Genomic DNA, 144179 nt, shown 5'->3' with positions numbered 1-144179 from the left:
TGTGCAGGGACCGGACAAAAAAAAGCGTATTACACGGGATAGCGTAATAAGCGGGCGTGTCTTATTGAGGTTTTACTGTATATGTTAACACGTAAATTTTTGTTTTAATGTACAAATCGAATCATTATTTTGCTCGTTTCATTTCCCTTTATCTTTTATGTTTGTTAATTCCGGATCCCAGTGGTCAACCTCACTTGAGGACAGATGATTTGAAATAAATGTTAGTAGTTTAAGCTAGTATTGGCTGATAATCAGGCAGTGAAAGTTAACTGTGTTCTAGAATTCCTCTACTGTGTACAATAAAAGGCGGTGTTGGTCGTGCCCTGTGGAACTACTGTGCCTTGGTAGTTATTCCTAAGACAGTGTCACTCACCGTTGTTTGCTGTTTACTTGCTTTCTAGTGCAGTTGATAAGTAATTCACATCATGGACTAGAGACCACAGAATTTCGCATTAATTAAAAAAAAAGTTATAAATATATTTCGCGTTTTATCGCTAATTAGTTGTAAGAAAATCGCAATAATTTCGTATAAATTGGAAAGGAAATTTTACGAGAAAAAATAACCCTATATTACGTATTAAGAGTCAAAATAATGATAAAGGTTTCATACAACAATTTATTCTACATATTAAAATCAAACAAAACTTTATAATGCTGAGAAATAGAACGTTATTTGTATTATATAACATGTGCTGTTCCTATTTGTGGAACGAAAGCATAGCAGAAGCCACAATAATATTTTCTTTTATTCTGTATCTATGGTCAATAACAAAATATAGGCTTACTTTGAGAATAGTACATTATGCAACGAGCCTATAATGGTAGTAATTAAGACGCGAGTATGTTTATGAAACGAGCGCAAGCGACTTTCATGCGCGACTATATTTCTAACTTGAAATTATTCATAAGTATTCATGTTATTCTTATCTGACTGGGGAGCGGAACTGACCTTGTGCAATATCTCGTAAATTGTGAGATGTGCGCAGACGCGAAAGTATTGATTTTTTTCCGAGAAACAAATGTCATTGACCTTGATATAATCTAGAGAGTAAAATAAACATTAATCTTGATATAACCTTGAAATTGATTTAGGCATTGAAAACGAGATGACAAATTGAATTTATTTGAATATTATTTACAATTAACGCTAATTATTATAGTAACAGAACATAACCTTCTGCGACAGTATTGGATTTCCAGCCTCCGTGACATTTCGCTAGTTGTCTTTGGATTGCATATCCGAGAATAATCGATACTTGCGCTTTCATATTGCTACAATGGTGTTTTCTGATTGGTGGAACACCTGAACTTTAATGAGGTCCATTAAAGGGCTGCTACCAGGTGTATAATTACTACATTTCGGCATGGTCGAGCATAAATACTTTTCTACACAGTAGGTGTAAATTCAGGGTAATTCAACATGAGAGCTCGTAATGTTTCTATCACGTCAACTTTAACATTGAAAGTGTTGGATGATTGTTTCAAAACTCTTTCTTTCAAAGTAACAAATGCTACACTGCAATCAGTACTTTTCATATCCTTGAAGTAGACTAAATTAACATTTTAACCCTGTCTGTGAGATTATTAACATTTATCTGTACAATATTTGCTTGGCTGAATAATTCATTTAAATATTTATCCATGACCATAACGAAAAACATGCCTTTACTAAATACTTTTGCGTTTGTAAAGTAGGCTTTTATTCAACATTACTTTATTCCACTAGTGAGATAAAGACTTTACCTCACAGTTCATTAGTATTTTCCTAGTACCCGGGCACACATGTATACTTTTCCATTCAACTATTACTCAAGAAATTAATATATTAGTTACTAGATGTCACTACCTCTACTTCTTTATTACCATTTCTTAAATATACATACACTCAATCTCCTTCTCTTTTCTCTATCTACTACGTCGTAATTTGTGCATTGCATTCATATCTAATATGTATTTTTTTTTTTAAATTTGTAATAATTTACCTTTTGGGAGGCGAGGAGACTTGAACCTACGAAGTTGCGTTTATAGGACGCGTTAGTCAACTGAGCTAAACAGACACGATGATTAATTAATTACGTTTTAATATTCCTCAAGTTTACAGAAGTAAAATGTGAAATTATTTTAATCACATTAGTCCCGTGAACACTTCTAAATAATCCCTGAAACTTCAAAAAGACAAAGACACACGTTTAAAATGAAAAAAATATATATTAAAATTATATAATTAATTATAATTTATTTTTATCCAACGTTTTAGATATCATTCTTCACTAATCATGGCCTCCTACATCATAACCTACGTAGTACACGTATAAATTCTAAAATCCATGCCATGATATGTGATTATATGAGGACTTATTTTCAACATTTTTCTTTTATAAAACATAATTTTACGTTATGGTCACGGATAAAATTGCGTATGGTACTTGTGAGTGTGATCTTTATTGCGCTAGTGTAATTTAAGCTTAAATCTTTCCACTCGTGCAATAAAGATGCACTTACCTCACAAGTATAGTCGGAGGCACCGATTTTGGCAGATGACCTCGATGACATTTCCAGTAGGCGAGCCAATATTGTTTCTGTAAGCTGCGAGAATGAGATGCGATAACATTCTGAGTCGTTCATATTTTCATAACAGCAGCTCATATCAATTATCCTTATTATGAAACACACCACGGTACAGTCCTACTCAAAGAATACCTTTAATAAATGTAAATGACTTCCGTTCGCAATGATTTTACAATACGTCTCCTACATTTTCTAAATTAAATTAATTCTTAATTAAAAGGAAAATTCTATCCTTACCAGATCAATATACAAGATTTGTCCAGTAATAATTTAGCGATCGTCTACTGGTGGTGCGACAATTCAAGTTAATAAAATTACGATTCTTCTTCTTAATAATCAAAATATAATTTGGTTAATTGGGTAAAATTGCATGCTGCGGAAGTTAGATTTATATAAGAGTATAATAAATAGGATTGTAATGGATATTACAAGGGCAATAATTTCTTCACACGCACATTGTGAATAGAACAGAGAAGAACGCATTTTAAAATATTCGAAATCGTACAAAATATCGGAGAAACCAATTTTCCCTGCACAAATTGCACCAATTGAAAAATATAATTACCATTCACAATAAATACTGTATTTTATAGATTCTAAAAAGTTGTTTATTAATCTAGAGGTATTGGCTGATGACTATATTAAATTCCAGCACAGCATTCATTCAGAATATGTAGAAATTACACTTTGGATTTTACTAAATGTATAGGCCTACTATCAAAATGTGTTACATACCCCCTTAAATACTGTACATGTGTTACCTGTGCGATATCCGATGTTTAATTTTTTTAAATATAATTCATAGTACTGAAACTGCCATGTTGAATTCGCATCTGAAATATTTACCATGACAAAACGGTCATTACAGCAGATCGGATTAAGTCTAAATGAATCTAAAACTCAAACCATCGTTATCGAGAAAGGAAAATTAAGTAGTACGACATTGAATCTTGGAGGATCAATTGTTAATAGTATTGATGGAGATGAACGAATCAAATACCTTGGGATTAATTTTTCTGATGAAATTAAGTTTGACATTGCCAAAGTAATCAATAATTTAAATAATAAGATCCAAGCTTTAACATCTACTTATCTTCTGAAACCAGAACAAAAACTCAATGTTTTAAATATGTATATTTGGCCTATACTTGTTTATCCTCTTCAAAATGCTCCCCTTCACCAGCTTTCTGACCGGTTTCTCGAAGATGTGGATAAGTTAATTAAAAGTTCGGTGAAGGAAATTTTATGTTTGCCAGGAGACACGCCCGACGCGATGTTGTACACCGAACGTAAATATAAGGGTCTCAGCCTTTTCAAAGCTCACTGGGAAGCATATTTACAGCATCTCAATATTTGCAACACATTATTGAGAACCTCGAATCCTCTTGTCGTTTCTACAAGGAACATAGCAGCAGAAAAGAAAGTATGTTCCAGGAAGTTAAAAATTCCACCTGAAGATCTGGATATAAGTAACATCAATGTCCATAAACTACGACAAAATCTTAGGAAACAAGAGTACGACAAATGGTGTGCGCTTCCACATAAAGGAAAAGGTGTTATTTTATTTCAAGAATATACTCCCGGAAATAAATGGATTTTTTCTAAGGAGGGTCTATCTTCCTCTGAATGGCGGGACGCAATTAAGATGAATGCTAACGTAGCACCAGTGAGAAGTCTTCATGGGAGATCCTTGGACGGTTTCCGTTGCAGATACTGCAACGAGATTGAAACCTTAGCACACGTCCTAGGATCCTGTCAGCATGGAGAACTCCTGAGAAATTCACGCCATCATAACATCCGAAAACTAATAGCACAAGCCCTTAGAAACAAATCCTTCGAGGTCCATGAAGAGGTGCACTGCGTTGCGTCTGAAGGCGGCGGAATTAGAAGAGCGGACATCGTGGCTCTAGACAAGACTAATAGTAAAGGCTTTATACTGGACCCAACTGTTAGATTTGAGATGAGCCAGACCCAACCATCCGAGGTCAACAAAGAAAAACAACAAATTTATGAGCCTACTATTCCGTATTTTCGAGAAAAATATCAGATGGAAGGCACCTGGGAAGTACATGGTTTAATGATCGGAGCGAGGGGCACCATCCCACGATCAACTGTAAACATTATCAAAACATTTGGAATCCATGACATCATTCCAAAAATAATTACTTCAACCATTAAAGGGTCTGTGGCAATTCTGAAAAATCATTTATACGGAATATCATAATACCCCCCCCCCTTTCTATTCGTTAGTGTGTGATTGTTACAAATATATGTACAAATTTATTATTTCTTAAACTTAATCTCCTAGTTCACATTTAAATTTGGCTCATCTATCTTACTGTAATCATTACTATTCTTATATGTGTGTTATTCTGTGTTTTTGGCAACCCAGGATGCCTGGGCAGACTATTTCTTGAAATAAATTATATATCGTAATTTTCGTCTCGAAAACCCCTAAGATATCTAATTTAATTTTTCACCCATTTTTGTCCCACTCCACCACTTTAGGGACAAAGTCGGACTAAATAATACCTTATTCGTATTCTGTGATCGCAAAGATCCCCAGATATCGACTTTCATCGAGATCGGATGACATGAGATTTCTCACTCCCTTCTGCCTTTTCATCAGTACCTTAGGATATGGTATTTAAAAAATCTAAGAATGTTTAACCAATATTGTAGAGAGTAACCTTCACTTTAAATTTTACGTCTCTAGTTAAACATAGTTTAGTGAATTTTTAAAATCGTCGACTTCTTTCTCTCTCCTCTCTGCTCGGAAGTAAAAAAATAGTTTCAAGAGAGTAGCCTACATGAAATTGAATTTTTTTACTTTTCTTATACATTTTAGAAACAATTCTGAGAGATGAGATGAATAGTCTAACCCAATTTTATGAGTGAATCTTTGTATTAAATTTAAAGGCTGCACGTCTGGTTAAACAAAATAAATCGGTATAATTATTTTGATCATTACTGCCTCCCATTTTCCATCCCTTAATGTTCATATTTCGTAAAACTCAGTCTTATCTATTGACTAAGGATTAACATATTTCCATATATATAAAAGATTATATTTCCATTTCGTACAATATTCTGGTCACGAGACATAATCATATACTTTGTCTTTTCGGGATTTACCACCAAACCTATCGCTTTATTTGCTTCAAGTAAAATTTCCGTGTTTTCCATAATCGTTTGTGGAGTTTTTCCTAACATATTCACGTCATCCGCATAGACAAAAAGCTAATGTAACCCGTTCAATTCCAAACCCTCTCTGTTATCCTGAACTTTCCTAATGGCATATTCTAGAGCGAAGTTAAAAAGTAAAGGTGATAGTGTATCTCCTTGCTTTAGCCCGCAGTGAATTGGAAAAGCATCAGATAAAAACTGGCCTATACGGACTCTGCTGTAAATTTCATTGAGACACATTTTAATTAATCGAACAAGTTTCTTGGGAATACCAAAGACACATATAGACTACTATAATATTTGTTTAGTGTTTGGAGGTGTCTGTCCAGAGTGCACAAGTACTCGGGCGTGCATGTTTACTCTAATGTCCTACCCATTCCACTGCAACAGAGATAACAACCGATCTTGTAGCGGTGAGAACTCTCTCTCCAGATCGCATTAAGAAAATCCATCTGCCAAAATCCCTGGCGCGACCTATACCATAAATAACTATTGCTTGGCTGAATAATTCATTTAAATTGACAAACAATGAATATAAATCATGTAATTCGTATTTTTCAATTTTCTAAATCATTAATTTACTGACATGCTTCAATTATTATTTTATTTTAGTCTTTAAGTCTAAACTGAAATGATTAATTTGCCTACTGACTCCCCTTCATTACCAGAAATCCATATTCGTTCTACACTTCAGGCCATTATACAGAAATCTGTGGTCTCTGCCTATCCCTCTCCAGCGCTGACCATGACTATTCACGCGCAAGTAAACAAACCCGTACCAATAGTAAATGAACAGTAAACCTGTTTCATTGGGCAACAAGTTTCGTTGCCTGCTGATAACATTGCTGACAGAAGTGAAGAGACAGGCTATGGAGTAATGGTTAGCATGTCTGTAAAACCAGTGAGGCCAGGTCCAAATCCTGGTTGAAGTTTTTTCTGGGGTTTTCCCCTCAACCCATTAAGAGCAAACACTGGGTAACTTTCGGCGCCAGACCCTGGACACACTTCACTGGCATTATCACCTTCATATCATTCAGACACTAGATAACCATAGCAGTTTATAAAGAGTCGTATTCATTAAAAAAAAAATAGACTGGACTCAAACGTGAACAGAACGATCATTATAAATCAGTAGGCAAGAAATATGTTAGGAGAAAATCCACGAACGATTAGGGAAAACGCGGAAATTCTAGTTGAAGCAAGTAAAGCGATAGGGTTGGAAGTAAATTCCAAAAAGACTAAGTATATGATTATGTCTCGTGACCAGAATATTGTACGAAATGGGACTATAAAAATTGGATTTATCCTTCGAAGAGGTGGAAAAATTAAAATACCTGGGAGCAACAGTAACAAATATAAATGACACTAGGGAGGAAATTAAACACAGAATAAATATGGGAAATGCCTGTTATTATTCGGTTGAGAAGCTTTAGTCATCTAGTCTGCTGTCAAAAAATCTCAAAGTTAGAATTTATAAAACAGTTATATTACCGGTTGTTCTTTATGGTTGTGAAACTTGGACTCTCACTTTGAGAGAAGAACATAGGTTAAGGGTGTTTGAGAATAAGGTGCTTAGGAACATATTTGGGGCTAAGAGGGATGAAGTTACACGAGAATGGAGAAAGTTCACAACACAGAACTACACGCATTGTATACTTCACCTGACATAATTAGGAACATAAAATCCGGACGTTTGAGATGGGCAGGGCATGTAGCACGTATGGGCGAATCCAGAAATGCACATAGAGTGTTAGTTGGGAGGCCGGAGGGAAAAAGACCTTTGGGGAGGCCAAGACGTAGATGGGAAGATAATATTAAAATGGATTTGAGGGAGGTGGGATATGATGATAGAGAATGGATTAATCTTGCTCAGGATAGGGACCGATGGCGGGCTTATGTGAGGGCGGCAATGAACCTCCAGGTTCCTTAAAAGCCAGTAAGTAAGGCAAGAAATATCAAGATAATTAAAAAAAAAAAATGGTCAGAAGATAATAATAGTCTGAATGGCCATGCACCTTTAGACTATAGATTATGAAAAAAGAACCAGCAGCAAATTTTATAGTACAGTACACACTTTTCCTCTTGATTCCAGAACATTTCGGTCACTATTCTTTGTCCCAGAGACCTGCACAACGGCCCAGCCCATGGACTGCAACCGCACTGCACTGCACTGGGCTACACAGTGCCGCACAGTAAAGGTTTACAATTGATCAATTGAATGGCTGCCTAGAATAACGTTGTAAGTCTGTTTTCGGCTGAAAAATGTTGTATCGCACATCTCGCATCATGTGCTGTAGTATTTTGTGTTGCTGAGCTGAATAACGTAACGCAAATAAAATGGCGGACAATCATACTTGTAGCGTGACACATGGTCTCATAAAAAACGTAAATAGAAAGAGAAAACTTAAGATTCATATCATGCAATGGAAGGACAATGTACGTAACATACTAAAGGATCAGGGGAAAGAATGTACTTCGAAGAAAGGTGACATTAAACCAGCTGTGAAACGACCTGAACTGGTGAGTAGAATAAGGTTGTAAGTCAATGTAGGCCTATAGAGTGCTAAAGGGGAATAGTTAAAGGTAATAAGGTCATGGTTACTCTGAGTTCTGCCATGGCCTAATAAGAGACGTAGGCCTATGTAATACTTAAAAACAACTTGGGAAGTTTATAACAGACTAGATCACTGGTATCCTTAATTTCTTATGCAGGCCTGTTATTGTCACAACAGTCCTACCACACATTCCTATACCGATCAAACAAAAGGCAAAATAAAATAATAGTTTAGGTGAAACTTCGACAGGAAAACGAAGTAACTAGAAGTAAAATAATAGGCCTATATTGCGACACAAATGTGATATGTGCATTATTACAGATTCGAGGAAGAGTTAAAAAAGGAAAATAACTAAAAAAAAAGGGGGGGGAAATACGAAGTAGTGTTTCTTTCTATTTTCGAGATTCTGTATTTGGATGATCGTTCTTTAAATTATTTAAAATATTCAAATTAATAAAAATATTACAGAGAAGAGAAAAAAATGATTTTTGTCTGTGTAATATTGACATTGTATGCCTAAACATATGCTCCAAGTTGTGTAATTTGTTTCAAGTACTTATGATATAAATTTGTCTATTATTATTATTATTTTTGTTTTTCCTCGCTGTTATTTATACTCACTTTAACATCTTTGGTCATATCGCGAGTTAATCTTTTGGGTGAAATCCGAAGGCGTGTGTACTATTGTTGAGACTGGTTCTATTGTTGTGAACTAGATGGCGACTGTGTATATATTACTGATTTGTTGTTGTCTAGTGCCTTGCATCTGGCAATGAAGCCATTAGCAGTCGTGCTTTCCAATACTTTTGAACTGTAGTTTCTTCTGATCTTAATGCTTCACAGGTCTTCATTCATTTCTGCTGGATCGTTACACAGGACACATATGGGTGAAGCTGAGATACCTATTCTGTAGAGATGACTTGCTAGACAGTCATGATTTGTCAATAGTCTGAAGGCTGCAACTGCTCTTTTCCTTGGTCTCTGTGGGATTATATCTGGGTTGGAAAGTAGGGTAATCCATTTTTTGTCTTTAGCATTTGATTCTATTTCTTGTTCTGATTTGTTATGAATATGATTTCGATGATGAATGAGGCCGGTGATTTTCAGGAATGTTGTGGCCAGAATTTCCTGGCATTTGCATTACGATTGAGGAAAACCCTGAAAAACTTCAACCAGAAAATTCAACCCGACCGGGAATTGAACCCGGGCCCTCTACGTAAGAGACCAGCATGTTGACCCCTACACCACAGAGGTGGTCTATTATTATTATTATTATTATTATTATTATTATTATTATTATTATTAATGTATACTCAATGTAACAACTGTAAAGTATCTACCAGGAAATATGGACAGTATTTAAGTTTATTTCCTTCACAACGTTGTTCTTCTGGATTGACATACAACGTTTTTCTACTGTAAATGTTCAAAAAGTTGTGTTATTTGGAAGATGAAGACAATACATATATATATAAATGGTGCGAATACTTACTGAAGTAGTAATATAGACCTCACACTGTCATATTTTGTAATATTTAACACTTAGTATGGAATAAACATATTTTTAATTTCCTGACAAACTGCTGTTGTTTTCTAATGCCAGGTGTTTGACAATAAAATCATTTGACCTCTTGCAGTCCAATATTTTTCAAAGATATTATCATGATCAGCCACTGAAGCACAGATTTTGGGGTGTTCCGAATCCATTTCTTGGTTTGAGTTGCACAATTGGCAGTTAGGGGACCGTGGTGCAGCTGTTAGTAAGCATAATTTTACAAGCTGAACTAAAGGGAGGGGCTATTCATCCATTAGCACTGGTCAGCTTGATGAGATAATGACTGAATTTGGTATAATTTTCCTCTATTCAATACCTAATTCCCTCTTTACCCTTTCCTATCCAGTCCTCTGACTGAACTCTTACTTTCTTCGACCCCGACGGCATTAGAGCATTCGAGGCCTAGGGGTTCATTTCCCTTTCCTTCCTCCTCTTTCTACTTTTCTGTTCCTAGTGCTGACCTGCTATGGCATTAAAATCGTCCTCCAGTGGCTTAAGGAGGGAAAGCTGGTGATCAACAAGATCTCCCAGCTAGGTCCAATGGACCCGTCGACCAACAGCAGGTGTGGTCCTCCAGACATTCTGGGGGTTGTGTGTGAATGAAGTAGCCACCAAAACGTTAAAATATGCTGTTCACTTAAATCGACTACAACTTGCCATTTTCACTGCAATATGAAATGAGTACCATTAAGGTAAAATTATCCGGAGGTAAAACAGTCCCCCCATTCGGATCTCCGGGCGGGGACTACTTTAATGGTACAGAATCAACTAAACATCTTACAATGGATTGCTGGTGGTATAACATCAGCTAAGAAGACTGAACTAGCCAATATACTCTCAGATACAGACGTGGACAAATTATTATCAAAATTGACAATTTTTATGATATTTTGTTTACAGAATTTGACTTTTCAATTTAGACTACAGTTGACAATTTTGGATATTTACATAATTACAGTAGACAGAAATATGCAAAAATGTCAACTGTAGTTTAAATTGAAGAATCACGTTTTGTAAAAATATATAATAAAAATCTTCAATTTTGCTAATAAGTTGTAAATTAGCAAAAATGTCAATTGCGTTGAAGAGTCAAATTTTGTAAAAATATAAAACAAAAATCTTCAGTTTTGCTAATAATTTGGAAATATCCAAAATGTCAACTGTAGTCCAAATTGAAGAATCGAATTTTGTAAAAATATACAATAAAAATCTTCAGTTTTGCTAATAATTTGTAAATATGCAAAAATATCAAATGTAGTCCAAATTGAGGAGTTAAATTTTGAAAAATATACAATACAAATCTTCAATTTTGCTAATAATTTGGAAATACACAAAAATGTAAACTGTAGTCTAAATTGAAGAATCATATTTTGTAAAAATATATAATAAAATTCTTCAATTTTGCTAATAATTTGTCCACGTCTGTAATAATGTAAATATCTTCCTTATCCAAGAAGCAAACCTTAATGCTGATCAATTAAAATATTTTGATTTTAAGTTTTGATATGAAACTGTTACCCAAAGGTAGACAGATCAGTAGTGGAATTCTCGCACGTATATCAAAGAAATTACTTACAAATTTTCAAATCATAAAAGAAATGGATAATCAAGACAAATTAGAACTAATAAGAATTGAAGTATGGAAAAATCAACAACATTTCAAAATCTACAGTGCCTAACACTCACCTAATAATCCTGACAAACTGTAAAAACTGACTTACGTTATTCTAGGCAGCCAGTCAATTATCTCAGTTCGCGATTTTGGTGCTTGGATCACTATTGCTAATCACTGTTTGTTTTCTTCGACACCAAGGGTGTTGCCATGGTTGAATGGGTGCCTGAGGGTCAGACTGTAAACCAGCATTATTATACTGAGGTTTTAACAAGGCTGAGAGAACGAGTGAAGAAGATCTTTACGTGGCTGCTACATCAGGACAATGCACCTGCACACAACGCTCTTTCTGTAAAGAAGTTTCTAGTCGATAAACACATTCCATTGTTTGAACATCCTCCATATTCGCCAGATTTATGGCCGGTTTTTCCGAGTATTGTTAGAAAATTTAACGACTGTTAAACTCTAAACAGTTTGTTAATTAATAAAATTGTATGTTTTCAACACCAGTTTGGTTTAACAGATAGTTAAATATGGCCGATGTCTCCACAGCTGTTCGAACAGAAGTTGCGAAATTAATATGTTGTGTCTCTCTGTAGGGAATGTTTAGCATATGACTGGTAATATAACATTTAAAAAATACTTTGGACTGTTTAAATACATCAGTGTTATTTTACTTCTTTCGTATTTCGTATCCATAATAGCAATGAGGAAATATAACCTTACTTTGTAATTATTATTCAGCACGTCACCTACAACTTTCATTTGTTAACTGTTTGTTTATGGAGCGTGGCCTACTATAACAGGTTGTCATTTTATGCAAGTTTCATGACTCACTCTATAATACAGAATTTAAAGATTAATTTTAGCCAATCAAAAATTGTCTTACATGTGTAGAATCATTACCAACTGCTGTTGAGTAGTTAAAATAGTGCTAACAGACGTTATAGTTAAGTGTTGGTTATCTTAAACAAAATTATGTTGAGCAAATGGAAAATACGTTAACAAAGCATTAAAAATAAACTGACTGTTAATTTAACATTCGTTAAGCAAAATTAAACGTTACTTGGACAAACTGCTATTAGCCTTTGCGGATGATATTGACGTAATAGCGAGGTCAGAAAGAGATCTAATGAAAACCTTCAGAAATCTAAAGAGATGTAGCTGGAAATATGGGATTAAAAATTAATGGAAACAAAACAAAATACATGGTAGTCAATAACAAAAATAATAATAAAACTTCTAAGTACATTGAGATTGATGATGCCAAATTTGAGACAGTCCAGAGCTTTGTATATCTTGGATCACTAGTTAATAGTAACAATGATATCTCAGAGGAAACAAGTAGAAGAATACAAAGCGCCAATAGGTGTTATTATGGGCTGCAAAAACAAGTTAAATCAAGATTGCTATCTCGTGGCACAAAATGTAGACTATATAAGACCCTAATAAAACCAGTGTTGACCTATGCATCAGAGACGTGGCCTCTTAGCGAAAGGGATAAATTTAGATTGGCCGCATTCGAAAGGAAGATATTGCGAAGGATTTTTGGACCAGTAAAGGATGGTGAAACTTGGAGAATAAGATATAACAACGAATTATACCAGCTTTATGAGTCTCCCGATATAATAACATCCATTAAGATTGCTCGTCTGAGATGGGTAGGGCATGTTAAGAGAATGGATGAATGTGAAATACCTAGGAAGGTGATGGAATATGGGATTGCTGGAGGAAGAAGAGTTGGGAATATGGGATTGCTGGAGGAAGAAGAGTTGGAAGGCCAAAGCTACGATGGATGGACTGTGTTATGGATGACATTAAGAGGCTTGGAGTGAAGAACTGGTGGACGGTGGCTAAAGATCGAGACCGATGGAGAAGAATTCTTAAGGAAGCCGAGGCCCGATCCGGGCTGTAGCGCTATGGATGATGATGATGATGATGATGATGATGGACAAACTGGTCATTAGTCCCCTGAGACTTCTTCCCCAGAGTGAAAAATATCCTGAAGGGAACCCATTTTCCATCTGTCGAAGAGAATAAGCAAAAACGGCACTACTAACAGCGCTGGGGGTGGTTGAGTTGTTGCATTGTTATGAACAATGGAAAACCCTCATGCAGTGGTATGTAGACAGAGAAGGGGACAAGAATCAAATTGTAAGTTTCTGGAAATTAAGCATCTATATATATAATTTGAACTGGTAATGGAAATTACAGGAAAATGGCTGAACGGATTTTAATAAATGACCCCTCATTTTGAAGCTTGGAACTCAAAGTTTTTCAGAAAAATAGTAGTTTTCAGTGAAATGCCAATTTTTCAACATAATTTTCCTATTTTCTAAAATCCATCTGTCGTCAGTTTTGAGAACTAGCTATTTGCATTTCAGGATAAAACAAAACACACAACACAGTAAACAATATTACAAGAAGGCCATGATCTGCAAGAATGCTGACATATTTAGAGCTCAAATTAAATTGGTTATTAAAAACTTAACTTACTAAAAATAATTTACAGATTCGATTCTGTGGTGTGTAATTTTCTGGGTACAGCTGTGTATTGGATATTAAAAACTACAAAACTTGAGGTGGTTTGATGACATTATTACCATTAGAAATGAAATATTATTGTAGTTAATGCCATGATGTGACGATTTTTCATTAATTATACATATTAATGCAATATTGATGATATGAAAGTGAAACGTTTTGGGGTTATATAAGTATATGTAGAGAATAACTTAAATTAGATTTTGATTTCTATATTTTACTGAGTGGCGGCTATATAGTATATGTTACTGAAAGCTATAGAACTTACGTAAGATAATATTATTAAAAATCAAATATTTTTATAGTTATTAATCAAGTGGGGTTGGGTCTTTTTCATATATTTAATGGAGGTGTGGTGTAGATATTTTATATGCGTGGTTCTCTTCAGTATTGAGAGAGAGTATCTTTCATTATTATGGAAGCAAATAACTTTCAGAATATCTGGTATTCTTCATTGAAAATAAATCTAAAAAAACGTTTATTTGAACGTCTAATGAACTTAGTTTGCAGCATTTGCTGCACAAGCCTCTAGTATTTTTTTAAAGCAGTCCCATTTTTAAATTGTCTGACCTCCTATGACCTTATATTAAATGGGGTGCAACATACAACTCTGTAAAAGGGTGGCATGCACGATTTCAGAGGATGATAGTGACACACTATGCATCCATATGGAAATTTCTCGAACACACTAAGAAAAATGAAAGAGAAAATTCAGTTTTTATATATTGCAGGTGCTAGCTGGGCATCGTAATGTAAAGCACCCGATCAAGAAACATTACATTTTGAATCAACTTCAAATGGAAATATTGTCAACAATTGAGGCGGTAGCCGGAAAAGGGGTCCATGGGTCTATAGGCCCTTTTTCGGGAGAATGTTTAAATCGATTCTCGGTGTTAAAATCTACTTGCTTATGTAGTTTCGTTTCATTATCTTGTACACAGAGGGCAGGGTAGCTAATTGAATGAACCCATGCACTCTTGCGTAGTTGTGGAATGCAGCAAACATGAACACAGTCAGTTTGAGGCAGGCACTGCAGGCAGTATAATTATGTTGTGAGTAGCAGTTGTGATCTGTGTGCGATCTGAATTGTTTCAAAATGGAATGAAATGAACATAAACGAAAAAAGAGGAGACAGGACATGAAAATGAACTTAAAACAGGAAGACAGAAAAATGAATAAACATTATGATATCACGTATGTAACTTCGAAAGGTGCTATTGTCGAAGGTAAGTTTTTGCACACATTACCTCCTGCTGCCAGAAGGAATGTTTCTCAAAGTTCACTGCTGATGAAGAGAAAGATCTCTTCGAAATATTTTACAGTGGGCAAACTAAGTTACTGCAGGATGCTACAGTGGCAGGCTTCTTATAAAAAAATCTACTAGTCATAATTAATGTAACTTAAAATCCAAAAGTAAGTCATAAAAATGCATGGACATATTCTCTGCGTCGAAGTGGTGTTCAGCAAGAGGTGTGTTGTCAAATGATTTTGGGAATCTTCAAAATGTTTGCCAAAAGACTGAGAGTAATACAAGGGAAAATATTTAAAGGTGAAAGATTTGAGGGGAAAAAGGAGTTCCCATGAAAACAGACCATATAAAATTAACAACAATATAATGGGATTTACTGCAGTCATACCTACAATCGATTCCACATAGCAAGATCCATTATTATCCACTAACCCAAACCTAAACATCAAGATTCTCTTTTGGTTATTCTGTGATTATTACAAAGAAGACCGGTGAAAAACTGAATGTGAATAATTAATTAATTAAATACTATTATAGTCACAATCATGCCATGGTATGAAAGAAAAATTGTTTACCAGGAAGTCGCAGGTTCGATTCCCGCTCGAGGTTGTGAAATTTTTCTTTCATACCATGGCATGATTGTGACTATAATAGTATTTAATTCATTAATTATATGTCACATCAACGGACGTATATACGTCACCCAAACATCGTAAGATGAAGATTACATGAATGTGAAGTGCAAAACATATTGAAGAGAGAGAAGTTAGATTGGGAGAAAACATCAATGTACTTAGATGATTCCCAAAGTGAGTGTGAGTCCATCAAGGATGTGCACTGAAGTGTAAACTGCAGTGAGTGTGAATCCATTCTAGATTAATATTAAATATCTTGTAATCTGTATTCTGTACCGAATACATATTCTTGATTCTTACGTATTCGGTACAATTTATGACGTAACTATGAGATATATGTGAGAAATATAATTTTACTAAAATGTTTATGAAATCGTAAACCTCTGTAATGTGCGCCGTTTAATGCTGATACCAAATTTTGCTAAAATATAATCATATTGAAAGCATTTTGATAAAATAAAAATGTTCTCTGGAAAAAGGGCCTATAAAATGCTTCAATAAAATATTCTCTTTTATTAACACTATTAAAGACGGAATATATTATTTAACAAAAACTTGTGGACAAATATTATTGTAACAGTATGAAAATTGTTACCTTGATAAAAGCGCATCCAAATCGCAATGACATACAAATTTTTCAATCATTGTTTTCTCGAAACATGACTTTTGCTTATGGGTCCTTTTTCCGGCTACCGCCTCAATTATGAGCAGTATGAGAACAATGACGGAATTGATTTCTTGTGTACAATCAGTTATAAGAGGAAACTTTACCGAGTTGAATCGAAGAAGAAGGGGAGCAGGAAAACTGACTTCTCCACAGTCGTAACCAGATGAATTACTGCAAGTTTAAAGTGTAATTCTAACAATGGGGCTACTTTTTTATTTAACAATATTACCGTAAAGTCAGAATCATCCTTGCATATTTTAATGTTGTATCTGGGTAACAACTTTTGACACTCAGTGGATGAAGTAAAGAGACACTAAATGTTGAGGGGGGGGGGGGAAGACTAACACACAATTACCAAAAATTAAATCCACTTTAAGGGGAGAGGATGGTATTTTTTGGTGAAAAATGAGTAAATTTAAAAAAAAAAAAATTGTGCCCTTATCAGATGTTGAGACATCATTTTTAAACTTCCTGCGTTATGGATTTTTAAATCACTCACCCACTTTTATTGTTGTTTCCTGTAAATTAAATTTTCAAAAAAATTTTTTTAAATACTCTTTGATATGTGTGGAATGCACTGCATAACATTTCGTGGGTATTTGTGCCCTTATCGGATGTTGAGACGCCATTTTTAAACTTCCTGCGCTATGGATTTTTAAATCACTCGCCCACTTTTATCAGTTTACGGTAACTTCATTTTTTTGCTACACTGCCAGACAAAAATGGATATAATTTCTGAACTATTAAAGATACATGCATGAGATTTAGAGCACACATTCTTTAGACTAGGAAACTTTTCTCTGTAACAGAATTTTGTTAATTGATTTCATTTTAAAACTACGTCCGTTTGTTTGCAAGAAAGGAATTCAGAAAAGTGTTATTAAATTTTAATTGTTTACTTTACAAACGTAGGGACTAATATCAAACTTCTGTTACAGAGAGTTTGTAGAACATGCTTTTGCAAGTACATTGCAAAAAACTGGATGAATCAACCTTTAAAAATGGTTTAGATATATCGGTTTAGTAAAATCCTGCATTGGGTATATTTATTTCAAATCTGGGCCCCCAAATATATTTTTTTTTCAAAATATTTATTTTTGGTTGAGTTGCTACAGCTATGAGCTCTCTACATTCAAAAAATTAGCAAAGAAGGGCAGCACTGCTACTTACAGACCTGTTACTAAATCTACGTATTACTCTGTGAAAAGATTTATTAAATCTACATACTTAGACTTCAACAAACAAAATTTGATAACACAATCTCAAGGGAAAAAATGGAACTCTCTGCATCAAAATCCATAGTTAATTCCCGATTTACCACGAAAATCGTCTGTAGCTGCATTTAGATTGGCAACAGGCCATGATTGTTTGGCCAAACACCTGCATAGAATTGGAATATATCAGTCCCCTAACTGCCCATTGTGCAACTCAAACCAAGAAATGGATTCGGAACACCTCAAAATCTGTGCTTCATTGGCTGGCCATGATAATGTCTTTGAAAAATATTGGAGTGCAAGAGGTCAAATGACTTTATTGTCAAACGCCTGGCATTAGAAAACAACAACAACATTAAAAAAAAATTAATATTTTACACCGAATAGGAAAAAAGTTAAAAAAAAAAAATACCATCCTCTCCCCTTAAGAATAGTGAACTAAAATTTCAGTGGACTGCAATTCAGGTGGACAAAGAAAAAAAGTTACCAACGTGCTATTACCTACCCAACTGTCTGTGAATGACCTTCTTTACAGCACTTTCAATCACGAATGACTGTCAATCTTTAATACAAACTGAAAATGGAACAATAAAATCTTTGTGACATACTAAAAAAATTACAGGATAATAAATTGAAAAAATTAAAAAATAATGGTACTTCTTTATAAGGGAACATATATAATACAATAATTTCCAGAAGTTAATTTTCTGAGACCAAATTAATCTGAAATAATAGCTGAATAATTAATCAACAGGCTAAGATGTCGTAAAATTCACACTTATCTGTTCAAAATCCATTGAGTTTCATTTTATTTAAAAGTTTTAATTTCTGTAAGCTTCGTTTCTTTATACAGGATGATTCATGAGGTTTTACTGTCCCTTACAGAGTTTATTTCCGAAGGCATTCTGAGCAAAAAATGTCATATAAACATTTGCCCTAATCTCAGATGTTTATAAAATACCATTATTCTTGTGTTTTAACGGTAAAAGAATATTACAGACTAGCCGTACCCATGCACTCCGCTGCACCTGTTAGAAATAAATATAAAGTAATTACATAATTAAAATAGGACGTTTGATCCAGGGAACATTCGTGTTTGTTGTGTATTTTAACACGATTCAATTGAGCATAGTTAAAATTTGAATTATAAAATAATGGATTGCTAAGCTAACGTACTATTACTGCATACTAAATCAATATACTCTCGTTGTTCGTTAATTCTCTGAGATTAAAATGAGTGTGACCATAAATATTATTTTAAGAAATACAGAAAATTAATGTACAAAATTGCCTATCAAATTTTCGGTGCATAAGAAGCTATTTTAATCTTACCTGTCCTCGATTTACTCAGAAGTTACTGTAATAACATTATAGCATTATGTCCATCTAGAGAAACTACACTTTCCAATGGTCAAATAATTAATTATACAAATCGGTTCATTTAGCTTCCGATATTGCTTCCTACAAACATAGAAACATCCTCTGTAGGCTATGTTTAATAGTTTTCGATTGTTGTTGTCCAAGGCCCCTTATAGACGAAGTCATTTGTTATTTCATTGCACCGTCTTAGATGGCGTTATTTTAATTTTAAAACTCATTTATCTCATTAAATATCAGTCCTATAAAAATTTTGTAAAGAATAAAACTTATCGGAAATCATTTTTAAAGAAACGTTTGTTATGTAACATTTTTTACAAAAATCAATAATAAGCGAGATATTTCGATTTATTTAATTCAGGCCTCCTTATAACCCTCCTTTCAAATAAAGTATTTTGAATGCCATATAGCCTAAAATCTAAGTTACAACGAACTTAATTAATATTCCAATTTTCATATAAATCGGTTCAGCCATTATCACGTGAAAAGGTAACAAACATACAGACAGACATACAAACAAAAATTTCAAAAAAGCGATTTTCGGTTTCAGGGTGGTTAATTATATACGTTAGGACCAATTATTTTTGGAAAAGTGAAAATTACCAGAAAAATTTCGGCTACAGATTTATTATTAGTATAGATAAAGAATGAACTATTCATATAGCTCAAATGATGAATGATCAGTTTGCGTTTGTAAATTTAATAATCTGACTGGCTATGTATTGTATATTTCTAGTAGAGCCATCAATGTAGCTCAGTCGGCAGACTCGCTGGGCTGCTGATCCGGAGCTGCGTTCGGGCTTGGGTTGGATCCCCCTTTGGTCTCACTGAATTGTTTCTTCTGAGCTTTTCCCCAGCCGTGGGACTGAAGCCGGATGGTCTATGGCGAGTCCTCAGCATCACTTCATTTCACCCCTTTGATTTGATTACCTGGTTGGGTTTTTCCGAGGTTTTCTCCAACCAAAAGGCAAATGCTGGGTAATCTTTTGGCGAATCTTCGGACCTCACCTCATCATTGTAGAAAATTACTAAATTGTAAAACTATAAAAATTGTAAAATATTGTAAAAATTTGTAAATATTGTAATTGTAATATTGTAAAATTTTGACTTGTTCCACGTCTTAAAGCTTCACTGCTCATGTAAGATCTATGGAATATAATAAATGACTGAATGAATTTCTTTAATTAGCTAGTATTCTGAAGCTAAAAATGTGTTGTGCATTCCATAGTTGCTTCGTACAGAATTTATTTTCGTTTTTCAAATACAAAATTACATTTTCTTACGCACTTATCACACAATTGTTACAAATCAGCCACTCTTGTAAATTCTTTAAGACTGTACATTAGGATGCATAATTAAACTGTAAAGAAAAAAGTCGTATGATTTATAACAATTTTTGTGATAAAGTGCGTAAGAATGATGTAATTTTTAGTTAAAACTGAAAAACAAAATCTATACAAAGCAATTAACAACACATTTTTAGCTTCAGAACACTAGCCAATTAAAGAAATTACATTTTTGAATAGTTCGTTCTCAATTTGTAATATTTTTTTACCCTTAAGGGGAGAGGATGGTATTTTTTAAAACTCTTTTCCTATTTGGTGTAAAATATTAATTTTTTGTATGTAGAGAGCTTATAGCTGTGGCAACTCAACCAAATAAAAATATTTTGAAAAAAAAAAAAAAATTGGGGGCCCAAATTTGAAAAAAATATACCCAATGCAGGACTGTACTAAAACCGATATATTTAAATCGTTTTTAAAGATAGATTCAAACTGTTTTTTGCAATGTATTTGCAAAAGCATGTTCTACAAACTGTCTGTAACCGAATTTTGATATTAGTCCCTATGTTTGTAAAATAAACAATTAAAATTTAATAACAATTTTCTGATTTCCTTTCTTGCAAACAAACAGACGTATTTTTAAAATGAAATCAATTAACAAAATTCGATTACAGAGAAAAGTTTCCTAATAGTCTAAATATGTGTGTTCTAAATTTCATGCATGTATCTTTAATAGTTCCGAAATTATATCCATTTTTGTCTGGCAATGTAGCAAAAAAAAAAAAATGAAGTTACTGGAAACCGATAAAAGCGGGCGTGTGATTTAAAAATCCATGACGTCTCAACATCCGATAAGGGCACAAATACCCACAAAATGTTATGCAATGCATTCCACATATATCAAAGGGTATTTTAAAGAAAAACATTTTTTTTTTAATTTAATTTACCGGAAACAACAATAAAAGTGGGCGAGTGATTTAAAAATCCATACGCAGGAAGTTTAAAAATGGCGACTCAACATCAGATAAGGGCACAAATACCCACAAAATGTTATGCAATGCATTCCACATATATCAAAGGGTATTTTAAAGAAAAACATTTTTTATTTTTAATTTAATTTACCGGAAACAACAATAAAAGTGGGCGAGTGATTTAAAAATCCATAACGCAGGAAGTTTAAAAATGGCGACTCAACATCCGATAAGGGCACAAATACCCACAAAATGTTATGCTATGTATTCCACACATATTACAGAGTATTTTAAAGAATTTTTTTTCTCATTTTTCACCAAAAAATACCATCCTCTCCCCTTAAAACTAAAGAAAAAAGGTATTTTACTAACAACTTCAAATTAGTGTAACTCTGAAAATTCTGAGATTAGAACATGTTTATATGACTTTTTTGCTCAGAATGTCTTCGGAAATAAGCTCCATAAGTGAAGGTAAATCCTCGTGAATCACTCTGTATAGACATGTCTGCATGATCTTAAGAGTATAATAAATAATTTGTCTAAATATATTTCAAAACAAAATTTTAATCACAGATAAAATAGTATGGAGTATGAAATATGCAGTATTTAAATGACAATATTCCATCATACCCAGGTGATGTTCTCAGAGTTCTTTCCACATTTCTCGACGAACCTCTCATCTCTCTTTGTTGGATCTTTTAGCCTGTTGAAATGCAATTACATAAAATGAACGGCAGAATTGTCCACAAAATGCCTAATGCTTTCCAAGTGTTAAGGCCCATTCACAATGAAAATGAAACATAACCGTAACATAAACACAGAAGTTTGCACCCAGGCTACCAAATGGGATCGTTCATGATTCACATAAGCATTGACATAAACATTACCGTAAGACGTTAACATGAAAGTCTGCAAACTCATGCTTATGCTTACGTGACTTGCAAACAGAACACAATTGTGGAGAGCTGAAGTATACGACAGGATATGAGGAAATGGCGTCGTTGTTACGTTTCCATGGTTACGAAGTATGTTTGCGGTTATGTTTATGTTTCCATCGTGAATGATGGTATGACTTCTTGATTTTACCGTAACGTTTATATTTTTAAGTTAACGCTTATGTTATGTTATTAAACATGCTTATGTGAATCATTGTGAATGATCCCATTTGGTAGCCTGGGCGCAAACTTCTGTGTTTATGTTACGGTTATGTTTAATTTTCATTGTGGGCCTTTAAAGGCTCATTCACAATGAAAATTAAACATAACGTAAACTTTAACTTAATGTTACAGTAAAATCAAGAAGTCATACCATCATTCACGATGGGAACATAAACATAACAGCAAACATACTGGGTAACCATGGAAACATAACAACGACGTCATTTCCTCATATTCTGTCGTATACTTCAGCGCTCCACGATTGTGTTCTGTTTGCAAATCACGTAAGCATAAGCATGAAAGTTTGGAGTTTGCAAACTTTCATGTTAACATCTTATGGTAATGTTTATGTCAATGCTTATGTGAATCATTGTGAATGATCCCATTTGAGGAGCCCGAGATCAAAATGGGCTATGTCATCCAAAGTAAATTTTAAGAAAAATGCAAAAATGTCCTACATCTCATACAAGAAAGATACAAATGCGGAAATGGCTCTAATTGATGAAGACGTCAGTAGTAAACATGCCTACCATGTTTATTCAAATCATAATGTCCAAATATTCGTTGTGTAAGAAAATTTAAATTTTGATATCCCATTTTGATGCATTTATTTTGAAACTCATTACTCTAATTTTACATTGCTTGATCTAATTGTGCTTTTGAACATGATTTCGTTAAAATAAAGATTTCGAAATACTTTTTATTTTATTTTTAATAGCACTATTCCCAAAACAGTCACAAGAAACTTCAAAAACTGAAAGTGGTTTACTTAATTATTAGAGTAATTGCATGGTTTTACGAAAATTATAAGAAAATCGCTCTTCAAACAAGTTCACAGGAATCTTTAACAAGGAAAATATCCGAGCATTTCGTATGGGACTCGCATTCGGGGGGCCCGTGGTTCGATTCCCAGATCAACTAACCTGAATGTTGCTTAGGCAAATGCCGGGTTGGAATTTTCATTGCAATGTTCCATTTTCTCTTCCCTCCCATGTAGAAAAAAGAATTTAGATTTTCATATCAAATCATTCATCTTTCTCATCTCATTCAATAGCCAAACGTTCTTTGGTTCTCACCCTTCCGCTATATGTTTTATTTTTATTTTAGTGCGTTATTTTACGACGCTTTATCAACATCTTAGGTTATTTAGCGTCTGAATGAGATGGTGATAATGCCAGTGAAATGAGTCCGAGGTCCAACACCGAAAATTACACAGCATTTGCTCATATTGGGTTGAGGGAAAACCCCGGATAAAACCTCAACCAAGTAATTTGCCCCGAGCGGAAATCGAACTCGGGCCACCTGGTTTCGCGGCTAGATGCGCTAACCGTTATTCCACTATATCTCTGTCAGGATTCACTCCGACACCTTGGAAGGGCCGTTGGAATGGATCCTATGCTGCTTGGTCACCTTTTCGGTGTGAGGGTAGGAGACCTCCATTGGTTGAGCAGATGAGGGGTGAGATGCGGCCGGTTGGCTGGTACACCCTCATCCTCATTCATCCCATAAATTCGGGGTGCACAATAGATCTTAGTATGACCGATGTGCAAAGAGTCATCCTAACCACCCGTAGCCACCATGACCTAACCTAACAAGGGAAAAGCATGTGCAAAGGCCATTAACATCCTCTTCTCCATCTTGTTCGTTTGTTGGCACATTCCTGATCATACGAATTTGCAAGCTTATCTGCGAATGGTCTTCTCCTTCCCAGAACAATCCAAAATGTTTCTACAACAATCCTTCTACATCCATGATGTATCGATGTATTAATAACCTACAGAAAAAATTTCCTTGTTTGTACAGTCCTTATGATAAGTATTGTTTGCTCTAAAAGCGTAAACATGCTTGTCCTTCAAATAAGATGAAGATAAAAGATGTTTAAATTCTGAGATCTTAAATAGAATGGAGCTGGTCAGTTTGACCATGTCTTTTGTAAATTTCTTTCACTTAACGAACTGGACATTCTTCATTGCCAACTTTGATTACAGTTGCATGTTTCCCAGTGATAATATGATATTCTTTTGGCAACACAATTACCTCTTATTTTTTTATTTGATTCTCTGCTTTTCCGAATATATTGTTGCAGGGTAGAAAACTGTGTCCAAGTAGAGGGAATAGAACCCCGTCATATATCAGGGATGATGGAGCTTCACTGTAGAACCATCAACAGATCGTCGATATTATAGTAGCATTTTTGTTACTCTCATCCATTTGAGACCAAAAGAATTTTCTCAATTCCATTCATATCATTACATATCAGTCTATTCCTTCAGAATTTCCTTTAGAAGTCTCAAGTTCTAGCATGTGTAAGAAAATGCACTGTCTCAATATTTTGTCTTATCTCTGCTCAACTACTGTTTCATTGTACATGTAATATTGCTTGGTTTAATATGTTGCTTGGTTAGAAGACGTGGAAATGCCAAATTTTGCTGACAATCATAGTTCAAAGTGAGAAGGTCTGAAGATATCTCATTCTTGATTTCATAAAAACCTTTCACTCTTAGCAGATGAATACGTTGAGCAGTCATAGCCTGTAATCTTCTGTCTGACGTATTACCGTAATTCATAAATTAAAGCCTGTTACATTAATTTAAATAAATATTTTTCATAGCAATACAGTCCTTGCCTTATAAATTAGAACAGAATTATAGCGGTATAATTACTGTGTAACTAAGGTCTAAACCATGTTAGTTTTCTGAAAAATCTAGCGGAAAAACTTAAACCACACAAACTTTAGCAAACATAGACCATTCTGTTTCATGTGCTCTAGAAATATAACGTAAAGATATGAAATATAGCCCATTTTGATCTGTTCAAATAACGGTTGGCATATCCCATTCTGATTCATTCATTAATAATAACATATCCCATTTTGATACATGTACTAATTTTCTCCATGCATTTTACATGTCTAAAATAAACCATTTTGAAACTGCACCTTTCACAGTGTAAAGTATTCAACCCAAACTTGCCAATGACGTCAATAACTCATTTTGTGAAAAAAAGTCACATAGCCCATTTTGATCTCGGGCGCCTCATTTGGTAGCCTGGGCGCAAACTTCTGTGTTTATGTTACGGTTATGTTTAATTTTCATTGTGAATGGGCCTTTAGGTTCTGGTATACAATGTACTTACGTAAACTGTCAAGATTATAACCTACATAACCAGCTGAAAACTTCCAAGTACCCTGCAATTGATTATTGTAGTTATCTGAATGTTGGCCAATAACAGTCTAGAATTTTGTAATAATCATTTAGATATTGTAATATGGCTCGGTATATAATTGCACTTATCTCCAGCTGTCGTATCTTTAATTGGATCTAGACTCATAGATTTCTATTTTTATTAATGAGATGTAATGGAAACGATTTTTACAGACATACACAATTATAAATTAATAGACACATTCATTTATCCTCCAAGTTGCATTCTTCTAAGGGACAAAAACGATTTCACAATTCCATATTGTGATATACAACAAAACATGAGCTAAGCTATGCCAATAGTGTCTAACCATGTAAATTACTACTGGTACAAAAATAATAGTAACAATTTCTGTTGTATTAGCTAATGTTTCATTGGATAACAACATGGAAAGAACAAGTGAAGAGTACATTGAACTTTGCAATTTGAGACTGTAACACTGAGAACAGGTGGTACTTTGACCCCTATATTGTAGCCAGGGCCGCCGAGAAGGGGGGGGGGTAAAGGGGGCAAGTGCATATGGGCCCGTGAGCAGTAAGGGCCCGTCAGATTAAGTGAGTGTGATTACTTTTTAATATCACGAATAATATTCACAGATACATACCAGTACTATAAAATTTTGTAAGAACATTTGTTACATGAATCTGACATATTAACCAACAATAGTATTATTATTACAAATTACCACTTCATTATGTAAATGTTTAAGTTTTATATAATAGAATATCGGTTTCCCACATTAACAATCATCGACACGACGCTTCGAGGGCTCCGGGATTTGCCTGAAATATGTTCCCGTTGCTTGTACCGAACATGTTCAATTGGCTTGTCCTCTTAACTACCAACCCTTGCCGGTCCACCGCAATATGCTAGTGGACTCTCCCAACTCCAAGCCAGAGGATTACGTTTTCTTTCCAGTAGGGCCTTCATAGTATGTTTCGTGACGAAACTTTCGTCTTTTCGTTGTCGTTTTTCTAGTAAATTCTGTTCATTGGTGTTATCACTGGACAATGGACAAGTATAAGGGGGATCCAGGGAATAACGACTGTTTGCGCATACCAGCCGCGCAGCTGACTCCCCTTCCTTGTTTGAAGGTCAACTGGCTTCCTTAACATGTGTTCTCATAATGTTGTGAGTACTGGTTGCAGCAAGTCGCCATTGTGCATTTTGTGTTACTTCAAAATGAACGACGTGATTGATAATCCCGCCGACTGTGAGGTGAGGAGTGTGATTCGATTTTTGAATGCCCGACATTTGAAACCTGCAGAAATTTACAGGCAATTGAAAGAAGTGTATGGTGATACTGTAATGAATGAAAGAAATGTGAGAAAATGGTGCGAAATGTTCAACAATGGGCGAACAAATGTCCACGATGAAACTCGACCCGGATGCCCATCACTCATCACAGAAGACCTGAAGACTAAAGTGAACGACAGAATCTTGCAAGACAGGCGCACATCACTCGACGAATTGCATATTGCCTTTCCTGACATTTCTCGTTCTTTGCTTGGTGAAATTGTGTCGCAACATCTTGGCTACCACAAAATCTGTGCACGATGGGTTCCACAGCAACTGAGTGACCAACACAAAACTCAGAGAATGGCCTCAGCATTGACATTCTTGATGCGATATCACACAGATGGAGACGCCTTTCTTGATCAAATTGTGACTGGTGATGAGACCTGGGTGTCTCACAACGCCCCAGAGACCAAGTGCCAATCACGTCAGTGGCATCATCCCTCATCACCCAAGAAACCGAGAAAATCCAAACAGACTCTCTCAACACAAAAAGTCATGGCTACTGTCTTTTGGGATCACAAAGGTGTTCTTTTGCTGGATTTCATGCCAAAAGGCACTACGATCAATGCAAATCGTTATTGTGAGACTTTACGAAAACTATGGCGAGCCATCCAAAACAAGAGGCGAGGAATGCTTTCGAGAGGAGTTGTGCTTCTTCACGACAACGCCTGCCCGCACACTGCTGCTTCAACTCGAGAGTTGTTGGGAAATCTTTGATCATCTGCCCTATAGTCCAGACCTTGCTCCTAGCGATTTTCACCTTTCCACTAAGCTGAAAGACTTTCTGGGTGGTACACGTTTTGGAAGTGATGAAGAGTTGAAGAACACCTGGCTTAATGAACTGGCGGCACAGGAGTATAACACGGGAATTCTAAAGCTAGTGAACAGATACGACAAATGTTTAAATGTAGGTGGTGATTATGTAGAGAAGTAAAGGAAGCTTCAGTTATGTAACAGACTTTGTTTTTTCAAATCAATTTTTTTTTTTTTCATTATTACAACAAAACGGTCGTTATTTCCTGGATCCCCCTCGTAGAAGCATAAGTCGGGAGCTGAGAAGCACAAGGAGAGACAGAAAAATTGGAAGATATTAAGAAAGGGAGTAGAACTTTGTTTGAAGTCGAGCGACCTTGGAAAACTAAAAAGTAGCAGACAAATTGTGTCACTGAATGTGTTGTTCGAAAACAAGAGCCTTTCCAAAACAGTGTTACAGTATTTTCAAAACTCAAGAATGGAGAATGTGTTCCCAGAGACTGCCTAGTGTGGAGTGAAACAAAGCAGGGAAGCTGGTGCAGCGACTGATTTGTTTCACTCCACACTATCCAGTCTCTGGTAACACATTCTTCATTCTTGAGTTTTGAAAATAATACTGGAAAGGCTTTTGTTCCGTCACTTAAAAGGTTATTAGACAGGTTGGGGGTAGTTTTTCGAACAACACATTCAATGACACAACTTGTCTGCCACTTTTTAGTTTTCCAAGGTCGCATGTTACTTGCCATGACTCAGAGTTAGGAACTGGTGTGTGTAAATTTGTTTCACTTGCACATATTAACACATCATTTTTACTATTGTTTGCTTGTTCTGATTCAATACTACTGTTGTTAGAATTTTTTTTTTCTAAACAGCCACAACCATCAATATTCACTTCTAAGCATGAACTGTCTTCATTTTTAACAACCTGAACAGACGGGCTTGAGATTGATTTATTTTCTGCACCTTCAAAAGCAACGCTCAATCTCCCACCAACTTCAAACAAAATGAAGGAAATAAAAATGTATTCAGATAAACAATGTGTCAAGAAAGACTGAGTAACCTTGGCATCCTTAGTCTGGAGAGCGATCTTGCTAGGTTTTTAAATTTTTATATAATTGATGATTTTGCATCAATGAAGTTAAGGAGAGTTGTTTGTTGATGTTGACCTGGAAGTCAGAAATTACAGCTGTTTAAGAATAGTGTTTTATGAAAACGAAACGAAACAAACGACAACGAAAAGACGAAAGTTTCGTCATGAAACATACTATGTAGGCCCTACCGAAAAAGAAGCGTGATGAATACCGTATTTGCTCGCGTAATTTGCGCACTTTTTAATTAACTTTGGCCACTGAAAAATTGGGGTGCGTAAAATATGCGGATTTTTCAAATAAGAGGTCCTGTTCTGAGTTTATCTCAATTAGTATATGTATAGGTAAGTATTTATGGTAGGGCTAATTTTCTATACCGGTAACTTGTCTCTACCAAGGACAAGCATTGTTAAAGTAGCAGGACTTTGGGGTTTCTTTCTGAAGCAGGTACTTCAGTTGCTGGTGAATGACCTACGATGGACTGTAGGGAAGGAAAATCCCTACTACACTGACAAAAATATGTACGTAATCCCAACTACACTGAAAAAAATATGTACGGAGCAAAAATAAAGTTCAAAATAATCCCTTAAAAATTAGGGTGCGCAAAATACACGGGGGCGCAAATTACGCGAGCAAATACGGTATAATATATTGTGCTAATGGTTTTGCTAAAAGTTTTCAATGTAACAAAAGTGTATATTTTTAGATTCATATCTGTGTATGGGGTTATTTTTTATTGATTTTGCAAATAATTGGTAATTTGTCATTTTTAACTTTTTTTCAACAGAGCCCGAGCACAATATTGCACAGGGGCCCATAAATCCTGTTGGCGGCCCTGATTGTAGCTGGCCAAACTGATTGTAAACAGATTATGAGAATGCTTCATTTTCAATTCTGATCAAGTACATAGCTTTTTTCAATAATCCAAAACATCTTTCAAACCTTCAAGATCACCAATCAATCAACCGACCAAAAGGTTTAGTTTTCGGTACAAAATGACACACCAAAGGGAAAACTGAGGCCTAGTTTTATACATTTTATTAGAAAATGGATACTAAAGAGTAAGGGTGTAAGACAACACAGCATTTACACAGTACATATCTTAGAACCAATTCTGTTTCTTGAATTACAAAGAAGACAAGTTCTTTTTTTTTTATATAATAAAATTTTAATAAACCATCACGGAAATTAAATACTAACGAGGACTGCAAATATTGCATTGGAACAGGTCTGAAGTTGTGAAATCATCTTACGAAAATAATGAAAATCAAACACATTCACGCAAAAAGAGGATTAAATTTATGCAGTTCAAACTTTCCAGATGAATTCTTTTATCATTATATTACATTACACTTGTTTCAAGGCTATTGAGCATAAAAAAGGAACAAAAAAATTAGAACATATACACTAGAATATCCCTGAATATCAGTTATATGGTTTCTAAAGAAAAAGAGAAACACAAAAACAAATGAAGTTGACTTCCATTGGGCCAAGGGGGTGGGGGGGTGAAAGTTTGCCGCAGGGTCAAAATTTACATCGGTGACAGCAATATTCCATTCTTACAATCTTATACATTTTGTCTCTGGAAACATCCATCTTGAAGCATATATGTAGCATTTATGAATTAGGGTTCTTTTAAAGAAGCACATTTAATTTGAAATATCTATATTCCCTATTATCCCCCAAAATTACTTACTTCCCCCTTTTGCAGATGAAATCATCTTCAGAATGAAAACAACCCTTGTAACACAGGGATGTTTATTTATTCTCTCTCCAAAGATGCTGCTAGTGCCATTGCCATTTCACTGTCAAATATATACACAATCTGTACATACTCTGGCAATTCGGAGCAGTGTAGGCCACTTGCTAGTGCAAAGCTAGTTACAGCATTGAATGTGAAAAACCTGCATCTCTCATTTTCTTCAAAACAGACAAACATATCCCTGCACAAGTCAACCTACATGGCAGTACACTTAAACAATTCACTCTCCTCTTCAAAACTCGCATGCAATATACATTCCTTTCGTATGGACTTAATGAGCTTGTAATTGTGTAATAATTTAATTGATGTAGACAAGCATGCCAGAAACAAATTGATGTCCATTCACACACCCCTCCCCCCGTAAGTTTATCGTTGAAGACAGAAGACGAACAAAAACTTCCCCTCTTCCCCCAGATACCTACCACGTACCCATCAGTGTCTATCTTCTCGTGTTTTTCAACAGTCTCCATTTCCAAAAAAGTTATTAAAAAACACAATCCAAAGGCATTTATTTGAGCTAACGTCTACACCGATACGATGTTTCCGAGAGCCTTTTTTATTCTGACGACGGGAAGGCAAAAAATGACGTCATCACAGGAGCACACATCGATATTCACACATCGACCGAGGGCTGTAGAGTTGATTTGCAGCACTCCCAACACGAGAGCAACGATAGTTAACGTCAGTCTGCAATAGGGATGTAACCTAGGTGGATCGCATTTTTCTTGGGGGAAGCAATACTTCCGTTTTGCTGAGTCAGTCCTGCCAACACACCATCACGCCGCTGCATGGAGCTCCTGTCCAGAAGAGCAGGGTTGGCCACCATTCCATCTTCCGAGGGCTCGGAGCAGTCGTATCTTTCTGGGCCATGGAAATTAGTAGTGAGCTTGGAGCGTTTCAATATCCCCTTCCCTTTCCAACAGACATTGTGACTGTTAATTTTAATATTCACGTTAAAACATTGATTAAAATTGCAATCATCTTTTTCCCCTATCAAACCCATGAGATCGGGCCCTCGTAATGGTGGTGTACTTCTTCCTACAAAAGAAATATATATTATTTAATGTACCGAAGTACATATGATATTTCCATGCAGATATTCTGCGCCATCATACGATGAAAGAGTAATGGAACGGAGAAAAATTCTCTCCGAGCTGAAAACCCGGGTTCAAATCCCGGCGCCGGAGAGAATTTTTCTCCGTTCCATTACTCTTTCATCCTACAAAAGTTAAATACGAACATTCAATAATAAATGAATACCAAACTTATCTGAGGAGAACTACACGATCTATATCTCCTCTTATGCTGGAAGTGTCTGAAGTTAGAAGCATAGACAAGACTAATGGAGTAAATGCAAGAGAAGACATGATAAGAACAAGCGAAGGACTGTAGCAACTACCAGATATTAGTGATTGTGAGGACAGAATAGTGAGAAGGATGGAATTAGCGAGGAAGAATAGTGCTAAAAAATGAGTGCAAGAAAGTTAGAATTGGCAAAAGTGATAAAATAGGAATGGAGAAGAAAGTGTTAAGTGTAAGAAGATAGTATAAGAGTGTAGTAAGATATACATAGAAAAATGAATAAAAGAAAATTAAAGTGAAAAAACATCTGAACAAATTTGAAGTGGAAGAGAGAAAAATTATAAGTGTAATTAAATAAATTAAATATTTCATGTTTTTCAATGATGTGGGTTAGGAGTAGTATCAGGGGTATTATAACTGTAGGAGTATGATAGAAATAAATATATGGAAAGAGGCAATAAAATAGGAAATTTAGGTGTGAAGTAAAGAGAAAGAGATAAATACGTAAACAAAACTAGAGAAACGGAAATGTAAACAATTAATTCAGGAGAAAATAGTTGGAAAAGAATGATTAAAAGTAGGTAGATTTGAGAGTAGATAAGAAAATGAATGAAAAATGTAAATTATTAAGAAAAGGAATATGCAATATCTATATATATAATTTGAACTGGTAATGGAAATTACGGGAAAACGGCTGAACGGATTTTACAAAATGGCCCCTCATTTTGAAGCTTGGAACCCAAAGTTTTTCGGAAAAGTAGTAGTTTTCAGTGAAATGTCAATTTTCCTATTTTCCAAAATCCATCTGTTGTCAGTTTTGAGAACTAATTTTATCGAATCACGGCCGACTTGATTGACTTTCAAAACAAAACACACTACAATATAACTACGTCTTTGACTACAATAAACAATAGGCTATTACACGAAGGCCATGACCTGCAGGATTGCCGACATATTTAGAGCTCAATTCAATTTGTTATTAAAAACTGATTCTGCAGTGTATAATAATTTTCTGAGTACAACTGTGTATTGGATATTCAAATCTACGAAATTTGAGGTGGTTTGATGACATTATCATTAGAAATTAAATATTATTAAAGTTAATATCATGATGCATCTATTTTTCATTAATTGTACATAATCTTGATGCTCTATTGATGACATGAAAGTGAAACGTTTTGAGGTTATGTAAGTAAATGTAGAGAATATCTTAATTTAGATCTTCATTTCTATAATTTACAGAGTGGCTGCTATATATAACTACAAAACTTAAGTAAAATAATAATATTGTTATTAAAAATCAAATATTTTTATACTTATTAGCCCAGTGGGGTTGGGTCTTTTTCATATACTTAATGGCGGTGTAGTGTAGATATTGATATGTGTCATTGTCTTCAGTATTGGCTCGAGAGAGCGCAAAAAATTACAGTTCCTAAGGAAAGATCAAAAGGTATTACTTACTGATAAAATAAAAGGCCTAGAAAATGTTGTAGTCTCCAGATCATTTCAGCAAGATCTCTTACTAGGATAAAATGATTTTACGCTCTACATTTCAAGTCCTACATGCAGCAGCTATACGAAAATGCTATTGTTCGAAAGCTTAGCAAACCTGACATTTTTTCTAACTTTCGCCTACAATCCACAATGACCTGAAATAGCTACTGCTATCGTCCTGACATTGATACTTGCGTTTTCGCATTGAAACTCAAACTGAAGTTGGATAGGTTCAAGCGAAAGTATTTGGCCTAAAAAAATCCATTCAGAGGGAATATGTTTCATTATTATGGAAGCAAATAACTATTAAAAAGACAAGTATTCTTCATTGAAAATAAATCTGAAAAATTTTTATTTGAACGTCTAACGAACTTAGTTTGCAGCAGCATTTGCTGCACAAGCCACTAGTTTAATAGGAAAGCGAGACATGGAAGGGGACAGTCTGGGTATGAGAGAGAATAGGGGAGGATAGATAGGGAAGGATAAATAGCAATTCAGTTAAAACAGAAGAATAGGAAGTGATCAGGAAATGCTTGGCAAATGAATATATTAATAGAAAAGCGTGATATGTATTAAGGGATGGTGGATCGAAAAGCATAAATGTGATGGTCCACCATAACTGTGAATTGTAAAGTTGGCTGACAAATAAATAATATATATATATATATATATATATCATGTCCCTTATTGTGGGTTCCTGCTTTGCAACTTACAAAATCAATTCAACTTGTTTTTGCAAGTTCAATATGTATTTAACATGCGAATGTGAACCTTACGTTTATCAAGCAATGTTAATTATGACATTACATATATGGTAACTTATTAATAGTTTTTAATACAAATACACAATAATACAAAGAAGGATATTACAATTTATTTTATATGATTCACAAGTGTTGAAAACATGACACTGTAACATTTCTTTGTGGTCAATTTTGCGACCAGCTGAACATGTTATTGTCTTTCGTTTCTCACAAGATTCCTGGTTTGATTTTATATAACAGCTTTCTCATCTGCACTTAAGGGGAGAGGATGGTAATTGTTAAAACTTTTTTTCTATTTGATGTAAAATATTAATTTTTTGTATGTAGAGAGCTCATGGCTATAGCAACTCAACAAAATATAAATATTTTGAATAAATTATTTGGAAGCCAGATTTGAAAAAAAAAATGTACCCAATGCAGGATTTTACTAAACTCGATATATCTAAGCCATTTTTAAAGATAAATTCAAACACAATGTTACAATTTATTTGTAAAAGCACGCTCTACAAACTGTCTGTAACAGAATTTTGATATTAGTTCCTACATTTGTAAAATAAACAATTAAAATTTAATAACATTTTTTTTTTATTTTCTTTCTTGCAACAGAGAGACTTATTTTTAAAATGAAATCAATTAGGGAAATTCCGTTACAGAGAAAAGTTTCCTAGTAGTCTAGAGAATGTGTATTCTAAATTTCATACATATATCTTTAATAGTTCAAAAATTATATCGATTTTTGTCTGGCTATGTAGCAAAAAAAAAAATAAAGCTCCAGAAACAGCAATCAAAGGGGGTGTGATTTAATAATCCAGAGCGCAGGAACTTTAAAAATGGCGTCTCAACATCCAATAAGGGCACAGATACTCACACAATGTTATACAATGTATTCCACACACATCACAGAGTATTTTAAAGAAAAATTTGGTTTTGAAAAAAAAAAAAAAAATGAAGTTCCGGAAACAACAAACAAAGTGCGGTGTGATTTAAAAATCCAGAGCGCAGGAAGTTTAAAAATGGCGTCTCAACAACCGATAAAGGCACAAATACCCACAAAATATTATACAATGTATTCTACACATACGAGGCCTGTCTAAAAAGTATCCGACCTTAATTTTTCCCGCGTAAAGTTGTGATTCTAAGGCGGCGCCACTGTGCATGGTGGAAGGAGGAACTGTAATGCGCATGCTTGAATTTTTTCACCGCATTCGCTTGTGCCAGTCACTGGCTGGTGGTCGCCAAGTAAGGTGCTGTTCTAGGTGTTTGTCGGATTTAGTTTTCTCGCAAGATGACTGAACGAATTGAGCAAAGATACTGCATCAAATTTTGTCAAAAGCTTGGTGATTCTCAAAGTCAAACAATTCGTAAGATTCAGCAGGTGTTTGGGGAAGATACGATGGGTGTAACACAAATTAAGGAGTGGTTCAACCGATTCAAAGATGGCCGCACATCAGCGGAGAGTGAGCAGCGATGTGGCAGGCCCCAAACTGCTCGGAGTGCAGCTGTTGTTGAGAGGTTGCGAAATTTGGTGATGGCAGATCGTCGTTTGACCGTGCGGGAGATTGCCGAAGAGGTTGGAGTGAGTAAAGATTCTGCACATGCAATTTTGTGTGATGATTTGAACATGAACCGAGTGGCTGCGAAATTCGCGCCCAAGTTGTTGTCCCCGGAACAAAAAGACCTCCGTCGTGACGTTGCACAGGACCTTCTGGACACCGCCAACACTGATCCTGGGTTTCTGAACACCGTGATAACTGGAGATGAGTCATGGGTGTACGGGTACGACCCAGGAACAAAAAGACAGTCGTCGCAATGGAAGCATCCCGAGTCTCCAAGGCCGAAGAAAGCGCGGCAGGTGCGAAGCAAAATCAAGGTGATGCTGACTGTTTTCTTTGATGTCCGTGGAATTGTGCATCACGAATACGCACCGGAAGGACAAATGGTGACAAAGGAGTACTATCACGATGTTCTCCAGCGACTCCGTGATGCAGTTCGGCGCAAAAGACCAGACATGTGGATGGCGAACAACTGGCACTTGCATCACGACAACGCCCCCGCACATTCATCCCAATTGATACACACTTTCTTGGCCAAACATGGAATTACAACCGTTCACCAACCTCCCTACTCTCCAGACCTGGCTCCTTGCGACTTCTGGTTGTTTCCAAAATTGAAGACACCACTGAAAGGATCCCATTTTAAGAGTAGAGAAGAGATAATGCGGAATGCGACGACGGAGCTGAACACCATTCCAAAAGAAGACTTCCAGAGGTGTTTCCGGCAGTGGAAGGATCGGTGGGCTAAGTGTGTGCAAGCACAAGGGGCCTACTTTGAAGGGGATTAGGGTCCCAACCCCGTCAGGTATTTGAAATATTTTTTCTGGCTAAAGGTCGGATACTTTTTAGACAGACCTCGTATCACAGAGTATTTTAAGGAAAAAAGTTGTTTTTTGAAAATTTACTCATTTTTCACCAAAAAATACCATCCTCTTCCCTTAAGACTAGTATAATGATGGATTTATAACTGCAGACAGGATGAGAATTATTTCTGATGGGGGAGGGGGGAGTAGAATCCTAGATAGAGAATACCATACATAAAATTATTATTATTCTCATTCGATACGGCTCAATGTTTGGTCACAGTTGCTTGTCTTGCATCTTGATCATAATAATAATTGGGTCATTTGCAAAAATTGTAAACAAATGGACGATTGAGAACGTCAAAATTAAAGTACTATTTAGTGCATATTCTGCAGGTATTAATATAGTGCAATGTATCTGCCATAGTAATCAACCACTGTACACTCACCTTGCTTTACAGCACTGTTTTGAATGATGTAACAGACATGACGGAGTAACAGACTTGACAAAGCAAACACGCATGTGCGAACCTAAAATGTTTTTGCTTAAAAATCTTCAAAATAGCAACTTAACTACTGGACACATGTACTATTATGTCCTCTTGATTTTGACTTTATATGTTGTTATTTGTGGAAAACACAACACAAACAGATCTGACAGAGTAAAAATGCACGCTTAGACTAAAACACAAAAGCAAGAGTTTGACAAACTCGCCAAATCAAAATGGGTGAACATAGCAGTACAATCAAACTGGATCTTTGTGCATCATCTTGGCTTGTGCTGACATCTGTGGGATTTATTTTTCAACTGTGTATCCATAGGAACAGAATAGTGTAACAGACCTGACTGACTTACTGGACTAGAGTAATTATGTAATCATATTTAAGGAAATATAAACTCAGACATAAATGAAGAAGTTCTGATAATACCAAATGTTTCTTTAATTTTTTTTCTCAATTACATTATTAAACAAACCTTTATCTGGACATAATCATGCTCCATTTTAAATACTTAACTAGTATGGACGCGGCATTTTAGCTGTTATTAATGAGAATTTTATTTTATTGTCGTGAAATATTTCACACGAAGGAAATAATTCTTGTGACGTTTACTACATTAGTATTGAAACTACTCACTGTTAGGAATTTATAACTCTATTGTTATAAATGCAATAATGGGAAGGGTAAGAATTGATGGACATCATTTGTTATACAAATTCTGCAAAAGACCCAATTATATCCATTAGCAGGCTTAAGATAAGGTATGTAATTCCTAAGTTATTGTTGTCAGTTTGCCGGTGATAATAATACATCAATATTATTCTCTTTGGTTACTTTATACTTTAGAAAGTATACTTGTATCAAAAGAATTATATTTTGTGAGGGGGATAGAAGTTATGTTAATATAAATCTACCCCATCCCCCCCCCCCCGCTAATTGGCGCCCTGACTGCAGACCTTGTCAAGACAACATGCCAATGTTTTTTTAAGGGTAGGAAGAAGTGTAACAAACATAAAAAAATCTATATATATAATTTGAACTGGTAATGGAAATTACGGGAAAACGGCTGAACGGATTTTAATGCGTGACCCCTCATTTTCATGCCTGGCATCCAAAGTTTTTCGGAAAAGTAGTAGTTTTCAGTGAAATGTCAATTTTCCTACATAATTTTTCTATTTTCCAAAATCCATCTGTTGTCAGTTTTGAGTATTATTTTATTCAATCACGGCCGACTTGATTGAATTTCAGAACAAAACACACACTACAATAAATAGGCTATTACACGAAGGCACCTGCAGGATTGCCGACATATTTAGAGCTCAATTCAATTTGTTATTAAAAACTGATTCTGCAGTGTATAATTTTCTGAGTACAGCTGTGTATTGGATATTCAAATCTACGAACTTGAGGTGGTTGAAGTGAGTCTATTCTTCATTAATTGTACATAATATTGATGACATGAAAGTGGAATGTTTTGAGGTTATGTAAGTAAATGTAGAGAATATCTTAATTTAGATCTTCATTTCTATAATTTACTGATGACTGCTATATATAAAACTACAAAACTTAAGTAAGATAATATTGTTATTAAAAATCAAATATTTTTATACTTATTAACCCAGTGGGGTTGGGTCTTTTTCATATACTTAATATATCTACTTAGTGTAGATATTGATATGTGTCATTGTCTTCAGTATTGGCTCGAGAGAGCAGAAAAATTACAGTTCATAAGGAAAGATCAAAAGGTATTACTTACTGATAAAATAAGAGGCCTAGAAAATTTTGTAGTCTCCAGATCATTTCAGCAAGATCTCTTAGTAGGATAAAATGATTTTACACTCTACATTTCAAGTTCTACATGCAGCAACTATACGAAAATGCTATTGTTCGAAAGCTTAGCAAACCTGACATTTTTTTAACTTTCGCCTACAATCCACAATGACCCAAAATAGCTACTGCTATCGTCCTGACATTGATACTTGCGTTTTCGCGTTGAAACTCAAAAACTGAAGTTGGATAGGTTCAAGAAAAAGTATTTGGCCTAAAAAAATCCATTCAGAGGGAGTATGTTTCATTATTATGGAAGCAAATAACTATCAAAAAGACAAGTATTTTTCATTGAAAATAAATCTGAAAAATTTTTATTTGAACATCTAACGAACTTAGTTTGCAGCAGTATTTGCTGCACAAGCCACTAGTGTTAATATATTTCCTGCAAGATACAAAGAATGATTTAAACATCACAGAATGAATTACTGCTACAGTGCTGTTCACTGTATAATTATATATGTTACTGTAAATGTACGAAGACCGGTAAATCTTAGAATTTACCGGTATAACCAAGCATTTACTGTTACAGTGCGGCAAAACCCCAAAATATCTTATTAGATGCATACATTTTCAACTTTTACCAAGAAATCTTGGTAAATCTCAGGATTTACCGATGCGAGCTGGTAAAAGCGAGATCGAAGAATCCAGAACGAAGAATCTCGTCTTGTTGTGCAGATTCAGACATTTTTGCAGGGGTGAAGCATTTCCGAGAGGCTGAAAAAGAAGGTCTTGAAATGCAAGCGAAGAAAATGAAAGCAGCCACTTGTAACAAAATTCCAAAAATTTTAGTCGGATAGAATGTGAGAATCAAAGTACCGGATGCAAAAATTGAAGCAAAATCAATAATAAAAGTGATCATAAATATTTAAGATGAGTTTTATCAACTTGGTACCAAAGCTGGCAATCTGAGTCATTGTACTCTAGGAACCAACTTATATTGTGTAAAGAAAATTTTATCAGCATTGAAGAATTAGAAAAAGAAGGAATTAGTGTACGGGAAGTGGTTGGTCAATTATCTTTTGTTGGAGGACAAGGGTTCAAAAAGTGTAAATGTTTAAAAAGTATTCACCAAAAAAGTGCTTCATAATGTTTGTTTTACTTTATTTGTGGACCTAGACTCTTTGAGGAGGTGTAAAGGCTTTGTTAATTTTTATATGAAATACTATAATAGACAGTGGTTAAAATTATAATATTTTTCACTATTTTTAATATAGAATATTGTTCATTATACTCACATTAGAATGTACGAATATTTAAATAACTTAAATTAAAAATAAATACAAATTATTTCAGTTATTGCTAGGGTGATTTTTATTTGTTTTTAAATAGATCCTAAAACAACAATAAAAGATGAATTGGAAATAGATGTGTAAAAGTACGAAGAATGCCAAATCTTAGTAAAGATTCTTTTTTCTTCTTTAATACGATTTTACCACAGCTGATCGGTAACTCTTGAGATTTACCGACATCTCTTGGTAAAAGTTCAAAATGTATACATCTAATAAGATATTTCGGGGTTTTACCACACTGTAATGGTAAATGTTAGGTCATACCGGTAAATTCTAAGATTTACCAGTATTCGTACATTTACAGTAACATATATATCCTATATATACAGGATGTAACAGAATAACTATTCATAATTTTCTGATATGATAAAGAACATGAAAATAAACATTTTTTTTTCTTAATAAAGTAGTTTTCAGAAATGCTTGATATAAAAGACAAAGTTCATCACTCATATGGCTGCATTTATGTTTCAGCTGTTCTTGTTACCATGGAAATAACTGAAGTTAGTTTTTTGTTATTGTAGGTCACAAAATATCGTCTGTGAGATCTGTTTATTTAAATTCATGGTATTATTTATTTTTTTAATTGGGTTATTTTACGACGCTTTATCAACATTGGTTATTTAGCGTCTGAATGAGATGAAGGTGATAATGCCGGTGAAATGAGTGCGGGGTCCAGCACCGAAAGTTAACCAGCATTTGCTCGTATTGGGTTGAGGGAAAACCCCGGAAAAAACCTCAACCAGGTAACTTGCCCCGACCGGGATTCGAACCGGGCCACCTGGTTTCGCGGCCAGACGCACTGACTGTTACTCCACAAGTGTGGACTTCATGGTATTAAAATGCATCTTTATACAAATACTGAACTTGCAGACATGCATAAGACATTTCAAGCAACTTACGGCAATGCTAATTTGGGAAATCAAATATATATGGAGCAACACCCTCAGTGCCATATTTCGAAGCTACTTGAATATGTCCCAATTCATATTCGGAGAAACATGATCTTTCAACATGACGGAGTACCTGCACATTTTGGCTTAAATTGTCGAAATTATTTAAATGTAGATTTTCCAAATAGTTAGATAGGGACAGCAGATTCAGTTGCTTGGCCGGCACATTCCCCACATATGAATCCAATTGATTTTTTTGAGGTTATATTAAGTAATTTGTTTATGAAACATTCATCGACACAGCAGAAGAATTAGTTGCTAGAATTATCCTTGCTTTTGACGATCTTTGTAACTACAAATATTTCGAAGGATTTGTTGTTCAATCATAGGCGTCAGGCTTTGTGTATCAACAATGGTAGTCGCAATTTTTAAGTTTCTATAGTTTGTCAATACCATTTTCTTAATATCTGGTATTAGATAAAAGAAAAAGTTACTGTGCAACTATTGAAAGTAAATAAAGTAACTTTGCAAGTTAAGATTCTTTCATTTTTTCCTTCATACTATGACCACTTGAAAACGAAGCATTTCCTGACATTACTTTATTAAGAAAAAATGTTTTAGTTAGTGGGGTTTAAAAAGGGCGTATCTGCTACTATGGCTAATTGCGCCCTTATCTAAACAGGTTGGGAATAGAGATAGGTTTGATTTGCAAATCCAGACGTTCCACTATGAAATTCCCCACTTAAAACTAGAGAAACAAAGTACATAGCTAGCAAGACCATGTGCTGTATGGCTGTAAAAATTGAAACTAAGCACTGGAAAGTAATTGGTGCAACAGTCGTTGGTGCAACAATATTATTCCTATGTAGCACCACTGCTGCACCAATGATTGACTGAGATTTTAATGACGTCATGTTTGATAACAACTTGAAAACATTAGTTACATATAACAAATTGCAGTATCAATGAATTTACATGAAAGATGCTGCCAAAAAAAGGACAAAGGCTTGAACAGGACTGAGAGGTCATGCCTCGGCAGACAGCGGAGAGATGCTGATCCTGTGAAGAGAGAAGTACAGTAAAACCCCGATAAGACGCTGTTCAAGGGACCGGGTATACTATTTTGACTTGTATACAGTATCTATTAGCATTTTTCTTTGTTGAAATACATGATTCATGAAAGGTAATACAGTATTACTCCATTATGTAATTACTGTACTGTACGTCAAAGACATTTACAATATTTACTGTACTTAATTCTTTCGGAAAAAAAAAAAAAAGCCATTTATAGTTGTTTGCTGTGTGCATGTTCTCAAAGTCCTCATGTTTATCACACTTCAGTTTCTGCATTTACATCCTCCTGACATCGCAGCTGAAGTGATTGAGTCGCGATTTTTTATTATCGTTCTTAATGTCGATGATGGGATTTCTAATGAATCAGAGAGTTGTTTCTGAGTAAGAGTACTGTTCTCATCGTACTTTCGTAAGATTTCCAATTTTTCCGACACAGAAAGGGCTTTTCGTTTAACACCCACTGTAATCACATTCACAGACACTTCAATACACAAAGGACAACAAACTGCCCAGCAAAAATTTCCAGAATTTTATTACGGCCGAGTGAGGAATGCTGTTTGAGAGAGAGGGTTAGCAAGAGGGTGAGGTATTGTAACTGTGTGTAGGCTTTAATCATGCAGATAAGTCGAATCAGAGAGTGTAACAAGAGGGTGGGGTATACTAAGGTATGAAGTATGAAGGTTTAAATGCGCAGGTAAAGGGTCGAATACCAATACTTTTCAGGTTAATGGCACCAGTGAGTTCAGTGACCAAGATGTTTCATTCCTGTTACAGTACATTGCTGAAAATTACGTCGAAAATATTCCACAAAACAGCGTATTATGCGGGACTTGAGCGCAACAAACGGGGTATTTTATAAAGGCGTTATATATGAAATGTGCAGGAACCGGACAAAAAAAGTGTATTATACGGGATAGCGTAATAAGCGGGCGCGTCTTATCGAGGTTTTACTGTATATGCAAAGGCGGCACAAAATATATAAAAAGAAGAAGCCAACAGCTGAACGTTCCGAGAGGGACAAAAGGCACCAACGATGGCTGTGGAGAGAAAATACTGCAACATACAAGGCAAAGAAAAAAAAAAACGTGATGGAGCACAGGTATCTCAGTCAGCTACTTCAAAGAGCTCCATTTCCTGCAATCTTGTTCTATCATCCAGAACTATTACATCCGTATGAGAAAGGGTTCACCAAAGTCTTTTGGAATTTCTGAGAGGCAGGGCATGGCCATGGAGCTCCTGATGGTATTGGTGGTACAATAAAAAGAACAGCTGACACACTGATCATGGTACAGATATTACGACAGCTAAAATATTGTATAAGGAACAAAGTGAACATACAAGCATCAAATTTTTTTTCATACCCGATCAGATCATCAACAGTGCTTCTGCCGATGTTCCAAGTCTTGCAACAATTCTACAAACAATGAAGATTCATCAAATAGTGTCCAGAAATTTGCTACTCAAGTAAAGAATTTAGTTGTTACATATGTCAGCAAACATGTTCTTGTTTTCATATGAAAGATGTTGTATTTGCTTGTCATACTAAAATACCTCACAGTTCTGAGCATGTAGAAAGTGGACTCCTCCAGCCAATTGAAGGTTTATATAATGAACCCATTGACAAGTGGCTAATTGTGCGTTCTGAGGGAAATTATTACCCTGGAAAAGTACAAGATATTGATGAATTGCACATTGCAGTTAACTGTATGCATCATTCTCGAGGTTACTTGAACGAGAACAAATTCTTTCGGCCAAAAAAAGTTCACGTTGAATCTTTCGTACACTACTTTTAACACTTGAATATAAATAATTGATTAAATGGCGATCTTACTCGTGTTAATTGCGTAAGCATTTGCGGCTTACAGCTGTTTCGGTGCTTCTTCACACCATCCTCAGAGCCTACTAGATCTTGGTGTCATCTCGAACTTCGCTGCCTGTTGTGAGGGTGCGTTCGATTGTTGAAAAGTGTTGAAAAGTGTGTGTGTTCTGAAATTGATCTGTGTGTTGAGAATTTGATCAGGGTGTGTTTTAGTGTGTCTGTATATTTCATTTTGTTCTAGTGTGTTGAGTTTTTGGGTTATATGTGTAGGATTTCCATGTCTATATTTATGTTACTGTATGTGTGGTCAGCATTAGTTATGTGTTCGGCATATGTAGATGTATTGTGTCCTCTGGTTATTGCTTTGTACAGACAGGCAGATCATTCCAAACTCGATACAAAGAACACATTAAAGCAATAACCAGAGGACACAATACATCCACATATGCCGAACACATAACTAATGCTAACCACACATACAATAACTTAAATACAGACATGGAAATCCTACACATACAACCCAAAAACTCAACACACTAGAACAATATGAAATATACAGACACACTAAAACACATCCTGATCAAATTCTCAATATGCAGATCAATTTCAGAACACACACACTATTTGACACCACATTTCAACACTTTTCAACAATCGAACGCACCCACACAAAAGGCAGCGAAGTTCGAGATGACGCCGAGATCTAATAGGTTCTTAGGATGGTGTGAAGAAGCACCGAAACAGCTGTAAGCCACACATGCTTACACAATTAACACGAGTAAGATCGCCATTTAATCAATTATTAAAAAAAAAAGTTGATCTCATGTGGTCTGACTCTAGTGATGTGGTTTCCTTAATGCCAGAAACAAACAGACTCCAATCTGATCATATAGAGATTCCTCAATCTTTGTGGCAGGCTTCACTGGCTACTGCTTCACAGTAATGTAACTTTTAAAAACCTTAAATACTTCCAATATTTTTATGTACTTTTCTCATCCAGTTTTCGACAAAATATTTTTGTTTTACTCTGGAATTTCGGTTAAACATTATGAAAACTTGTTTCTTTCTTATGTCTCTATAATTTAAGCCATGTGCGTGTGCATATATCAATATGTGATGAAATATACATTAGTAATATGGTAAAATATTATTATTTTCGTCAATGACATTGAAAGTAATTAATTCAACAATGTAAGTCACTGGTGCAACATGCAAATTTGTTTTGTAATTGAGAAGTAACTTTTTTTTTAAAATCAGCATGACCATTATTTTTTCTGCCATTTATATGTATGTAGCTTTAATTTAATACATTAAAATTGCATTTTCCAAACATTCCATACTTTTTTCTTTCTGTTACAACATTCCCATATTTTCTTATAATGACCCATAAAATAATCTCACTAACTGTCAAGTTTTAAAGAAACCTTTGTAAAAACTTCAGTAGAAATTACACTGCAAAAACTGCATTCTTCATCTGTATTGATGCAATACACGTGACACCTGGAAGTTATAAAGCAGATTTACAGGAAGCTTCACCTGAAAGACTAGATTTGCAAGATAATATCCAGTTCACTGCTATTAATAATAAACTGAAGCAAATAATCTACTTGTGCCTTAGACTTTTTTTGAGCAGTGTATATGCTCAGGTGATCTTGTCCGAAACTTAAAACACAATTACGAGTTTCTATTACAATGCAAATAAAATATTTATTTACCTAAATTTGACAATATCTTGTCCCCAATCAGTTGATTGATTTCTTCATTATAACGTATCTGGCATTCGTTGTTTTCATATACTGGTCCATGTATTCTTCTTAGAATTTTTCTCTCGAAACACCGTAGGAGATCTTCTTCTACTTTAGTTAATGTCCATGTCTCAGATCCATAAATGTTATTACCGGTCGAACAAAAGTATGATATATGTTTAGTTTGGTTGTTCTCGTAATTAGCCGACTACTGAGCAATTTAACATTTGCAAAGTATGCTCTGTTACCTGCCAGTATCCTGTCCTTAACAGTTACGCTCATATCGCAGTTGTAATCGATTATGGCGCCCAAGTATTTAAATTGTTTAACTGCTTCAAACATCATATCTCCTACTGATATGTTTTGAGGAATGTTTCTAGTTTTGGCAGTAGGCATTACCATATACTTAGTTTTCTCTTGATTAATCATTAATCCCATTGGTTGAGCTGCATTAGAAAGTTCTGTAGTTAATCGTTTAAGGGTTGCCAGGTTCCTAGTGATAATAGTAATATCATCTGCATATGCACATATTTGGCTTGACTTGAGGAATATAGTGCCTTTTTGGTCTATTTTTTCGATTGCCTGATGTATTGCCAGGTTAGATAATGTTGTGTATAATCTGTCTCCCTGTTTCACCCCAGCATTAAAAGATGCTATTACTGAATTTGTTTCCAAGACTAACTTGTGCCTCAGTATTCCATACAGATCCAGTTATTAGTAACGAGTATGACCTCTTCATGCATCGACTTGGCATGCTTAAAATCAAATGTTCAATGTCTTCTTGCAGAAGGTTATCCCAAGCCTGAATTAGAGCAGTCTAGAAGTTTCGAGTGTTCTCTATATTCTCCATACATGGTGTTACAGCCCTCTGAAGTTGACCCCATACATATTCTATGGGATTAAGATCTGGGGACTGAGCACATCTAGGCAGTACAGAAATCTCCCCTTGCTGAAACCATTCACAAACCACTCGAGCAGTATGAGCACGGGCATTGTCATGCATAAGAATGAAACTTTCTCCTAGAAAATCAGCAAATGGTTTTACAATTGGTTGCAGAACAGAATTTATGCACACATTATGATTCATTGTCCCTTCCAGGAAAACGGGCCATGTTCTTCTGTCCATCATTACTGTTGCCCACACCATGAACACACCACCTCCATAGCCATGACTTCCTGAACATGACGAAGTCTTTCTGCTGACCGAGGTTGACGTCAAATCCTGATATGCCTTCCACCGAGGTGAAAGCAGAATCTAGACTCATCAGAAAACATAACATGAGCCCATTCTTCATAACCACAATTCACATGTTCTTCTGCCCATGTTAGACTTGCTGCCTGATTGTTTCTCTGAAATGCTAGTACTCTGAGACGGCGTCAAGAGAAGAGTGATGCTTCATGGAGTCGGTTTCTTACAGTCTGGTCACTTGCAACAACTCCATGAGTGTCCTGGAGGACAGATACAACTTGCCTGGCAGTGACAGTCCACTGACGCTTAGTGTGCAGAACTAGAAATCGAATTAAATGTTAAGCACAGGAATGCCATTTCATAATTTCGGTATTTTCCTAGTACCCGCTACTCGTTACATAGACCACTCTTACACTAAACTTGGAGTAATTTAAGCTTATTAATCAAATAAATGATTCTACTTACTGTTTTTTATATGCTCACCTGTATGTAATTTCTATTTTATACATATTTCATTGTTATTTTCCATCCGAAGATCATTAAGAACGATGAATATTACTTAATATCTATCTTTCTTCAAATAGTGTTTATATGCCATGTTAAATTTCATTTGCTTTCATAAGTTAACAATGATGCACATTGGGAGCAACATATAAGAAATTATTTTCCTACACAATCCACGCTATATTCACGTTGTTTTGAAATTATTAATCGAAGATGGTTTGCTTATTGTTTATTACACACAGATTTGTTTGTAATTTCTATTCCATACTTTTTTTTTCTATCCCACGATCATTAAGAATGGTGAATATTATTCATGCTTGTTTCATGTATTTCTTAAAATAATGTTATGTGGCATGTAAGTTTTTATTTGTCGTTATTTACGTAAAAATGATGCGCCAAAAATAATAATAATTTCGTACACACTCTACATCCTATATATTCACATTTGTTTTTCAGTGATTTATTCAACTCAAATGTGATGGACCGGTTAATTATTGTAAATTAATTGCATGAAGGTTTGGGGGCGAAGTCCCCAACAAGAGTATTAGGGGGCGGAGCCCCCTAAAACAAGAAAGAACACCCAAAGGTGGTGGACCGGTTAATTACTATAAATTAATTGCACGAAGGTTTGGGGGCCAAGTCCCCAACAGGGGTTTTAGGAGGCGGAGCCCCCTAAAGCAAGAAAGAACACATCATAAAATATAACTCGTACCTTCAACCCAAAGGTAATGGACCGGTTTATTACGCTACTATAAATTAATTGTATGAGGGTTTGGGGACTAAGTCCCCAACAAGGATTTTTAGGGGGCAGAGCCCCCTAAAACAAGAAAGAACACATTATAAAATGTAACTCCTACCTTCAACTCAAATATGATGGACCGGTTAATTACTATAAATTAATTGCATGAAGGTTTGGGGGCCAAGTCCCCAAGAGGCGTTTTAGGGGGCGGAGCCCCCTAAAGCAAGAAAGAATACATCATAAAATATAAGTCGGGGTGTCGGGCACTGAAAAGTGCCTTTTGGAAAGCATGGTGATGCGCATTTGACAATCGCAGTGTACGTACTTGCTAATAATCCCTTTTTATTTGTCGTTATTTACATAAAAATGATGCGCCAAAAAATAATAATTTCGTACTCACTCCATTTCCTATATTCACATTTATTTTTCAGTGATTTATTAAATAATTTACCGGTATTTAAAAGACTAAATTAGAAACATGTTACATAAATCACCCTTGTGCCAAAAAGAATGCTCCCTGGACCAAATTGTCGTATTTTGCAGTGGTCGTCAGTATTCGCTGAAATGGATAATAATATAATATAATTATGTTGGACGTAGCAAGATCGATTATTCAATTGATAGGATATTTTATGAGGTTGTCACGACTGAGATATCTATTGTCATTTGCTTTTATTTGTCAGAAGGCCTTGACTGACGGGTATATAAAGGACTGGCGCTCTCAGAGGTGGAGGTCGGGGTTTGGGATGGCTCACAAGCAACAAGTTATACTAAATATGTTAAACATAAAAACGACCTATGTAACGAGTACCGGGTACTAGGAAATTACCATAATTTCAATTAAAAAACACGCCAAACGAATTATCTTTGCACCAAAAAACGGATGCTCCCTGGACCAAATTATCGTATTTTACGTTTTTAAATCAAGTAATGTGCTGGGAGACATCGTTAGATATAGGCCACTCTTACACTAAACCTGGAGTAATTTAAGCTTATTAATCAAATACGATTCTACTTACCGTTTTTTATATGCTCACCTGTATGTAATTTCTATTTTATACATATTTCATTGTTATTTTCCATCCAAAGATCATTAAGAACAATGAATATTATTTAATATCTCCTATCTTTCTTCAAATTCCATGTTAATTTTCATTTGTTTTCATCAGTTAACAATGATGCACATTGGGAGCAACATATAAGAAATTATTTTCCTACACAATCCACGCTATATTCACGTTGTTTTGAAATGATTAATCGAAGATGGTTTGCTTATTGTTTATTACACGCACATTTGTATGTAATTTCTATTCCATACGTTTTTTTCTATCCCAAGATCATTAGAATGGTGAATATTATTCATGCTTGTTTCCTGTATTTCTTAAAATAATGTTATGTGGCATGTTAGTTTTTAGTCGTTATTTACGTAAAAATGACGCGCTAAAAAATAAAAAAATAATAATAATTTCGTACTCACTCCACATCCTATATTCACATTTGTTTTTCAGTGATTTATTACAGAATGTACCGGTATTTAAAAGACTAATTTAGAAACATGTTACATAAATCATCCTTATACCAAAAAAAGAATGCCCCCTGGACCAAATTATCGTATTTTGAAGTGGTCATCAGTACTCGCTGAAATGGATAATAATATAATATAATTATGTTATATGTAGCAAGATCTATTATTCAATTGATAGGATATTTTATGAGGTTGTCATGACTGAGATATCTATTGTCAATTGCTTTTATTTGTCAGTAGGCCTTGACTGATGACTATATAAGGACTTGTGCTCTTAGCGGTGGAGGTCGGGGTTTGGGATGGCCCACAAGCAACAAGTTATACTAAATATGTTTAGGATTAGTGTAAAACTGGCCTATGTCTCCTATAGTGGTCAGGACATAAGTAACATTCACCCGAAATAGCGTGCCTGTGTTTAACATCGATCCTGCCGTACTGTTGTTTTCCTTCCTCGGCCTTGATGACGTTTTTTAATCTCACATGTGATTTGCTAACGTAGTCACAATCGTTAATAACACTTCGTGATATGTTCAACACTGGAGCAACATGAGCCTGCCTTTGACTACCTTCTATCATTTCAACAGCTCTCGGCATTTCAGAAGTTGTGAGATGACGATGTTTCATGATTAAATAAGATGACTTCATATGATTCCAGTAAGAAAACAACAAGATTTCTTAAACATGTTACATTGAAGAACCAAACATAAAAACCTTCAACAGGACAAACTATATAAAAATCTATAAAATAAACAATTAATTGTTCAAAATGTTGTCATGGCAACACCATGGAGCAAGTATTTCACTGATGTCATCACAGTCTAATACTTACAGTCACGCAACTCATACGTATAAAATATGCCAACATTTGACAGCTGGCGCGACAGTAGCCCTCTAGCGGCAGGCAAGTTAAAAGTGTGCACACGACATATGATAACACATCAGAAAACGGATTTTGCGTAATTTGTTTTATATTTTTATGCTATACAGTAAGTGTATATGATTCTTATTAATTTTAATTTAGAACCCTAGAAGAATTTCACACGCAGTTAATCTACAAGTTTCAGAAGCTGAGAATAAACGTAATTCTTTCTGCTCCTTACAACTGAATCATAGAACTGTTCACGTATCATGGTTTGAAATAATATAATTGTTCGTACGTGGATGGTTAATTAAATTCATTCCTGAATATATTTATGAATCATTAGAATCTATATTTCCTGTGAGAAGAGTCAAAATTAGTAGCTTCAAAATTGTAGGGTACATTGCGTGGTGAACTCCTCTCCCTATTTCCTGAGAAATTAACTATTTTCCATACCGCAAATTGGGGTAAACTCGGCCGCTGAGGTAAACTTGAAAATAAAAAGGGGTAGATTTAAACCTTAATATGGCAGACATTGATTTATGAAGTTCATTATCTTTCATTTCTTAAGAACCGGTATTTCCTTTATTATTTTGAGTGACAAATAGTGCTGATATTATGGTTTAAATGTTTATGGCAAGTTCACCGCATTTTACATTACATTTCCAGTTTTCACACATAAGCTTAATTTTAACTTATCCTACCTATATAATACGTAATTTACATGCCCTTACTGTTAATATGACGTAGGTGAGAACAAATAAATGAACACACAATTTTGTTGAAAAAATGGTGACTTCAATTAACTCAGAAAATGTAGGCCTAATTTTATTTTCAGAGCAGAAGTGGTGTAAGTCAAAATGAGTAATGAAGGTTAAAGTAAACATTCTTTAAAATACAGCGCAAAGTAGCAGTTAATATTGAATTTATTTAAACTATTAGTAGTCAGTGAATAGCACGAAGGATATATTAATTGCTACTTTGCGCTGTATTTTACAGAATATTTACTTTAAATCTCATTACCTAATTTTGACTCACACCACTTCTGCTCTGAACAGCTCAAATAATCACTGGGAATGTAAAATCAACACCAATAACAGTCATACAAATTATTACAGAAAAGATTGCTTCTTATATTAAATTTAAAAAGGCTCTTGAAAACTTAATACGTCTGCCACATGAATCTACACCAACACATCAGAAATCTATCGACACAATCTGGATTTATTAAAGAAGTGAATATTTTGCAAAAGGATTACAATACTCCATGAATTCTTGAAAAATTAACACCATGATCCCTACTTGAATGCAATATAACGTTCAACTTTTGAAAAATATATAGAAAAAAAAACACGAATACAAAAAGTATGGAATTACTTGCATTAAAAACTGTAGATACATTATCCAAAATCGGAATGGTTACACATTTACACATATGATTTCTACCAAAAAATAATATACTGTAACAGGTATTTACTTTGTTTTTATTTAAACTCTCCTTCCTGACATACAAATAGGTAACTGATAACTAATAGTTGTTTTATAGAACACAATACGTAGGCTACCTACAACGTGGATTATTGGTTATTCCTGATTCATGATTTTCTCTTGGTCTTTAGGGAATCTGAAGAACGACAAATTCGGAGATTTAAACTTGTTACTGCAATTTCCGTTATTGCACACATTGCGTTTATTCCGATGCATGATTAAAACGTTATTATAACATCTCGCATCCCTTTAAAGCATGTGCTGGCTGAACGAGACTATGGCCAGTGCCTTGCCTGCCGCTTGGGCGCTAGTGTCGCGAATGTTGGCAGAAAAAGTGTTGAAGTTTCGTGACTGTATGTCTTAGACTGTGGATGTCATTATCAGAAACGTAGCATAAAATCACAGTCTAGTACTGTTGTCACGCCAGGAGAAGGCGGCTGAAGTACTTAGACGGGGCGGAGGGGAAAGAGTCGCGCATGCGCACCGCGCTGTTCATTGCAATATTCCTGTTTCACAAACATCTACTGCACGTGTCTATGAGTCTTTGCGACTTTGTGAAAATAATAGTGGGGTTTTTACTGTAGTGTTTTATTAGTTTCAACAAGACAATTGTTTTCAGTATACCGCAAATCTTGTATTGCTTTAGTTATCCTTTGCTTTTCGTGTTAATAGTGTTGATAATAATACGGTTAATAGAATTTATGTTATTGTACACTGTTATTTAGGTTTATAGCAGTTTTTTGTTTTTGTAAATATGTCGACAAAGAGGAAACAAGGATTGACAATCTATAGCGAAGAAAGGAATGTTATTAGAAGTGCAAAATAATTCTGTGATGAAGAAAATGAACAACAGTGCCTTTGCATTCCTCTTACGAAACCTACAGCAAAGGTAGAAAAGTACTCTAATCTATCCACAAGAACAATACAGCGTATAAGGAATGAAATGAAAGACTGCACAGAAGAAAGTGCGTTGTCGACACCTGAGGGAGAAAAAAAATGTAAACGTCCAGACTTACCGAAACGCAAACGTAGATGACTTCGACGGGAGATTGACAAAAAAGATATAATTGAGAATTTTTATTTGAAAAAGAAAGAGGGCCACCGGCGTAGCTCAGGAGGTAGCGCGTTTGCCTGCTGATCTGCAGTTGTGCTCGGGAGTGAGTTCGATTCCCGTTTGCGCTGACTACCTGGTTGGGTTTTTTCCGAGGTTTTCCCAAGCGGAAGGCGAATGTCAGGTAATCTATGGCGAATCCTTGGTTTCATTTTGCCAAATACCATCTCGCCATCATCAATTCAATCGACACTGAAGAAGCTAGTACATAGTTATTACAGTGTCGTTAAATAACCAACTAAAAAAAAAAGTAGTAACAAGCTTTTACCCCTGCTACAAGAGAGAATTGATTTGAAATGAAAGACAACATTAAGACGAATACTGAAGAAAAAGGATTTCAGGTGGAAGAAGTGTGCAGCAAAAAAAAATTGAGGAAAACACTGTAAATTTGGATACGTGAAGATATCTACAGCAAATAAGAAAGCTTAGGAAAGTGGAAAAACCGATTTTGTATCTGGACGAAATGCGGATAGATAGACCTACCAATTTAACGTTTCCCAAGTTCTGGCACGATAAAAATGTTACGGGAGTTTTGACTACCGTAAATGTGTCCAGAACACTCATTGTTGTTCATCAGGATGGGGGAGGTGGGGCTAATGGCTTTGTTGAGAGATTCGAATTAATATACACGGCTGGAAAATAAACAGACGATTATCATAAGAAATTTTGAAAAAATGTGATAATGATAGTCATAGCGACAGCATCGAAGATGCGGAATCTTTGATGTCTGACTCTGTTCCCGTGTAGCCATGTAAGTGGACGAAGCTTTCAGGTCAGAGTGTAGCGTAAAGTTCCCCCGTCCCGCCTATCTACTCCCCGCGCCAACTCGTAGCACGAAGACAGTATATACAAGTCACGAAGCTTGAGTTGTGAGGGTGCTAGAAACAATAGACTGCCGGTATTATTTCGCATTGTCTGTAATGAGGTGATATTAGCGATCCTTGTGGTTAGCAACTATCTATGGATGCATATTTACTACGTATTGAGCTTCGTAACTGTATATATTAGAGTGTGATAAAATACACAAGAAATGTGGTACAAATTATAATTATATTTTCAAATATTCATATAAAAACATATGTTCAGTGCAGTTGGTTAGACACGACAGCTGGCAACTGTTTCTCATAATTGCCTATCTGTGAACCTGTGGAACTGCAGTCTGCTCTCTCACTACAAGCGATAAGAGCTGTCACCACTAAAAATTGTGCCATAACACAAACATTGATGTGTCATTAGGAGTGCCTTGTAAGTTTCATAACACTGATTCAGGAAGCAATTATATTTTCATAAACAGCTACCTCTGTTTTCGTTTCCAATCATAAACATGTTCTTCTCTAGGGAGTGTATGCTGTTTCTCAATGGTCAGGTCTCCTTATCAATCTTACCATAAATATTTCAGAAGTATTCTGTTCTTTCAAAACAGGAACTGTGTGAATATAACTACCCTAACACTCCCCCAAACTGAAAATACACTCAGGGACAAAAAAAACCGGACACTTTAATACTTGCTGGTATTTTGCAAAATATTATCTTCTCATATAATATTATGGTAGCCATCTGTTGTTATGGAGACGTGTATACATTGTTGATTATTTTTTGTTTTATAAACAAGCCATTACAACCAAATATTCCAATTTTGCTTTCGGAGTCTCAGCTATAACAATTTTGTCTCAACCATCATTGTGCTTAATTATCGTATCATTCGTTATTTCTTTATTTTTACATTTTCTGAGTTTAAGTGGGGTTGTAACATTTGTCTTAAAACAAGATGCGACCTGAAGATGTGGCTCGAGCTGTAGCCCTTTACGATGATGGACGCAGTGTACGTTACTTTGCAAATGTTATGAATATGGCTAGAAGCACAACCCATGATGCCGTAAAACGGTATAGAGAGACCCTAGAATATACCAGAAGACCAGGTTCGGGTCGTCCAAGAGCTACAAATCCAAATGAAGACAGGTATATGGTGTTGAGAGTTCTTAGGGAGCGCAACCTGCCAGCTACTAGTGTAGCCCAGCAATTTGTTAACATGCATGGACGCCCAATTTCGGCCAAAACAGTTAGAAGGAGGTTGAAAGCAAGTGGACTGATATCAAGTAGACCTGCAACTGGTCCCAGACTTCTCAGGATGCATCGAGTTGAACGACTGCGTTTTGCAAATGATCACAGGGATTGGAGAAATGTACAGTGGAGCTGTGTTCTGTTCACCGATGAGTCCCGTTTCAATCTGTGCTCACTTGATGGATGTGAAAGAATTTGGAGAAGGAGGGGAGAACGATTTCCACAGTGTTGCATTTCCGAAAATGTGCCGTATGGAGATGGTGAAGTGATGGTTTGGGCAGGAGTGTGTACGGATGCTTGTACAGAGTTGGTTTTTGTTGGAAATGGAAGACTAACAGCTGATAAGTATATAAATGAATGTTTGGCTGATCATGTTGTGCCATTTGGCCAATTTGTAGGCGATAATTTTGTTTTAATGCATGATAATGCACGGCCGCATATTGCCCATGCGGTCGGAGATTATCTCCAAGAAATGGGAATCCATGTTCTTCCATGGCCAGCAAGGAGTCCAGACATGAACCCAATTGAACACGTGTGGGACATGCTGAGACGGCGTGTTAAGAATAGACGACCGAGACCAGAATCGTTACAAGAGTTGAGGCGAGCACTTGGCGAAGAATGGGAACTTATTCCTCAAGAAGACATTGCTAACCAAATTGAGAGCATGCCAAGACGTATGGATGCAGTTATTCAAGCCAGAGGGGGTAATACCAGTTAGTAAAAAGAGTTTTTAATGTTTAAGGCGCCATAAAATGAAAAAAAAAAAACAGACCAAACGATGCCATAGTTATACGCCCTTTGTAATTTTTTGCAAATTTTCTCATCAGAGATTTTTTTTTTCAAATGTTGTCGTATCAGGTGCTAAATGAAACATTATTTTCTTTAAATGGGTTTTGTTTCATTTTGAAATAATTGGCAACAAAATACAAGCAAATATAGAAGTGTCCGGGTTTTTTTGTCCCTGAGTGTATTTTGATATAACTGAATAAATTACGGAACAGTTATTACAAATTGAGAGCATGATTTATTTCTTAGGAAGAAACAAAAGCAAGCAGTCCAAAATAAGATTTTCTTTTTGTAAAATAATCACATGTTATTCAATATGCTACTTCAGATGATATTAAATGTCATTTCAATTATACGTTTTTTTCACTTATGCCTTTTTTCTTCAGATACCCATAAAACGTAAAAATGAAGGTTTACTGTATTTACGCTTATCAATATGTAGAAAATATTATAAAACAGTGCTAATTTATTGTCATTACTTCACATCATTCAGTTTACTTTCCATTCTTAACTCCCCTTTCTGAAGTCTTTTCTTTCATCCCCTCTCTTGGTGATCTTCATGTTGATTGTTTTATGATTATTGCATAATTTCACATTATGTTAAGTAAAACGTAAAATGACCAAGTTCAAAGGATTTATATTACCGAATTTATTTAATTCTACAATTTGGTTCAAGTACGAAACTTCTTCCGCTAATGGTTGGTTGATTACCAATCATCTCCAGATATGGCCACCTGAGACAATGCTGGAATTCTGCTAGCCTGGAAAAATTGAAATAAGTACTGAAGCTTTCCTGGCAACGTGATAATTCAAAACCTTATCGGGCTTCCAGCCAGGTAATAAGTAAGGAGCGGATTTCTATGTAATTAAATATTATTTTTGCGTGTGATAAAACGCAATTAACAAAAATTCCGAACATGAAGTTTAAAACCCGAATTTTATATCACATAAAAACACATATTTTCACAAAAAAAAAAATTATGTAAATACATATTTTCAGGAAATCTATTATAAACACATAAATCTTAGAGTTTTTTTTTACTTAAATAATTTTTTTACAAGAAATTTTCATGTTTTTAAGAACTATGTGGTGTATCCGTGATCCATTTTTGTAATAGTATCGCTTCAAGTTCCGAGAACTGCTAGGCAGCATATCAATGTTATTATTAGAGAATAAATTAACATGGACAAGGAGGAGAGATCTTGCAACACATAATTAGGAATGTTTATTGTTGCTGAAGATGATTTCATTCCACGCTTTGTTTGTGGAACACAACAGATAAGAGCTCGGGTATGAACATTATTTAATTTAAACAAATCTCTCGCCTCTCGCTCATATCCATCAAGTAAGGCAATACATCTTGTTGTGATTCCCTGTTATCAGGCTTCGTCAATCGATATCCTTCAAGATATACTGAAAGATGGTTGTTTAAAAAACGATTTGGCTTTCCTATTAGCAAATCTAAGCTTTTTATGTGACACCATAAAAAAACTCGAAACATCCAAAAACCTGTTGTCTGAAACAGGGAGGTGCGTGCTGTGAAAATTAAACTAGACTCACTACCAGGTTCAGAAGTACAAGTACTAAGGGACAAATTCCACAATGTGTTTGGATAAAACAGTGGATACAAAAAAATGTGTAAAGTTGCTCAAGTACTGGAGGGTGTGCCTGTAGGTGAAACTGACGGCGTATGTGTTTGTGACATTCCTCTCTTTAAATATGCACGTCTGACGTCCTGTGATGTGGAAAGATCGTTTTCACAGTATAAGTCGTTGTTCAGAGATAATCGGCATGCATTTGTGATGGAGAATTTGGAGATGACCTTTGTTGTTCACTGCAATTCTCGGCCAACTACTAGCATTCAAGTGTGGTTGGTGAGTACCTAGTAACATTTTTTTTTCCAAGCTAAGTAAGGTATTTTTATCACATTTAAAAAAAATATATATTTTTTTTATTTTTAGCAAATATTTTCGTACTTTTTAGCACATAAAAAATAAATATATTTAAATTTTTTAGCACATAAAAATCCGCTCCCTATTAATAAGTTGGTGATCCACCGATGTTTTGAGGATGTTCATCTTCCTCGTCTTCAGGGTTAACTGGTAATTAGGGGGACATATTGCTCCTTATTTATAGTGCCCGGGGGAGTAGTCGAACTGAGGTGCAGGGCACTGATTGGCTGTCCGTGTGCTATGCATTGCATACCGCGGCGTGAACATGGCCGACATGTTGCCTTATGTTGTGCGGTGCAGCTGATTGACCACGGGTCTCTCTCTAGGCCTGGCGGACGTGTTCCCATGTGCCTTCCATTAACGGGCCACCGTCTTGGTGTTGAGAAATGATATAGCCGGTGTCCATGCAGCGCTGAGTTGGAGACCAGAGTCCCAATTCAGGTTACCGCTTTCTGCCGCTATGGCCAGGGTTTTCTTAACTCTCCTATCCCAGTAGTCTGAACACTTCGCCAGCCCTATGGCCTTTTTCAATACAGTGTTCGGCCAACCCGGATTTTTCTGGCCTCATTAACCTGATGCTTTACAACTGGAAATGAGCATACTGATGTGTTGACAAAACAGGCTCCCGTTTCGGATCTGGAATATAGGTACTCAAAATGTCTTATGTGAAGAAGTGTCTAAAAGAACGTGTAATTAATGAATGGAATGATTACTAGGTTCGCAGCACAAAGGGAGCTTTAACTAGGGAATTACACTTCCCTACCATATACGATAGACTAAATTCTAAGTTAATGCAACCAAACTTTGTTCTTACTCAGTTCTTATCTGGACATGGCAAGTTTGGTAGCTATTTCGAAAGGTTCAAGATTGAAACAGAAGGTGGAAATATTTGTGCATGTGATGACTCCCTGCAAACGGTCCAACATTTGTTATTCGACTGTCACAAATTTGAACTGCAACATCTTGAACTAGTTTGTCGGTTAGACAGGTGCGACACCAAGTACTCCCCACCAATACAAGTGTTCCGAAATAAATGCTGTTATCAAGATTTTATGAGATATGTAAATTACGTTCACAAAAGTTGTAATCTGAACACATGATAAAATTTGTATATTTCCACTGAATTATTATTATTTTCTTTCTATAGTTTTTATATATTTTGCTAAAAATATTTAAATTAACAGTTGATAGAAATTAATTAGGATAATAATTTAAAATAGATTCACGATAAATTTGTATAAAATTTAGAAACTGCTTGTAACAACAATGTTTAACGGAAAACTGTGTAACGTCTTCAGAGATTTCAACCCACAGAAATTTAAACTACATTCTAGTGAATATTAGGATTAGTTATTTGCTTAGGTTATAATATAGTATACATTTAATGAAACTTGTGAACTGAAATATAAGATTTTATTTTAGTATTTAATTTCATCTCATTGCATTTCATTCATTCATGTATATAAATTATAAAACTTTCTAGAGATTTGCTGAATTTATAGATTTGTAAAATTGTATTAATTTCATAATTGAAACGTACGATTAATTCAATAGGAGACTTCATTAATCATATTATTATTATTATTATTATGTATTTATAACCCTAACATACCTATCTCAGGTAAAATAGGGTTCTCTGTAAAATTGGAGTATAATAAATAAATAAATAAATAAATAACCTGATGCTTGTGTTCAGAAAGTTGCGTAGTTATTGCACGTCCTGTCTGTCCAATGTAAGCTGCCTCACATTCACAAGGAATGCAGTAGATCCCTGGAATTCTGAGCCCTAGATCGTCTTTTACTGATCCGATCCTGTTCCTAATTTTAGGAGGTTTATGGATTGTTTTTATTCCATGCTTGTAGAGCAGTCTGCTTATTTTTCCCGACAATTTCCCTGTGAATGGTAGACAGGTTACGGCAGGCCTAAAATTAGAAACAGGGTAAGATCAGTATAGCCGGACCATCAGATCTGTGCCCCCGTAAGGTATGCGAACTGAACCCTAATTCCTTCTCAGCCTCGGTAATTCATTTCCCTCCCTGTATTCCTATCTCTCTCTTTTCTATCTCTCTCCCTTTCTCTCCCCTACTGTTGACAATTTTGAACCTTCTTCAGTTTATTTGCACTTGCAGTCCAGTGTTGTCAACTTAATATCAATACTGTAGCACGGAGAGGTGACAAAAATATTATTAAGCAAGTAATATAATTTTTCAATAAAGAGAAACAAACAGGTCAATATCTGTTCCCTATAAATCAGGCAACGATAAGAGCAGCTACGATCACAGGTGAGGCTTATTTTATTTCAATTGATTACGTATTAAAATTACTTACTTAACTAATACTGACATAATACAACATTTTATGTAATTTATATAGACAGGTCAGAGCGCCTAATAAAGAAAATCAGGAGAGAGGGAGTCTGTGCAGGAGATGAAAAGCTAGAATCACCAGGGAGGAACAGACCAAGGGAACTTTTAATTCTTGTAGATGATATGGACCGATATATTTTAAGAAGAAAGATACAATAATTTTATACCATGCAGAAAGAAGTTCCGACTTTGAAGAAATTATTGAAGGTTGCGAGGAAAGCAATAAATTTCCAAGGTGGGAAAGAAACGTTACGGATTAATAGAAGAGGAAGTAGCTAGATGTGTTATCAACTTGGGTGAAGACAGCAGCAGCAATAGTAGTGACTCAGATTCAGATATGTCCGGGATATGCCCTCTGTAATTTTATGCATAATACAAGTCTTGGTCTTTTGTAAATAACCTAACAAAATAAGATAATAAGGTGAAGAAAAAATATTTATGACGAAAACATTTCTTTCTAGAAACGAAATAGATTGCCTTCACGTAAATTCCATTTAACCAACAAATATCCACTATAATCATATAATTATCTCCAATTAATGGTAGAAGACAATCAGCCTCATTAGATCTACTTAAATTAAATTATGAATAAGTAATAATTAACCTCACATTATTAATAAGCAATATTCAAGAGACATGACACTGTTTGGCGGAAGTTTGGCAACATCCCTATTCGGCAAGGTTCGTGGCCTGCTGTTTAACGTGGTGGGAGGAAAGCTGGTGGAATGGAGTGAGTACAGGCGTTAACTTTTCCAAGAACGGCGACAGCGCTGAAGGGGCACAGACTCGATGGTCCGACAATAAAACACGATCTAGGCCTCAGAATACCAGGGGTCCATGCCTGTGGAGTAACGGTCGGCACATCTGGCCGCGAAACCAGGTGGCCCGGGTTCGATTCCCAGTTGGGGCAAGTTACCTGGTTGAGGTTTTTTCCGGGGTTTTCCCTCAACCCAATATGAGCAAATGCTGGGTAACTTTCGGTGCTGGACCCCAGACTCATTTCACCGGCATTATCACCTTCATTTCATTCAGATGCTAAATAATCTAGATGTTGATACAGCGTCGTAAAATAACCTACTAAAATAAAAAAATAAAAAATACCAGGGATCTACCGCATTCCTTGTGAATGTGAGGTAGCTTACCTTGTCCAGACTGGACGTACAATAACTACGGGTCTTTCTGAACACCAACAAAGCATCAGGTTAATGCAGCTAGAAAAATCCGGATTGGCCGAACACTGTATTGAAAAAAGTCATAGAGCTAATTTCAATAATACCGAGGTCCTGGCGAAGTGTTCGGGCTACTGGGATAGAAGAGTTAAGGATTGATTGATTGATTGTTTATTCTATACATGGCCATATACATGGATGTACAGATCAATTACATAATAAATAAAAAACACAATAAAATTAAAAACACTACAAGTTAAAATTCATTTAAAATAAATAATATAATCAAGTAGTATTGCATATATCATAACTTATGATTTAAGAATTCTTTTACTGAATAAAAAGTTTGATCAGTTAAAATCTGTTTAAATTTCACTTTAAATTTTGCATAAGGTAAAGTTTGTATCTGCAATGGTAATTTATTAAAAAATACAATGCTAGTATATGCAGGCGATTTTTCATATTTCACAAGTCTATGATTTTTTATTGAGACAGATGTGCATTTCGTGTATTATAATTATGATAACATGGATAAATATATAATAGGATGCGAAACTGCGGTCAGCACCATCTGGCCGAGGTGGTCTGAAATAAGATGATCAGCGCCCAACGTCGTAGGTGGTAAACGTTAGAACTATGTGTTGGGTACATTACCCAGAGTTCTCTATTTATCCGTTCGAGATATTGCTCGAGAGTCGAGGAGACGAGATGGCAGACAGAAACTTGCTAATAAGTGAACATAAAGTGATACGTGTGTGTATAAGCAGTGTATGTTAAACAGTGATGTTTATGGACGTTGTAAAAATAGTGTTGTTGAATGTATTGTAAAGTAATAGTAATATAATAAATTGAACTATCTAAGTAGTTCTTGCAGACTTTTCCATTGCGCTGTACAATAAATACCGAAAGAATACAATCCCAATTATCTAACCTTTTGCTTTATTTTTTCTCTCTGTCTGGTTATATTTTAATCGGTTAGTGTAAAACACATCGTCTCTTTTATCTTTCTGTTGACTCCGGTAAGAATTTTCAGTAGAATATGCTGTGAGGAATAAAACGGTAAATATTTTATTTTAAATTGGGTTAGTTTTGAATCAATGAGGGTAGGTGGGAATACTTTCTGCACAGTTTAACATTTTCGTCACCAGGTGCACTGCTAAATGCATGGAGTAATTACTTTTTTCGCTACTTGGTGCGCTGCCAGATGTAATAACGCCCCTCCCCCAAACAGATGGCAGCAAGGTCAATTTCTACAACAGCGCCTCTAGTATGTGTTACGGGAAACTCAGTAAGTTTCGCATCCTATAATATATTCATCCATGATGATAATCTGAATTCTTGTTGCATTTATTCTCATTCTGTTTCAAGAAAATTAGGCATTTGTAAATATAAATGGATGGAAATGTTAAAATTTTATATTGTTTAAAATAAGGTTTGCATGAGTCAAAACTCTTTAATTTAAAAATGGATCGTATAATTTTTTTTGTGCAATTAATATCCTATCAGCATTGGTAGAGTTATCCCATAAGGAAATTCTGGCCATAGCAGCGAAATGCGGTAACGTGAATTGGGACTATGGTCTCCAACTCAGCGCTGCATGGACACCGGCTATAAAATTTCTCAACACCCTGACAGCGGCCCATCATCAATGGAACACATATGGGAACACGTTCACCGGGCCTACCGAGAGACTACAGTCAATCAGTCACACCGCACAACACATTGGCAGGTTCACGCCGTAGTCCGCAATGCATGGAATACGGACAGCCAATCAGCATCCAGCTCCTCAGCTGACTACTCCCCCCAGCACTATAAATAAAGAGCGAGATACTCCCCTAATTACCAGTTAATCCTGAAGACGAGGAAGATGAACGGACATTCTCGAAACGTCGGTGGATCACCAACTTATTATCTGACTGGAAGCCCGGGAACATTTTGAATTATGGAAAAATTGAATTATACTCTCAGATAGGGACATAAAATACAAATCAGTAAAACTTTTCATATGTTTCGCACTTACGCGTTTTTTTAATCTGAGGTCGAAATTCGAAGCTGCCCATGTTTACCTCCAACAATCTAATGATGATGTTAGGCCTGGTCCACAAACAGTGAATGGAAACAATGAGAACGTAAAAACTGTTAAAATACATATATTTAAATGTGAGGATTCACAATTTATGAGACGTTTACCAGAGCCTAGAAACAGGAACATGAAAGTTGCCATCTCGTTTGTGATCACAGCCTACTAGATTCTTTCTGTTTGTCATTATAAAGCTATTTGGTCATCGTATATTTTGTAGCAAGGAGGCCATGACAATTTCTTCATCATACATCATGTCTAAGGCCCGTAACACACTTGCAGAGTTTTCACCAGCGAGAAATGTGTTGCGAGAAAATAAAAAAATTGATAACATGGATTCAAATGGACGTCCACACACTGGAAGAGATTCTCACTCGAGACAAAAACCTCGCGCGAATTTTCGCTGAAATTGGTAGCTCAGCGAATTTTCTTGAATACATTTATCAAAGATGTTTGACATTTATACTCTTTATGACGATTGAATGTAGAAAAAGATATTAGTGGTGGCGATGAATTGTATTGTTTTTATTTGAAAATGAGGAAAGTTGGCTGATAATTGCAGTTCGAAACTTATCAAACTTGTACGATGTCACCCGTAGGCCTATTTATATGATACATGGGATGAAAATTATAAAAACACGAAACTTAAAGAAGAAATCTGGAGATAAATATCAGATTATCTGAAAATAAATAGGGCTATATTTTATTTTAATGAGATTTAATAGTATTAATTAAACATTTGAAATAATATATCTATATGTCTTAACAGTTTACATAATTTTATTCAGAACATAGCAAACAATTCTCTATCATATCATGAATAGCAAAAAACTGAGATCTATTCAACCTGAAATAATGCCAAATCGAAAGTGTCCAAAACTCGCCCTTATTTTCAGAAGATACAATGTGATTTTCAGATATTTCTGGCTTTAATTTTAGGCCTACTTTTTCTTTTCATTAACAAAATATGTTCATGTAACTCCATTTCCTCATCATCTGAATACTCAGATTCAACATAGCGTTCATACGTAATTTGTAAAGTACGGCAATATACTTACAGGTTATATAGCCTATTTAAGTACGACAATATACGTAAATACATAACCTATAATATTTCCCCCAACGAGTGATTACTATAATCAGATAAATGCTTTCTGCATGAAGGCAGTGCATAGATGATCATAGCGAGGTGTGATCTGTGATAGCGAGAACTCGCCAAGTGTGTGGAGGAAGGCTCTTCGCCTCTTTCTCACAACACATTTCTCGCTAGCGAAAACTCAAGTGTGTTATGGGCCTAACACAGAAATTCAGTAGAATCACTTTCAATATATGCTATGTGTATATGTGACCCGATAACCCCATGAATTGAATTCTTAAATATTCCGTGTCATAAATTTTGTGCTGGATGTACTCATAAGAGAACATCATTGGTCAATTATACACAAATAACATCAGAAAGTATAATATCAACTTACATATTGTTAATGACATGCATTTCAATATGCATATAGAGGATTCTAGCTTAAGAAAAAAGCATTGGTCTTATCGGCCTTGCCTAGTACACTGTTGCCGTAAGATGCCTCTGTTAGAAGAAAAAGTGAGGTATAGTATCACTATCTCACTCTCTTCTTAACACGTACAGCGTTCAAGCAAGTTTATTGCTCAAGATAGGTACGTTTGAGTCCGCTCAAATGATAAAAAAAAATATTAATGTCACAATGATATATACATTATAATTAGACTTCGGACATTTAGGCCATTAACCAACTTTTAGACACCTCAACTAGGCTCTAAAATACAGTTTTAGATACCTAAAAAGTTACTGCAATTACAAATAATAGTACCAATAATAATAATAATAATAATACTAATACTACAGTAGAACTTGGCTATAGCGACCTCGTTTTGTGCGACACCTCGTCTATAACGTCAAATATTCTGTGATCCCAACTAATTCCCCATAAGACATATGCTTTTCTACCTTGCTTAATACGACAAACGTATATGCGTCTACCTCGGATATAACGTCATTTTCAACCTCAGTTTGGAATACAATTTTCTAAGAATCACAGTATTTTCAGAAATATTTTGTTGAACTCTGGTAAATTCTTTACTGTCACCTTCTATCATAGACCTCTGGAATGCAGGTAGATTCCCCACCTCATTGTAACCTGCCCGAATTCATGCGGTATTAATGGTACCTGCATGCGGTCAGTTTCGACAGAAAGTTTTCACTAAGTGCACGCATTTTAACGCAGTATGGCCACTAAAAGAAGTGAGTGACACTTTAGAAGCCATTAGAATTGTGAACATTTCTATGAAGCTAGGGGAGGGAGCAATGAAATTGCAACTGAAATTATGAACATAGAATGTAATTTAGAAAGTATATATTGGGCAAGTAGGAGACAACAGAGTAAAATGACTGATTACTTCACTCCTCAGTAAAGAAGTTTGGTGAGTACTGAACAAACTGTTTTAATACAGAATACTGTATTTATAATTGTACATGTATTTTATTGTGTTCATGGCAGGCTTAAAAGTGAATACATAAATCTAAAATAAGCCTAATTATGTTTATTATTTTTTATTTTCCACCTCACTAGACTGATAATATGAATCTCTGTTACTACGACACTCGTTTATAACAACATAATTTTTAAGGCCCCTTGGATGTCGTTATAACCAAGTTCTACTGTAATTTCTGTTATTAAATTCACATTATAATCAAACAAGAACTTAAGTTACATACCTAATGCCTTAATTGTTTTGCTGACAGTTAAATTTTATGTACTTTATGTAATAAACACAGACAATGTTGTATGTGTTTTAACAGTGTGAAATCTTAGCCTCAACTGTACCACCCCTACTTGTCTCTTAAAATTCCTCAGCGGGGATGTTTGGCAAGAAAGCAGAAGGCTATTCCACCAATTTAGCTGTTACCCCATTATTCGTAAATTAAATACATGGTAATTTTAGAGGTGTAACAATATTTTAGCACATGAAATTGCTCTAGTTCTCAATGAAATTATGTTTTATGGATTAAAGGAAACTAATTAATTCCCAGTCTCAAGAAAAGACTTCTAAACAGTTGATGGAACAGCTTTTTTCTTAACGTGGAATTCTCTATAGTAGTTTCCGTTCTCGGTTTATTGTGAAGCAAAAGTCTTCACATTCACATTCTGTCAGTTCTCATTGCCAGATTATTGTGAACCAGCCTTTGCAACTTTAGAAACAGTGAAATGTTTCTTAACATATCATGATGTAACTGAACAGTTTATGGACAGTTATTGCAATTTGAGGGCATGGTTTATTTCTCAGGAGCAAGCAGTCCAAATTAACACAATGTTTATGTAAATTAAACACAAGTTAATTAACTAACGCTAGTTCAGATGTTACTAAATTTAATTTCAGTTATACATTTTTCTCTTCAGACCTCATTACAATGTATAAATAAAGGTTTACTCTAATATTATTATCCCTGATGATTAGGAATAGCATTTTTGGTGAAATAAAATGTGTTATTTCGTTGCTAAACCTGCTGCTATTTCAGTGGGTATTTCATCACAGAAGTTGTAAACTAAACGTATATTAAATTAGTTTAATATATTTTTTGCTTTCACATATCAGCATCACGAAAATGTAACTAACTTAAACAAGGTTTCTAAATTATCTGCAAGAAAATATGTGCAACAGTGAGTATTTTCGTGTACGCAGAAAAGCTCCTCTCACTGTCCATGTAATATATAGGGAACCACACTACCTGCAAACAATTCACACAAAATTCCTTGTGAACCTCTACTAATTCCCCAAAACTTGAACAACCATGCTTAGTTTAGGGCCTATATTTAGATGATGTTGATATGAGATATGTGTTCGCAAAAAGAGAGAGAGAAAAAAAACAAAACAAAAAATTTCATATTAATGTGAGAATCACGTAAGAACAGTTCCTAAAAGACTAATTTGGCCATCTTTTCAGTGATGCCAACTAATACCAGATACCACCAAAGAAGGTAAAATCACAATGCCATGTACAATAATAATAATAATAATAATAATAATAGCAATAATAATAGTAATATAATAATAATGATGATAATAGTAATATAATAATAATGATGATAATAGTAATATAATAATAATGATGATAATATAATAATAATGATGATAATAGTAATATAATAATAATGATGATAATAGTAATATAATAATAATGATGATAATAGTAATATAATAATAATGATGATAATAGTAATATAATAATAATAGTAATATAATAATAATGATGATAATAGTAATAATAATGATAATAATAGTAATATAATAATAATGATGATAATAGTAATATAATAATAATGATGATAATAGTAATATAATAATAATAATGATAATAGTAATATAATAATAATGATGATAATAGTAATATAATAATAATGATGATAATAGTAATATAATAATAATGATGATAATAGTAATATAATAATAATAGTAATATAATAATAATGATGATAATAGTAATAATAATGATAATAATAGTAATATAATAATAATGATGATAATAGTAATATAATAATAATGATAATAATAGTAATATAATAATAATAATAATAATAATAATAATAATAATAATAATAATAATAATAATAATAATAATATAGTATTAAAAATAACGATGTCTTGTTTATTTACTTATTTACCACATCTCGCATTTATGTTGGGAGGTGTTTCTACATGGTTCAATAATCTGTAAAAGAGTAGGCCTATATTTTCCTCCTGAACTTCTTGTACATTATGTTGGTAATCAGTAGATTAATATTAGTAGTAGATATAATAATAATAATAATAATAATAATAATAATAATAATAATAATAATAATAATAATGCGATGGGCAAGGCATGTAGCACGTATGGGTGAATCCAGAAATGCATATAGAGTGTTAGTTGGGAGACCGGAGGGAAAAAGACCTTTGGGGAGGCCGAGACGTAGATGGGAGGATAATATTAAAATGGATTTGCGGGAGGTGGGATATCATGATATAGACTGGATTAATCTTGCACAGGATAGGGACCGATGGTGGGCTTATGTGAGGGCAGCAATGAACCTTCGAGTTCCTTAAAAGCCATTTGTAAGTAATAATAATAATAATAATAATAATAATAATAATAATAATAGTAATAATAATAATATAGTATTGACAATAACGATGTCTTGTTTATTTACTTATTTATCACGTCTCGCATTTATGTTGGGAGGTGTTTCTAAATGGTTCAATAATCTGTAAAAGAGTAGGCCTATATTTTCCTCCTGAACCTCTCATACATTATGTTGGTAATTAGTAGATTAATATGATCTAATATTACAATCTATTTTGTCTGGCAACATGAAATTCATTGCTTTGACTAAACTGTTTACGATTCACGAGACCTAACCTAAAAATGTGTTTTGTTTCATCACGTGAAATTATTAGTACAAACTCCGAAAACCGAATGCCACTTTGAAGTGTATGCTTAAGAATATTTACTCCTAATAATTTTGCTATTCTAGCAATAATTGCTGTCTCTGTACACGTAATTCCTTCTTCATTAGTGTCTTTCTTCAGTTCATTACACATATGAACTATAGATTCCTCAAGCATACTCTGAATGGCACAGACTTTCTTTTTTTTGAGGAGTCGCTGCCATGCTATTACCTCTCTTTGGCATTATTATAATAAAAATCTAAACACGAAAAAAATTAATTAAAATGTGAAATGGCATTTCTATCAATCACCCAAGTGCATGTACCACACAATGTGTTATATTTACAGTAGAATTCCTTATATCCGGCAACTGTGGGACAACGCCAGTGCCAGATAACTGATTTTGCCGGATAATTGGAAAATACATTTATAGGTTATGTAGAGACATACTGTATTGTACAAACATTTTTTTTCCATGTTTAAATTTAGTAATTTTCATGCATGTAGATATTTAAAAATTTAAAAATAAAGTCTTGAAATATGTACAATGTTTATTTTTAGTACTGAATACTGTAATGTACATTCATCAGTTCATAATTTATTGTAATGCATAATAGCGTAAAAAATACTAAACGTTTTCGTAACTTAAGACAATTTTAAATAGCGGCCATGTGACGTGAAGAGCAGTGTAGCAAATGTTGCAACTGTGAAGATGAAGTAGCGCTCGATGATTTGAATCTCTTTAACATATCTCCAATGTTTTCTTGTTTATTATGCTATCTATCATTCAACTATCTTGGAGTAACAGTAACAAATATAAATGACACTCGGGAGGGAATTAAACACAGAATAAATATGGGAAATGCCTGTTATTATTCGGTTGAGAAACTTTCGTCATCTAGTCTGCTGTTGAAAAATCTGAAAGTTAGAATATATATATAACAGTTGTATTACCGGTTGTTCTGTATGGTTGTGAAACTTGGACTCTCACTTTGAGAGAGGAACAGAGATTGAGGGTTTTTGAGAATAAGGTTTTTAGGAAAATATTTCGGGCTAAAAGGGATGAAGTTACAGGAGAATGGAGAAAGTTACACAACGCAGAGCTGCACGCATTATATCCTTCACCTGACATAATTAGGAACATTAAATCCAGACGTTTGAGATGGGCAGGGCATGTAGCACGTATGGGCGAATGCAGAAATGCATATAGAGTGTTAGTTGGGAGGCCGGGGGGAAAAAGACCTTTGGCGAGGCCGAGACGTTGATGGGAAGATAATATTAAAATGGATTTGAGGGAGGTGGGATATGATGATAGAGACTGGATTTATCTTGCTCATGATAGGGACCAATGGCAGGCTTATGTGAGGGCGACAATGAACCTCCGGGTTCCTTAAAAGCCAATAAGTAGAGCCCGGACGAGAAGTTATGGCATCAGCGCGAGGGACGCATTTTAGTTCATTTGCTTGGACTCGCCCTCACACTAAACTGGAGGGATGTTGGGTTAGTTGGTTACTAGCATTCCGAGTGTTCAGATCGTTCTGCTACTACCGCTATTGCTAATACTGAAAACATTGTCCTTTTGACCGCCCTCATTATGGCATTGTCTAAGGTGTGAAATCATAGAGTAGTTCATAGTCAAGGACATGAAATAGCATTCAATGCATGGAAATTCATGTCAGAAGAGGCTGTAAACGGAATACCAATTCCATTGAAAAGCGTGTGTGCAAGAGTACTGGCTGCCATTGTTATTTCAAAGCGAACCTTGGCAAGAATCAGGAAAGAAGGGAAAAATATTGAGGCAGGAACAGCAGATTCTTTCTCCAGTCCGGAAAAATCACAGCCGAAGAAGAAGATTGTTGCAGCTGTAGACAGTTTTGATGAGGAAGTCATAAGAAGTCTCATCTATAATTTCTACGCTAAGCATAAGCAGAGGCCGACTCTGCAATCGCTTCTTCCAAGAATGGATATCAGTGTATGATTATGTGAAGAAAGTAGAGAACAATTACATTGAAAGTGAGCACGTGATGGACAGTATTTTTGAGAACATTTCCATAGACTTAGGGACATCTGATTCCAGCACAGATCAGTTGTCTGATTCGGATGGAGAATAAGAATATAAAGATGGAATAGCGGGCGTAATTCCATTATGTACCTTCGGACTCTTGAGTAGGAAAGTAGTGATACTAAGGTAAGACGAATGTTTTTAGAAAGAGATGAAACGGATATGCCTGCCGCTCTGAGCTTGAGAACCGTAACCCAAACAACCCCCACTCCTCTACCCTGCTGGCCGGCAATTTAAAACTTAGCGCATGTTGGTGCCATAACATCTCGTCTCAGCTCTAGTAGTATCTATCATTCGACTGAAACTTTTGCGCGCTGTAGGAACAGAGAATTTCACACTTTCCTATTTAGACTCGTCCAACACTCCATCGAACAGGCGAGTTCAAGTTATAAATTTAAAGATATTGTCTCTGCTAATTGTTTGTAAGACTCAAGTGACAGCTTACCGATCTCCAGGGACATAACGGAGTTTTCTGTCTATGTAAAGAGTAAACAATATGCGACATGTGCGATTCACAAAAACCACTCACATCTTCGACTCTTCCCTTTCGCATGAACGACCTTTTTTTTTTTGCCTAGCCAAGAGTGCCATTGTTTTGGTATTGCCGATTATTTGGATGATGGATACGAGGATTTTACTGTATTTACACTTACCGACTATAATCTTAACACCCCCACTGCTGTGGAGTAACAGTTAGCATTCCTGACTGTAAAACTTGCGGGCCTGGGTTGAAATCCTGGTAGGGACAAATTACCTCGTTGAGGTTTTTTTCCGGGGTTTTCCCTCTACCCATTAAGAGCAAATGCTGCGTAACTTTCGGTGCTGGACCCTGGATTCATTTTGCTGGCATTATCACCATCTCATTCAGACAGTTGAAAAAGCGTAGTAAAATAACAGATTAAAAAAAAGTGCTACAAGTGGGATTAGGAAGCATTATCATCGTCATCATCATCATATCTGTCACGTATTAGACCCTACAGGATCTGTTACGGTCTCATGCCAGCGCTTGCGTGGTCTTCCCAATTTCCTCTTTCCTCTTGGTACATAAGTAAGAATCTGTTTAGGCCATCTAGTGCGATCCATCCTTTCGATATGTTTTTTCCACTGAAGTCGATATTGTTGAACGAAATTAACTATAGGATCCATTTTAGTTCCTGCAATATGTCCACATTTTTACGGTGTTCCAGCAAAGAGCATCCCGATGTTCATCGCATGAACCTCATTTCAGCTGTTGTCAGCCTTTGCTCATCAGCTTTTCTGATTGTCCATGCCTCGCTACCGTAGGTGAGGACCGGTCGAGCTAGTGTTTTATATACCTTTAGCCTTGTATGTTTCTGAACATGGGAGGATTTGAAGACAGCGTTAATTACGCCAGTGATTTTTATAAATTTAGATATTTTGTTTGACATATCTTCATCAGTGATGTAAGAGAGGTTATAACCTAAATAGTTAAATGAATTAACACGTTCAATTAAAGTATTATTTATCATGATCTTACTTGGAATTGGGTTCTCTCCCGAAAATGCTATGACTTTCGTTTTCTCTTTTGAGATTTCCATATTGAAATCTAAGGTGATTATTTGCAAATTATAAATGGCTCTCTGTAAAGCATCCTCTGTTTGAGCGATAATAACCTGATCGGCAAACATTAGTGTATCGAGAACTGTGTTTTGATTAATTTGAATTCCAGCATGATGACTTTGCCTCCAAATGTATAAAATATGGTTCATATATATAATAAACAACAGAGGGGAAAGACTGCACCCTTGTCTAACACCTTGGTTGATGGAAGTCTAGCTAGTAGTTCCGCATTCAGTTCTTATGGCAATTTCATTTTGTTGATATAAATTATAAATGGAGAGAATGATTGGTTTGGCACATTAGGAAGCATTATAAGAGGGTAAAATTATACAGAATTGTAAATAAAATGTCTAGGGACTGTACAAAAAGAGCATAATGAATGGTGTTGTAAGCAGGAGCGTATTAACGAGGTTGTACTGTATTTTAAAACAAACCCAAAATAGTAAAGTTTGGAATTTTATGTTTATTTAAAAAAAAAAAATGATCACATGCAAACTTCAAGTGTCCAATAAAAGAAGGTCTGCAAATAAAGTTGAGAGAGATGACAAGAATGTGAAAAACAATTGCATCTGTTTTTAAACCAAGACAATTTCAATACCATCACGTTCCCATCCTGAATGTAAAATTAAATGGTCTATTCTGATCTCAAATTATTGGAATCTAGTTCACTTCTAGCCATCACATATTGTATTACATTTTAATAAAGCTACCTCAAGATCTGATTCACTTAACATATTTTTGTACAATTTTTTTCTCTAAAACATATGGAATAAAATAAAAATTCTCATAACAAGAAAACTTAAATGATAAGAAAGGTATGTTACATAAGTAGGTACACAATTTAAATGTGTGTTCTTCATGCAAACTGTTAGAAATCATATTTATCCCAACCTTTTCTATACAATTGAAATTATATAGAGAAACCACAACATAGAAGATTTCGATATGGATAATTCCACATAGCTTATTTAGAGAAATTCAATTTATTATACAGTCAAAATATATTTAGAGTACACTGCCCATTTCTATGGTCACTGTGAAAATAAGTTAAAAGAAAAAGAAAAATCTAAAATTAAAGTTTAAAATGCCAGATTCCCACATTGTCACGTCTCAGTATTTGTGAGTTACTCACCTCATTTTAAATATCTTGCCCAATTGAAATTAAAAAAAAAATCCCCTACAAACACTCCTCTTGACTTTTCCGTACGCATCGGGCCACTTTTCTTTTGAAATCCGTATAATTTTCTCTCCATTCTTTCTGTAAAGTGAAAAAAAAGTGTATGAAAATATGGATTACACAACAAATAATGTAGAGTCAAGTAATATACAGGGTGTTTCAAGAAGTTAATCTGACACATTAAGAAGAAAAAAAAAGCGCACGTGCACACACACACACACAGTGTAACTAAATTCAATAGCAAACTTCTAGGGATGATAATAGAGACTAAAATGAACGTTATTTGTTAAATGACCATGGATCTGAAACTAAATATTGAATGACAAAACCAGAAATTGTAAAGAAAGTACTACAGTTGTAACATTACTTATGACTAAGGAGCGGATTCCTATGTAATTAAATATTCCTTTTGCATGTGAAAAAACACAATTAACAAAGTTAAAAATTCCGAACATGAAGTTTCAAGTTTAAAACCCGAATTTTATTTGACATAAAAACTCATATTTTCACAAAAAAAATATGTAAATACATATTTTCAGGAAGTCTATCATAAACACATAAATCTTGGAGTTTTTTACTTAAATAATTTTTTTTACAAGAACTTTTAAATATTTTAAAACTAAATCAATATATCACTCAGAAGTATGTTATATATATATATATATATATATATATATATATATATATATATATATATATATAATTTTTTAAGAATTCTTGTTTGCTTCGTGTTTCTAAGCGCTGTGTGGTGTATCCGTGATCCATTTTTGTAATAGTATTGCCTCAAGTTCTGAGAACTGCTAGGTAGCATATCAATGTTATTATTAGAGAATAAATTAACATGGACAAGGAGGAGAGATCTTGCAACACGTAATTAGGAATATTTATTGTTGCTGAAGATGATTTCATTCCATGCTTTGTGAAACACAACAGATAAGAGCTCGGGTATGAACATTATGTAGTTTAAACAAATCTCTCGCCTCTCACTCATGTCTATCAAGTAAGGCAATACATCATGTTGTGATTCCCTGTTATCGGGCTTCGTCAATCGATATCCTTCAAGATATACTGAAAGATGGTTATTTAAAAAATGATTTGGCTTACCTATTAGCAAATTTAAGCTTTTTGTGTGACACCATAAAAAACTCGAAACATCCAAAAACCTGTTATCTAAAACAGGGAGGTGCATGCCGTGGAAATTAAACTAGACTCGCTACCAGGTTCAGAAGCACAATTAGTAAGGGACAAATTCCAGAATGTGTTTGGGAAAAACAGTGGATATAAAAAAAATGTGTAAAGTATTGGAGGATGTGTCTGTAGGTGAAATTGACGGTGTATGTGTTTGTGACATTCCTCTCTTTAAATATGCACGTCTGACGTCCTGTGATGTGGAAAGATCGTTTTCACAGTATAAGTCGTTCAGAGATAATTGGCATGCATTTGTGATGGAGAATTTGGAGATGGCCTTTGTTGTTCACTACAATTCTCGGCCAACTACTAGCACTCAAGTGTGGTTGGTGAGTACCTAGTAACATTTTTTTTTCAACCTAAGTAAGGTATTTAGTCGTATCTAAAAAAAAATTATTTTTTTATTTTTAGCAAATATTTTCGTACTTTTTAGCACATAAAAAATATATTTAAATTTTTTAGCACATAAAAATCCGCTCCCTACTTATGACACTCATGCTTCAAAACCATTTCAATTTGTAATCCTTTACAGAAACTGTTCAAAGTGCGGCCTCTTGCTTCAATCCAAACTCTACAATGACGTGTCACCGCTTGTCGTACACATGTTCAGAGTCTCGAGGCATGTGCTGTAGAGAGTCAGCAGCTGCGAGCACACGAGCGATGAGCTCTTCCTCTGATGCAATTGGAGCCTTGTACACCAGGCTCTTCAAGTGGCTCCACATACATAAATAAAGTGGGGTGAAGTCGGGAGAACGAGCAGGCCATCCATGAGCCCACTGCTCATTGAATCTGTGGTTCAAATGTTCTCCGACTTCACTAGAGAAATGAGTTGCACAGTCATGTTGAAACCACAATCATGAGAAACGTCTTGGAGGAAGTGACCTATTCCATCTCTCTACTCTCAATGAACAATAAAGGTACAGTCATACGTCGCTACTTTTGCAGTGCTGCAGTACAAAAAACTGTGCGACTGTTGTACTGCGACGTGTGAACAACGGTGCAACTCGAACCTGCTGCCCGTTACTTTTTCATGCTGCGCGCAGCTTAAAAGTAGCGACGTGTGAACAGGGTTCTCAGGGTTGCAGCCGCAGCATTTTTTATATCTGTTTTGTTATGCAAATCTAGTCTCTCAGGTAAAGCTTCCTGCAAAGAGATTTGAATAATTTCAAGGGAAAAATTGTTCCGGGATCGATACCCGGCCCAGGAACAATTTTTTCCTTGAAATTATTCAAATCTGTTTTGTTGAAACTTTTGCTGCGGTTGCAACCAGCGTTGCCACCCAAATGTGCCAATGCTACTTTTATTGTTTGGATATATTTTAATGTTAGATGTGATGAAAATAAATTATTTGTAACTGTTATTAAACGCACAACACAGTCTGAGCATATTTGCAGACGATATAATTCATTTTTTTAATTTTCCGTAGCGTAGTTTCAAACAGGAGGGTTGCCAACATTGATTACGTGAATATGCTGTTGGTTATCATTTAAGTATACAGGCATTTTTTAATAGTTTTATAGTAAAAATAATGCCAATTTCTGAATACTAGGTAGTACAGAAAAGCAAATAATAGATAAGTAAGCTTTCGCATGAGTTTCTTAACAATGTGAACATAACCACAAAATGTATATTGAGAAGTCAACACGGAGATGGAAACCTGCAGCATGACTGCGGCTGCAAAAGTAGCGCCTTGTGTGTGAACAGACTCGCAACCTCCAGTTGCAACTTTTGCAGCACTCGGGTTGTGCAGCACAAAAAGTAGAGTGCAGCACGCTACTTTTGGCTTACGTGTGAACACGACACGCAAGTTTTGCAGCTGCAGTACAAAAGTTGCACAACAAAAGTAGCGACGTGTGACCGTACCTTAATGTACTGCATGGTCGCAGCACAAACATTGCACTCTGACGTCATGGCGTGTATACTGATTAATGTAAATATTGATGGTTTTGGAGCATGAGTGTCATAAGTAACGTTACAACTGTAGTCCTTATTCCTTAGAGTCCAGTAGAGTTTCTGTTTTGTCATTCAATAACTAAATTTCAGACCCATGGTCATTTAACAAAAAACGTTTGTTTTGGTCTCTTTTATCATCCCTAGAAGTTTGGGTATTGAATTTAGTTACACCCTGTGTGTGTGTGTGTATGTATTATATACACAGAGTGTTTAAAAAATACGGGGCATAATTTCACGTATGTATTTCCCACATGTAGACAATCAAAATAGTTCATTACAACATGTGTCCGGAAATGCTTCATTTCCGAGTTATGGCCTTCACAACATTGAAATTCACCGGAAAGTTTTTCTTTCCGCAGGTCGTTGTCATTACAGAAGATGTTCAAAATGTCCACCTCCTGCTTGAATACAGGCCTCACATCTCACTGACCTGCGAACACGATCCTAAACTCCAGGAGTATTGCGTATGTCCTCAGAACATGCCACAATTCGATTCTGAAGGGATTCCAAATCAGGCACCGGAGACGAATAAACCAATGATTTTAAATGGCCCCACAAGTAGAAATCGAGAGGGTTCAGATCAGGTGAGCGTGGAGGCCAAGCAATTGGGCCACCTCTACCTATCCATCGATCAGGAAACCTTCGATCCAAGTACCGGCGAGCCGTACGACTGAAGTGTGCAGGAGCGCCATAATGCAAGAAGTGAATGTGTTGACGATTGATCAGTGGAGTGTCTTCTAAAACATGAGGTATGGTGTTTTCCAGGAAGTTTGTGTACGCCTGCCCCGTAAGTCTGTTTACAAGTACATGGGGTCCAACTAATCGATCACCAATGATAACGGCCCACATGTTGAGGGAGAACAGCACCTGGTGATGAGATGGAACAGTTGCACATGGGTTTTCATACGCCCATACATGCTGATTGTGCCATCTCGTGTGAACTGTGCTTCATCTGTAAATAATACTAAGGCAGGAAAGTTCGGATTTACACCACACTGCTGCAAGAACCACTGACAGAACCTAACTCGTGCAGGGTAATCTGCTGGTGACAGGGCCTGTACACATTGCAAATGATAAGGATACAATTGATACTCTTTCAACAGTCTCCAGACAGTTGTATGAGGAACATTGACTTGCAACGCTACCCTTCGTGTGCTGATAGAAGGAGTCATGTTCACAGCCTCCAGAATCTCCTCCTGTACTTCTAGAGTTGTAGATCTTGGTCGTCCCCTTCCCAAACCAGGAGAGTTAAATTTTCCATACTCCCACAGACGGTAATGGAGACGTACAAATGTCTTCCGATCTGGACATTGTCACTGTGGGTACCTCTCCTGGTACAAACGACGAGCCAGCGCAGCATTGCCGTCCGCCTTACCGTACATGAAGTGTATCTCTGCCAGCTCTTGATTTGAATACATGTCGCACAGTCTAACGCCTACACAACACTGAATGTAACCTTCGCCTCGGAATGAACTGTCAGAGTGCCCTCTTAATGTCTCCTTTGACGGCAACGACCTGCGGAAAGAAAAACGTTCCGGTGAATTTCAATGTTGTGAAGGCCATAACTCGGAAATAAAACATTTCCGGACACATGTTGTAATGAACTATTTTGATTGTCTACATGTGGGAAATACATACCTGAAATTATGCCCCGTATTTTTTTAAACACTCTGTATGTATGTATGTATGTATGTATGTATGTATATATATATATATATATATATATATATATATATATATATATTTCTGAATATTTGTTATTGTTCATAACAATCAATTAGATTTCACTGTACACTCCTTGTGCCTCCTACTAACGTCCAGCTATCCACTTTTCTGGGATGTTGTCACCTGTAGGTAGCAATTCAATAAAATTATTTTGTACAGGCTTGTCTGTATGCCCAGTCTGCAATCTAAAAGTATTACCGCTGTGTTGTCTTGACATCTTCAGTATATTTATGCTCGACCATGCCGAAATGTAGTAATTATACACCTGGTAGCAGTCCTTTAATGCATGTCATTAAAGTACACCTATTCATTAAAGTTCCGGTTTTCGATTATTCTCGGATATGCAATCAAAAGACAACTAGCAAAACGTCACGCAGGCTGGAAATCCAATACTGTCGCAGACGGTTATGTTCTGTTACTATAATGATTAGCGTTAATTGTAAATAATATTCAAATAAATTCAATTTGTCATCTCGTTTTTCAATGTCGAATTCAATTTCAAGGTTATCTCAAGTTTAACGTTTATCTTACTCTCGAATTTATATCAAGGTCGTCGACATTCGTTGCCCGGAAAAAAATCAATACTTTCGCGTCTGCGCACATCTCACAATTTACGAGATTGCACAAGGACAGTTCGCTTCCCAGTCACATAAGAATAACATGAATACTTATGAATAATTTCAAGTTAGAAATATGGTCGAGCATAAAAAGTCGTATGAAACTTGCCTATAATGGTAATTAAGATGCTCGTATGAAAATTATGAAACTCGCGCTCGTTTCATAAACATCCTCGCGTCTTAATTACTATCATTATAGGCTCGTTGCATAATGTACTATTATCTATAAATCCGTATTTCTTATGTAATAGGTCATGTACCTATCTGTATTGAGGCCAACACTTTTCAACATGTTGTATAACCTTGATGAAATTATGCCAGCAGCAGTAAACTAAAGAATTTGTATGTGGCTAACAAGAAAGACAGACTACGGCGCGACGTCACATTCTTAGTCATAACATGGCCAACATTGAACAAGTTTATATATATATATATATATATATATATATATATATGCACGTTTAACATGAGTTTAAATATAGCAATTCCTTTATTTTCTAGAACTTTGAACATGTATTTATATTAGGCAATTGTCACGATGGCCATGACTAGACCGAGATAATCATGTGACTCCGATTCGCACCGTAGCCTGGCTTTCTCGTTAGCTACAGAATTTGTACTGATGCCATAAGCATCTGGATAACAGACACAGAAACAGCCACCTGTTTAGTGAAGAAGGCAGTCACACACATATTATCAAACTGAGCTGAAAAATGAGACATGAAGATCTTTACAGCAAAGACAGAATGCACAGCTTTCACTAAAAGATATTCCTTCAAGGATTTCATCCCAAAATATATCTGACATGTTTCAAAAATAAAATCCAAACCCAACAATTTTAGGGATTACGCAGATAAAACATTATTATGGAAACGTTACGAGTCCATAGCAGGAAAATGTTTTAAAGCCAACAATTTATTATAGAACATGGGAGTGATTATCATTTTTCCGCATCAGTTGTACAGTAGACCACCTAAAAATACGATCTAAACTTACCAATGACTGTGGAGTGTGGGCAGCAGTTTTTTAAACACAAACAAACAAATTACAAGATACTGTATTACGATTGTGTCTTGGGGTGTCAACAAACAACCCCTCAAAATGCAATGGAGGTCGAATTAAGGTTATGTTATAGCTTCTGCTATATGATATTATGAATAGTCACGTATCAGAGATTGTTTAATACTAAGATTTATTGAAAATCATCTGTTAAGTGACGTTGATTACTGGGATCCGGATAATTGAAGTGGAATGCAACTGTTTTAATAAAAATGAAACAATCAACAAAGTCTTCTTGACTAGTAACCGTCCACAGGGTTCAACGAAGATTCCATAGTTGGCACAACTGATAACAAGAAACAGCTAAACATAACACACTACTGCCATCTAGCGTAATATTTGTAATTTAGAGATGGTACAATAATACATTTGAAGACAGTTGTATTTTCGTAAGTCAATTAATATTTTATTGTATTGGAGTACTTCGTTACTTCTAATCTTTATATACTTTGTTCTAATAGTGTAATAGTCAATTAAATCCCACTCGAGTTTTGATTTTCTCTAGATAAATCAAAAGCTCTAGTGAGATTACTGTTGATAATAGCAGCATTACCACATTCAATTACAACAGAAGATATGAATATCTACAGTGGCCAAGAAGTGGGTGTACTCCCCTTTATTTTGCTATGATTTGTGTTGACATGTTGGTAACCTTGTGAACTTTGGTAACCATGCATTAGTAGTAATAACTAGAGGCATAAAAATATCACAATTGCGATAAATGCGGCAAAAGTAACAAGCGTGCTTTTTTCCCCAGTGTTTTTCAACAATTCATCAGAATTTCAACCCTTTGAATCCAGTTTCATTATTGCGAAATGGCTTTTATTAAGACTATTACACTTTTACTACGTCATACTACATTTGAACAATAAAACGGTACGAAAGGATGTCTTTCAACTAATCATGTCTGCTTATCGCACAATTTTATCGTTTCCCTAGCATTTGTTTAATTTTATCGCTTCCCTAGCATTCGTTTGTTTTTATCACTACCCTAGCATTTGTTTCTTTGTTTGCCAACATTTCAAACTGCAAATTCTTTATGGTACTATAAAACATGCTTTGCGATCGTAATTTGTTTCCCACATAGATAGTCGACTGAAAATGGCAGCTCCATTCAAACATTTTGGCGAAGGTAACATTAGTGAAATAGAATTTTAGTAAACCAATTAATATCTATTTTATTGTATTAAGAGTACCTTTTTTCTTCTAATCTTTATATACTTTCTTCTGTTTTTATCACCTCCCTCCATTTGTTTGTTTGCCAACATTTCAAACTGCAAATTCTTTACGGTACTATAAAACATGCTTTGCGATCGTCATTTGTTTACAGCATAGACAGTCAACTGAAAATGGCGGCTCCGTTCAAACGTTTTTGGTGAAGCTAACATTAGTGAAATAGAATTTCAGTTTTGATTTTCCCTAGATAATTCAAAACCTCTAGTGAGACTACTGTTGATAAATTGTATTTTCTGCTAAATATGAGCGATTTCAAAGAATGTATAATATTTTTAAATTTTAATTTGAATAAATTTTTCACATTTTGTTTCGTTTTTCAGTACATGGCTGGATACTTCGTTTTTATGGTCTGGTATACCGTGAACTGCGTATGTGCAATATTATCTTTGCTTTCATCTGCTATAGAGCACATGGACCAGAGAGTATAACTCTGATACTCTCTGACATGAGCATGGAATCGTTCCCGGGAAGGGGTGAATGGAGGCACCAGCTGTTTGTAATACTTTGATTGTTGATATTAAATCACAATAATTGCTGGTGCAGTTGAATTTAAACATGAACATTCATTCCGTGTTATATTGTTACAGCAAAATAAGTCATCAACTCATAATCAATGTATAACAGTACACATGCGATCAAATGTGCATAAAGAAACAAAAATTTTGTGGCAGTACCATTTTATGTATGGGATAAGAAATGCTCGACTTGAGCGGAGAGAAAAAAAGCTACCTCAGAAAAGATAATAAAAATACATTAAAAGAAGTTTTGTTTGACTTTGTCCATCTTTTGACAACATAACTAAAACTATAGTTATGTAACTAAACATTGCAACAATGATCAGGCACGTCCATTTCCATTTAAGCTAAATATCTTATTTTCATTTACCGCTCTCTAAAAACATTTTCGCTATAAATACAAAAACTAATGCTATAACTTCACACCTCTAATAATAACAGGTATCACACAAAGGATAGAAGTTAATGACGTCACCATGTGCCAATACATAGTGTACAGTCTGTAGATTATGATCATATAACCGTTTTTGTTACATTGTTGAAAATGAAATTATAGCAATGTGTTGCTCATGACTTTCAGCACGACCCTCTGTAGACTATTATTATTATTATTATTATTATTATTATTATTATTATTATTATTATTATTATTATTATTATTATTTACTGGAAAAGGAAATAACTATAAAAGCAACCTAGCACACTTTAAAGAATTACAATTTACATAGCTTAGAATTCAGAATATTTTATACCCAAACTTCTTCCTCTTGACTAATACCAACAATTAGCAAAACTGCAGAAATGTTACTTAAATTCTGAATTCGTAACTTACTGCAGCATCTACATTGGCTGGACTTTCATCGTTAGGATCAGCCAACATGGATATGACTGAGATTAGAATAGTCTCCACCGTGTGAACTGGTAGCCATCGTTCTGACGCTTTTTCATAGCCCCACTTGTCGTCACCTGGCTCATGAAGAATTGATATGCACACATCACCATTCTTCTCGACTAGAAAAAAATAAAACAATGTTAATCAGACAACAGATCTTCCATAAACAAAATACAAGAAGTTGTAACTTGGTATTAATAAAAAAAAGCATGATATCACAATACAATTAAACCAATATCCAGCACTAATAGGTATTAATTAATCAATTTACCATATGGATCCCATTATTTGTCATCACCATCATCCTTCCGTGTATTGGTATTAATGACCCATTACTACGGTGACCAGATATCCTCTTTAGTCTAGAAATGTCCTCCTTTTCGTAACTTGTATGCCTGATATTTTGAAATTATCTGATTTGACGCTTTTTTCAAGTAATCTGCCTGTAGGTGGCTGCAGCATCGGTGGAATATACTCTTTGTCAACGATGATAACTCTATTTGTTTACAAAGTAATATTAAATTCACATTTTGTGTGGTCTTTTTATGTATTTTGGTAATAATTATAGTTCCCTTGGCTTTCAAATAGTTAACTGTAAAATTATTTTATATTACTAAGTTTTATCATAAATATGCTGTAATAAAATAGATATTGACATAATTTTAAGCATAATATAGGCTTAAGCCAAAATCTAAATAGAATACTTTCTGTCCTTTAATAATTGAGGACCGTTTTTGCAAAACTTGCTAACTGCAAAATTTGCAAAATTGAGATTTTGATGGATTCGTTAACGTAAGGCAGGCCTCTACATGATGCTCAAGGCATCTTAGTAAAATTGGGTTATTTCTCTTCATTGTAGTGTGTCATAATGTGATCGTTTTTTCAAAACTTGCTTTCTGCTATAAGTTAGAGTTACAGCAAAACTTGCTTGTTACAGTGTTTTGTCTCTCCTGTAAAATTCAGTTTGGCAACAGGCCATGATTGTTTGGCCAAACACCTGCATAGAATTGGAATATATCAGTCCCCTAACTGCCCATTGTGCAACTCAAACCAAGAAATGGATTCGGAACACCTCAAAATCTGTGCTTCAGTGGCTGGCCATGATATCTTTGAAAAATATTGGAGTGCAAGAGGTCAAATGACTTCACTGTCAAACGCCTGGCATTAGAAAACAACAACAAATTTAGTTTTTTCAGTTAGCAAGTTTTGCAAAAACAGTCCTCAATTATACTGTAGTTTCCTTGACTTTCATATGTAGCTAACTGTAAAATAATTTTATCATAATTATTTTGCAATATTAACATACTTTTAAGTATGATATAAGCCTAAATCTGTACTAGAAATATTTTGTAAGAAAATAGATATTGACGTAATTTATAATATAATATAGGCTTAGTCCAAAGTATAAGTATATAGTTTCTGTCCTCTTTTCGAAGTTTTGTGTCCTCTTTTCTATCTATGTGAATCTGGTCACCTTACCCATTACGGTATCTTGCAAATGTTTTAACAGTCTGTCCAAGGATCTCTTGACCACAGGACGATAATGCGAATATTTGTAAGATTTTACAATTGAGATTTATTTATTTATTTAAGAGATTTATTTCTACTGGCAGAGTTAAGGCCATAAGATCTTCTCTTCCACTGAACCAGTATAAGAACAAGAGCAAATATAAAAATAATAGCAATACAGGAAACAATACACAAATAATAATAATAATAATAATAATAATAATAATAATAATAATAATAATAATAATAATAATAATAACAGTAGTAAGAGCAAAATGAAGACAAGTTTAATTACATGTAATTCTAAGAATCAAACAATTACAACAATGTGAATGAAAGAAATTATTAAAATAGAGAAAATGTATACAGGGTGTTTCAGAAATACTTTGACAAACCTTGGAAGCATGTTCCTCACACCAAAACAAGAAAAGAAAAGTTCATATAAACATATGTCCGAAAATCCTTAGTTTTTTAGTTATTACTGAAAGAACATAATGAAACATCTGTTAGATATTGTCAGCTTGGTAGCAAGTGTTGCAACTTTAATCAATTCAGAAACTCATAACAATGAAAGTTTATGTTCAACGCATTTTGAGGTACAATCCAACAACACAAAGTAGGAACGGATAAGTGGAAACAAAATACTGGATTTGCATAGTAGTTAAATAGGGATTTAATGTAACAATTGTACTCGACAGTAAGGTTGAGTTTATAAATTATAATTGAGGATAACTATCTTCCATAATTTTGTAGATTAATGGAGGTCATGAAAACCGGTTCCAGCCAATCAGAAAGAGGCAATCCAATGTCTCAACTCTCATTATAAAGGGACTGTATCCTTCCCGGGCCTACTCTGCCATCTATGTGAAATATATAGAATGCTTTTATTCTACCCATAATTGCGAAGTGAAGAAACATTTGAGTTGTTCGTTTACAATTCAAAAGAATACTTGGAAACATACACTGAGATGAGTTCTGAACAAACCATGAATGAATCGTGACAAACAATTGGTAATGTCTGATTGGATCGCTGGAAAAGAACTGTATTGCCCAGCTCCAGTTTGAAACCTTTATAATATTGTGACAGCGACGTGAGATTCGAACTCACGACCAGCGTCCCGCGAGAGAGCATATCGCGCGGGCTTCACGGGGAAAGGGGAAAGGGGCCTACACGCGAGGGGAGGCTGCGCGCGCAGCTGCTACTTAACGCAGTGAATGTGGAACGACCTTCCTGACTATTCCAGAAGTGCGTCGAAGTGGAGATATCGAGATAATTCTCTACACACCTGTAGAAATTTCTCGCAACTATGAGTTTGCTATAAAAGAAGAAGCGCCAGCGAACTCGAGCAGAGTTTTCAGTTATTCAGTCAGTGAGAAAGCCAGAGCAAGGAAGCCAGTCTTGTGTACCGGAGTTCGACTCGAGTGTGCGTCCGCAACTGTATCAGCATCCGAAGGCCTGAGTTCGAGTGCAGTGGACCGCAGTTGGAGGGACCTGAGTTCGAGTGCAGTGGACCGCAGTTGGAGGGACCCGAGTTCGAGTACAGTGAACTGTCTCTGAAGGTCTGTGGTTCGAGATACTGTGAACTCGAGTGACTGAGCTAGAAGAACTGTGAACTGAGAACTGATAGTTGATTTGTAAATAGTGCTTTGTAAATATTAGTTAAGATTAACAGTTCATTGTTGTGCGTAATAGTCCAAGTAAATTGTCATTGTCGTCGGTGGAGTGCTATAACGAATACTGTGTTGAGTGAAGATCCAATTGTTGACGAGAGCGTTCAAGGCGAATTGTAGAAAGAAATCATTGTTGTGACGAATAAATTACATTGTTGTTACTAATAAAGCTTACAATATTATGAATGAAAATAAAAATTATGTTTTATTTAATGACGTCCGCAACTGCCGAGATTATATCAGCATTGGCAATGTGCTGGAATTTTGTCCCACAAAGTTCTTTTACATGCCAGTAAATTCCCATTTTTCGATACTATCAATAGTGCTGGAAACAATTTGACTATCGATAGTTGTAGCCATAACTATCGACAGTACTATCAACTATTGGCCATCACTAGTCCAGAAAGGGGGGAATTTGTACCTTTTCCCTAATGTTTCTTATCCAACCTGGTATACCCTGCTGTTCTTCTCAGGAACCTCACTTCATGAGAAGAACAGCAGGGACAACTGCTGATTAAGGTAGCAAGTTTGCACTACAACCAGAACAATTAAATATAAATTATATATAAAACAAGCAATAAGTAATTCGTTTAATAACCATAAATTACATCTATTTTGTTATAGTGGATGTTTTACTCGACAGCAAATATTTTATGTCCATCTGTAGGAGTACCAAACAAGATTGTTTTTCAAAGCCCAGTGCGCACTACAAAAGTTCATCTTTACATACAGCGTATTCCGAATCTCACCGGTCCGGTAGCATCAATGACGTCACGTTGCAGCGAAATATGGAACAAAACTGCTGGAAGGATCGATGGCTGTCATGGCGACTGTACAAGTTGTTGTCTGTGCTATGCTAGCAAAATTTTACGAAATTTTCGTACTGCCATCTCGTTCAAAGAGAAGATAGCATAAACAATTTATTTCTTGAACCGGTAGTAATAACTGGTCCGTTGACATGTTCGCTCATAAGCCATTAACATATTGTTTTTACGTTGTGCTCATTACAAACAATACAGCAGAACACACCGCCATGACACAACAGTGCACGATGTGATTCGTCTGCTAATTCCCGCCCTATACAAGAACCAATCAGATTCACTGATGGCGGCTGATGGAGACTGCCACCACCTCTGCAAGTTGATGGCACCGGTGGAGCATCAATGACGTCATCGGTGGAATTCGGAACACCGTGATGCCATCGGATTGCTCACCTGTGAGATTCAGAATACGCTCATAGCATATGGGTCTTGGACAGCATTGGAAGTTCGAGAGATGTGAGAGGTAAAACCTGTAACATGGCTCTTATGGGCCTTATACTGGTTAGTTATCACCACAGTGATGAAATGTGATGCCTCCGTTGCTATCTACTAGAAGAACTCTAAGTCCTACTTTAGATTTTATTAGCTTGTGTATTACACACATTATTAAATTACTTATTGTTGATTATTGTATGCATTAAAATGAATTCGGTTAACTCTTCATTAGTAAAAGTCATTTTTGACTCTAGTCTAGAAGAAAATAGTGAAATAAAACATCTACGTAGATCAGCTTCGCATCTTTGTGTATCTCGAAGTGTGAATACCAATCAAAGTAGATGTGAAATAATAGCATTATGGATTATTAAGGTGTCGTGCGCACGCACACAAGCACACACTTAACCCTTAAATTCGCACAGTATCCTATAGGATACAACAGGTTAATAAGCTATATGCTATAATTTTAATAGAATAGAAAAAAAATTGGTAGGAAAATTAAAATTTCACAATACTACAATATTGCACAACATATAAAATATGGACATTGCGATAGTTGCTTTCTTTACAGTCCGAGACGTTTAATAACTAGTGTGTGAAATGAAGTTATGCCAATTTAAGGGTTAAGTCAGCTATAAGGAAATAATTTTACTGAAGAATTAACATATTTACCCAAAAATTTAAGGTCAGTTTATCTGAGAATTATCCGGGTTCACAGTCATTTATTGCTATTTTATTTAAAAGTTTTCAACCATAGAAGTAAAAATTACAGTATTTTTGCAACCTTCCTTAATTAGCTCATCAAATGAGACATTTCACATCACAGTAAGTGCTATAGTTTCATTAATATTTTTCGTAAGCAACAGAATTTTATATATACACAAACGAAACAATAATATTCGAATACATACATCACCTCCTACTGTGTGTTCACAATTCCAAGTATTCAGACCACTAGGCTACATTGCCAGCAATTACTGAGAGTAATCTTTAATATTAGTTACAACAGAGGTTACCAACATTATCAGTGTCACACTAATTTGGTTATAGTGCTCCTAGATCAACAAAAATGGTTAATGGTTGAGTTTATTTTGTTAGATCCCAACAACTTAAGAGCTTCCATATCTCATCATCATCATCATCATCATCATCATCATCATCATCATCATCATCATCATCATCATCATCATCATCATCATCATCATCATCATCATCATCCATCTTCTTCTCTATAGCCTAATTTGAGGCTGTAGTTTCACTTTATAATGCGACACCACAGTTTAGAAAACTCGAATCCAACACATTATCATACAATTATTACTGTTTTGTTGTTCTTTTGGTGGTTATGAAAAGTAATCGAATGTGGAACATTTACCAGGCATGGCACACCGCTACTATAAAATTAATTTAACTCTTATGGCATATTAATGTGTAGTTTAAAATATCACATAACTGTAATTATTAATTCATGATTCATGATTTTTACTGTTTAATTCATGACTCATGCATATATAATTAGGAACATTAAATCCAGACATTTGAGATGGGTAGGGCATGTACCACATATGGGTGAATGCAGAAATGCATTAGATTGTTAGTTGGGAGGCCAGAGGAAAAAACACCTTTGGATAATTTCAAGGGAAAAATTGTTCCGGAGCCGGTATCGATCCCAGGACCTCTGGTTGAACGTACCAGCGCTCTGCCAACTGAGCTACCCGGGAACTCCACCTGACACCGTCTCAACCTTTCCCTTTATATCCACACAACTCGCGTGGGCTGACGAAATGCCAGAGACCCACATCGAGTGCACACATCGAGTGAGACAGTGTCGGGTGGAGTTCCCGGGTAGCTCAGTTGGCAGAGTGCTGGTACATTCAACCAGAGGTCCCGGGATCGCTACCCGGCTCCGGAACAATTTTTCCCTTGAAATTATTCAAATCTGCTTTACAGGAAGCTTTACCTGAAAGATTAGATTTGTATAATATATACGTCACTGTGTACGTTTACAGAAAACCACAATTCCAAGTCACACAGAGATTGTGTGCATTCGATGTGGGTCTCTGGCGTTTCGTCAGCCCATGCGAGTTGTGTGGATATAAAGGGAAAGGTTGAGACGGTATCGGGTGGAGTTCCCGGGTAGCTCAGTTGGCAGAGCGCTGGTACGTTCAACCAGAGGTCCCGAGATCGATACCCGGCTCCGGAACAATTTTTCCCTCGAAATTATTCAAATCTGCTTTACAGGGAGCTTTACCTAAAAGATTAGATTTGCACCTTTGGATAGACTGAGACGTAGATGGAAGGATAATATTAAAATGAATTTGAGGGAGGTGGGATATGATGGTAGGGACTGGATTAATCTTGCTCAAGATAGGGACTGATGGCGGGCTTATGTGAGGACGGCAATGATCCTCTGGGTTCTCTAAAAGTCATTTGTAAACTATGAAATAAAAACAAAGCAAATGCAATTAGTATTTATTTTGAGACACTAAAGAAACCTGCAATTTACATTAATAAGTCTGCTAATAGCTCAACATTTTCTGTCTTATATGCTATCAAGCCAGTTAATAAATTATGTCAGACAACTCCAGTTTATGCAGAAATTGGTCTATGGACTGTAGGCTCTATATGTGCTGAATCACATTAAATTATAACTATCGATATAAAAAATCAAAGTCAAAACATAAGATTATATAGGGCCAAATTAAAGAAATACCTAATTTCTCACACCTTCTATTCTCTAGGTGAATTTATGACATTCAACAACGCTTTCTGAATATTTCTGTCTTGTATTAAGTATTGATAGTAAACCTTTGTGTTGTATTAGTTTAGTGTAAAATCCTTCTGCATATATTTCAACTAGACTGTGACTATAATTAAGACTTTATAGTAAGTACTGTTAACATTTTTTTTTACATGTTTCATATTCTAGCTATGAAGCAATGTACGAATACCATGGACTGTAAATAAATACAATACAATACAATCTGTGTCCTAACAAATTGAATAGCTGTTAATTCATTACCAGGGAACGGATTTATATGGACTAAAAATATATGAAATATGTAAATATATATGTAGTTATTTTTACCAAAATATGGAATTAAATATGGATTTTTACCAAAATATGGAATTAAATATGGACTTAAAATTATAAAAAAATGACTATGTACGTTAAATATTGGTACATTTTAATCAAACTAAACAAAAAATATAATGGACGTACCTTATCTTCCAATGTAGTTTCAACAAAACACAATTTTTATTGTCTGTTACCATAACAATAGGTTACAAACATTTCTTTCAAGTGCTGAAAAGTGAATCTTCTTCTATTGTCTCTGAGGATAGATTTATACTGACTAAAAGAGCGTTCGACGTCACAAGAAGTAACTGGTACATAATTCAATTTCACAATGTCTACTGGGGATAAGTCCAAGTTAATCTTCACTGTTGATTCACCACTCATCACAGCAACAACCTTTTGTAGTTCTTCATATCCAGGGTTTTTTGAAAGTACAGTGTCCACCTTAGCTCTTACTGCATCTGCAACTTTACCTCTACCACGATTCAGTTGTTCCACAGTACTATTTATAATTTCAAAACTTTCAGATAGTGAAAGGTGCCTATTTTGGAGACTTTTGAGCGTTTTTATGATGCATGAAAATGTATGCTGAATGTGAGCTAAGTCATTCTTCACACTTATGTCACAGGTAACTGTTTTCGCAGTATCAATTGAGACTGCATCTTCAGAGTCCAATGCAAGGAGAACATTGTTAATAGAGTCTATATGTTCGGCATAATATTCAACTGCTTCTAGCCATGTACCCCATCTAGTTAAAATTGGCTTTGGTGGCAATGGAATTTCAGGGTACATTTCTTTCAACACGTTAACTCTACTGGGAGCTTTGAGAAATACTTTTTTCACTGATGAAATCAACAAATCTACTTTAGGGAAATTGTCTCTGACCACTTCTGCCACACGATGAAATGCATGCGCCACACAAGTAAAATGAGTCAATTTAGGATATACAACAGATAATGCTTGTCCAGCTTTGACCATATAAGGGGCAGCATCGCTAATAAAGAATAACACATTATCGTACATAATACCCTTTGGCCACAGGATACCCATAGCTTCGTTGAACAGTTTAACTATAGTTTTGTTATTGCACTTTTCTAGAACATCACAATGTAAAAGAATTCGTTCAGAATATTGTTCACTTAACAAACCGATAACTACATTACCAACAAGTCTACCTTCTTTGTCGGGAGTCTCATCAATGGAAACCCAAATTGAACTATCTTTAATTTCATCTCTTATCTTCTGTATTGTCTCATCGTAGATGGATGGAGCATACGTCTTCCTAAGTGTTGACTCATCCGGGATTGTATGTTGAGTATATTTTTCAAGGAATTCCCTGAAGACCTTATTCTTTAGTTTGTAGAGAGGAATATCAGCAGAGATGAGAGAACGGCACAGGTCGATGTTAAACTCAGATCTTACATTCGATGTTGTTGGTTGTGTTAAAAACAATTGTCTCTGCTTGGAATTTAGTTGTTTGTTGGCCTGATGTTTACTAGTTGTAATGTGTTGTTGCACCAGGAACTTTTGTGTAGATGATACTGCACACTGACACAAATTACAAAATAATATTTTATTGTCAGTTGATAAACCATCTTCTTTAAATTCTGAAATGTAACTTGTTAGTTTTGATTTTAAATTGGCTGAATGACGTACTTTTGGCATATTTACCGTCTTTATAGTATGATTTACAAAACTGAACCTATGTGTACTCTGACTGGCATTTAACTGTTGAGCTGCACAACTGAAGTCTGTTAAAAATTTTAAATTAAATTAATACAGTTTTGTAACTTACTTTCCCATTGTTGATAGGACTGCTAATTTTCAAATAACTCTGATGTTAAAGGGATTACTGAACATGTGTTTAAATCTCTATTGTTGAAATGTATTTTTAAAAGTTAATGGAATTTTGTTTTGTTTTATTGTTAAACCTAATATAATATGGACTGTTTTATATGAAATATGGAAAATATATGGAAATTAACGAAAATATGTACTAAACTCTAAAATATGGAAAAATATGGAAAATAAAAGTAGGATTTTTCAACCCTACACATTGTGAAACATAAAGATAATGCAAAATATAAATTATATTAGCTTTATAAGTAAATATGTATTTACATATAAATCCTTTCCCTGTTCATTACCATGTCCACTAATCCTCTAGAATTTGTGCAATATTAAAAAAAATATATATGTTTGCAGTAAATAACATTTCATGGATAGCGATCTAAATTGGAACACTCAAGTAACACACATTTGCAAAAAACTATTTTCTCAACTTCACTCCTTGTTTCATATGAAAGAATTTCTACCACTTAGTCTACAAAAAAATCTTATTCAGACGCTTGTAATGCCCCATTTTGATTATTGCGATTTCTTGCTAACTAATGTAAGTTCACTCTTAGCTGAGAGACTACAACGTGTTCATAATGTGTGCATACGATTCATCTGCAATACTCGCAAATTTGACCATATAACACCTTCCCTCCAGTTACTTTCATGGGTGCGTCTGAAGGAACGAAGAACAATACATTCACTGTCTCTTCTGTTTAGAATCATGCATACTTCTACTCCGAATTATCTGTTATCGCGCTTTCAATTTCTTACAACTCTTCAAAACCGACATCAAGCATTTCTTTCTATCCCTCATCACAGAACGTCTTTATACTCATCTTCCTATACTGTAGAAATACCTTGCCTCTGGAATTCCGTTACCTAATGACGTCAGGGACTGCCGGACTTTATCACAATTCAAAATTAAATTGGAAAATTTTGCCTTAGTTAATGTTTTTTAGGTATTGCTAGAAGTATTGATTTGTGTTTTTTTTTCTTTTTCTTTTTTAATCTAGATTAAAATTGCAAGTTTCTTGTTTATGTTAGTTAATTAGTTAGGATACAATTAATTATGATACTTAATCACTCATTTAAAGTTTGTGTGACTGCAACCTATGTATATTTATGGATACCATCCTATTGTGGAATCCTGGGAAACGAGAATGCGGATGCTTTAGCAAAGAAGGGCAGCACTGCTACTTACAGACCTGTTACTAAATCTACGTATTACTCTGTGAAAAGATTTATTAAATCTACATACTTAGACTTCAACAAACAAAATCTGATAACTCAATTCCAAGGGAAAAAAATGGAACTCTCTGCATCAGTTAATTCCCGATTTACCACGAAAATCGTCTGTAGCTGCATTTAGATTGGCAACAGGCCATGATTGTTTGGCCAAACACCTGCATAGAATTGGAATATATCAGTCCCCTAACTGTCCATTGTGCAACTCAAACCAAGAAATGGATTCGGAACACCTCAAAATCTGTGCTTCAGTGGCTGGCCATGATAATAACTTTGAAAAATATTGGAGTGCAAGAGGTCAAATGACTTTATTGTCAAGCGCCTGGCATTAGAAAACAACATATTTATGTGTGGCTTTACTTTGTTTATAGTGTTTTTTTCTCTCTCTATTTTTTGTGTAGCTTTACTTTGTATATAGTGATTTTTTTTCTGTTTATTTCTATTATTGTATTTGTATTCCTGGTGTTGTGGAAGAGAAGGCCTGATGGCCTTAACTACACCAGAATAAATAAATAAATAAATACAGTAGAACCCCTATTATCCGCGGTAATGAAGGGGGTTGACTGAACGGTTAATCGAAAAATCGGGTAATCCGTACCATAAAATATTTTCGTAAATTAAGTGAATAACACTGGTTATTTTCTCCGTGGTCTTGTGTTTAATACGCTAGGTAGTGAATCAGAAGTTCATTAATTTAAGTTCGGTTGTCAAAGACGTGTTTTTAAGAGGTAAAAGAAACTCCTTTTAATGGCTGTCAGCGGAAAGATAGGAATAGTAAAGGTCTCATGTTGCAGATTTACATATTGTATACCCTTTATCCTTGATTTTTATTAAATCGCTCATAGCTGTAACATCAGTCTCGTACCGTGATGCAAGATGACTCACAATTTCTCTTTCCCCAACCACTTAATTATTTGGATTTTATTCGACACTTAGCACAACACGTTTTTTTTAACTCATGGAAAACATTTTATATAGAAGTAAGTTAATAGAGTACAGCGACTCGAATAGGAGACCAAAACTGTGTAGGCCTAAGTGTAAATGTTTGTAATAACACTCTAGAAAAAATATGTATACTAATATAGCGTACAACAGTATCAACTTCATACGTTTCTGTAGTGAAAAAAAAAAAAAAAACGAGCGAGAGAAAGATAATCGGATAATCCGCCAATCGGTTAATAGGGTGGCAGATAAACGGGGTTCTACTGTAAATAGATAAATAAACAATAACTTAGCCTAATTGATTAAAGATACATAAAATCAAAAATGTGCTGAAACAATATTAAACAAAATGAGAAAACAGAGTGAAGAGACTAAGTGAAAACAAATGCAGAGACAACGCAAACATAATGAAGCTGCATATGAAAAAGAATAGAGCAGCAGGCTAAGAAAAAAGTGAACGAACTAAGTACACCATATGCTCAAAAATCACTAAGAATTTTTAGCAAGAAAAAACAATTACAAAAAAGCAGTTTAGTTAGGATTGACGAAGCATAGAGCAGCATTGCGAACTAATATAATTTCAGCTGGAAGTATAAGCCAGCCCACCTTAAATTTATAGAGTTTTATATAACAGATTAATGAAAGCCCTAGAGAGAAATAAAACCGATACAAAACTTTCTCATGTAGGATCCTGTGAATAATTTCTGCTTTTCAGTGCACCAGTAGCAGTAATTTTGTGAATTTATGTACAGTGAGGGTCACATAAGAACAGTTCCCAAACAGTAAATATTGCCGTCTAGTCAGTGTTGCCAACTGTTACCAGATATCACACGATCCTACGTACTAAATGACTTATTACTTACCACTTATTACTTACTTGTTGGAAGGTTATTCTAAATAATTCAATAATTTGTAACATATTTTCGTAGGCAAACTATACGAGAATGGGATCAACATATCAAGTATTTTGTCTAGCAATACGAAATTCATTGGTTTGACTATACAATTGACTCACGAGATCTAACCTAAAAATGTATTTTGTTTGACCACGTGAAATTATTAGTACTAAGTCCGAAAACTTACTTGACTATAGTCTTGAATTATAACCACAACACATAAAATAACTATTATGTATTAACATTAATACTGATATTAATTAATTATAAGTATGTTTAAATTTCTCTAGCTTCCAGTAACCAGCTCAGAAATCTAGTACAATTTTAATTTCATGGAATTCCAGTACTGACAAATATTGTTGATATTTGTCTCAGCTGCCAACATAACAGTTACAAAATCACTACCATTTGTAGTATTTATCAGTATCGAAATTCGAAACGAAGTTGGCAAAAGAAAATTCAACCTGCAAACTAGAAAATCACCACAATCCACTAGCATATGTAGTAATGGGGGAAAAATTGTTAGTTTCATCCTTAGGGTATGAAGTAAGCTGACCCGGACTATAGCCATGGAGATGGAACAGAGACTTGACAAAGAAGCAAATAAGATATGGGTCTATTTCTCCATTGTGCACATTATTCATACTAAATTCATATAATGTACGTTTTTTTCCAGCACTGTCCTATTGAAATTCATGGCACACACTAATTTCTATATTGTTTGATTTTCAACAACTTCGAAGTTCTACAGACGTTTTGGGGAATTTTCAAGATGGCAGCCAATGTCTTCCAACATTTCTTCTGTCAAAACTGTATTTTTTTTCTGCACTTCTTATCTGTAATACTTCCAGAGTCCTGAAATTCACATACCAATTTACTGATTGTTTCAGTGGAACCTTCAACACCAGGAAGTCTTTCTGCGAATAGTTTTCGATACACATGTATTTATTATTATTATTAATTGGTTATTTTACAACACTTTATCAACTGCTATGGTTATCTAGTGTCTGAGTAACATGAAAGTGATCATGCTAACAAGATGTGTCCAGGGTCCAGCACCAAAAGTTACCCAGCATTTGCTTTTAATGGGTTGAGGGAAAACCCAGAAAAAACCTTAACCAGGATTTGAACCAGGGCCGCTAGTTTCATGGTCAGACATGCTAACCATTATCCCACAGTGGTGAACGTATGTGCATGTAAGAATCATACACGAACACGTGATGTTTTGAAGAAAACCTAAACTCAGCCATGTAACACACTTTTTCAAGAAATACTGCACTCTGTTTACACATATGTTTTGTTGCAAGGGTTGAATAATTCAGACTGAGAAGATGTTACATGTGTGTGATGTAGTTTGACCTTCAGATGATAAGAAGCAACTGGTACAGAGAAACCTCAAGCGAGGCCCTAAATGTTAAACTGTTTACTGTTAACATCCCAACATGTTGATTAAACATGTTAATGCTAATTTCATTTAACACTTTGTCCACACTATTAAACATGTTAAACTTTACTTTCCTTGCGTAGTCCATCATAAAGTCTATGAGATTTTAATGTAAATAGTGTCTTGTTTTCAAACTGTGGGCAATGGACTCAGATGAAGATGGTTTGGCTTTTGTAATTGCCTCTATTGCTTGTTACAAGGCCTTGAAAAGATGAGAATGTGGATGCGGCAATATCTTAGTAAAAGACACAATGCAGAAGACATTCTAAACGAGCTTAAAATTGAAGATCGATTTGGATTCAAAAACATTCTGAGAATGTCAGAACACGATTTTAATAATGTAGTGCTGCAAAAAAATATTTTTTGTCATATCAAAGGAAAAAACACAATTAAGAGCAGCCATTTCACCTCATTTAAAAAAATTACAGCGCGATTGATTGGCTGTCATAGGAGTTATTACATGATAAATGTTAAAGGAGCAGCTAATATGTTATTATTTCCGAAGTTTTACGAATGTTAATGTTAACATACGTCACCAAATACGACCATTACTGACATCAACATAGTATTAACGTTTAGCGTACCACGAGGATGCGAAAACTCTCTATTGTATTCTCGAGAACAGTTAAATAATAATTTCAGTTCTCTGAAACAGTCGGCCTTCATTGTTTTGTCTCTGTATTATTTTGCAACCATATCCCACAAACAAGGCTTTTCCATCAGTGCATTAATCAATTTTATTTTTATGGTATTTTCTTTCGTCCACTCCAGTACTTCAAACAACTTACAGCCAAGGATTGTATAAAATAAATCAAGAGGTGCTCCTAATTACGTGCCACAAAATCGAAAGATTGTTGCTATAGAAACTGTACGAACTTTGCCGAATTGTACCAACATTGCATGAGCAAGTGAATTGGCTTGACATGTTTTCCATTTCTGCTGGAAAACACGCCAACATGTTAAAAGTGTTAACTTCAACATACTCAGTTAACATGTTAAGTCAATTGAGACTTGAAATGTCCCTATACATGTTAAATTCAACATGTTATATTTAACATCATGTTGTTAAATGTTTAATAGTGGAGACGAGGCTTTAGACTGAGTCTCCCAGTATAATAATATTAATGCTAACCTTTTGTAACCGGAAAATATGGTAACTTTTTTTTTTCACTTCTTCTTTGGTTTTTCTCCCTTGGGAGCTTTCTTTTTTAAATTAATATTTATAAGTTCAAAAATTAAATTTGAAGCAGGCTGACACCTGTATGTTATGAAAATGTTCACAGCAGACATGAAAAAAAAAAAATGTATATATATATATATATATATATATATATATATATATGTATTATTATTTACTGCAGGTTCTCTGTGAAAATTATGATTCATGGAGTTTGAAGAAAACGTAAAAATTCTGTAGGCTAATTAAAGTATGCACAGATGCTGTAAATATGAAAACAGACAATTTATAAAATGGTGCCAATACAACATTCTGCAACTCTTGCAATGGTTTAAAAACTAATTTAATCTTGAAGAATAGTACACTTCAAGAAGTAATAATTCTGTCGAATATAGCACGAATGTCCATATTTATTACTTTATAGGAACTCTCTAATTATATTAGTAGCAGTAGTAATAAATTATGAAGCAAACTATTTTACCTATAGTACCGGGTGTTTCAGACCACCAGTATTCAGGCTTTTTTCTCGAAAACTTTATGATACTGGTTGTTCACAAAAAAATTTTGATAACTAAAACCTATGTAAAGAATCGATTGGTGGTATTACCATTGCCCATAACAAACTGCAAGTAAGAGTACCTGTGGTCAATTTCAAAATTTCAAATGAGAACATGGATCATTGAAGGTACCATTGGAAACTACTTTTAATCAATCAATCTTCTTAATGTATCCAGCTGTTTGCTGACAACATAAAGTCCAATATAGTCCACTGTAGTCTATTCAGTTGTTGTTTTTCACGAGAAATGAGGGGTATTTTGATCTGTGTTCATTATAGATGCCTGTTGCTAGTAGCCAGAGTTGGGGTGTAGTCAATATATACTGCAGGGCTGTGTCTTCTGCAACTGGTACTGATGATTTTAATTTACTTCTTTTGTGGTTTATGGATGGACAGTATAGAAGAATGTGTTCCAGATCTTCATCATGATTATTACACCACAGACAAGTAGGATTATCAGAAATGTGAAATCGGTGTAGGTACAATTGAGTGACAATGTGGCCTGTTCTGGCTCTTGTTAAAAATGTTTGAACATGCCTGGGCAAGTTTTTGTACATTTCCAGGTCATTTGGTTTCTTTTGTACAGACTGTAAAATTTTTCCTTTGTCAGAAGAGAGCCAATTGTTGATCCATAGGTTTGTAAAATGAGACTTTACTGAAGCAAAAGCACTGGATAGAGATATCACTTGAAGAGGTCTGGGTTGCAAATATGTTGCCTGTTTTGCAATATTATCGACTTTCTCGTTTCCAGGTATGCCACAATAACTAGGTATCCATTGAAATATTATTTCCTTTTGGAGTTCTTTTAGTTTACTTAGTTGTTTCTGAATTGGAATAATTCTATGTGCGTATAGGTTTGGTACATATTTAATTATATTAAATATAGCCCCCTTGGAGTCGGTAAGTATGCAAATAGATTTTTCAGAAATTTGAGTAACACACTGAAGAGCAGCATCAATAGCTAGCAATTCAGTGTCAAGACTGGAGGAGGATGAACATGGTATGAAATAACTTTCTTGATATTTTGGAATATAATACCCTGCTCCTGATGTCCCATTATTGGATTTAGAGATTCTACTTTTAAAAAGAAACAACTTTTACTGGAACTATTTTTCTGACTTTTACTGCTTACTCACAAAGCAACAAAACTTTTAACTTTTTAATGTACGTACTCTCTTCATAGTAATTGTTCAAAATGTTCGCCACCCTGTGCTAAACAACATTCTGATCTCCTCCTAACACCCGTGATTGCACGGAGCACTCAACACATCCGAGAGACCCACAGGCTTCTCTAATTCTTTGTTTCATGTCTTCTCTAGCTATTGGACGCATGTAGTAGACCATGTCTTTAATTCTCCCCACAAGAAGAAGTCATTTGGAGCAAGTCAGGAGATCGGGCCAGCCAGCCAGTCCTTGTTCAATCCACCATAGGGGAAATAATAGGTTAATAATGCGCCGAGCCTACGTGAAAAGTGAGCCAGAAAGCCATCCTGCTGAAGCCAGATCATTAACCGAAGTGCAAGGGGAACATTATGTTTCGGTACATTCTACCATTCAAGTTCTCCTCAAAAAAAGTTCACGAGTCCACAGAATTCTGAGCTTGAAATCACGGTCCGTGTTTAGAAACCAGTTGCAGAAATCAACACAAGTTTGGAAGTCATGTCCCCCAAGTTCCTGATAGAGATGAATATGGTATGGATGAAATCTGTTGAATCTGAGAATTCTAAACACTGTACTGAGTCACGGGCAGTCCGCCTTGTGGAGTCATGAGAATTAACTATCACCACAGCGAGGACATCGGCAGCTTCTTTCTCATTCCTCACAGATCGTCTGATACACCCAACCTTGTTGTGTTTTGGCTGCACCACGCTGTTTGTACACACATGCTTCGCAAGACGCGGAAAAATATTGTACAAATGATGGGCGCACAATGAATTTATCTCTGCGTAAACATGTGTTGCTTCTCTGCAATTCCAGTGGCATTCTCCAAGTATCATCAACATGTCTAATGCGTCTTCATTTGTGAATGGCATTTCCAAATACAAAACCCAAAGGAAGACTAAGTGACATGGACGAATAAACAAAATTCACTGTTGCATACAAAATAAGAGACAGTGGAAAGTGACTTGGTTTCAAGACCTGCAGTGTTTACAATTATACTGTACCCACTACCAATACAGTACATAAGGACAAATGTTGTAGGCATTGCCACCACGAGGTTGAAACTCTTACACACGTCCTGGGATCCTGTCCGCACGGTGAAGCTCTGCGAAACGCTAGACACCACCAAGTACGATCAATTATAGCCACTGCCCTTAAAGATGCAGATTACAACACCTTTGAAGAAGTACATGGCCTCTCCGTTATTGGCAGTTCACGGCGTGCAGATATAATAACTTTCAAGGAATCTACAAGATCTGGATACATAATTGATCCCACTGTGCATTTCAAACGGATGAGGAACAGCCAGCAGAAGTGGATAATGAAAAAAAGAATATCTACAATCCTACCATTCCATATTACCTCCAAAAGTACCAGCTAGAAGAGCTTGAAGTAATCGGACTTCTGGTTGGAGCAAGAGGTACCGCTACTCTCTTCATGAAAGATGTGTTTAAGAGGCTTGGAATACCTACATCTATTATTCCGATTGTAACTTTAGCTGCATTGAAAGGATCAATTGCTCTCCTGGAGCATCACCTATATTCGAAAGCAAACTAAGTTCATTAGCATTCTTTACTTTTTTGTAACACTTACCTCTCTAAAACTAGGTATATTTCCACTAATCTCAAAATGTATTTGCAGCTATGTACTTGTAGGAGTTTCATTGTTAAAACAAAATCAATGGTTCAATGAGCTTGTAAACTTGTTAAGTACTCTTTGTCCCTTGTAGCAGCTCATGAATGGTGAGAGGATTTATAAATTATTATTAATCATAAACAGCATACAGCATTCTCAGAAAATACCATTTTTGTTGTTTTATGAGTAAACAATAAAGTTGGAAAAAAGTTTCAGTAAAAGTTGTTTCTTTTCAAAAGTAGTTTCCAATGGTACCTTCAATGATCTAGGTTCTCATTTGAAATTTCGAAGTTGACCATGTACCCCTACTTCCGGCTTGTTATGGGAAATGGTACTACCACCAATAGATTCTTTACATAGGTTTTGGTTATCAATTTTTTTTTTTTTTTGTGGACAACCAGTACCATATAGTTTTCAAGAAAAAAAAACTTGATATGGGTGGTCTGAAACACCCGGTATATGAAGCCACCACTCCAATACTTATTAGTTATTATCATTACTTTTACTACTACAAGTATTATATTTATATTATTTTCAGAATTAAATGTGTGTACAGTCATGCAAATTCATAATTAGAAACATGTCTTTTTTTTATTTCGTTCTCCATTTTTTAAATACATAGGAGACGTACAAAATGTTAATACTTGCAATTATTTATGATTAATTGATTAACTAGTGGACTTACTCTTGTTAATTATGTAAGATTTGTCTGGCTTACAGCTGTTTCAGTGCTTCACGCACCATCCTCAGAGCCTACTAGATCACGGCGTCATCTCTAACTTCTCTGCCTGTTATGTGGGTGTGTTTGATTGTTGAAAGGTGATGAAGAGTGGAGTCAAATAGTGTGTGTGTACTGAAATTGATCTGTGTGTTGAGAATTTGATCGGGGTGTGTAGATGTATTGTGTCCTCTGGTTATTGCTTTACGCCGATCACATAACCAATGCTAACCATACATACAAGAACATAAATGCGGAGATGGAAATCCTACACATACAACCCAAGAACCAAAAACTCAACACACTAGAACAATACGAAATATACAAACACACTAAAACACACCCCGATCAAATTCTCAACACACAGATCAAATTCAGCGCACGCACGCACGCACACACACACAATTTGACTCCACTCAACACCTTTCAACAATCAAACACACCCACATAACAGGCAGAGAAGTTCGAGATGACGCCGAGATCTAGTAGGCTCTGAGGATGGTGCATGAAGCACTGAAACAGCTGTAAACCGCACAAATCTTACATAATTAACACTAGTAAGTCCACTGGTTAATCAATTAATTATATTCAAGCGTTAAAAGTAGTGTACGCAAGATTCAAAATGGATTATCAAGACAATTATTTATGGTTATTTACAATCTTGCTCACTAGAAGTGATATGGCCCAACATTTTCTGTAGGTTTTACGCATTATAGAATAACTTTATGATACAGAGAGAAGAAAGTGATTTGAACTCATTTTTGGAAATTGCATAAGAAAGACAACTGATATTAGAATTTATGTTAAGTTCGACAAATTTTAGATTACTAGCTAGCTAAAAATATAAGCAGCAAAGGGAATAATTAAATATCAGAGTGAAAGATAAAGATCTAGATTATATAAGTAATTCGTTTGTTTTATTTATGTTTGAACATTTGTGAGCAAGCAATAATGTACGCACGTTTAGTGAGCATTGCAGCATCATGCCCTCCACAAAAATGGTAAAGCTGTGTCTGTTCCGGAGATAAAGTTCTTGGGACTCATGTTTCTAACTGGAAACACAAAGAAACCAAGTTTTAAAATTTAATGGTCTAGTATGTCGTTTTTGATTAGTTTGAAAGTAATCCTATGAAAGAAATTTGGAAGCATATGAAGACAGTACATGAGCACAGTGTATTTAATTATCCAACTGTACCTGAACTTTGAACCAATACTATAAACAGGCTAATTTTAAAAATACTTCCTAAAATAAGACTTCTGTGCTGGAACATAACATGTTCAATGTTTCAGAATTACATACAGGTCCCATTTTGAGGGAAAAATAGCTAGAATTAAAGATGGAAACTATACGTGGTTCCAAAATTTTGGAGATATGTCTTGGAGCCAGAAATTTTCTGAACCAACGCGAAAACCTAAATCTTGTATCTTTCACTCATATTTCATTATTTTCAATAATTATTTCATTCCATTTTCTAAGATAAATTCCTTATATTTTTGGGAGAATTTGTACAACACTTGTTATGATGACTTGAAAAAAATCAAAAGTAGAAAAGATTATGGAAATATTACATAATACATATACAAAGATACTGCATATTAGGTTTTTATGCAAGAAGAAACAGGTACAATCTTAGAAAAAACTTTTGTCACACAGATGGGCATGACATGTAGCATGTATGAGTGAATCCAGAACTGCATATAGAGTGTTAGCTGGGAGGCTGAAGGGGAAAAAGACCTTTGGGGGGGCTGAGACGTAGATGGGAAGACAATATTAAAATGGATTAGAGGGAGGTGATATGATGATAGAGACTTGATTAATCTTGCTCAGGATAGGGACCGATGGCAAGTTTATGTGAGGGCGGCAATGAACCTCTGGGTTTCTTAAAAGCCAGTAAGTAAGTAAAGATACTTTGTTAAGTCCCAGAAAGGAGGCACTGCGCATAATCAGACATACAATGAAACAAAACTAATTTTATTACCTCAACTAGTCATGCTCTTGTGAATCAGGTCGTTTGTTTTCTGATCATGCGCACTGCCTCCTTTGTGAGACTTATAAAATATTTCTGCAACAAAACTTTTTTCTAAGACAGTATATGAAGTATATTACACAAAACTTTGATGAGCCATACCACTATTTCAAAATTATTTTCAGTTTCAGTATAACAGATGTTAAAATACTACAATACTTTTCATGTGACTTGGTTGAGATGTCTCACTTTCTTCGAGACTACAATATTTTGTCATGTAATATTTAACTTACCATAACTAACAGTGACTGACAAGGGAACATCACTTCCGAACAATTTATACATCATTCGAAAGAGCATCCTGAAAATGGTGAAATCTTTAATATTACATTCTGTGATGCACATATGAATGAGCTAGAGAGAATTTAAGAGGAGTGGGTGCCTGTCTCTACTTATGAGTTTTAACTATACTATAATATAACGTTTTTGGTCTTAACTATACAACTAGGTAATGTTGTTTAAGCTCGAATGGCTCATGTTGTTCTGAGTGGCTAAAACGCCGCAACATTCATACACTAAAAACACATGAAAAGGGGTACAGTATGAACAGTCATTACAAGGTAATTTTATCTCAAATATAATTAATTAAAATAAGACAAGGAAATAAACTTCGGCAACAATAATTTCTTCCCCTTTATTTTTCCGTTTCCTCAATAATTAAGTGTTAAGCATATGACTACTGCATATAATACAAAACTACTGAAGTGCAAGATGGTGAATGACTACACTGTCAAATGCCTACACATTAGAGCAGCAGCAACAAAAACAACAGCAACTGGACAAAGGAAACGAGATTTAAATATGAATAATTTCACATTAGTAGATAAATAATTTCTAATACTAAGAATGTTTAGTAATCTAATTACGACAGAAGTTTGGTAAACACTCAATATAATAAAATTATTAAGTTCAATCAATAATATTTATCTATTTTGCAAATATTTTATTTGTTATAACATTTTAGATGGAATATTAATGTTTCCGCCTTTTTTTGGCATCATCAGATATTATTAAAAAGAACGAAATCTAAAACATTAACCATTAGAATGTACATAGTAAATATGCATGACAAGAGTAGTGGACTTTTCATGAGTTCTATGTAACCATATCTTGTTGATGAAAAGATTACATCATAACAGCATGGCATTGTGTTTTTATGATTTGCACACAGGGGTGGCACATGGAGATTTTATCAAATTTTATTAATTTATTATTGGTTTGATAATAGATGTTATTCAGACAGTGTGAGATGGATGATATGTATAACTTTTCTAATTCATAATTATCCCCTGGTAAATTACAAATCCAATAATTGAAGTTTTCTATTATAATATTTAATGATATGTGTATTCTGTTATTAACTTAATGCAACATATAATATGTACAGCTCTTGTCAATTATTTTAATTATTTTATAACAAGCATTTATCCAACAAAATGTATTGTAACATGAGTTATACGTACCAGAAGTCATATCTACAGTAGCGTGCAAATTAATCCGAACAACGTAATTACTTATGCAAAAACTCTCAAACGGGATAAAAAAAGGATCTAAGACATACCTCAGTAATCTATGTGGCCTCCCTTGTTCTAATAACAGCTCTGAGACGATTTGGCATGGATTTCACTAATTTCCCACAAATATTCTTCATTTCTTCATCGCGAAACCATACACCAATGAGGGCAGAAATCATCTTCTCCTTTGTAGAACAATCCATTTTTTGCATTCTTCTTTTGCAAATTGACCACAAGTTCTCAATGGGGTTGATGTCGGGTGAGTTGCCTGGCCAGGGGAGTACCTGAATATTCTTCTTGTTGAAGAATTCTGTAGTTTTTTCGAGACGTATGGCATGGTGCCAGGTCTTGTTGGAACACACCTCTGCCATCCGGAAATGATTTTTGCAGCTGGGGTACGATTCTGGTTTCCAATAAGTGAATATATTTGTCAGAATTCATCATTCCCTTGATAGGTATTAATGCTCCAGGCCCTTCATGTGTAAAACAACCCCAAAACATTACTTTAGGGGGGTATTTGGGTGCTTGTTGGAGATGAGCTGCTGTTACTTTTTCAGATCCTTTCCGTACGTAAGAAACACGGTGGCCGTGGACCTCGAAATGAGACTCATCAGAAAAAAGTACATTCTTCCAGTCATTCACTGTCCAGTGTTGATGTAATTTTGCCCACATTAAGCGTTTTTTGCACATAACAGGGGTTAGCAGTTGCTTCTTAATAGGCTTACGAGCCCTTCGTCCAGCTTCCAAAAGCCTACGCCGCACTGTTGTGACGTGAATATTCGCCCCAGTGGCAGCCATTAACTCGCGGGTTAAGTCGACAGCAGTTATTCTAGGATTTAATTTACTTTTCCTGACAATTAAACGCTCATCTGCAGGTGAAGTCTTCCTTTTCCGGCCACAGTTTCCTTTTTTCTGGGGTGTGATGGATCCAGTCTCCCTGTATCGTTTTATGATCGAATTAACAGTAGCCAAACCGATGTGACATTCTGCAGCAATTTGCCTCTCTGTCATAGAAGAATGCTCTGCTAATGTTATAATTTTAGACCGTTTTCGTGGAGTTGTATCCATTTGTGAAGACGACAGAATGTACACAGGATTGCAGTATTAAGTCTTCAACACAACTGAAATGCTTATAAGTACAAAACGACAGGCAAAATGTCACATATTATAAAAAAAACAATAACGACAGACCTTCAACAATGGAATTCACGTACTACAGATGTCAATTAAAGCGGTATGAGCAGCTGTGAGGCCAACACTGACAGGAAACGTAAAAATATGTCATGTTCGGATTAATTTGCACGCTACTGTATAGCTTCTAAATTTATATTTCTCGGAAATCAATTCAAAATTAAATCTTTTCATCAACAAGATGTGGTTACATAGAACTCATGAAAAGTCCACTACTCTTGTCATGCATATTTACTATGTACATTCTAATGGTTAAAGTTTTAGATTTCGTTCTTTTCAACAATATCTGATGATGTCAAAAACGGCGAAAACATTAATATTCCATCTAAAATGTTATAGCAAATAAAATATTTGCAAAATAGATAAATATTATTGATTGAACTTAAAACATTTTATTATACTGAATTAGATTTGTCTGAAAACAAAATGAATTGTAAAATAAACACTCAATAGAAGAGATGTACAGTATGAATTAACCTTTTGACTCTAGCATAAACTTTAGCTAACAGTAACTGTATCATCGAAAAAACCTAAAGTCGAATTTGGTAGTTGCACAGATATAGTAAAATAAGATACTATGACGTTTAAATTCCAGTAAGCTACATATCACAAGGGAATTTAAATTCCGGCGCCAAAAGAGTTAAAACCCCATAGATTCATATTTAAATTATTTAAATTCCCTGTGCTCGGATTTAAATGTGTAGCTTGAGGATGAATGTGCAGCATGCTGTAAAAAAACTGATGAAGTCACTATGCAAGATTTTTAATGCAGAATTTATCACAGACTATGCTGAAAGTATGTATTTACAGATTAAGGTAACCAAGAAGTGTAAATCCACTATAAAATACAACAGCGCACATTTCTTTCTGTATCTCATGAACTATCAAAGCAATCTGTTTGAAATTTTTAAGACATATAAAGAAACCTCTGATGAACATTTCCTATAAGTTTCAATATTTTAGTGAACATATAAAAATTTTAATAAAATACTTTAGAAATAAACATTGCAGAAAATAAACTGAAAACAATAAGATATAAATGCCCCCTTTTCTCTGAAACTAGTGGCGTGATTGGAATAAAATTTTTTTTGACAAAATAAAGACAATTTAATTTTGAGAACTAAAATCATTTTTCTATGGTGGTTTGGAAATTACATTTTTTTTTTTTTTTTTTTTTGCAATTTGAAAATTAATATAATTTTCTTCATATTTTGCAGTGATTATTGGTATGGACTTCTATGAAATAATTAAAATATTTAAATAATTTTAGTTTACAGAATTCCAACAAATCCTGAGAAAAATTGGAATTTAGTTTCACAAATTAAGTTTACAGGAAATTAAGAAACATTACACTGTCCACTTTTGAAACAAACAGATGCACGTGTCCAGTTTTGAAACACAAAACCCAGAATCAGGGTAATGATAAGAAAATCCTAAGAAAGTTATGATTTTATTCTAAAAGTATTTCAGGATTGAAAATATATATATTGGGTACTGTAACGGTATGTTTGGATGGGTTATTTTGTAATCTGACAGAATGTGAATTTTGGTATCATTTCTCAATATGTGTGTTTACAAAGCTGACTTTCGGTGTAGTAGTTTGATTATTTTTCGGCGCATGCGTCGATCGATTTTCGCCCCCCACCTGGATCATAAGAAGCGGAGGGGTGGTAGTGAGAGTACGATCGGAACGGAGGGCAGTTGGACACCGGGACCTGATACAAGTGGTTTAAGAGGAGAGGTCCAACTAATGTGGACAGATGGATCGTGCTCGGGTAGATGTTGGTATGCAATTAGAGTTCCACTGGAAGTCTGGAGGTTGTAACTGTTGTTATGGGTTATGTTGAACTGAGAGAGTTCTAATGAATAGTGTGCTAAAGATATTGCTGTACGAGATAAAGGAAATCTTAAAGACTCTATTTTAATTGATTACCAACTGTTAAAATATCCAAGAAATTCTTGTTATTTTGTTTGAATGTTGTTAATTGATTTAGGAAGAAAAAAAAGAAAATAAAGGGAGACACAATATTTTTGGTTATTATATCTGAACTTATTAACCCAGATATGCCTGAAATATTTTTTTGAAATTTTTGTGTATTTTTTTAAATCTCATTTAATGCAGTATGTAACTGAAGTATTTGTATAGTGTCAAAACATTCTAGTTGTAACTGGTTGAGCTAGAAACAGGTGTCCTTTTAAAAGGACAAGTAGGCATATGAGCATACATTTTGAGGAATAATTGTATACTATGCTTACATGAAAGGAAACAATGTAATTGTTGTAATTTACAATTATTATTGTTATTATTATTATTATCAACAAATCATAACGTTATTTTATTCTAGTTTCTTTATTATTACTACTAATATTATTCTGAAGATTGATGCATTGTGGCTAAATTCGTTTTAACTCTAGAATGCTTTCGTCATTGAATAGTACCGTATTGCTACTGATACATAAAAATAAGTAATAGGCGAAAAGAGTGTTGAAGTTTCGAGGAGGAGGTTATATTGGGAGAGAAGTGACGATACAGATAATGAAGCAATTGCTGTGGCAATGTCGAAAGACAGGTTTCAGTTAATTTTCTAAAATCTACATTGTTATGACAATGACAATTTAGAAAGAAAATAAGACCTCTTCCAGAAATACTAAATGAAAAACAATAGAAACTTATGTCCGTTCAATACCTCCCTCCAGAACGTCACCAGTCCTCCACTTGTAAACAGATCTTGCTCTCAGTGGGCTGACAAGACGCCAGAAACCCAATTTTGAGTACACACGAACTCTGTGTGGCATTTGTAGGCTGCACTATAGTGATATGTCTGTATTTGAGATGAAATTTCGCCCATAGCATAATTTTCAAACGTAGATAGCATTTCATGCAGGGAAAATCCACTAAAATTGAAATAGCGAAACAATTTCAAAACATATGGGGATATGCCTACTGTCCTTTTAAAAGGACATATAAGTTTTCGTCATTATAATGTCGCAATGAATAGATATTTCGAAAGCATTGTGGTTTCACGTTATATTTATGTTTATTAGGAGTCATTTGATCTATAACAATTTGTAAAATAATTCCGAACTGTTAAAATATTTAACATTCTTCTCTGATTTGCGTCTCGGATGCCATAGCTGAAATAAACGAACAATTCTCACGTCCACATCTCAAACTCAACGATGACCAGAACTCTAATTACCAGTCTTAACACACCTACCAAACCTCTAATTAAAACTAGTAATAGTGACACCTGTGAAAAAGCAAATGCGTTAACTGTAGGGAGGTTAATTTGAAACATTGACAACTGTCCTTTTAACAGGACAGTAGGCATATCTGGATTAACTACTAAGTAAAGATTCCAGTGAAAACACTGATATAGTGAGATCCGCTTCAGTATTTATAATGTTCAACTGCAGCACCACTATAATTTTAATGTTTTTAATATTTAATTTCAATTTTATCAGTGCTTCAACATTTACGAGTATACATATCTATTAAGCTGCTCATGATACGTATACTTTTAAAATGTATAAAACAAACATAACCAACGTGCAAAATGTAAAATACTATAGCCTGCCATAACATTGTGTTTTTAAGTGATTCTATTAGACCTGAAGATGGCTTTTATTTAAGTCGAAAATCTTCGTCTTTTCACAATACATGTCAATATTTTGTATTTAATAACTTAATGTTGAATAAGTTACAGACAGAACTCAATTTATGAATATATTCTAACTGAAGCTGAACAAGAGATGACTCTCCAGGACAATAATTACTAATTTTCATGGAGTATTCAAATTGATTTGAATATGTTTACCACACAGAATTTTATTTCATGATTTACCTGATGCCCAGTATAAAAGAAAATGCGGAAAAAGAAAGCTGTAACCTTCTGAACAGTGAATATTTAACCTTATTGTCATTATATAAAGCAGTCTTTTGAATAGATATAAATTCGAAAATTTCTAAAAAAAAATGTAACCAACAACTATTTTTTTGTCATATTCATATTCATATTCAGAAGGCTCAAATTATATAGAAAACATGTATCACATGCCCAGCACAAAAAAAAAGTTAAAATTTGTTAGGCAGTGTACAGTAATAGCTGATTTTTTGTTCTATGTGTGTGAATAGTTTACTCAGGGCTTTTTTCTCCACGTGAGCACATATAGTTGTCGCACCAAGAGATGGCAGAGAAATGTTCTAGATGGGACAGGGATGGAAACAGTGACACATATGCTTATCGTAGTAACTCACAGCTTCCCTCCGCCTGCTGAGAATATTTCTCTACCATCTTATGACACAAAGACAGTAGTATACTGTCTCAGCTCCTATGATATCTGCTGTTGGGAGCCAGTATGTGTGAACTACATAGGCAACGGTTAAGAACTGTAATGTATTTAAACTTTAATTCAAATTCTAATTGCCAAGTATAGAAATATTTATTTATACCATATGACGAAAGTATCTTCTATGATAAGTGTGAAGCTGAATATAAAATAGATTGTCCATTGTTAGTGCAGTTTATTATGTAGTACCATTAAGGCCTGGTTTTATACAGTTAATCTAAGATTATATTAAACCTAAGTTAAACCTAACCATGAGTTTAACTCAACGTGCCGTATTACAGAGTCTCGGTTAAGTTAAACCATAATGGAATACGATTGGTATTACTGCTAAGAAAGAAAAGAAGACTGTCGCAATTGTTTAATTATATTATTGATTTAAAATAGCCGACGCTCGTGGAGAATCTTCACTAAGAAACATCTTTATTCTTCGATATCAGAGAAAACAGGGAACATACTTGCAACCAAGACCTCTTCAAGTGATATCTCTATCCAGTGCTTTTGCTTCAGTAAAGTCTCATTTTACAAACCTATGGATCAACAATTGGCTCTCTTCTGACAAAGGAAAAATTTTATAGTCTGTATAAAAGAAACCAAATGACCTGAAAATGTACAAAAACTTGCCCAGATATGTTCAAACATTTTTAACACGAGCCAGAACAGGTCACATTGTCACTCAATTGTACCTACACCGATTTCACATTTCTGATAATCCTACTTGTCTGTGGTGTAATAATCATGATGAAGATCTGGAACACATTCTTCTATACTGTCCATCCATAAACCACAAAAGAAGTAAATTAAACTCATCAATACCGGTTGCAGAAGACACAGCCCTGCAGTATATATTGACTACACCCCACCTCTGGCTACTAGCAACAGGCATCTATAATGAACACCGATCAAAATATCCCTCATTTCTCGTGAAAAACAACAACTGAATAGACTACAGTGGACTATAGTGGACTTTATGTTGTCAGCAAACAGTCGGATACTCATAAGAGTCATTATGTCAATGCTGTTGAACCTAAAAATACCTAAACTGGACCTTAAGAACTATAAAAACCTAAATCGTAATTAATATGTATTTTTCTATATGTACTCCATTTTATATAAACATAGGCTTATTTAGAAATTTCAATACATCTCATAATTTTTATTCTCTTCTGCACTGAAGAAAACGATCCAATCTGTGGTCTTCATCCCTTCAGTCTTTTGTTGTTTTGGATAAAATGGTTAACAGAGATTCCGTCTTTCTTTGTATAGCGGGCTGTCCTTCAGGGCTTCACCCTCTGAAGGGCAATGATTGAAACTGTATATATCTTGGAATTTCCACTGATCGCAGATCAGACATGCCAATAGAAGGGTATGAAGTGACTGAACTTTGTCTTGAGGTAAATGGATTGCAAAAAAGTAGCATTATCGAAATTCGTTAAGTTTTCGGGCATGATCCCTGACAGAAGACTGTGATATTGCTTGTACGGGTACAAGCTGTGAACTTTTCTAGGTCTCTGTGCAGTCTGTCTTATTCTGGCATTAACACTGAATTCTTTCATTGTGTGTTTTGTTAAACTATGCTAAAACAAAATAAATCACATTTATTATGACAGTGGATTGGAAATGATTCCATCTTTACTACTGAGGAAAAAGTTATGATATATAAAATTGACACTGAACATTTTTAACAATCAGGCAATTTTTACGACCCCTTTCACAGTTTGGGCAAAAAAATCTAAAAAAAAACCTATTTCACCTATTCCAATAACATAAAATGGACTTCTTGAAACCTAAAAATCCAATCCCTAATCACAACACGACTTTTCAACATACAAAATTGCGCTTGCTCTTGGTAAAACAGCTGACACTTCAAACAAATGACGATTGTTCACGCACTTGGTGTATTAAAATCATTTTGAACACAATACCTGTTTCCATGCAACTCAATCCGTATTGAATACCATCTCATCCCACTTTTGAGGAGTATCGACCTTGAGACTCAGATCATTTTGAATTCCCGCTTTCATGAATTTCAATACAATAAACCAGTGGCGGCTCGTGAACTTGTGGATTGGGAGAGCTGCAGTAGATTTCGGTACATACAAATTTCACTTCTTGATACCATTACTAATAAGTATAGGACAAAAATAAATGCACTACATATCGAAAAACCAAAACTTCCTGACTTAGTTGGGAGATGTCTGTGGGACCATTTGCTAATCCCTAAGAAAAACTAATACCATCAATTTCTGTCTGAATTTCAGATCGGCAGACACTCAACTTACAATCTACCAGTTCATTCTGAATTGTCTTAGAATAACCTTAAACAGTGGCATGTTCCAAATGATTTTTGAGAGGCTCGTTTAGATTACTCACGAACTGTAGCAACCCACGAAACACATCAGGGTTCTTCGAATCGTTTTTTCATCATGTCCCCTAAGGGGAAGTTCACATTGGCCACAAAATTTGATACAATCAAGATTTTTTTTTTTAATAATTTCACTATTTTTATCACTTCTTGATTATGTTTGAGAATGTTTGTTCTGTTCATTTCACTTAATTGCACAGCAGTATGAGTTGCGTAACATAGCCAATGAAACAACATTTTTCAGGTGAGACTGCGAAGATTCGTGCATTTTGCTTTTTAGGGGCAAATGTCCTAAATCTGTCACACCACTCCTAGTCCATGCAGCATCACCACCGAAGAGGAGGCAAGGAAAACAAAATACAGATTTTTTTTCTTCACATCCATGTAACCACAAATGCTTAGCGTAAATTTCATTGTTACACTTCCTTACATATATGCACTATTTCGGCTGGATGAAGCTTAAGTAAGATTTAAGTCGGGTAATGGACGACCCTTTAATTTCACTTCATTACATCAATATTCTCCACAAGGGAAAGTTGAGAAAAATAAAATTAATATTCTGTAATTCACACACACTCATGCTTGCAAATTTGCACTGGTTAAGTTACGGTATTAAGACGTCACACCAAGGCAACACTCAGATATACTGATGGTCAACAATTTTCTAAAACTGGAAAAGCAGTCTCTTTCGTATTTTACGTGCTATATCAAAAGGATTCTACTCCTGCAATCATTTTGAGTAAAGGCAAATATTAGGTTCTGCTGGAGGCTGGATATATACGTAATAATAAGGCAAAAGAGAATATTAATTTCGTTATATTAACTCAATAAGATTCTACAACAATAAGTATGTGGAAAGAAAATAAACATTTTGTCATTAAATTTCAAGGGAATAAAGAATCCATTTGACGCAGCATTACAATAGCGGTGTGGGAGGAGAGGAAAGATCCCTTGTCACCTGGCTGCAAGCCACTGCAGCGAGATATGGGTTTTAAACAGCGGCAGTTTCCCTCTGCTTCCCTTCACCCCTCTACCCCCTGACCAAGCAAGACACACTCTCTATGAACTGACCACCCTGCAGATCCAAGGACGACTTTGAATGCAGTGTCAATTCCAATACAGTCGACGCGAAAAAAGATTATGCATAAGATAATAGTACATATTCCCGGCCAGATGAAATATAAAGCAATTTACCAATAAAAGCTGTAACAATTCTTCTACAAATTAAAATAAATATTATTATTATTTGCCTGTAAAAGCAGGGAGTGCTGCAGCTCTTATGGACGAGCCACCCCTGCAATAAACATATTCAAATCAATTTGAATACTCCATTAAATTTATACCATATGACGAAAGTATCTTCTACGATAAGTGTGAAGCTGAATGAAGCAATATACAATAGATTGTCCATTGTTAGTGCGTTTTTTTATGTAGTACCGTTAAGGCCCGGTTTTATAAATATGGTTAATCTAAGATTATATTAAACCTCAGTTAAACCTAACCGTGAGTTTAACTCAACGTGCCGTATTACAGAGTCTCGGTTAAGTTAAATTGTAGTCGAATACGATTGGTATTACTGCTAAGAAAGAAAAAAAGACTGTCACAGCTGTTTAATTATATTATTGATTTAAAATAGCAGACGCTCGTGGAGAATCTTCACTAAGAAACATCTTTGTTCTTCGATATCACAGAGAATATCATAAAAAAAACTATATCACGTACTTCAGTATGCTTGTCAGACTTAACCTCAAATGGTTTAATGCTGGCTACCAACGTTATACTCCCAAACACAATGCAACCAAACTAAACCTTGCATGACCATCCGCTACGTAACTCCATACAGAATCAACTGAGTAATGAAGTAAAATAATAGTGTGCGTATTTTATAAATTGTCCAGAACGTTTATGAAATAGAATTCAGTCAAAGAATAAAATTATTTTTATAAGTCTAGTAATTAGGTAATATTATTAGTGTGTTTACATATCAGGCTCCATAGTAAATCTTACCAGGAGACTGTCTGCCACACATAGTTCAATGTTCAATATGTTTATAGTAGATTTATGGACACCTCCGAAATCTTCCATCATTTTCAGTATGCCTACTACCAGAGGAAAAACAGTGCAGCACAACTAGTAACTGGTGCAGAGATTCAACAGAATGTTTTCAAAAATAAAAAAGGAAATCACTTATCTTTTCAAATAATCTTTAAAGTCAATCCCTACAACACATGAAGGGTACATGGGAAAAACGATCAAGGTCCATCAAAAATCGAAATTGAGTTAATAATGCTATCTTATAGTAGAAAGGAAGTACTATCATGTGGTCTAGCTAGTAATAAGAAATAATCGTTCTCGACATTCCATTACGTCAATTTCTATTAATACACACATAACAAAGTACTATGTGCTTAGGCCTAAACTTTAAAATTCGTTTTTCTCGAAACTTTCTAAAATGGACCTTGATCGTTATTCCCGTGTACCCTTCACATATTTTTGCAATTTCTCATTTTTCTGTTACATGTTGTATCCGAGTTTCAGTTTTTCGAAACATGGTTATGACCAGGGAACGGATTTATATGGACTAAAAATATATGAAATATGTAAATATATATGTAGTTATTTTTACCAAAATATGGAATTAAATATGGATTTTTACCAAAATATGGAATTAAATATGGACTTAAAATTATAAAAAAATGACTATGTACGTTAAATATTGGTACATTTTAATCAAACTAAACAAAAAATATAATGGACGTACCTTATCTTCCAATGTAGTTTCAACAAAACACAATTTTTATTGTCTGTTACCATAACAATAGGTTACAAACATTTCTTTCAAGTGCTGAAAAGTGAATCTTCTTCTATTGTCTCTGAGGATAGATTTATACTGACTAAAAGAGCGTTCGACGTCACAAGAAGTAACTGGTACATAATTCAATTTCACAATGTCTGCTGGGGATAAGTCCAAGTTAATCTTCACTGTTGATTCACCACTCATCACAGCAACAACCTTTTGTAGTTCTTCATATCCAGGGTTTTTTGAAAGTACAGTGTCCACCTTAGCTCTTACTGCATCTGCAACTTTACCTCTACCACGATTCAGTTGTTCCACAGTACTATTTATAATTTCAAAACTTTCAGATAGTGAAAGGTGCCTATTTTGGAGACTTTTGAGCGTTTTTATGATGCATGAAAATGTATGCTGAATGTGAGCTAAGTCATTCTTCACACTTATGTCACAGGTAACTGTTTTCGCAGTATCAATTGAGACTGCATCTTCAGAGTCCAATGCAAGGAGAACATTGTTAATAGAGTCTATATGTTCGGCATAATATTCAACTGCTTCTAGCCATGTACCCCATCTAGTTAAAATTGGCTTTGGTGGCAATGGAATTTCAGGGTACATTTCTTTCAACACGTTAACTCTACTGGGAGCTTTGAGAAATACTTTTTTCACTGATGAAATCAACAAATCTACTTTAGGGAAATTGTCTCTGACCACTTCTGCCACACGATGAAATGCATGCGCCACACAAGTAAAATGAGTCAATTTAGGATATACAACAGATAATGCTTGTCCAGCTTTGACCATATAAGGGGCAGCATCGCTAATAAAGAATAACACATTATCGTACATAATACCCTTTGGCCACAGGATACCCATAGCTTCGTTGAACAGTTTAACTATAGTTTTGTTATTGCACTTTTCTAGAACATCACAATGTAAAAGAATTCGTTCAGAATATTGTTCACTTAACAAACCGATAACTACATTACCAACAAGTCTACCTTCTTTGTCGGGAGTCTCATCAATGGAAACCCAAATTGAACTATCTTTAATTTCATCTCTTATCTTCTGTATTGTCTCATCGTAGATGGATGGAGCATACGTCTTCCTAAGTGTTGACTCATCCGGGATTGTATGTTGAGTATATTTTTCAAGGAATTCCCTGAAGACCTTATTCTTTAGTTTGTAGAGAGGAATATCAGCAGAGATGAGAGAACGGCACAGGTCGATGTTAAACTCAGATCTTACATTCGATGTTGTTGGTTGTGTTAAAAACAATTGTCTCTGCTTGGAATTTAGTTGTTTGTTGGCCTGATGTTTACTAGTTGTAATGTGTTGTTGCACCAGGAACTTTTGTGTAGATGATACTGCACACTGACACAAATTACAAAATAATATTTTATTGTCAGTTGATAAACCATCTTCTTTAAATTCTGAAATGTAACTTGTTAGTTTTGATTTTAAATTGACTGAATGACGTACTTTTGGCATATTTACCGTCTTTATAGTATGATTTACAAAACTGAACCTATGTGTACTCTGACTGGCATTTAACTGTTGAGCTGCACAACTGAAGTCTGTTAAAAATTTTAAATTAAATTAATACAGTTTTGTAACTTACTTTCCCATTGTTGATAGGACTGCTAATTTTCAAATAACTCTGATGTTAAAGGGATTACTGAACATGTGTTTAAATCTCTATTGTTGAAATGTATTTTTAAAAGTTAATGGAATTTTGTTTTGTTTTATTGTTAAACCTAATATAATATGGACTGTTTTATATGAAATATGGAAAATATATGGAAATTAACGAAAATATGTACTAAACTCTAAAATATGGAAAAATATGGAAAATAAAAGTAGGATTTTTCAACCCTACACATTGTGAAACATAAAGATAATGCAAAATATAAATTATATTAGCTTTATAAGTAAATATGTATTTACATATAAATCCTTTCCCTGGTTATGACTATAAAGCCTAATTCTGAAGGTTAGGACTGTCTGCTTCGAAAACCTCAATCTGTTTCAAAACTTATGTTCATTTATGTATATTTCAAAGTGGTGCACTCTATTTCGAAAAATTCTTGGCCGTCGTGGTCGTTCAGTAATATTGATCACTCACATATCGCCTCTCATAAGTTCTTGGAAAAATCTGCAATATCCATGTGTATTGCGGGAACCGCCATCTTGCACTGTTGAGCCTTGAACTGCAGTTTAAACGGCAGAGGACTGCCGATCAAGTTAAACTCAAGTTAACTCAAGATTAACTGGTAGTTAAGGTTTATAATACGAAAGCAGAATGAAAAAACTTCAGTTTAAACTAAACTGAAGGTTTAAACGGCATTTATAATACCGGCCCTAAGCCTAACACTAGCAGCAAGAAAAATGCTGAAATATTAGACACGAGACTGGATTATTGTAAAGTCACACATGGCATGGACTGGTGCTTGCTGGCAACACCACAGAGAAAATTATGTTAAGACTCCTTCTATAATCAACGCCACTACAAAACACAAATTGATTTAGTGACATAACATTTACATATGGTAGTATATATGTGATTACAATGTGCTCTGTAATATATACAATCAATTCTAAGCTGTGCAAAAAATTTCTAGGTGTACCATGTAACACATCAAGCTTCGCAACTACACAGGAGATGGGAATCAATAATAGTGTAGGAATAATTCTTTAGAGGAAAATTAAATATTTATGTAACATTATGTTGATGGATAATTCGTCAATATTAAAATGTGTATTGTATTTCTTGAAACAGCCGATCTAAAATCAAAGTGGTTAAGGCCCAACTGTATAAAACTCCCTGACTAAATAAAATAAGTATATATAAATTTCAATCATAAGACAGAAATTTATGTATACTTATTTTATTATATTACTAGGCATATCTGAAAATATAAAAATGAATTGTAAAAAAAAAAAAAAAAAAAAAATCCCTGATTAAAGATCAACTTTGATCGAAGATCGGAAAGTGAACCGAGTTCAGACATTTGTTCTACTGTATGAAACTTTTCTGCGATCAAATTACCTTGGTTCAAATGCAGTCTAAGTTCACGTGAAAAGGATTTGGCAACATAGCATAAACAGGTGAAGTATGTTATGCGCGAGCCATGTTGTACAGGTTTGTTCAGTGTCCCCAATTTAGTGACTTCAACTCTTTTTCAATGACAATTTCTTTTAACTTTTATATTGCTTAAATAGGGATTAGCGACAGTTTTAGCACCCCATAGTGACAAAATTTAATCTTTCTTTGTTGATAATGAGAAATCTAGCGACTTTCCGATATACTCTGTTGGAGACACTGGTTTGTTTTGTGCATTGTAAATAATGATGGACAATAAGAAGGTTGACTGTTCTTCAAATTGTTATCATGTTATGGTGTTTGATACTGCTAAACATAATAAAGCTTTATAAAACGACAATTTTCGTTTAGTAATACAGCTAATTGAAAATTTATGAATGTACCCATCATATCCATTAATAATTAATGGTTGTTATAAACATAATATAATTATAGGTTATGTTATTTGATACTGCTGAACAGGTAAAGCCTTATAAAATATAAGAAAGTTTGTGCATTAAGGCAAGAAATTGAAATAAAATAAATAAATGTATCTACCATATCTATTAATATTAATAATAATGGTTCCTGTTTTCTTTTTGCACAATCTGCCACTCGTATATTTCAAACAGAAAAGAAATAACTGAACTTGGATCATCTAACTTAATCGGAGAAATTTCTTCAGTCAAAGTTGACTTTAGTTTAAGACAAATTAATCTCAGATTGGACTTTATACAACACAAAATTCCAAGTTCAGCTAGAACGAGAATAAATTTAACCTCTGATCTAAGATTAAATGGTTTATACAATCGGCCCTAAAAGAGTTCCACTCAGAGATATGCAAATTAGATCTAAATTGATTATGGAAAGCAACAGGAATCTAAATGCAAAGATTATTGGAAAAACTATGCCTGTCGGATTCGGGCCTTAAAGAAATGAAATCTTTTTTTTTTCCCACAAATTATATAATTATTGATTAAAAAAATAATATGAAGATTTTAATGCATGCACGATTAGATGTTCACCTGGTACCCAACCAACAGCAAACTAGCGATATCATAAGTTAATGTTTCGTTTGACTTCGTATTTCATAATAGTTTGTCTCATCTCTACTCTGTCTCAAGAGGAGAGGATGGTATTTTTTTAAACTTTTTTCCTATTTGGTGTAAAATATTAATTTTTTGTATGTAGAGAGCTCATAGCTGTGGTAACTCAACCAAATAAAAATATTTTGAAAAAAAAAAAAAAGAAGTATTTGGGGGCCCAAATTTGAAAAAAAATATATACCCAATGCAGTTTTTAAACATAGATTCAAACAGTTTTTTACAATGTATTTGCAAAAGCATGTTCTACAAACTGTCTGTAACAATTTCGATATTAGTCCCTACGTTTCTAAAATAAACAATTAAAATTTAATAACAATTTTCTGATTTCCTTTCTTGCAAACAAACGGACGTATTTTTAAAATGAAATCAATTAACAAAATTCTGTTACAGAGAAAAGTTTCCTAATATTTTAAAGAATGTGTTCTAAATTTCATGCATGTATCTTTAATAGTTCAGAAATTATATCCATTTTTGTCTGGCAATGTAGCAAAAAAAAAAAAAAAAAAAAAAAAAAAAATGAAGTTAATGGAAACCGATAAAAGCGGGTGTGTGATTTAAAAATCCATAGCACAGGAAGTTTAAAAATGACGTCTCAACATCCGATAAGGGCGCAAATACCCACAAAATGTTATGCAATGCATTCCACACATATCAAAGGGTATTTTAAAGAAAAAAAAAATGTTTTTGAATATTTAATTTACCAGAAACAAGAATGAAAGTGGGTGAGTGATTTAAAAATCCATAGCGCAGGAAGTTTAAAAATGACGTCTCAACATCCGATAAGGGCACAAATACCCACAAAATGTTATGCTATGCATTCCACACATATCACAGAGTATTTTAAAGATTTTTTTTTTAATTCACTCATTTTTCACCAAAAAATACCATCCTCTCCCCGTAAGACACAGAGCACTGTTTGTTTTACCTGGGAGACAGGAAGATTAGTATATCACTCTTTCTCATTCTCCTACTGGAGTGATCTCTCTCGCAGCTGTTCCTGATCCCTGTGACCTCTGACCTCTGCTTTATCTGCTAATCTTCGGGTGTCAGGTTGGGCTCGGATTCGTAATTATAAACTATAATCTTTTCGTTGTAAGAATAATCCTACTGTAAACAATGACACGTGACTAAAATGAGGCTTGATTGGCCGCAGTTTGAAACCAGAGATTCTCAGTAAGTGATCCCGTCCACTTCTGTACCTTCTTTTTCATGTTAAATAGTTCCTGTTACTCGTCAAATTAGACCTAACCTCACTACTATGCATTCGTTTGCTTAGGAAACTCTTACTTTACAATTAATTAACTGGATTCAACTCACATAACTTATTATATATATTCCACACTATTTCTTTCTCTCCACTTTGAGAGGGTTTCCACTCTTATGTTTAGTAACCGCACACATTGAGTATGCAGAAGCCATACCATCACGTGCTTACTAGAACAAGCTCAAGTAGCACCAGCGTATTACAAGAACAGACTACCTTGGTATTACTCTTAGTATTCATCCGCTTACAATGTAAATCTATATATATAATTTGAACTGGTAATGGAAATTACGGGAAAACAGCTGAACGGATTTTAATGACTGACCTGTCATTTTGAAGCTTGGCATCCAAGGAATTTCAGAAAAATAGTAACTTTCAGTGAAGGGTTACTTTTCCTACATAATTTTCCTATTTTCCAAAATCCATCTTTTGTCAGTTTTGAGAACTAATTGCATTTCAATATAAAACAAAACACACACTACAATAAATAGGATATTATACGAAGGCCATGACCTACAGGATTGCTGACATATTTAGAGCTCAAATTCAATTGGTTATTAAAAACTTCAAAATAATTTACAGGTCTGATTCTGTGGTGTCATTTTCTGAATATAGCTGTGTATTGGACATTGAAATCTACAAAACTTGAGGTGGTTTGATGACATTATTGCCATTAGAAATGAAATATTATTATAGTTAATGCCATGATGTGACTATTTTTCTTTAATTATACATATTAATGCTATATTGATGACATGAAAGTGAAACGTTTTGGGGTTATGTAAGTAGATGTAGAGAATATCTTAAATTAGATCTTCATTTCTATAATTTACTGAGTGGCGGCTATATAGTATATAACTACAAAACTTACGCAAGATAATAATATTGTTAGTAAAAATCAAATATTTTTATAGTTATTAATCAAGTGGGGTTGTGTCTTTTTCATATACTTAACGGCGGTGTGGTGTAGATATTTATATGCGTCATTCTCTTCAGTATTGGCTCGAGAGAGCGCAAAAATTACAATTCCTAAGAAAAGATCAAAAGGTATTACTTACTGATAAAATAAGAGGCCTACAAAATTTTGTAGTCTCCCAATCATTTCAGCAAAATCTCTTAGCAGGATTAAATGATTTCACCCTCTACATGCACCAGCTATACCAAGATGCTATTGTTCGAAAGCATAGCAGTTTTTGACATTGACATTTTTTTTAACTTTCACCTACAATCCACAATGACCTGAAATAGCTATTTCTTTACTCCCACAAGAAAAACTGATCGTCCTGACATTGTTACTTGCGTTTTGGCATTGAAACTCTAAAACTGAAGGTGAGTAGGTTCAAGAAAAAGTATTTGGCATTAAAAAAAAAACATTCAGAGGGAGTATGTTCCATTATTACGGAAGCAAATAACTTTCAAAATGTCTGGTGTTCTTCATTGAAAATAAATCTGAAAAAAATTTTATTTGAACGAGTAATGAACTTAATTTGCAGCATTTGCTGGACAAGCCACTAGTAAAATATAAAAGTAGCTTTTCTTTTACATAAGTTAGTGTTTTTACAATAGGAGTGAAGTTATAGGTTTCATCGTATTTAATAACTAGAATTAAATTTTTATTTTCAAATAATACAAGGCTATGGTTTCCAAATGCAGAACTATATTTTCCTGAATCGTGTGAGTGTTTCAATGGGAGCCAATCACGGGTATGACAGGCACCCTCATGTTTACATTAGGATTTTTCTTACAGCAAAAAGAATATAATTTCAGGTTTTGGGTTCCGCTTGGGGTGGACCTAAGAATTTTGGCCCATGCAGACCTGTAGTGAGCATTGGATTTCTGATTTCAATTCTGAATCATCTTATGATGAACATGGCAGTGTCTGGTATTTTTCATGGTATTTTATGTATGTTGAGCGTGTATGTGGATTTATTCGCTGTTTGTTTTTATTTATGTTTAATTTTGTACGAGAACTACGGTTATGAATTAAATGGGTTAACCCTCAAGTACAATGAACTGTCTGCTAGACCACTCCCTATATCCTCCCCTTCTCTATTTATCTTCAAGCCAATTCCTCCATTACTTTGTCTACCTTTCAGTTTGGATGAGACCTGTATCTCGAGAAGGTCATGCGGGTTATCCCAATTTTTTCTCAAGTGATATTCAGTTCAATTTGTTTGAAGCGGTCTCACAGACATACTATAGTACTGTCTTCCTCCAACGAGTTTAGCGCTGGGACCTGAGGTATTCTTGCCATCGGTGCGGGGGGTTGCAGGTAGATTCTTTTGTTGCTACAGCCAAGCCGAGCCGAGCGGAGTGGGAAGTATTAATCGTCCAAAAATATGCAGTCTTCAGTTTGTAGTAGTGTGTGAATATTTCATATACATATTGTTTACCTAGGCCTATGTGATTTTGTTATTAATATATTAAATATATTGTTGCAATTTTTGCTCAAACATCTCCCTGATGTTAGCTATGTTAATATTATATGAATTACTCATGTTAAATATTTCACCGTTACAAGTCATTTTTAAGGAAACATGCTGTGGAAAATGGGTCAACGAGACGAGTAGATATTTTAGCGTACAATGCTGACACTAAACAGGGAATCATTGCGGACCCCACGATACGTTTTGAAGTAGAACGTCATCAGTCAGCCGAGGTCCACCTTGAGAAGAAGTCGATCTATGAGCCTACAAACAACTATTTCAAGCTGAAATATGCCTTAATTCACGTTGAGGTATTCGGCTTGCTCATAGGTGCTCGAGGGACTATACCAGCTTTTTTCGAAGAATTTCGAAGGGAGTTTGCTCTGCCAACATCTCTGAGGGATGACATTGTGATAATTGTGTTAAAAAAATCCTGCCAAATCCTAATTAATCACATGGTGCCACATTAATAGCAATTGTAATTTTTCACGCCCTTTTCTTTGTTTCCCTTTTTTAAAACTTAATATCTATGTTTACATGTATAATAATTTTTTTTTTTTTTGAGGATATACTGAGTCCGTAAGGGCTACCCTCAATGGGGGGAGGGGCAGTTTATTATTATTATTATTATTATTATTATTATTATGTTTTTAAATTGATTACTTTACAAATTTAATTCAATTCTACTAATCACTAAATTTTATAGTATGATTCTTCTTTTCATTTATATTATTGTAGTTTTATTATGGTTTTATGTTTATTTATTTTACTGTATTTGTATTTCTGATGGTGTGATGGCCTTAACTTCACCAGAATAAATAAATAATAGACTAAATAAATAAATAAATAAATAAAATGTTCTACAATACTTTCCTTCTCTGAACATGTAAGTACGAATGGTTGTATCTCTATCTCGCCAAAAATACGTTAGAAAACTAATAGGCATACTGCTCTCGTAAATTGGGCGAATGTTTTCAGTATGACTGTACTTCCTTCCAGACTGCCGCTGTCACTGTCCCCTCCCACTCCAGTACCGCGCTAGACTAGTCGGAACCGCATTCCTCTCAGCACTAAACTCCCCAGAGGATGACAGTAGTTGGGTGCATGTATTTCACATACATTTTTTTGTTATTTCTTTTAATTTTTCGAATTATTGTTTGGTATAACTGTCAGTTCTACATGTAAACAAGGCGGAAAAAGCAAGACCTTCTAGGCAACGTGGTTTCCATGTTTGAAGAGAAAAACAGATATCCATGCTCTCAATGTGAAGTTCCTGTTTACTTGGAGTGCTCCAGGAAAATTTGTGTGAGGTGTTTGTATGAAGATTGAGTGGTCCTATGCAGGAGTGTAGTGTTATAAAAAGTGTCGTGCTGTTTAATTTTTGAAAAGCTCAGTGAAAAGTATGTTTTTTATACAGTAACGGTCTTAGTAATAAAAACTCTATATACACAGACGTTTAACTGTCTTATACTTATACAATGAGTAGCTCGTTTAAAAGTCGTGTGTAAATTCCTTACTAATAATCACTACATACGTCGTGTATAACAGTATAACTGTTACACAGCTACGTCATAGTTTCGTCATTACTTCGTTACGAAAGGTAATAGAATATTTGAGGTTCTCTATTGCATCCGGTAGAGCACTCTAGTGTGGCGTGTTAAATATCGATAGTACAACTGGCTCTAATCGATTACCACACTACATTTTGGTCAAAGAGTACAAGCTACAGCAATATTAAATTCTAATAATTCTATGATCTTTGATTTGTTCTTCTGTGGTTACAAGGTAACCATCATCATAAAATGACAGTCGATACGAACAGCTGTTAGAGGGGTGGCCATTTTTTCTCTATATACAACGCTTAAACAAGGGGTTTCGTGTATATAACTACTGCAAAGCAATTCCCATTGTAAAGTTACAGCCTGTTTATACGTCCATAGCTTATTCACGGTTTATTAGTAACGTTTTCTGTCTCAACTCTGCATAAGTCTCGTATAAAAACTATACACGGTTTATTAGTAAGACTGTAAATATTTTCCGTCCCAGAAAATTGATCAATAATTGAACAAAATATTTCACTGACATGTTGAAATATAGTAAATATTTTAAATTCTTATTATTTTGACAATATAAAAACATGATAATCGTTTAATAAGTTTAAAAATGAAAACACTGGGAGACATCAGCAAGACAATACTGCATTTTTTTGTTATTCCTATTGTTTGTAACTGTTTCAGACTATTTAAACTTTCCAAACGACTTAAATTTACATATTATAATATTCTGTAGTCCTGCATCAATGGTCAGTATGCTGGAGATGTTGAACATAATAAATTCTTATTTTCAGTGCTTTTTTTCTGGAAAAATGTTTACCGGAACTCTATCACTCGATCACATTATACAACAAAAATGTAGGTTTAAAAATATTAAGCCTACATACCTTATATTACAATAAGTTCCAAACAGAGCTCATCAATTTTAAGCATAACAGAAATTTTGCGATTTCGAGCTACAGTTTCAGGATCAATAACAGAAGATGGCAGCACTAGATTGCATGAGTTATTTTTGCACCAACGATAATGAGACTCTGCAGTGGCGGCAATTTTAATTTTCAATTTCGCTTATAAAATATATCTCGTTGGAATTTGTAATGGCAAAAAGTTCACCGGAACGCATTCCGGACCGTTCTGGCTGAAAAAAAGCGCTGCTTATTTTATAAATACTATATAAAATAAACAGAGATATCACAGACCCCTTCATAGCAGTGACCTGACTATTATGAAGGGGTCTATGATACGTGCTAGACTCTGGACTCATTTCGCTGGCATTAACACCTTCATTTCACTCAGACACTAGATAACCATTGCAATTGTTAAAGCGTCGTCAAATAAACCAATTAAAAAGATATAAATATGTAGTCATAATCCTTATATTATTTGTATTTAATATTTATGCCAACATTTTTAACATAATATAATCGACTCGAGGGAAAAATAATTTCATTCGTTTATAATTTCTTCAAATAGGGCTATATCAGAAGAAAGCGATACCACTACTTTTTAAAAACATAATATTCTTATTATAGCGTATATACTTATATAGGCTAACTTGGTAAACTTTAAAATATCGTGTAGGCCTAACGTTTTAAGAATTCTGTGCTTCCTCGTAATCATGTTATGTTAACAATAAATGTGTAATGCTTAACGAAATGAACTCACAGCTATTAAAATACAATGTTATACTTTCAGCTACGTGCAGATCTCTTTGTATGTGTCAACACGTGCTTACTCGTTATAAACAGTGTATCCAAATCAGCTACTAACTTATGAGACCCAATACATGCTAACTCAACAATACAACAAACTATATACTCACTGTTTGGATGCCATATTTCTGTAATAAACTTCATCCGAGGAGGTCGTAAAGGATATTCTTTCGGAAAGTGTAGATGTGCTTTGAAAAAACCACCTTCACTGTGAATTAAAAACATGTATTGGTTACAGAGTCAAACCAAACAATACTAACTTTTACTTCATACAAGCAGCAGGCCTTATGTACGTCGATATGAAAACATTGGTCAAATATGGCGGACATCATCGAGGATCACTGACAGGTTAGGTTTGGTTTGTTCAGGCTTTTAGTATGCTAAGCGAAAAAGGCAAAGGCTACACAAGGCAAACCAAAAACCTGAACAAACCAAATCTAACCTTCACTGATCCTCGATGATATCACTGAAATCCGTCATATTGATCGTTTTCTGCCAAATTACCGTCAATACTTGCAATAAACTTACTATAAAGTGTCTGGAGGTCCAATAATGAGTACCTCCCATCTATAAATGTCATTGTCGTCTATGAGGCCAGCTGAAAACCCTTCAACAGGGTTCTTGTTCAGTTCTGAAACATAAATGTGTCAATACAGTATGCATGTAACAAAAAGGGCCAATATATCCTAGATATAATAGAATTGCACTCTTACTTCAGTAGTTAGCAAAATGGTTACTGGTAATATGCAAATTCTGTATTGCTTCAACCGGAATGCACATTTACATGGAAATGAGATACCTGCAGAAATTACATATTGAATTTCATAACTATCCACACAATTTTACAGCCTTAAGACTTGTTTACATTGAAAACACTGATGTATTATATCAGCTGCTGACGACAAAGAAGTCAGACTACGTGAGCGAGGTCGTAGTCACGGAAGAATTGATTACACCATGCGCCTAAAACTTCAATATTTGGTTATTTATACTAAAATTACTTTCAGAATTAAACATACCTGCTAGTTGTTTCCGTAGTAAAAGAGCGGACTGTGGCTCTGACATGAATGAGGGAATACTTCAAATTTACACAGCAAACAATCACTCCCTGGGAAGATGGCTAGGTTCGAAAGCTCAAGGCCGCATGCGCAAGACTCCATATGCTACTTCCGGCAGTTGGAAGAAATGTATGAAACATTTACGAATCGAAATTCCCAAACCTAGTGACAAAAGTTGTAACTAAAACATATAAATAGTACAAGTTAAGAAAATTTTGTATAAACAGTTGTCGCCGACAAATCGACATCTCTGACACTTTGCGTCATCTAGAGGAACAGTTGTAAACTATCTCGTTTTCGTGTGTGCGCGGCGCTCTTTTTTGATCATTCATGCACACCAAAAATCTGATTATTTTTAGGTGGAAATCGGAAAAAATGTAAATTGTAGAGGTAATTTTACTCCACAGCCCTCTTTAAAAATGTACTGGTCAGAAGTGATCAATGATACAATGCGATTATGGAGTTGTGGAATGAGAATAAAGCTGCATGGTTCAATTTTCCATGCGCGTACGCATGCAATCTGGGGAGAATATTGAAAGAATCGAGTTAAAAACTCACGTTAAATTGAGATGCATGCAGATTTTGTGTCTATATGGTGCGCTGTGTTTAACGTCATCTCCAGTACATACCGGTACATGCATTTATTAATACATATTAAATATCAATCCAATATTTAGGCCTACTTTATTCTCAAAATTGTGGCTGAACATTCCATAAGCACTCGTATTTGCGATAATCTTCAATAAAGCTCAAAACTTGTCGCCATTTTCAGCTTAAAATATCCCCCAGCACCAAACAAAACAATTTTCAGTTTATTCATGACCATCTATAGCAATCGGCTGCTCGCTACATGCTGCTGTTGAACGAAGTATAGCACAACATACCCACCCAGCGTTGGGTAGCTTTCAATTGCTGCAAGGAATTCAGTGGAAAAAGGCATGCACAATTGAATGCGTTTCGTTCAATCTTGCATACATTGCTTGCAGTGGCGGCTCGTGAACTTGTGGATTGGGAGAGCTGCAGTAGATTTTGGTACATACAAATTTCACTTCTTGATACCATTACTAATAAGCAGGGAACGGATTTATATGGACTAAAAATATATGAAATATGTAAATATATATGTAGTTATTTTTACCAAAATATGGAATTAAATATGGATTTTTACCAAAATATGGAATTAAATATGGACTTAAAATTATAAAAAAATGACTATGTACGTTAAATATTGGTACATTTTAATCAAACTAAACAAAAAATATAATGGACGTACCTTATCTTCCAATGTAGTTTCAACAAAACACAATTTTTATTGTCTGTTACCATAACAATAGGTTACAAACATTTCTTTCAAGTGCTGAAAAGTGAATCTTCTTCTATTGTCTCTGAGGATAGATTTATACTGACTAAAAGAGCGTTCGACGTCACAAGAAGTAACTGGTACATAATTCAATTTCACAATGTCTGCTGGGGATAAGTCCAAGTTAATCTTCACTGTTGATTCACCACTCATCACAGCAACAACCTTTTGTAGTTCTTCATATCCAGGGTTTTTTGAAAGTACAGTGTCCACCTTAGCTCTTACTGCATCTGCAACTTTACCTCTACCACGATTCAGTTGTTCCACAGTACTATTTATAATTTCAAAACTTTCAGATAGTGAAAGGTGCCTATTTTGGAGACTTTTGAGCGTTTTTATGATGCATGAAAATGTATGCTGAATGTGAGCTAAGTCATTCTTCACACTTATGTCACAGGTAACTGTTTTCGCAGTATCAATTGAGACTGCATCTTCAGAGTCCAATGCAAGGAGAACATTGTTAATAGAGTCTATATGTTCGGCATAATATTCAACTGCTTCTAGCCATGTACCCCATCTAGTTAAAATTGGCTTTGGTGGCAATGGAATTTCAGGGTACATTTCTTTCAACACGTTAACTCTACTGGGAGCTTTGAGAAATACTTTTTTCACTGATGAAATCAACAAATCTACTTTAGGGAAATTGTCTCTGACCACTTCTGCCACACGATGAAATGCATGCGCCACACAAGTAAAATGAGTCAATTTAGGATATACAACAGATAATGCTTGTCCAGCTTTGACCATATAAGGGGCAGCATCGCTAATAAAGAATAACACATTATCGTACATAATACCCTTTGGCCACAGGATACCCATAGCTTCGTTGAACAGTTTAACTATAGTTTTGTTATTGCACTTTTCTAGAACATCACAATGTAAAAGAATTCGTTCAGAATATTGTTCACTTAACAAACCGATAACTACATTACCAACAAGTCTACCTTCTTTGTCGGGAGTCTCATCAATGGAAACCCAAATTGAACTATCTTTAATTTCATCTCTTATCTTCTGTATTGTCTCATCGTAGATGGATGGAGCATACGTCTTCCTAAGTGTTGACTCATCCGGGATTGTATGTTGAGTATATTTTTCAAGGAATTCCCTGAAGACCTTATTCTTTAGTTTGTAGAGAGGAATATCAGCAGAGATGAGAGAACGGCACAGGTCGATGTTAAACTCAGATCTTACATTCGATGTTGTTGGTTGTGTTAAAAACAATTGTCTCTGCTTGGAATTTAGTTGTTTGTTGGCCTGATGTTTACTAGTTGTAATGTGTTGTTGCACCAGGAACTTTTGTGTAGATGATACTGCACACTGACACAAATTACAAAATAATATTTTATTGTCAGTTGATAAACCATCTTCTTTAAATTCTGAAATGTAACTTGTTAGTTTTGATTTTAAATTGACTGAATGACGTACTTTTGGCATATTTACCGTCTTTATAGTATGATTTACAAAACTGAACCTATGTGTACTCTGACTGGCATTTAACTGTTGAGCTGCACAACTGAAGTCTGTTAAAAATTTTAAATTAAATTAATACAGTTTTGTAACTTACTTTCCCATTGTTGATAGGACTGCTAATTTTCAAATAACTCTGATGTTAAAGGGATTACTGAACATGTGTTTAAATCTCTATTGTTGAAATGTATTTTTAAAAGTTAATGGAATTTTGTTTTGTTTTATTGTTAAACCTAATATAATATGGACTGTTTTATATGAAATATGGAAAATATATGGAAATTAACGAAAATATGTACTAAACTCTAAAATATGGAAAAATATGGAAAATAAAAGTAGGATTTTTCAACCCTACACATTGTGAAACATAAAGATAATGCAAAATATAAATTATATTAGCTTTATAAGTAAATATGTATTTACATATAAATCCTTTCCCTGCTAATAAGTATAGGACAAAAATAAATGCACTACATATCGAAAAACCAAAACTTCCTGACTTAGTTGGGAGATGTCTGTGGCATTATTTGCTAATCGCTAAAAAAAATTAATACCATCGATTTCAGTCTGAATTTCAGATCGGCAGACACTCAATTTGCAATCTACCAGTGCATTCTGAATTGTCTTAGAGTTACCTTTCAACAGTGGCATGTTCCAAATGATTTTTGAGAGGCTCATTTAGATTACTCGCGAACTGTAGCAACCCACGAAATACACCAGAGTTCTTCGAATCGTTTTTTCATCATGTCCCCTAAGGGGAAGTTCACATTGGCCACAAAATTTGATACAATCAATATTTTTTAAAAATAATTTCACGATTTTTTCTCACTTCTTGATTATGTTTGAGAATGTTTGTTCTGTTCGTTTCACTTAATTGCACAGCAGTATGAGTTGCGTAACATAGCCAATGAAACAACATTTTTCAGGTGAGACTGCGAAGATTCGTGCATTTTGCTTTTTAGGGGCAAATGTCCTAAATCTGTCACACCACTCCTAGTCCATGCAGCATCACCACCGAAGAGGAGGCAAGGAAAACAAAGTACAGATTTTTTTTTTCACATCCACGTAACCACAAATGCTTAGTGTAAATTTCATTGTTATACTTCCTCACATATATGCACTACTTCGGCTAGATGAAGCTTGAGTAAGATTTAAGTCGGGTAACGGACGACCATTTAATTTCATTTCATTACATCAATATTCTCCGCGAGGGAAAGTTGAGAAAAATAAAATTAATATTCTGTAATTCACACACGCATGCTTGCAAATTTGTGCTGGTTAAGTTACGGTACTAAGACGTCACACCAAAGCAACACTCAGATATACTGATGGTCAACAATTTTCTAAAACTGGAAAAGAAGTCTCTTTCGTATTTTACGTGCTATACCAAAAGGATTCTACTCGTGCAATCATTTTGAGTTAAGGCAAATATTAGGTTCTGCTGGAGGCTGGATATATACGTAATAATAAGGCAAAAGATAATATTAATTTTGTTATATTAACTCGATAAGATTCTACAACAATAAGTATGTGAAAAGAAAATAAACATTTTGTCATTAAGTTCAAGGGAATAGAGAATCAATTTGACGCAGCATTGCAATAGCGGTGTGGGAGGAGAGGAAAGATCCCTTGTCGCCTGGCTCTGCAAGCCACTGCAGCGAGATATGGGTTTTAAACAGCGGCAGTTTCCCTCTTCTTCCCTTCACCTCTCTACCCCCTGACCATGCAAGACACACTCTCTATGAGCTGTCCCACCCTACAGATCTCAGGACGACTTTGAATGCGGTGTCAATTCCAGTAGTCGATGCGCAAAAAGATTATGCATAAGATAATAGTACACATTCCCGGCCTGATGAAATATAAAGCAGTTTACCAATAAAAGCTGTAACAATTCTTCTACAAATTAAAATAAATATTATTTTTATTTTCCTGTCAAAGCAGGGAGTTCTGCAGCTCTTATGGACGAGTCGCCCCTGATTGCTTGATTGCGTAAAGTTGAAAGAAAAGTTGAACCGTGTAGATGCATCCTTCCAGAAGAAAATTAATCACTCTGACTACTTCATAGCTTGTTTTCCACCAAAAATCTCATAGGAACTGATGAGAAAGTTTGGTCTCTTTTCTGAGGAATCCTCAGCTGACTATAAATTATACAGAGTGATTTATATAGAACTGACACATTTCTTTCTTTAATTATTCCGTTGGAAATTCATTCAATGACCCAATTTTAGCACCAAATAAGCAGAATGTTCTGGAGTTTCGATTCCTTGTCACTAGATGCGCAGATGTTTATGTTTTATTCCTATTGTTGGCAGCTGTTTTCGACATTTTGTGTCAACGTGAAAATGCAGTACACATTAAATCAACGACTCTTCCTTGTGAAGCAATACTGGATTACGAATTCAATTACACTTACTCAAAGGGCATACCAGAGAGAATTTGGTGTTCGCAATCCTCCCAAAAGAAACATAATACTGGGACTGATAAACAAATTGGAAACAACTGGATCTCTGGTGAGTGAAAAGGGCAAGCATCGTTCATCTAGGCTTCCCACGGTTGTTGTTGACGTAAGAGCACGACTGGAGCAGTCACCCAAAAAATCATTAAGACGTTTGTCGCAGGAGACAGGGTACACCTACTCAATGTGTCAGAGAGCCTAAAACCATATAGGGTTACGGTTGTTATTCACCTACAGGAACTAGATAAGGATAAAAGATTGAATTATTGTCGTTGGTTTCAGACGTTCATTGTGCAAAATCCTGCCATATTGTCCATCACATGGTTCACAGATGAAGCATGGTTCCATTTATCCGGTTATGTGACGACCGAATAATTTCCAGGAACCTGTGGCCACCGAGATCTCCGGATTTGACAACGCCGGACAACATTTGCTATAGAGGTAAATACTCTCCCAAAATTCCTCTACATTTACGCATAATAAGTTGTCGCTAGCACAATTCGTTTCGAAACAATTAATGAAAGAAATGTGTCAGTTTTATATAAATCACTCTGTAGTTTGGTCCATACGATATGGATCCTCATATTTGATTGGATTAAAAAAGCTTAACAACGCAACATAATAGAAGATCTTACTGGATTTTGAATTATACGATCTTCATTGCGAAGCATTTGAAAACTGGTACCCTGAACGTCGGAGATAGCTATTAAATCTCACGTTAGTGCTAAAAATCTTCTGCACAATCTAATCATCGTGAAAAACTAAAATATAATATGTGACACTATTGTTAGAAAAAAGAAGAGAATTTAATTTAGAAACCCATATAGCTTTTATTGATTTTGTGAAAGCTTTTGATAAAGTCCGAAGAGACCTTTTATTCGACATATTAAAAGAAAAAAATATTCCAAATTTGCTATTGCAAAATATAATAGAAATCTACACAGACAGCAAAATAAGTGTCAAAATAAATAACTGTATATCCGAAAGAAAATTAGTTAATAATGGAGTTCGACAAGGTTGTCCACTATCACCAACTTTATTTAATATTTATATAAATGAAATTATTTTAAAATGGAACCAAATCTATACATCAGGAATCAAAATAACCAGTGCTCTAACATTAAATACCTTACTCTATGCCGATGATCAAGTCATAATTTCCAATTCAGAGGATAATTTACAAAGAGGATTGTATACATTAAATGAAATATTAAAAGATTTTGGGATGGAAATTTCAGCACAAAAATCAAAAGTAATGGCATTTTTAGGACAAGACCCAGTCAGAAGTAAGATAATACACAATAACCAATGCCTCGAACAAGTGCAAAATTTCAATTATCTGGGTTGTGAAATATCTTATCAAAATGAAAAAGATGTGAACAAGAAAATTACCAAATTTACACAAATTCTAGGAATAATAAACAATGCATTAAAAGCTAAATTAGTACAAAAATCTACAAGAATAAAAATATATAATACACTAGCATTACCCTCCCTTTTATACGGAAGCGAGATTTGGACATTAAAGAAAAAAGACATGAACAGAATCAAAGCAACGGAAATGAAATTTTTCAGAAGGACAGCAGGATATACTCTTTTAGCCCGAAAAAGGAATGAAGAAATTTTAGAACAATTAGAAGTAGAGTCAGTAGAAGAAAAAATCAGCAGATACAAATTCAATTGGCTAGATCATGTAAGAAGAATGGAAAATTCAAGAATCCCAAAAATTATGATGCAGTATAAACCTAGAGGACATCGTCGACCAGGAAGACCTTTAAGAAGACTGCTAGATGGGGCCGAAACAGGTCTACAGAGGCCTAATTCGTGAAGGATGATGATTATGATGATGAATTTACATACTATGAGTGAACATAGTAATATTACTGCAATAACTCAATGGCTAATTATTATTCTTACTAGACTTTAATATCGATATTCCTATAAAATAAGCAAGCTACTTGATTACGTATACAGTTTAAGTAATAATTGTGTTTAAATTTCGTACTCTCCGATTCAGAATTCGTCCAAGAGTTGCTTTCAATGCTCACTAGCACCTTTAGTTGAATGGCTGCCTAGAATAACGTTGTAAGTCCGTTTTTGGCCAAACTGAGTTTTCGGCTGAAAAATGTTGTATCGCACATCTTGCATCATGTGCTGCCATCATCTTGCTGATATTCACACTACTTCGACAGCTGTAGTATTTTGATTGTGTTTCTGAGCCGAATAACGTTGTAACACAAATAAAATGGCGGACAATCATACCTGTAGCGTGTCACATGGTCTCATAAAAAGCGTAAATAGAAAGAGAAAACGTAAGATTAATATCATGCAATGGAAGGACAATGTACGTAAGACAATAAAGGATCAGGGGAAAGAATATACTTCGAAGAAAGGTAACGTTAAACCAGCTGTGAAACGACCTGGACTGGTGAGTAGAATAAGGTTGTAAGTCAATGTAGGCCTACAGAGTGCTAAAGGAGAATAGTTAAAGGTAATAAGGTCATGGTTACTCTGAATTCTGCCATAGCCTAATAAGAGAATAAATAAAAAAATGATTTTTGTCTATGGGCGAATCCAGAAATGCATATAGAGTGTTAGTTGGGAGACCGGAGGGAAAAAGACCTTTGGGGAGGCCGAGACGTAGATGTGAGGATAATATTAAAATGGATTTGAGGGAGGTGGGATATGATGATAGAGACTGGATTAATCTTGCACAGAATAGGGACCGATGGCTGGCTTATGTGAGGGCGGCAATGAACCTTCGGGTTCCTTAAAAGCCATTTGTAAGTAAGTAAGTAATATTGATATTGTATGCCTAAACATATGATCCAAGTTGTGTAATTTGTTTCAAGTACTTATGATATAAATTTGTCTATTATTATTATTATTATTATTATTATTATTATTATTATTATTATTATTATTATCATCATTAATGTACTCAATGTAACAACTCTAAAGAATCTACCGGGAAATATGGACAGTATTTAAGTTTCTTTGCTTTGCAACGTTGTTCTTCTGGATTGACATACAACGTTTTTCTACTGTAAATGTTCAAAAAGTTGTGTTATTTTGTAGATGAAAACAGTACGTATATATAAATGGTGTGAATACTTACTGAAGTATTAATACAGACCTCACACTGTCATATTTTGTAATATTCATCCCCCTATTATTTATTCGCTCGTTTTCATACTCTCTCTCGCTATCATAATATTAATACTCGATAACAACGCGATAACACGCTAGAAATTCCACTTCACACATCATCTCTGTATTCCTCATCTTTCACTGTTGCTACCTCTCGTCACTGGAACTCTTTGCCGCCTGAAGTCAAGGGCTGCCGAACATTGAAATATTTCAAATCCAAGTTAGAAAATTATCTTATGACGAGTTGCCAAACTAACTTACTATTATGACAAGTGTTGTATTGCATGTTTCCACGTATTCACATTTTTTTATGTTCTAGTGATATTTAACTTATTTTATATTTTTGTTTTCATATTTTCCGATAATGGTATATCTCTAATGTGATAAGTTGAGCTATATATAAACATAATTTTCCTTACTGTGTATACTTAAAAATATTGTATTCATTGTATGCTTTGTACTGCACTATTTTATTACTACTATTAGTATTATTATTACTATTAGGCCTGTTATTATTATTATTTTATTATTATTATTATTTTATTATTATTATCATTATTATTATCATTACTATTTTTATTTATTATTATTATTATTATTATTATTATTATTATTATTATTATTATTATCATCATCAATAACTGTCTTATTTTTTATACTTTGTAGGCCTCATTTATTTTGACCTGCTGTTCACATTTTATTATGCTTTTTTCTTTCCTTCTCTATGTTATATATTATATCTGATTTCTTCTAACTTGTTGTTTACATTTTATTATTATTATCTTATTCAGTTTTGTGTGTACTTTGTAAATTTGTAGTGTTTCTGTAACGCAGTTTTTACTCCTGGTTGAGTGTTAGAGAAGGCCGTATGGCCTTAACTCTGCCAGGTTAAATAAATTATTATTATTATTATTATTATTATTATTATTATTATTATTATTATTATTATTATTAATGTTAGTATGGAATAAACATATTTTCAATATCCTGACAAACTGTAAAAACTGACTTACAACGTTATTCTAGGCAGCCATTCAGTTACTGAAGAGGAATTCCACGTGTGACTGACTGATATATGTTGGCGGCAAAATGTCTGCCTAAATTGTGTAATAGGTTGAAATTAGATTGTATCTCCGCGTCATTTGATAGATGAAAGTGTACAATTTAGATATACTACATAAAAACAGACGACTTTCAAAGAAAAAGTATACTATTTGTTTACTTCCAAAGTATATGTAACTGACAGACATAAATGTCAACTCTCACTTCAGAAGAACATGGTTTTTTTACAGATTTATCTGAATAATGTGATTCCTAATAAACTTTTCCGAAATATTGTTTGGAGATGAAGTTTTAATCTTTTGTTTCAATTCAAAACGATCTCTGAACTACGATTAGTACTGGAGTTATGGCCGAAAAAAAGTTGTGTGACTGACTGACCTCGTTCTGTGACTGACTGACATCTCTGGAATTTTATTTTAAATTCCATATTATGAAACCGCAGTAGTACAAAATAACATAAAAGAACTTGATAATTATAAATTTCTTATAATATGTTATTTACGACACATTATAAACTGCTATGCATATCTAACATCTGAATGATATGAAATGAAGGTGATGATGCTAGCGAAATGAGTCCATGGTCCAGCGCCAAAGGTTGAGGGAAAACTCCGGAGAAAAACCTCAATCAGGTAAGTTGTCCCAATCAGGATATGAACCCGGTCCCGCTAGTTTCATAGTCAGATTTGGTAACATAAAGATTAATTTAAATGAATAATATCTTTTCCGAAACACAAAACTTAACTTGCCTCCCATGCACCTTAAAGACACAAAATAACGCAGATATTACATACTTAATAACATAGCTCTTTCTTTGTACTGTAATAACACAGTCTACTACATACAGTCACGAAGCTTAATGCTTACTAAATATGCAAACGTAAACAATTGAAATATGCATCCATAGATAGTTGCTCACCACCAGGATCGCTACTATCGACTCATCACAGACTCTTTCCCTAGCAGACCATAAAATGTATTGTACTTCCGATATCGTGTTCTTTTGAAAAAATTAACACCTTCCTTCCACTATTTAAATATGAAATACATAAGGTTTATATATTATTTTCATAAAAAAATATATTATATTCTATAAACTCACCTTCCTGGATCTTTCGGAAGGATAACTAACCTATTTTTCTTACAATTTATAGTACTACAAACGTCTCCTTGCCCCATGTTATTATTTAAATTATTGTATTTTAGCCATTTACAGTTATTAAAACCGATAACGAACAACTTCACAAAAAATGCGGAATACGGGACAGTCAATGCTTTTTCGATCTTTGTTCGGGTTTTCTATTTCAGTGTGTATGGAGCTCAGTGAAATATTATAACTTTATTGCTTATCATTGCTAAGCTTTATTTAGTGTAATGTGTTACAAGTTCCGTTTACTTCTTGTTGCATAATATGTTGCAGAAATAATTACAAAACTGTGTTATTTTAATGTGAAGAGAATTTTACGTGTTAGCATAATCTGTTCGCGTCAACATTTCAAGTTTAGAATGGAAGCTATTTTGAGGTTTAATAAAAAAGAATTTATATTGGGATTTAAATTTAGCACATCTACCTTCCTTAAATATTCATATGAATGGCAAGGCATTGGAGATCACTAAATTTAGACAGAAAGGGGCAACTGGTTCAGTAAACATAACCTATAATTTCAACATATCTAAATATCCGTGCGGTGCAATTGAAAATTATTGAATCGTGCATAAATGAATGTACAAGAATTTCGCAATATTTAATCGAAATAAAGGCAGGTATTACACATACGAACAACGTAATTTTCACACCATAAATAATATTACATCTTAACTCGCAAGTGAATTATGTCTGAAGTGTCTCATAATCATTGTTTTAAATTTTATTAATGCAATTACACTACATTTTAGAGAAACACATGTTACTGTTTATGCATTCCAACTAATTTATGGTTGAAACGCCGCCCTTCGCGATCGGGTTAAGCGAGTTACATGGTCTGCCTTACGGCCTGTATTAGATCCCGATGGCTGTGGCTGTTCCTAGTACTCACAGCGCTCCAAGCGGCTAGCAACTATCGCGAGATTTGCAAAAAATCACCCCAAGCTTCGTGACTGTATATAGTAGACTGTGGTAATACTGTCAGTCATGGATATTTATGGTGTCGAACCGACTTTGACAGCGCTCTGTGTTCTTACTCCTTTTTCCTCCCTAACCCTAGCTCCTTACTAACTCCACAGTCTACTACGTATATACAGTCACGAAGCTTGAGTTTTGAGGGTGCTAGAAACAATAGACTGTGACGGTACTATTTTGCATTGCCTGTAATGAGGCGATATTAGCGATCCTAGTGGTGAGCAACTGTCTAATGTTTGCATATTTACTACGTATTGAGCTTCGCTACTGTATATAGTAGACTGTGCTAACTCTTAGGTGTGGGCAGATTATGTATTCAGTATCAATGCGGAATTGTGGCTTATCAAACCAGTGTGTACTAGTTAAAAACGACTATACCATAATATGTAATGAAAGGAAGAGTTCTTTTGCTGTAAGGGGAGAACATACTGTACATTTTATATTACGTTCAAAAGTCCTATTAGACACTAATAAATTTAATATACAACATTACTCTTTATGGCATAAATAACATGCTAAATTAAAACGTACAAGAAATTAAATGTTGTTTGTACGCAGCCTACTATTTAGGCCTACTTTCGAAGGAAATTTATCAACATTAAATTTATGCAGAATATGAAATATGATTACCTATTTGAGATTAATTTTGTGTCCAGAACGTGCAGATCTATTAATGATGATAAGAAACATCATAATATTCAAGGGAATAGGCCTATATGTAGACAACGTGATGGAATATTATTGGCTATACTTGTTTTTTTTAAAGATGGGGCATGACAGTTAAGCGGCCGAGCTTGGAACTATAGTGCCATGTTGCCACAATATGGACTACCACGCTGCCAGCTGATGGAAGCTAGCAATTGTCGTTAAGATGGCTGACGTTAAAACATTCATTGACAATTGACGCGAAGGTAAGAAAACAATACAAACATTGACAGAGAATCAAACACGAAACGTACCAATGCTAACATTGTGTGCACAATAAATGTCCCAAGAGAGCTATTAAGCACTCGCCACGCGCGAACTGTAAGTTTGGCAACTCAACAGTTGTTACCATAGCAACAGGCCTACCACGCTATGTGATATTCAGTTGTTTTTCCGATTGCAACGCTCCTGTCATGTCCCATCTGTCAAAAAAAACAAGTATAGTTGTGCAATGTCTTTCTTTTTTTTTAAGTAGGTTATTTTACGACGCTTTATCAACAGCTTAGGTTATTTAGCGTCTGAATGAAATGAAGGTGATAATGCCGGTGAAATGAGTCCGGGGTCCTGCACCGAAAGTTACCCAGCATTTGCTCATATTGGGTTGAGGGAAAACCCCTGAAAAAAACCTCAACTAGGTAACTTGCCCCGACCGGGAATCGAACCCGGGGCACCTGGTTTCGCGGCCAGACGCGCTAACCGTTACTCCACAGGTGTGGACTGCAATTTCTTCCAAACTCGCCAGTTCAGAGACGGAAAAACAATAAAAAGGTGTATGACTAAATATGAAAAATTAATCTGTCAAAGTGAAATAAAAAACTTCGACAGTATTACCACCGTCTAGTATATATATACAGTTACGAAGCTTGAGTTTTGAGGGTACTAGGAACAATAGACTGTGCAGGTACTATTTCGCATTGTCTGTAATGAGGCGATAGTAGCGATCCTAGTGGTTAGCAACTATCTATGGATGAATATTTACTACTTATTGAACTTCGTGACTATATAATACTAGACATATAATACTAGATAGTGGTATTACGTTATCCAGGTGCGTTTCTAACAATACGCCACTGATCGCCTTAGCGATTACGATATGAGGCGTTCAGAGCAGAAGTGGTGTAAGTCAAAATTGGGTAATGAGGTTTAAAGTAAAAAGATGTCTGTTAATTTGTACTATATATTCAATTTATTTCAACTGTTAGTAGTCAGTGGATAGCACGAAGGACATATTAATTATTGCTACTTTGCGCTGTATTTTACAGAATGTTTACTTTAACCCTCATTACCCATTTCTGACTTACACCACTTCTGCTCTGAACGACTCATATGGTGACGTAGGTCACAGTTTATATTTTACATAAAGCCCATGACTTATATATGTTCACAATAACTGCCTGTTCTCCTCCCTGAACTCTTTTCAATGTATCTATTTTTCTTGCCATTTATACCGTCCTAGCCACGGCGTAGCTCTGTCGGCTAAGGCGTTTGCTCCCTCAACTCCATTTTAATATTATCCTCCCATCTACGTCTCGGCTCTCCAAAGGTATTTTTCCCGCCGGCCTCCCAATTGACACTCTATATGCATTTCTGGAATTCGCCCATACTACATGCCCTGCCCATCTCAAACGTCTGGATTTAATATTCCTAATTATGTCAGGTGAAGAATACAATGCGTGCAGCTCTGCGTTGTGTAACTTTCTCCATTCTCCTGTCACTTCATCCCTCTTAGCCCCAAATATTTACCTAAGAATCTTAATCTCAAACCCCTCAATCTCCGTTCCTTTCTCAAAGCGAGAGTCCAAGTTTCACAACCGCACAGAACAACCGGTAATATAACTGTTTTGTAAATTCTAACTTTCAGATTTTTTGAGAGCAGACTGGATGACAAAAGCTTCTCAACCGAATAATAACAGGCATTTCCCATATTTATTCTGCGTTTAATTTCCTCCCGAGTGTCATTTATATTTGTTACTGTTGCTCCAAGATATTTGAATTCGAAGGATAAATTTCCAATTTTTATATTTACATTTCGTACAATATTCTGGTCACGAGACATAATATGATTTTTATACGTAACGAAACTTACGGCATTACTTTCCTTTCCAAGAAATCCATATCCTTCAACTCTATCTCGTCCTGGGCCAAGTTTACATACAAATGTATCGGCAAACCAAGATAACGCCAGGTAACCAATCTTTGACTGTGCCCCTGATAATAATAATAATAATAATAATAATAATAATAATAATAATAATAATACTTACTTACTGGCTTTTAAGGAACCCGGAGGTTCATTGCCGCCCTCACATAAGCCCGCCATTGGGCCCTATCCTGAACAAGATTAATCCAGTCTCTATCATCATATCTCACCTCCCTCAAATCCATTTTAATATTATATTCCCATCTACGTCTCGGCCTCCCCGAAGGTCTATTTTCCTTCGGCCTCCTAAATAACACTCTATATGCATTTCTGGATTCGTCCATACGTGCTACATGCCCTGCCCATCTCAAACGTCTGGATTTAATGCTTCTACTTATGTCAGGTGAAGAATACAATGCATGCAGTTCTGTGTTGTGTAGCTTTCTCCATTCTCCTGTAACTTCATCCCTCTTAGCCCCAAATATTTTCCTAAGCATCTTATTCTCAAACACCCTTAACCTATGTTCCTCTCTCAAAGCGAGAGTCCAAGTTTCACAACCGTACAGAACAACCGGTAATATAACTGTTTTATAAATTCTAACTTTCAGATTTTTTGAGAGCAGATTGGATGGCAAAAGCTTCTCAACCGAATAATAACACGCATTTCCCATATTTATTCTACGTTTAATTTCCTCCCGAGTGTCATTTATATTTGTTACTGTTGCTCCAAAATATTTGAATTTTTCCACCTCTTCGAAGGATAAATCTCCAATTTTTATATTTACATTTCGTACAATATTCTGGTCACGAGACATAATCATATGATTTTTATACGTAACGAAATTTACGGCATTATTTTCCTTTCCAAGAAATCCATATCCTTAAACATATCTCGTCCTGGGCAAAGTTTACATATAGATGTATCGGCAAACGTGGGTAAACTAAGATAACGCCAGCTATGCCCCTGATGATGATGATGATGATGATGATGATGATAATAATAATAATAATAATAATAATAATAATAATAATAATAATAATAATAGGGCTAATAATAATCTCAATGGAGAGGAACAAATGGGATTTCGTAAAGGAAGGTCATGCGCAGATGGATATTT

General features: G+C 34.9%; 1 protein-coding gene across 4 annotated transcripts; it reads right to left on the bottom strand.

The window, feature by feature from the left end:
- Nucleotides 1–29939: 29939 nt before the first annotated feature.
- LOC138711750 (ubiquitin-conjugating enzyme E2 G1) lies at nt 29940–128750 on the bottom strand. Of its 4 annotated transcripts, none has more exons than XM_069842930.1 (6): nt 128565–128750; nt 128074–128176; nt 127656–127753; nt 82980–83158; nt 73810–73935; nt 29940–31717 (listed from the first exon to the last, which is right to left on the bottom strand). In XM_069842930.1, the coding sequence occupies exons 1-5, from the start codon at nt 128608–128610 to the stop codon at nt 73855–73857; spliced, it is 507 nt and encodes a 168-aa protein (XP_069699031.1). In that variant the 5' UTR covers nt 128611–128750; the 3' UTR covers nt 29940–31717; nt 73810–73854. The 4 variants fall into 4 exon arrangements, with proteins under 4 accessions (XP_069699031.1, XP_069699032.1, XP_069699033.1 ...); XM_069842931.1 differs by having other exon boundaries at nt 29940–31591; XM_069842932.1 differs by having other exon boundaries at nt 29940–31540.
- Between the last annotated feature and the right edge of the window lie 15429 nt (nt 128751–144179).

The sequence above is a fragment of the Periplaneta americana genome, chromosome 13 (assembly GCF_040183065.1).
Source record: "Periplaneta americana isolate PAMFEO1 chromosome 13, P.americana_PAMFEO1_priV1, whole genome shotgun sequence".
Lineage (NCBI taxonomy): Eukaryota > Metazoa > Arthropoda > Insecta > Blattodea > Blattidae > Periplaneta > Periplaneta americana.
This window is presented reverse-complemented; position numbering and strand designations above follow the sequence as displayed.

Excerpts from the sequence above, each read along its gene's own strand:
- LOC138711750 (XM_069842930.1), bottom strand. The coding sequence starts at position 128,610 with ATGTCAGAGCCACAGTCCGCTCTTTTACTACGGAAACAACTAGCAG. Across the intron at positions 128,177-128,564 it reads ACTACGGAAACAACTAGCAG|AACTGAACAAGAACCCTGTT; the intron begins GTATGTTTAATT and ends TTTATGTTTCAG. Across the intron at positions 127,754-128,073 it reads GGACCTCCAGACACTTTATA|TGAAGGTGGTTTTTTCAAAG; the intron begins GTAAGTTTATTG and ends TTTAATTCACAG.